Source organism: Manis javanica, chromosome 11, assembly GCF_040802235.1.
Source record: "Manis javanica isolate MJ-LG chromosome 11, MJ_LKY, whole genome shotgun sequence".
NCBI classification, from domain to species: domain Eukaryota; kingdom Metazoa; phylum Chordata; class Mammalia; order Pholidota; family Manidae; genus Manis; species Manis javanica.
The window spans coordinates 86,499,911-86,643,643 of record NC_133166.1 but is presented as its reverse complement, the minus strand read 5'-3'; the positions used below and the strand labels follow the sequence as shown (position 1 = coordinate 86,643,643).

Genomic DNA, 143,733 nt, shown 5'->3' with positions numbered 1-143,733 from the left:
ATCTTGTCTCTAGCAACTCAAAATTGTTTGTAGTTCTCTATTTAACCTATGTACTTTTTTTCATACCATGTCTTTACCTATGCTGTCCCTTCTAGAGGGCACATCTCCACTTCCATTCACCTCTTCTATCTCTCACTCAAATTTATTTTCCCTCCCATCTCCACCTGTCTAACTCTTCACATCCTTTAAGAACCAACTCCCCTGTCAGCCCATTCAAAAAGCCAACCCTAACCCTGACCCCTCCTTCAGGCTTCATTAGGTAGCCCTCTTCAATGATATCATATATGCCATTATCATTACTATATTTTGCATTTACCATATTGCATTGTAATTTTTACAACCAACCAAGGCAGGTAATTGGATTTTATTCACATTGGAAGCTCCAGAACCTAGCAGACTATCTGGTGCATGGATTTTTGTTGAGTTCAGTGAATAAATATTTTAGTTGAATTGAATATGCTCTTTGCAGAATTCTGGTTTTTCTACCATGCTTAAAATTTAGTTTTCAATAGACTTTTCCCAACACATAGATGTCATAAACGTAATTTTTTTGCTGTGGTTAACCAACTTAAGAATAATTATAAAACAGTAACCTATCAGTGTGACTGACGTGGTCTACATTGGAGTATGGCACCACGGGAAAAACAGAAACAAATAAAGCAGGACAGGATGATGAAAGGAGAGGATCCAAATTGGAACACACACTGCCTATCAACCTTAGTAAGGTTTTTCACTAGTACAGTGGTAAGGAGAGATTAATATTTATCTGCAGAATGATACTGTCAGTGCCTCCTGCATTATTTGTGAAGTCAGATATCACCTTAGACTTATAAAAACTCATCTGGAGACCCCATTCCATGTCCTTTGGAAAAACTAATGCTCTCCACAAACTCCCTGCCATTTTTCTGAGCTCCCCATTCTTCTGGTAACCTCAGGGTTTGATTTCTGGCTTCTGCTGAATTTCCATTCTTCTCTCTGTATCTTGCAGGTGTTCCTTTATCTTCATTGGGGACTGACCCAAGGGTGAGTTAGAGCCCTTCCCCAGAGATCTGTCCCCTCACCCAAACTCACAAGAGGCAGCTGTGTGTAGTAGACTTCCTGAAAATTCAGAGACAATTTGCCACAAAGGGGCTATATGGCAAATACGCAGCATTCCTTAGCAGCCACTTTAAAACTGAAAACTTGATTTCCTTGTTTTACTCCCACCAACCCAAAGTTTAGCCTCCTGACATTTTGCTCAGCCTTCTCTCCCCCTCTTCCTCCTCATTCATTTCTCCTTCCTTCCATATTTCCCAGTTTCTTACAGAATGTTTTTGTAATCTTTTTGTTTCTTTCCAACCCATACAGAGCCTCTATTCACTTTCCTTAGGTATCTCTCAAGATATTATTCTAAACAAAGACAATTCCTTACCTGAAAAAGCTCCTGTGCCAGTTTACAAAATAATATTTTCTCATTTCCAGCTATATTTCTATTTATAGTGTATATGTGGTGTGTTGGGTAACTAAAAATTCAATATTGTTCATTCTAATCCATGTGATTATTGTTTCCCAACCAATCTTTTGTAAAAGCTTATGTGAAAGAACACCTTTTGCTATTGCTAATGTTTGATGCTTGAACCAGATAGTGCCAACCAACACATACAGTCACTATCCTGGTGTTCAAGCTGGGACAAACCAAGGAGTGTCTTTACAGAATTATGTCTGAATCAGGCCTTAAAATGGTCTCGATTTAGGGCCTTTACATAAACATTCCTCATATTTGATATATGTGTATCTGGCTGACCTAAATGGAATGTTTGTGAACAACAAATATTGATGGTTCTTAAACTTCAGGAATCTCACAGAGACTTTTTCTTCTGGAAAGACTTGAATTCATTATTTCTATTAAATATTTATCAAGAGCCTACTGTAGGTTAGGTACAGTGATAAACACCAGGGACTGAATATAAAAGAGTTGAAATCTATCTATCTATCTATCTATCTATCTATCTATCTATCTATCTATCTATCTTCAAATGAGTAAAAAGAATCAGGGATAACTTCTATGTTGGTGGCTTAGGCAACTACATAGCTCATTTTGACACTAAGATGGAAAAGATTAGAAGAACAAGCTTGGGTCAGGACATCTAGTGTTCCATTTTGGACCTAGAAATTTGTGATGCCTCTTGGACATTCAAATGGGGATATTGGATATATGAATCTGGAGTTCTGGGAAAGGTTAAGACTGGAAATATATATTTGAAGTAATCAGCACACAGATGCTTTTTAAAGTCACAGAACTGAATCAGCTCTCCTAGGCAGAGTGTTATTCTTAGAGAAGAAGGCCCAGGACTGAGCACAGAGGCACTCCAGCATATTCGTTAAATAGACAAATCACTATGTTGTATACTTAAAACCAATATTATATATCAACTATACTTCGAAAGCAAATCAGAGAAATGGGAGAGAGAAAAGGACAGAGAAGGAGCAGTCAGTGAGGAAGGATAAAGCCAAGAGAGTGCAGAGTCAAGGAAGCGGTGGGACAGTAAAGTTAGGAGCAGGGCCATGTCCACTCCATATTGCATACCCAGTGCAAGACTGCCCAATCTGTAAGCTGAAGATAAAGGTCAAGAGGGGTTTCCTACATCAAAACTTCCAGGAAAGGTTTTGCAACCTAACTGGGTGCCTGAAGAGGCAGCCGCTCAGGACATTGACATGTGTTATGGTTCTTTCAGCCTCGTGACTGAACACAGTCTTGGCAGGCAGTGAACAAGTGACTCCCGGTTACCTTCACATTGGCATAAATTTGTGGGTTGATTCTTAGTAGATAATTCCCAGAGATCTTTGTAATGAGAACAAACTGTAAAAGGCATCCTTATAAAATTAGTACGGGAGTTTCACAATTTCCATGGTAAAAGCATGATCATCTTTGTTAATTTGTGCCTAATTCCTTCTTTGCAGAAGGTATTGATCACTAGGAATAAAGAGTGGTGCCTCTTTGTGGTTAAGTCCAGCTCCCAACTAAAACTGGGAGCATCAATGGAAAGAAACTCAACTTTTCATCATAACTTGCTATAAATAGCACTGACATTCTAGAAAGCACTCCTTTGATGGCAAGTCCTGTGCCAGTGTAGGATACAGCCATTTTGATACAGGCTGTTTTGTTATAGCCAATTTGCTGACACACAGCTTTGACACAGTCATTTTGATGCCAGGAACATCTTGATGTGGCTGCCTTGAAGTGGCTGTTTTGATATGGGAACATTTTGACTCTGTCTAAAAACAAACCAATAAACTTTTTGCTTAGAAAGAATAGTAGCCAGAATGTGCATTGACAGATCTCCTCACCCACTCCCTGAGTCCCCTCTCATCCCCTACCCCCATACAATAAAAGCCAGACTGCAGAGGTAGACAGTGGGATCCTTGAAAGGAAAAAAAAAAAGTTGCCACAGAAGAGAGAGGAAACCAGAACAGTGAATCCAACTCAGCAGTACAACCTGAAGAAAGAGAAAGATAAGTCTATTTTTGAACCTACTGTGACTCAGCCCCTTAAAAAAGTCTACAACACAGAAAGGGGCTCAAGGAACTCTTGGGTAAGAGAAAGCCCTGTCCCCTCCCAAGAGCTTGAAGACCTGTGCCACAACCAGGCATTTCTTTTCTTTTCTTTTCTTTTCTTTTTCTTAAACAGAAGAAAAGCCAACAGAAGTTTAATAACATGTGTATCTCCTGTATATATGGCAGATACCCAGGAAGACTGAGTAACTCCAACCAGGCATTTCTTTGACAAGATACGTACCATCAAACGAAGGACAATACCTTTGAGCGGAGAGGTTAGAAAGAATCACAGCCCTGCACACTGAGACAGGACACAGCAACCCCAGGCTGCCAGTGAGAGATGTGAGTATAGAGGAATCTGATATTTGGGTTGATTCAGGTTGATATTTTGTCATTCAGGTGTGATGAGAAAGTAGGGCAAGGAAAGCAAAATGCCTTGGGCTCATTGTCCCACTCATATTCCAGGAATCTATCAGGGATCTATTATGGAGTTGAATGGGGAATATAAACTGACTTCCTCTAAAACAAATTCCTTTTCTAGGAATTCTCTCTTTGAGCAACAGTGGAACTGAAACCCTTTCTCTGGGAAAGCACTTCAATCATTAATATTATTAATGGTATAATTTCTCCTGTACTAGGTGTTCATATCATTTAAGCTAGTGAAATAAAATATTAAATATTTTTAAAAGATGAATCTCTGTCTATTTCTGCCACCATTATCTATTGAAAGATTTGAAATGTTATTTAATTGAACTTGAAGATGTACATGGAGGATTCTGAATGATATATAAGATGAAAATGTATACAGTGCACATGATTTGTTTCCTGGAAATATTAATTTCCTCTCTCCCAAAACCCATTTACTTCACCTTTCACTGCAAGAATTTCCTATTTTATTTTAGCTTCAACCCTTTCCAAATATTCTGATTTCAATTTAGGTCAGCAGATATGTATTAAATACTACTATGTGCCTGTCATTTTGCTAGGCAGTACAAGGGAACAAAAATATAAATATGAATAAGAAATAGCTTCTGCTCTCAGGTAATACATTGGGAGAGATTAGTCTTGACTATAAACAAAACACAAAACAAATGGAGATATCATTAGGCACTCGTGCATTTAAATATCATCTGTTAAAATTCAGATACCATAAACTGGGATAATCAAAATGACTTGGTATCCAATGACTGGAGCAACTAAACCCTCCTGGGAGAAGGAAAGCTAAATGGCATTTAACTATGGATAACCCGCTCTGTGACAGGCACTGTGCTAAATGTTTTATATATCTTATCTCATTTAATCCTCCCAACGCTCCTCTGTGACCAAAGAGGAAACAGTGTTAAGCACATTAAGTACATCACCCAGGGTCACACAGCTTAGATTTGGTGGAGGCCAGATGCAAGCCTGGCAGAATCCACACTCATTTCCGTCCCCTCAGGGAAGGCAGCAGCATGGGTTAGAGCTGAGGGAAGGGATGAACTGGCAGCTCCTGACACAAATGTTTGAATGAATGACTTTGAGTTATTAAAACTGTGTACACAGAAGGTAAAACAAATGGTAGTTCTAGCCCATCTACACCTGCCACTAAGGAATTCATTGGGCACATTAGTCAACATGGCTTTTTAGTAAATTCAACTTTTCATCAGCTTTGTTGGTTTGTCACTGACAGTAACAAAAAAAGGAATAAAAACATGGTATTTCCTTTTGAAAATGACTGCATAATTCTTTAGCTTTTGAATCTAGTAAAGTACATTTCCTCCAATGAGAAAAATAATTAATAACCAACATTTATTGACTCCTGACAAACCTGGGCTCTGTACTGACTATATAGAAGGTTGAAAGGGTTCCATTCTTTGTTTCACCATCTATTAGTTATTACCTCTACAAGTTACTTAATCTCTCTGGGCTTTAATTTCCTCATCTGAAAGGTGAGTCTGTTTCATAATATCTGATAAATAAACACCTGGCCAAACTAGCTATTATGAAGTTGGAGTGTGTTTAACTACTATCCCAGGCAGGAAGGGAGTTTCCTGAGTGCAGCCACCCATGGATAAATCCAGGCCTCTTTCCATGGGGTTCCTTGCAAGGTGGAGGTCAGGCATACAGGGTGAGCAGGAACAAGCCATGTCTCCAGGCATGGTAGCCATCACTCCTGCTGGAAAGCCTGTGGGATGAGGGGAAGTCTGCTGTAGAAGTTCTTAAATGATGCCAAAGGTAAGTTGAGCTGACAAAGCCACAGACGATGAATAAAATTCATCAGGCCTGTTCCCACTCGTGCCTGGCTGCTTCAACAACCCCCTCTGTGTCTCTGATTGCCAGTCGCTAGGATAACTCCAATGATCTTCAATTCCTAGTAGTCATGTTTTTGTACAGTCCCATCCCACATTGTACCAGGTTTGATCTATAATATAGCTGAATAGGCCAGAAGTGATGGGATGACACATCCAAGACTGAGAAATAAAAGACCCCGTGGCTTCTGTCTTGGTTTCTCTCCTCTTCTTTCTTTCAGGTCACTCGCCCTGGCGGGAGCTGATATCATGTTCTGAGCCTCCCTATGGAGGGGCCCACATGGTGAGAAACTAAGGCTTCATACTGACAGCCATGGAATTGGGCTTGGAAATAGATTTTACAACTCTAGTCAAGAATTCAGAGGACGGCAGCCCAGCCAATGCTTTACTGCAATCTCGTGAGAGCCCCTGAGACAAATCATCCAGCTGAGCCACTCCCAGATTCCTGACACTCAAAAACTAGGAAATCATCCATGCAGCTTCCTTTGACTGCTGAGTTTGGGGTAAATTGTTACAGAGCAACAGATAACTAGTAGAGTGTTTTCTTTGCTGAGCTATCCCTCATTCCTACCCATTTGGGACAATAAGTCTGACTTCTCTCCAGTGACACCCCCTCTCCCACCCCTTTTCTCTCTCAGTTCCTTTACTTTCTCTCCAGGAAGGAAAGAAACTTTCTACTCTTTAGGCAAAATCGGTTGCCCCAGAGACAGTCTCTTTCCTGATGTTGGCTTCAGATGTATTACCCGGCATAATCTTCTTCATGGATTTGAGTTCACAAATTGGCAGACAGCCTTTCTCCTTTTTTGTTCTCTTGTCTCCCCTACCTCTTGTCCTCTCTCTCTCTCTTGTCTCCCTCTACTCCAAAGAATAGAGCACAAAGAACCGTTTCAGGAAGGAAATTTGTTAATAACTTTAAAGTCAATTCCTCAAAAATATTGTCCCACCAAATACATTATCTCCTTGAACCACCCTAAAAGGTAAGTATTCTTATCATCCCCTTTAAGAGACAAGAGGTTTTATCTTGCTTTAGGTCACATGGCCGGTAGGTAGCCTGATCAGGACTGAACCCTGGTTGGACTGCCTAAAGAGCCTATGCTTTCAACTACCAGGCAATAAAACCCCTTTTACCAGTCATTCCAGGGTCATGATTTTCTAATGTAATGAAAAGATGAGATTGGTGGCATCTGCATAGCCACTGCAAACACAGCACTTAAAGTGAATCGTTAATGAATATTAATTCCAAGAAATATGTTTTTATTCTATGTCTAGTCAAGTTGCTGACATGTCTGCCTATGCTGCAAACTCATCTGTAGAGCAGGATAAAGTACTTGCCCTGGCAAGCTCCTGGGTCTGATCCAAAGCAGGAAATATGGCTGAAAGTATAGATCACGGTGGGGGAGACCCAGCTGGGCCCCCTGTAACATGTGCCCGAAGTCCTCCAAGGCAGCTCTCGCATGTTCTCCACTCTCCGTAAATCTGTGGCCATCCCTTCTGCCCACGCTTGTCACTTCCCCTTCACTCGCAGCAATGACTCAACACCCACTGATAGGGAGTGTACCAGCCACGCGCTGACGCCTGCCTAAACGCCCCACCACCATCCTAAAGGCTGGCCTCCGGGGCGCCGACCCCGTCCACCTTCTCTGCGCTCGCTCTCCAAGTGCCCCTCCTCCTCTCTGCAGCTACCCTGCCTGCCCTTCAGGTCCTAAACCCTCCCGCTTTCTCAAGCATCCTGCAGTACCGATTTCTCCCTCTCTCTTCCCTGTCCACGTTTCCCTCCCCTGCTAAATCCTTTCAATATTTAAAATGCCCACATCTCTGCTTAATGAATAAAAACAAAACAGTCATCCTTCCAGCGCCCCTGTCCTTTCTCTCTTCCGCTTGTCAGGAATTGTCTACACCTGTTGTCGCTGCTTCTTTCCCTCCCGCTCACTCCTCTGTCATCAGTACTCCCCTCCATCTGCATCACCAAGCATACCAAGGATCTCTTCATTGCAAAACCCCAGGGCCACTGCTTATCTATTTCTTCACCTCCCCGTGTTTGATGCTATTGTTCACTAGCTCTTACTGCTCTCTCCAGCCAGTTGAGTTTTCTTTCTACCTCTCTGGCTATTCTTTCTCTTTTTTAAGCTCCTCTCCCACAAGCCATTCCTTTCCCTTGGGGGTTTTGTACTGGGGCCCCTTCATTTCTCAATCTACATGCTTTCCCTGGGTGGCTCCAACCTCTCCCCTGGGGCTTTAGTTATCCTCTATTTGGCTGTGACTCCTGAATCTATAATTCCAGCCTCCATCTTCCATCTGAGGTTTATACTTAAATGTATATCAATGTGTCTCCCAAACATTTCCACTAAGATGTTCTATAGGCATTTCATGCTCTTTGAACTCCATTGTTCCAAACTCTTCTGCTTTTCTCTCCCAACCTGTTCTTCCTGCTGGCTTCCCTGTGTCAGTGAATGGTTCTACCATTCAGTCAGTTGCCTAAGCCAGAAATGTGTCATGATCCATGTCTTCTCCCCCAGCTGTGCCTCATTTCCACTCATGTCTGACCATTGTGCCTTTCATCTCTGGAATCTACTGACATATTTCTGTTTCCACGACCACTGCCTAAGCCAAGCCCCCACCTCCTCTGCCCAAGATTATTACAAGCATCTCCTGATTGGTCTGCTTGCCTCCAGTCTTGTTCTCTAATCCATTCTCTATGCTGCAGCCAGAGTGATCTCTCTAAAGTGAAAATCCTTCAAAATAAATCCCTAACTTCTGGGCATGGCATGTGTGGCCTCTTGTGACCTGGCCATCTGTCACCAAATTCTCCTTTGTCCCTCCATCCCAGTCTTCACTCTGACCTTGATGAACTGATACTGGGTTTTTGGCCAGAAAATTGTCCTTAGTCTCAATCTAACTAATTCCTCCTCTGGACACCTCTCTTCCACGAACCTATATGTCTGCGTATGTTTCTACCTGTTGTGGATTGGATTGGAGTACTTCCCCAGGCATGCTTCCGAGTCTCGTATGAAGCAGACAATTTGGCTAAAAATGTATGCCATGGTTATAGACAGCTTGGGTCAATATACTTCTTCAATACTCTCTGATTTCCTACACTTCCTTCAATCATAGTACATTTGTAGGTTTTCTCTCTTTAGACCCAAGCCACTTGAGACTATGCAACTCCCATACAATAGTTGAGAATTCGGGCTCTGGAGCAGGATTGCCTAGATTCAAATTCAGACTGCTAATGTCCTAGTTCTGTGACATTAGATGGCTTGCTAATTGTGCCTCAGTTTTGGCATTTGCAAATTGGAGATCACAATAGTATCTACCTATCTACCTGATAGAGTTGTAAAAAATAAATGAGAAAAGCTAAAGAAAACATTTCAAATGGTTGCCTGGCACATATCAAGCATGAAGAAGCAGGCTATTAGTACTTTTGAAGGTAGGTCCTGTGTCATTTGTCTCCATAAAGTTAGTCACTACATATTTATGAAGTGAATAAATGAAGGAAATGTTTGTGTCTAAACTTGTCACCAAAATTCTTAACGTTAACCCCAAAGTGAGTATTAAATACATTACACTAAGCACCTTACACAAAAATCACACCAGTATGGTACTGGTCTCTCAGAGTTGTTTGGAAATGAGGTCATCCTATTTCTACCCAAGCTCTCAGGGAATTATACTCCCTTGAGGAGGGATGTCTGAGTCAATCAGGACACCTCAAGGTTCCTGAAGGCATCATGGCTGACTCTGAGGTAATGTCTTTTTTACATAAACATGACTGTTAAAAGTTAAGAAACATTAAGGTAACTGTTTTAACTTGTTATCCAGTAATTAAAGACTGGGCCTTCTATTCTCCCGTGTCATGGGCACCTGTAATCTCACTCGTCTGCTCTAGGAGAGGACTGGGTTCTGGGGGCTTTCGCTTTCAGAGTCACAGAAGCCAGACTTTAGTTCAAGCTTCACAAACTTGTGTGATTTAAAAGTCCACTTTTAATAATGAAAGTCATGTGACCAGAAACTTAAATAAAATTGCTTAACAGGAGTAGGTTTGTTTACAAAGAATCTGTTTGAGAGGGAAGTGAGGTGACCTAAGAGAAGTTTGTGTAGGAGAAAAAGCTGGACCAGACCTACATATGGCAGTGAGCTGCCATTTCTTTATGTACATAAATAAATGTGCATCCTACTCTTATTATTGCTTGCCTTCCTTTTTGGCTTCTTGCCTCTTCTAGGGATAGACAGACACTGACACAGTATTTCTGTCTTCATAAAGAAAGGCTGGCATCTAGGGAAGTGACCTTGATAGAATGAACTATAAATACAATATTAATCAGAGCAATTTGCTGTTGAATTGTGTCCCCTTTCCCAATATCCCAAAGCAACTCTAGGAAAGAGGCAAAAAAACATAAGCAGATACTTAATGAGCATGCGAGCAAAGGTCAAATATTCCAACACAGTGGGAAAATAATGTGTGTCTTGCTCCAGAGAAAGTTATTTCCCCAAACTGGCTATATCCGAATAGATCCTACAGGAAGTACCCCTGTGCCAAATGGTCTATGTCATGGTGTCATAGAGCAAGGCACTAAAAAAAACAAGGTTAAAGTTTGAATCTGCATATAACTAGTCACCTTCGCTCTCTGCCGGGTGACCAGCACACCCCTTACTCCTGAGCCAGCTGTCTTGCAAATGGCTGTCCTCCAGAATGTCTGGGGTGGAAGAAGGCTAAGAATGAGTATCAGTCTATTACCATTAATGGGACAATGAATTAGCACCTCATAATCACAGCCTATTGGCAATCAGAACAGCACACTACATTAATTTGTCCTATGCTTTCATTGGGCAGTGTGAGCATTATATTTCAGGTCAAATGAATATTTGATTTCAACAAGACCAGTACTCTAAAGGTCCTCCAAATGAATATCATCAAATGGACATTCCACCCAGTGAAAAGAATATTTTCAGCATAAAGCTTGAACACAGAAAGGGGAGCCCCTTATTCCTTGCAGAAGAACTTCTATGGCCAATCTAGCTGCTGTTTTACAAGTCAAAAGGAGGCCTTTCAACTGCCAGCACTGGTCCCTCCTTAGGAGACTGGAGAATTGAGCTGTTTTCTTTGCCTCTAGTGACCTGCTGAGTAACAAAGGTTTGTGGAGTTGCTTTGTTTCTTTCTTCTTTTTTCATTTTTTAATCAAAACTAAGTGACAGTCTTCATCATGACAGGGAGGACAAGGGCAAGTTAAAATCCACCTCCATCTCTGCAGGGAACGGAGAAGCTGGGGCTCGTTCCTGTCAGCAGGTGTGAGTCAGACACACAGGGAGCAGCAAGACTGAGCTAGAAGGTGCCATTCTGTCGTCAAATGTTCCCACCACCGCAAGGAAATAGTTTGAGAAAATGATCCAGGATGGCCGGGAGTCAGACTGAATAGAAGGTTCCCATTGAATGCTCCTTCATTATGCAAGCTTTTCTTTCACTGCGGGATTCCAACTCACAGTGGAACCAATTGTGACGAGGAAGTGTGACAGCTCTGGGAATCAGCAAAGCTGGCCTTTGATTTGTCGCTTTGAAGTCCAGTCCTGCAGTTGAATTTTTCATAGAATGTAAGCAAGTGAACTTGGCTTCCTTGAGTCTCAGTTTTCACATCTGGAAACTGGGATCCATCACATTTACCATTAAATTAATATGTATACTTAGGGCCTGAGTTGGAGATACCATCATGCCGCTTTTTAACCGTCTCCCCAAACCTCCCTGGAGATTCTCTTCTTGTCTTCCTGTTTATTCTTTTCTCTTCTGGTCACTGCTGGAGGGATGGTGGTAGGCTTGATGTTTATATAGCCTACACTAGGTGGGCCTCAGAGGAACTAAATAATATTCAGGACACAGCTGTCCTATAACTGATTTTCTAGTCAGACAGATGGGAATTGAACCTCACAACTTCATTCTATATCATTTATCATTTTTGTGTGCTTAACTTTAACTGTTCAGTAAGCTATATGTAGTTCATTTGGAATAAACTTTGAATGGAGGACCTACAGCAGAGAGATCATCTCAGAGAGTGGGAGAATTATCTATAAATCCCTCCACTTGTTTCACTATAAAATCCAGATTTATAAACACAAAACACCAACAAATATTATTTTACAGTTCTGTGGTTCTCAACCTAAAAGCGCACATCAAATAAATATTTTTGGACCCTCCTCCACCTCCAGACCTACTGGAATCTCTGCGATTGGCGGGCAAGTGTAACTGGCAAAGTCCTGCCATTTGATTCTGATGAGCACAGCTGGAGGAGAACCTCAGACAAAGTTACTTGGGTCAAATGGACTCCAGGAGACCCTGGTGTGTCTTGCCTTTCAGGTGATGCTTATTTTTTTCTTCCAGTTGCTCAGACCAAAAGCCTTAGTGTTGTCCTGAATTTTTCTTCTCGTATCCTATGTCTAATCTATCAGCAAATCCTATTGGCTCTGTAAAGTTTCAGCATATATCCAGGAAAAAAGAAAAACATGTTCATATAGTTAGAATTTATCACTTTTGTTGAAATCCTAATACAGTCATTTTTCTAAGTAGCAGCTAGGGTGATTCTGTTAAAAGTTAAGTCTAACCATTTCACTCCTTTGTTCAAATACTTCCTGTGGCTCCCCCTTTCACTCAGAGTAAAAGGCAAAGGCTTTAGCACAGCATTCCAGCTCTGCGGCCCCTGAGCCTGCACCTGTCTGCCCTAACCCATACTCTGCAGAAGCCACAGTGCCTCCTTGCTGTTCCAACACACTTGTCTCAGGTCCTTTGCAATGGCTCTTCTCTCCTTCAGGAAAGTTGTCATCCACAGACATCCCTGTGGCTGACTCCATCACCTCCATTAAGTTGTCATTCAGTTGCCACCTCCTTGAAGACCACATCATGACTACCCTGATCACTCTATTTCAGTTGCAGCCTGCCTCCCTCACCGTGGACTCCCCCAGTTTTTCTTTCCCTGATCTTTTTCTTTTTTTCCCCAAAGCACTTACCACCTTTTAATATGTAATCTATTTATTGTGTGTTATTTATTGTTTACCTTCCCTGGCTAGAATATGAGCCCCACAAGGGCAGAAATCTGTGTTTGTTTCCTAATGTATCCTAAAGCACCCAGTACTACCAGCACATAGTAAATGCTCAGTAAATATTTGTAACATTTAATGAGTGAAGATTCTTGAATCTAGAGAGTAAACCAGGTAAGTGACATACTTTGCCTAATGCTGCCTCAGCAAAGTTTGCTCCTAATTGTGTTAACTGTTATGGGGAAAATTGCAGCTTATTATTTTAAGGACTTGTTTATGTTAAGAACTTTACAGTGCTGCATTATACAAATGAAATAAAATACACTACTATTTCTCAAATCAAGAACTAAGAGTTGTTGAATGACTTCTACACTAACAACCAAAAGCTAAATCAAAATAGTTGCTAGAAACTTCACTTTAGCTGCTTGTTATTCCATAGGAAACAGGGTAAAACCGAATGGGCTTTTGTTAGTCCATAGGAAACAGGGTAAAACCGAATGGGCTTTTTGTTCTGTGACCTCCAGCTTCTACCAGGTGGGTAGGGGTCAAAAACCAAACTGTTGGAGGGTCCCTCTCTGAAATGAGTTAGTGATAGAAACTCGATTCATTGCAGAGAAAATGTTAAAGAAAAAGAGTGCGTAATCTCACTTCACATATCTATTTTTATTTTATTGGGATTTAATCACAATCACCCCACAAAATGGTTAGTTTAGTGGGTTGGAGAGATGAAGAACATCACAACAGAGATCAGAGGAGGCTACACTCAGCCCTGGTGCAAACACAGTCCCTGAAACCTACCCCCTCACAGGACAAGGCTCTTAATTAGCTGCACCACATTTCCCAGAGAACAAAAGCTCCCCACCCCTCACAGGAAAAGCTTTTCCAGGAGATATCTCGTTGGGGAAGCGCCAGGCACACAACAGGCAGAGGAGAACATACTGGCTGTTCTGAGCTCTGCAAAGAGACACAAACTCTGGGTTCTCTAGGGAGTTGCAGAGGTTAGCCGGCACATTTTTTCTGCACGTGACAAGCATGTTCTTTGCATACCCGGAGGGGCCAACTTCAGAGGGCCCCTTTCCTTCTCCCTGGCTGTCAGTCACAAACTGGAGTTTGGGACCTGGGGGTAGCAAAATAAGATGGAATAATCTTCAGAATTGAGCATCTGGGGAGCAGTAGGGAAGGAACTGGGAGTTTATTTCAGGTGACAGACATAGAACAGGCCCCTATTTTTTCCTGAGACTATAATAATATTTCTGGAATGGGGATGCTTGAATCATATGTCTGTTCATATCACTGTGTGGGAAGTCTCAATTAAGAGCATGACAATCAAAGAGATGGTGGCGTTTTTAGGACTCGGTTGGGGGGCCCTGCAAAGGAGTCTGTAAGAATGCGGGAAGGAGAAGGGAGCGGATGGGGCAGTGCCAACAGGCAAGGCAGTTAAGGGGCAAGGACTGTCTCACCTGAGCCTGTTTGGGAACAAAGAGGATGGAGCTGAACAGGGTCCTCTCCATAACAATTTTGCTTCCCCCATTAATGTGTTTTTTTCAAAAACACAGAGGAAAAAAAATCTAGTTTAAATGCCTCTTCCTGTGTAAGTCCATTATCAGGAAAGGAAAATCCAAATGCTCAAATATTCTATTTTTGTGCTCAGAGGCTCCAGGCCCTGCCCACAGACTTTTCCTTGCTCTGAAGGAGAGGAAACTGGGCGTGAGGCCTTCTGTCACAGACGCCGGAACGGAGGAACCTGTATTACTCTAAGGCCTGTTCTCCATATGCCTCCATTTTAGGAAATAAGGATACAGTGCAGAATACTTTGGGACTGGCTTAAGGGTGGAGTTGGTAAAAAAAAAAAAAAAGATCTCTGATCATTCTCTAGGCAAACAATTATGGAACTAGACTTTAACTGGAAAGTTTAATCAGCTGCATTAGTATTCTGCTGCTTCTGATCTTTTAAATTTACTGCCATCACCTGCCTCTTAGCTACCACATAGATAAGGATGGCAGTCCTGATTAAGAGGTTTACATTTTGATGTGTGGGCCAAGCGAAAGTCATAAGTCAGTAACAGGAGTAATAAAAACAGCAGTTACTTGTGAGATAAGGTCTCTCTCTCTACAGTTCACATAGATTTTGTGCATTGATTTCACACGTTTGCTATCACCCCTCTGTATTGCCTTTCACCAGTTCAGGGTTTTGGTGAAATGGGGTTCGGACCACTCTTCCTCTCAGTCCAGCATGGTCTGGCGTCCCTCTCCTCTTTGCCAGAGGTTGCCTCTGGGACAGCCACAGGGTTCCTGAGAAGGCAGCCCAGGGGAGCCAGTCACACCTTTTAGGTTATTCCTGCCTCCTCTGCTATTGGCATGTGAGACAGCCCTTAAAAAGAGACCTTTGTTTTTAAACGGTGTCCTGTGAAGTTGGTGACTGAGGATGGAGGAAGGAAGGAAACTGGAAAGGTCCAATTCCTGGGAGAGGTTTATTAATAACCCAAACTAGAGCTGACCACGGCAGTGGCAGAGCCTCCTAGAATGCACATCTGCTCATGGCACTATCCCTGCTCATAACCCTTCAATGGCTCCCCAGCACCCTAAGGACACTGCCTACATATCCCCATTAGGATTTAGGAGGCTCCCTGCTTGCCCTGAGCCCCCCACTCCCCTCAGTCCCCCAACTCTGTTGATTTCTTTCAATTACTCAACTATGATTTGCTTCCTCTCTTCCCCAACTTTCAAGTGCCTTTCTCCTGCTCCTAACTCATCCATAGAGTTAGGAGTTCTTTCATTAGGCAGTTCTACCCCAGGGAAGACTTCCTTGCCTTCCCTGCTTCTGAGTCAGCTTTCTCTACTAAGAGCTCCCACAAACCTCCACTTCCGCATTTCTCTGTAATTACACGTTCGCTTGCCTGTCTCTCCTACTGGATTGTAAGGCCCTGAGGGCAGCACTAAAGCATCTCAGCGCCAAAGTACCATTGAATTCCCAGTGTACGGCCAGTGCTGGGCTCATGGCACATAGTAGTGCCCAAGTATCTGTTGAATAAATGGGCATTATGCCAATATACCAATAGAAGGCCTAACTGCCTTCCCCAGACTTCATTTGCCATGTATATTTTAGTTAGATGTCTGTTATGATACAAGGAAGGCCCCTGATTTAGAAAGATATTTGTTGCAGCTGGGCTGCCCTGACCACCCTTCTTCCCCTCTCCCCTGCCACCTTCTCCCTATGCCATCTCAGGGACCCCAGCCATCCCAGTCAGCTTAGGGCCACTCATGGAGCTCCTTGTTTGTGCATTTACTGGCACTTGTCTGTGTCAGATTTAGTAATTTATTCTGTTTTCTATTAATTTGGAAACTTTGTATTAAAGTTATTTTTAAACGACTTAATATTTATGCATCTTTCTCAAATTTTTATCGAGAGTGGCAAGAATGTCTTCTTTTATGAATCCCATTAATAACTAATGCTGTTGCAGTACACAATTTTTAAGTGTTTAATGAATAAACATAGGATGACTTCAAGTCTAATTTTTCTTCAGAAAGGGAATTTATTACAGTGCCATTCTGGCAATACATGCTAGATATATTTGGTGATGTGGCAACTGGACTAAGTTTCTTCAAGGAAACTGTGGTTCCAGGATGGATTTGGAAACTGTAGCCCAGAACTCTGTGGGCACCACAGCCCTGGTAAGTTGGCAGGAACAGGAAGCCTGCAGCATGGGGAAAATGTTGTTCCAGGGTGCCCTCTAGTGATCCGAGGCACCACTAGGTCAAAAACCAGGGCCAGAAGCACTTGAACTTCAGCAGGAAGCAGAATCATCTGGAGAGTCTGATAAAACCGTAGGTACCAGGATGCCAAGTCAGCTGGGAAACCAGTACTTTTAATCAGCACCTCCAGGGATCTCATGCATGGTCCTCAGATCACACTTTGTGCAATATGACTAGATGACGTTCATCAGAGAAAACATTCCAGATATGCAGTCTGAGAATACCCAGTCTCATATTCTCCTGCTTGTAGGGATGGATCACTGACTCCCTGCTAACTACCTAAGTGTGGGCTTGAGTGAGACAAAGAGATGCTTAGACCTCTGTGTGAAATATAGCCCAGGACACACAGTATTTTTAGCTGGACCACTGAACAAATGTTTTAGGGAGAATTGTGTGTCCCCTTCTCTTGATGTTTATTCTTCAATCTAATGGAGAGAAGCCCCTTTCCTCTTTTTTGTGCCCTTCCTGTCAATGGATGCCTGGTTTCTACTGAGCATACACTTCATGGCCAACACTATGTCAGACTATTCACATATATCATCTCTTGAAGTCCCTGGAATTATCATAGGTGAGGCATTCCTTATACTGTACAAGCAGAAGGAAGTATTGCTGGACAACTGGTTCAAGCATAGGCAAGAAACACATACTTTTTTTTTAAGGTCACAAATATGTGTATTTATATTGAACAAACACATACTTTTATCTCTTGTAGAAAGAGCTAATTCCTGCTCAGGAACTAAATAAACAATGTCTATCAATGATTAAGAAAAAAAAAATTGCATCTCTGAATCCCTACCAATACTATTCTTCCTCCTCTGGATAATTTCAACTGAAGATTGCTGCTTTAATTCAGGGCTGTTAGCACATTAAAATGTTTGTTCAACCTTGCAAGGTGATAAATTACTCTGATTTGCAGTCTAGTACTCAGGTCTAATTATTTTACGTACTTTTTCATGTACTAATAGCACCTAATGAATTCACTTAAATAGTAAAACCACATATATTGAGTGTCTACCGTTTGTCTGGACACTGTGTTGGGCTTGTAGAAATATAAAGGAGGCTAGGTAAGGTTGAATGCCTACCCCATCAGGATCAGAGCCTAGAGGGGACATTATCTATGATGCAATGTGATGAGTATCCTACTAGAAATATGAACCCAGGTCTAGGCAGCATAGGACAATTACTTCTTTCCATGGGAACCAGAAGATAGAGAAATGCCATTACAGAATCACTCTAATATTCTAATAATTGATGAACATTAGAATTTTCATGGGGGACTAGGTAAACCACATTATTTGTTTTCAAATTATCTTGGACAAAAGAATGATCAAATCTCTGCCCGCAAAAATGACAATACTTTCCTTCATACCTCTCGCTCCCTCATTACTGTATCTTTAAATGAGGTGCTGGCCTGATGCCATCTGATTTCAGTCCTGCTCATTTGCTTGTCGGGATAACTTTAAGCATAGGCTCACAGAGCCCTTAATGAGAAAGCTCATTAAAAAGCCGTCTGAAACAGGGAAACAAATTACATGCACCACACAACCCACTCTTTTCCTCTTCCTTTCCTTCTCCCCCTCCCAGCATCATAAATGACAAGGCGAAGTGAGTCATCAGGTTGGAAAAAGGCACTGCTGCTTGGGTCTGTCTTTACCTTGCGGTTTTGATGACATTTATCTTGCTTCACTGCAGCACTAAAATGTTGCCCAAACAGCAGGAGGGCCCTGCGCCTGTAATGATGGTCTTGGTAAAGGCTTTGGTTGTGTGTGTTTGGGTGGAACTGGAGCTTGTAATTGGCAAATGCACACATTGTCTGATTCCAGGGCCTCTCCCTAGAAAGCTTGTCTATTCCTGGCAAAGGTGGAAGTTGCCTTCCTTCCAGGTGTATCTATGACTACTTCATGAAGGTTTCCTTGGGAGCCTTGTGTGACGATGGCAATGATCATATTGTGGGCTGGCCCAGCTACAAAGTATTTTATGAAGTCACTCCCTACCCCTCTCAAATTGGAGTTGCATTTTGAGGTTTTCCGGGCTCAAAAGGAAGTGATGGTGGGGATTGTCCTCTGGGAGGAAGAGATGGGAGGTGGAATTATTTACTTATTTTCTTCCTTCTTGCAAAAGGAAGGCTACAAAATACCAAACAATCCTTCCACATCTGGTAGTCGGGCAGTGGTTGTGGGGAAAAGGAAATGCTTCCTGCCACCTTGACCCTGAGATTGAGGCACTTTGCATTAAACACAACACACTGGCTCTTTTCTGTGTTGAGGCAGAAAGACTACATCCTTTAAAGTCAGAAGACTAGGGTTTAGGCCCCCCTGCCTTTATTTCTTGCTAGCTGTTTGACTCTTGAGAATTTGCAAAATACCTACATCTCAAAGTGTCTATGGTGTGCCAGGCCCTGAGAATGCTAAGACCAAGAAAACAAGAGGAGGGGCTGTGTATGTTTTGAGGAGGTGAGAGGTGGTGAGACCATGGTTACAGAGGGCCTTACAAATCAGAAGCTTAAGCAGATTTTGAGGAAAAAAAGAGTGCAGAGGAGAAGGTAGTGGGAAGAACCTTGGTTGACTCCATGTGAAAGGGCTGGCTGTGAGCCCAAGGAGTGGGCTGTGGAGGAGCACAGAGGACCCTGGCTTCAGATGCAGTCAGAGGACAGCGCCCATGGAGACTTAGAAGCATCCACAGGACTGGGCAGGCAGGAGTTCACTGTGACTTTAGCAAGAACAGTTCAGCAGCATTTAGGGGAAAATGGCAGTGGAGAGTGAATGGAAGAGGAGCACCAGAGCTGACGCGTGAGCGTACTGTTAACGTTCAGTGGACTTGGTCGTGGGGAGAAGATGAACAGGGGTTGGCTAGTGAGGGATGAAGGAAGATTTTTGTTTATTATTGAAACCTGGGCATAGTTATATGCCACAGGGAAGGAGGCAGTGAAGAGCGAAGAGTTAAAGGACAGAGATGGGATTAAATGGGGTTAATTCCTACCTTGTAGAGTCCTGAACATGAAATGGGATCCCCTAGGTGAACCCTTTTTGTAAGAAGATATACACATGTGAAGTATGATTATCCTGCTATTGAAATAAAACTTCCAGGCATCACAAGGCACATGAGCTCACTTATCACTTGGCTGCTGAGATAGGCAAATCTCCCTCTGGAGCCTTTTGTGTGGACAGCTTTCCTATTTCCTCTTGCCACCACTTTAGACTTAGAGCTCAAGAATGAATTGAGCCCTCCTTGACATTTCTTCCTGCCAAACAACACAACTCATGGTTCCCCTGGATCACAACAGGAAGCTGGGGGCTGGTAAGTGAGAAGCATTAGGGGAGGAGACAAGAGCCTACTTATTGCTAGGAGGTGGGACTCACATCCAGACCTCTTGGAAACTTGCTTCGTCAGTTTCTTAGCTTTTCATTAGACAATTCTGGAGTCACATGGGTTATAAAGTAGACTATCCCCTCATGGACTTCAGTGGTCTCTTCTTTCATCTCAATCCATGAACTGCAAGTCACACTAGGGCAGAGATTTGTCTGTTTTGTTCACAGTACTGTCTGGCACAGGGATGGTGCCTGATAAATGTGTGAAGTGAATGAACTCACCTACTCATTGAACCTTGCAATGATTCCATCAAAATGAGTATATACCATGCCCCAACTATCAAGCTCACCCGAGGTAGAGGTAAATAATAGTTTCTATCATTTAAAAAAGTATATATTCTGTGCCAGGCGTTTAACACACGTGAATTCACATAATTGCAATCATTTTACAAATGGGGAAATTGAGATTCAGAAAGACGTCACTTAAATGAGGATATATGGCTGGGAAGTGGTGAAACTGGAATTCCTGACTGTTTGACTCCAAAACCTATGCTCTTTCTATACCACCTGCTTCTCCAGCTTGATTTCTCGACATTCTCCAGCTCAAACCATAACTTCAGTCATAACTGACCACTTACAACTAACTCCTTGAACCTGCCACATTCTTTCTCACACACTCCTTTACCTGGGACACACAGGAACTGGTTTACAAGTTCCTAAGCGCTGCCTGCTGTCTGATGAATTCCTCCTCTTTCTTCCCCATTTCCCCCCTGGAAGGCTTCCCTGAAATGATGCGCTTGGGCTGGGTCCACTGACCTTCCTCTGTGTTCTCACAGCCCCGTTTGCAGCCTTCCATCATAGGACATATCACAGGCGTTTTTAATGCCTATGTATGCCTCCCTCTGCTGGATGGTGACAGGTTGAAGGGCGGGGATTATCTTTATAATCAGAGCTGCCATGTACTCACTTAACCTTGTTTAATTCTTACAACTGCCACCTGAGGTGGGTGTTATTATGCTCGTTTTACAGATGAGGAAAAAAGAAGCTCAGAGAGGTTAAATAACTCTCCCAGGATCACAGTAAGTAGCTAAACCAGGAATGGAACATAGGTACATATAATTCTAAGGCCCAAATTCTTTTCACTTGACAGTACTATCATTAGAACCATCCACAATGCTTATAGCTTAGCTGCTGCGAGAGATAAACAGATAAATGCCACTTGAACAATGAGATTAGTGAGTGGATATGGGTTTCTACAAAGTTCTTTGGGAGAGCATATGGAAGGGAAGAATTTGTTCTCTCTGGGGGAGGTGGGGTTGGACGGGCTTCATAAAGTTGCCAGAATGCTTAGGAACTTGTAAACCAGTTCCATAATGATGGTTTAAGGTGGAAAATAGATCCCTGCCTCAAATACCAGTGATCAGTTTTGGGGACCATGGTAGCTATTGCCCAATTTGCTAATTTGCTTCTAGTTGGGCCACTGGGTACCAGGAATACAGCCTAAATTCCTGCTAGTACCTGCTTAAGTGATGACTGGTATCCAGCAACCCAGCCAGCACACTTTCCTTAAAATACCATTTGTGTGTGTGTATGCGTACAAACTACTTTATTTTTTTAATTGAAGTGTCATTGATAAACAACCTTATAATAGTTTCAAATACACAACACAGTGGTTCACCAGTTACCCAAATTATTAAATCCTCACCCTAACTAGTGCAGTTACTATCTGTTAGCATAGGAAGATGTTACAGAATCACTGGCTATATTCTCCACGCTGTGTACGAACTACATAACCACAGTTTTAATCTTATCACTGTACTTCACATTTAAATGAAGCCACTTTTCAAGTTTATGGCTCTATGGAATAGGGTAGGACTCCTAATTATGTGTTCTCTTCCTACTCTGGTCTCTTATCTGCAGGCATCCCTGGAGGCTGCTTTCTCTATATTCTCTCCTTTAGGAAATTCATCTATTTTCCAAGCTTGAACTACTGTAAAATACCTATAAAATTAAGCTTAAAACTACAAGCATAGCCTGGCTTTAAAATGTCCCATCCAATACCTTCTTTGTCTGCTCCAGAAGGTGTCTGTGAGGGGGGGACACAGTGGGCAGCTGGATACCCACATAGTTGTCAGCGTGCTGGCATCGGGCAATTAGGAGGCTTCCAAACAGCTCCATTTCCTAGCAGTGTGGCCTTGGGCAAGTTACTTAACCTCCTGAAGCCTACACTCCTGGTCAATAAAAGAGTGAAAATAATAGTCTAGCAGTAATAGGGCTATTGTGAGGCCTAATGAAACAATGCAAAGCACTTAGTGACTGATTTGTGATAAGTCACCAGTAAGCACTGGCTGTAAGGATTGTTATGACCCTTGTCAATGGGCAGGATCAAGCAATGTGGGTGACAGTGATTTGAAACCTATGAAGTGCTATGGAAATGTGCAAAATTATTATTACTGTGTAGACTGTTGAGTGATATCCAAATAGCTTTTGGTAGAAAGAGAAGCAAACAAGAAATCAGGAAAGCCAGATTCCAGCTCTATTCCGGCTGCTAACAGTGTGTGACCTCGGGCCAAGCTTTCTCTGAGCCTCCACTATCTTACCTGTAAAGGAAGCAGTTTGACTGGATTGTTTGCAGGTCAATCCCTGCTCTGAAATTAGGTGGAGCAAATAAATTACCTAGCAAATCTTACTCAGTGCTTGGAATAGAGTAGAAGGTCTTATGTACTATATATACCAATTGCCTGGGTCATCTCTGAGACTGATAAAGTTAACTGCAAAAATTTTCCAGATAATTGTTAAGTATCTTTAGGTATCCCCCAGAGCCCTGACAACTATCTGGGAAGTATTATTCCCAACCCCAGCTGCAACAATCTGCCACAACAATCTGGGGAAATTCAACAAAAAGGCAAACTACTCCTTACACACTTTAGAAGTCTTAAAGGACATAATTGTGCCAGAAGATCATAAATTATATCTATAATGGTAATACTGAACTGATCAGAAAAAAAAGATCAGATTATGCCCAGCATCTGAAGATTTAGGCAGTGAAGGGGGTGCAAGAATCTTCACAATTTTTGGATTTGTGGTTGGACAAGATTGTGCTGGTAGTTCTCCCACACAGCTGGCAGGCCTCCTTGCTTTCTACCTTTCTAATGGACTTGAGTACCTGCCATGTGCTAGATGGGGTGGTAAACTTTGGGCCACTGAGACACAGTCTCTATTCTCAAGTTGCTGACAAACTACTGGATAAAGCATTTTTACTGTGGGGGATACTTTGAAATGTTCAGCATCATCCTGTATGGTGCTTATATTGTTTGTCTCTTATGCTGTGAAAACATAGCTGTTTGTGTGTTCGGCTCTGGCTCGCTTCTCCACCCTCAGCCCTCCAGTAGCTTCTGGCTGTTAAATATCTCTTTATGAGTTGTACCAGAAGGAAGAGTCATCTGTTACTCTTTTACTTCTTAATGAGCCCTCAAACTGGTTTGCGGGGCAGCTATCGATTCTTTTTCTTTCCAGAGGACTGATCAGTTCAGATTTAGCTGCTTGGACTTGTTCTCCCCTAGGACTCAAACTTCATTCTTCCTGTCCATTCTTCCACCCTACCCCCAAATAAAACAAAATAACCAGAAATGCTAACAAAAACTAGGCAGTACGGTGTAGTGGCAGCACTTTGATGGATAGGCTAAATATTTCTTTTGCTACTATAGTAACTACTATTAAATGCCTTGTCACTTACCTTTGAAGCTCTTTGAAAATGTGAGTTATTTTGCATATAAGTGCTTACAGTCACCTCAATTACCTAAAATACTTTCATCTCCTTCCAAGAGCTTCTTAAAGGGACATTTACTATTTCCTTCAGATATTGTAATAAATGTAGAATGCAGTATTGCTAGATTTCTCCAAACTCATTGAGGACAAGAATGTTATGAAACCACAATAGAAAAAATTTCCATGAAAATACTTAATAAAAAATAAAAGACTTGATACTTAAAGGTACTTCCAATCTGGAAAACTGATAACTAGATAACTGAGTGCTCATTCAACAGTACATTAGGTAAACAGTATTAAATATCTATAAGTGTTGCATTGAGCAAAGTACTGCAAACATGAAGGAGATGAAGGAACAGTTGCTGCTTTCAAGGAGCTCGATTAAAAATTACTTGCTTTATATCTTGCATAAATACCTAATATTTTATAAAATATTTCCAACATATAACAGTTCATCCTCATAACAATCAATCCTGGTTTCACATTCATAAACTTGAGATTTTGTTGTTGTTGTTGCTCACTGTTATTTGAAGCAACCAAAATGTTCAGTTTCTTGATGGTAATGTTGGTATTTCTCCATTATTCCTGGCCTGATTTTATGTGCTTAATGACTAAGAGTTTACAGAGTACCTCAGGGAAAATAATTTTTTTCAACCTCTCACTTTTTAGTCCTTGTTCCTCTGGACTGAGTCTCTTCCTAAGGGGGACAGGGGCTGAAATGACTTCAAATTCCCTGTAAATTGTCTAAACATTGGTGGGGGGATGGAGGGGATTCCTTTTCTAAAGCCTTTAGGTCATAATCTCATAAATTCATTCCTACTTCACTTTTTTGTTGCCAATTTTCCTTTATTCCATTTCTTCCAGGCCTTTTGCTATCTTGGACTATTGTTTCTATCAAAAACTAGAAACAGAATTTATATAATTTGTAAATTATCCTACACACTGCTTTCACTTTTCACTTTAAGAGGAGGAAATTGGGGCGCCCAACCATCAGGTGTCAATGCCAAGCCACAACAATAGGTGGTATAGCTGGGCTTGAATCTGAGCAGCTGTACTCTGACCAGATGTCTTTTAAAGCCTGATACTGTCTTTAAAAGCTACTAGTCAAAGGAAACGTTCTTCCCAGGACAACACGTACTTCTCTAGTTTTATAATATTTCCACAGTTTATAGTGTTATGTTTCTGGTTTTCCCAGAGTATTCCTGATCACTTAGGAATTCTGTGGTCATTGATTCAATTATTGAGCATTTACTATGTGCGGGGCATAATATAGGCCTCTGGAACGTGAAAACTACCAGGGTTTGGCTTGACTTTCACTGGAAGCATTCTCTGGATTTGTGTAGTATCTTTCAACATTGGATTACTAGTAACCACATAATTTTAGTGTAAATGGTCTTTAAAGTGTGAGAAAAATAGTAAGAAGATTGAATTCTAGTACCGTGTTGAATGGAAACATTAAAGCCTTTACCTATGCATTTAGGATTTCGCACGTGCAGAGGACCCAAGAATGTTATTTAAACGTCGCCAAGGATGTCTTGAAGTTTCCCAAATTTGCTGTAAAAATGCCAGTTTGGTAATCTGGTTAATCTATTTCCTTTGACTCATTTTCTTTCCTCCCCAGCGGCCTCCTCCAGGACGCCGGCCGGGGGACGAAGGAGCTCAGGCTCCCAGGAGAAGCCCGGCGCCCGGCGGGTGGGGCGGCCCAGGGCGCGGTTACGGCCGCAGCCAGCCCTCGGGGCCCAGCCGGACCCCCTTCCGCCCTCGCGGCACCGCGGGCGGGGCTTCCTGCCGCGCGCGGCCACGCCCCCTGGGCTCCCTGCGCTGGCCATGGCGGCGCTGGTCTGGGGACGCTGCTTCCCTCGGGCGTGGCTCTGCAGGTGCGACCCCGACTTCCCTGAGCTCCCAAAGGTAGCCCCGGGTTGGGCCCGAGTAACCCGACCCTCGTTCCATGTTGCAGGCGGGCCGGGCCGGGCTGCGGCCGGCACTACCGCGCCGCGCTCTGCGCCGAGTTGCAGCAGCCCCTGACCATTGAGGAGGTCGCCCCCCGCCCTGTCGGGCCTCACGAGGTAGGGTGACTGGCCTCCGTCCGGATCCCTTGACGCCTTTTTCACTCCTAACTGGGCCACCACACACACCTCAGGCTTCCGTCCTGCATGGAGCTCCCAGTGTTCAGCTAGGGGCGACTGGGAGACGAGCGCAACTTGGTGCTCGACTGCAAGGGCTCTTTCCGGATTCACAAAAAGGCCGCGAGTGCTAAAGGAAAATTGTTCTCCAATAACTGAAGGCCCCAGAGCTGTTGCCTTGGAAACAGAATTCGGAATTGCACACGATTTTACATAACCACCTGCAAGTTACTGATTTAACAGAAAAATGGACCCCATCGTTTGCTTCCTCTTCGGTGTCAGCATCTAATTACCAGTCCTCCCTCCTCCCCCCAAACCAGCCCTATAACGTCTGTCTTGCATTTCCATCTGAATATGTGCCTTGTGCCCTCTGGTGTACTGCAGTGATTTAGGTGGGGTTAGTTTAGGATTGTGTGCATTTCTGATGAAATGTGGAAGTCGCTTTGGTGGCACATTGTCATCTGGGGTGGAGAATGAGAACCTCCGACAAGGCGAAGTGGGCAGTGAGCCTCAGTGGTGGGCACCATGGGTGAGAGAGAGAGAAATGTAGCTGCAGCCCTGATGTGTCACTAACATGGACGCTGTGGTTAAATGGATTATGTGGGTAAGCACGTGATGGCAGCCAGTCTGCTTCCTGGGATTCAAGTACCGAAAGACGTTCATCCTTCAATTATCCTTGAATCAAGGTAGAGTGGCTTGAGGATAAATGTGTGCCGTGCACGTCAGCACTCATGTGTCATGCACACAATGTGCGCAGGCTAAAGTCTGGGCCCCTTTGTTCTCTTATTTGCCCAGACACTGCCTTGTAAATTAGCTCATGAGAGCTGGGGCTAGGTGAGTTTACTAACCATTAAATCTCCATAGTCTGGAGTGGTGCCTGGCACGTGGTAGATGCTTAAAACATTGTTGAATGAATACGTGTTGTCTATAAAAATGTCTTCTCACTAATATGGCCACCTCTGAACTACATAGGAAGTGTAAACAAACAAATGAGTGCTGTCCATTCTGTCTCTCAGCCTTCATTTCCTGCTGTGGTTCAGAGCTGTCTTGACTGGTAGTTCTCTAACTTTAGCCTGCATTACAATCACCTGGCTTTTGTTAAAACAGATTGCTGAGCTTTGTCCCAGAGTTTCTGATTCAGAGTTAGGGGTAAAGCCTGAGAAATTGAATTTCTAACAAGTTGCCAGGTGACATAAAGTAGTGGTCTGTGGTCCACACTTTGAGAACCACTGACTTATAAGGTCTACAGAAACTGCTAGCTACATTGCTTCAGACCTACCTCTGCCTTAGCATTTCTATGAAATGCAGTAACCGGGGATCTAGGATTAGCCTCCAGGATGATTCCTGGTTCCCCAAACAGCCAATCATGTTACCCTTCTGCTTAAAATCCTTTAATGACCTTTCATTGTTCCTAGTATGAAGACTAAGATCCCCAGTAAGGCCTGTAAACCTTTGGCCTGCTCTCTAGGCCCATCTCTTCCGTTTTGTGCTTTAGGGTCACTGGTTTTTCTTTTGTTCTCACCACAGGAACTTTGCACACGCCATTGCTTTTGGTTGTGCCAGGCTTTCCTCTTCTTATTTTGAATAGTTAACTGTTAGCTTTTCTTAGTTCAGGCATTACTTGCTCAGGCAAGTTTTTCCTGAGTTCTCCAAAAGATCAAATCCCTCCATTATGTGCTTTCATTGCACCAATTATTTCTCTAACATGTTGTGTAGGAGTTGTAATTTAACACAGAAACCATCATTATTTGGTTAATGTCTGTCTTCTATATACTCTTAGTCCAAGAAGACAGGAAGTTTGTCTTATGCTTTGTGATTGTACACTGGCACTCAGTTTAGTACCTGGCATATAGTAGGCACTCAGTAAATATTTTGGTATAATTGAATGAACTTTGTTTCCATGGATGTGTACTGCCTTGCTCTGTTGCTCTGTTTCCTTTGTAGGTCAGAGTTGATGTTCATTTCTGTGGAGTTAACTTTGCTGATATTTTGGTGTGCCGTGGTCAGTATCAGAAAAGGCCCCAACTTCCCTTCACACCTGGTGAGTATCTGGTTTAGGAAAAGAAGATACAGGATACAGGGAGTTTTCAGAACCATGTGCTTCATTTCAGGTAATACTCTGGCAGTTCTTGCCCACCCTCAGTAATGCCACAGATATATTGGCCTCACTGCTAATTAGAAGCACTAGATTGTGAGTACCTGAAGGGAAGTTTCCATCACTGTTTTGCCTGAGAATATACCTGTGTTTTAGCATTGTTTCTGGTTTCTAGTAGGTGCTTAAAAAACAAATAAATGAACAAATGAATTTTTACGTATCCTTATGTTTACTAGAATTCTGATCAGAATCATCACTGGCCCTAGTCATTCCCTTTCACTGGTTCTGCAATGTTGTTTTTTCACTGACGGATCACAAACATCTGTTTGCAGCTTAAACTCCCAATCCTCACAAACACATTCCTGAAGAAACCTAATATCAAAGGATCAGAAAAAAGAAAAAGAGTTTATACATTTCTAACAGCCCACTGTCTGATTTTCATTATGCCCAATCTGATTACATTTAGATCCTAATGAGTATGTGGTCAAATGACTGATTTTTGCTGTTGAAATTTACTTAAAGGGATATAAGTATAGTGTAGCATGTATACAGTACACGTATATTTTATACAGATACACAGTACTAAGGATACAATGATTGCAAAATAGTTGCTATGTTTTGGCCTTAGGGTGTTTGACTGTGTCTGAACAGTTGGAACCATTTCTTCCTATTTGTATTTGTTGAAATGCTAGATGGGGGGCAGATATCATACTCAGTTGAGTTATTCCTCTGGTAGACCAAGTGGGAAATGTATGATTATTAAATTCTGAAATTTTGGAAGTGGAAGAGGAAAGGATAGACAACATCAACTCATCCAACTGAGCCAAGTGCTATATGAATAAAGATAAGTCATGTCCTTGAGGGCCTCCTAGTCCAGAAGATGAGACAGGGAAACAGGTAAATACACTACAATGAGCATTGTAATTGAGGGGTGCTGTAGGAGCCCAAGGCCCCAGGGACTGGGGTCAGAAGTACTAGTGTGCCTGTGATTTTCTTTCCTTTTGCCATCCTTGAGATTTTTCATCTGTGTTGTGGTAAGAGTGGGGCTGCTATAGCTTGTCAGGTTGTGGTCATGAAATCTTCATTTTATGTTCCTGTACTTTGGGTGCAACATTCTCACCCCTCTTCCCTGGGTTGGGGGGACCCTTAACCCCTCTCAGCTCTAGAAAGCTAATAGGATGGCCTATTGATCAAGGTTTTCCTACCTCCAAGATGCTGGGCTTTACAGATAACCTATTCTTTAAACAATTTGCTTTAGGCATGGAGTTTTCTGGGACAGTATTGGAGACAGGCACAGATGTCAGCACAGTGAAAGAGGTAAATTAATTGAAATCTAAGAAATTGATGTGTGTGTAGCTATGAGAAATGTGCCAACCTCGATTGTAGCCGAAGGGTCTTGCTCCTCCTGGCCTTTGCCAGCCAGACACCAAAGAGAAACCCAGTTGGAGGGGGAAGAAACTAATACTGAATTGGGGAAAGGAAACCAGTGAAAGGTCCTGTAATAAAATAAACTTTTTATTACTAATAAAAGGCAGCGCCTTGGTCTTTAGTTACTGAGAAGTTAGAAAAATTCCCACGTTTCAGCCTCTTGTGGAGCAAAATGAACACTTTAAGTCTAATTCATGTCAGCCTTCTCCTTACTCTTTTCTATCATTGTCCAAAATGTGCTCAGATTGGTTTGGCAATCTGCTGGGTGTATTGAGAAAATGGTGGGATTATAGATATTCAAGGCAAATCTGTGTCTTACGGAGTCAGAAAAATTTTCTTTCTTTTTTTTTGGATTAATTTGGGAAGAGGTAAATGGTAGGACCATGCATCGGAATATAACTTTAATGGCATTTTCCCTTCAGGGAGATCGAGTTCTTGGCGTGAGTGGCTCCCATGGCATGGCTGAAGAATGCATCACTGACCAGAAGGTATCTCTACCTCTCAATATTAATGCTTAGAGGTTTTTTTTCTCTTCCTGTGTTTTCTTTAATTTCCAACTATTCCTCATTCCTCATTCTCCTTCTCTTTGTACTCATTCCGTCTTACCTTGTTTCTCAGCCAAGCACTTCCTTCTTTCAAATGCTAAGCCCCTTCTTTATATTGGTGTGACAGCCCTTGCATAGCGTTTTGTTTGTATGGAGTGGTTACATGAAGAAGGGCATTCTGTTTTCTGTGTCCTGGAGCAACTGGCTGGCTGTCCAGTTGGACCATAGTTCTGTAGATTTGGTAGAAAAACTGGTCTGGGGCATTGAGCTAGATGTAATGGCTTTCTCCCGGACACAAAGCATCTGACAGAGAGCCCTGGTCATGGAGCCAGCTAGGAGGGCGGGGTACGGTTGTGCAGTACGTGAATGGTGCTCCCTAGTGGTGAACAGTATATAATGTTTCCACAGCTTTATTGAGGTGAAATTTACCATCTTGTGCATTGCAGTAGAGTGGGATGTGTTCCATTCTCCAAAAGTTGGTTCCTTCCTGAGCCAGATGCCAACTTCAGGATGTTGATGCACCCATCTTGAACTCTGCTGCAGCTTACTTGGTCTAGACTTCCCCTGGTCTTGGTTCCTGACATGTGTTTCCCTTTGCAGATCAGTCAGGCAATCAAATCAGAATATTTACTGGACAGCCTTTATGAGCAGGTGCATGAGTTTAATCCCTAAGTCACTGTTTTCTCTTTTGGTAGGCACTGTGGCAGATTCCAGAAAAGATCCCTCTCCAAGAAGCTGCCGTCCTGCCCGTATCTTATGGCACTGCTATTTTGGCCCTGGAACATCGGGCCCATACCCAGCCTGGGTAAGGATGGTGTAGATGACAGAGGGGTGGGTGGTACCTTCTCTGATATCAGAAGTGCCCACCAATACCTTGACCCTCCCTTCCACTTCCCTGGCCTTTAGCTCATGTTAGTCTGAGGAAAGGCCAAAGGAAGGTAGGGACCCAATATTGGGGTCCAGAGAGGGTAGGGATATCCTTCTTCTGAGAGGCATGGTAGACTATGAACTTGGCCAATATGAATTTGGAGAGATCTTTCTTTCAGAGCTGATGCTCTGGAAGACTACCTCCTAGAAAACCTTAAATTTTAGAGAATTGGTTTATTTCACCATGCTTCACTCAAGTTAACGGAGGCCTGTGTTTGTTTTTGTAAGGCTTAGTCCATGTGCCCAACTGTGGTATTTCAGAGGTGCTGAATTTCCCACTGTACCTGGAGCATATGCCTCTGCTCTTTTCAGAGAGCCTCAGAATCGCTCCAGAGAAGTGGGTTTGGCTGAGCAGCGGTCATGGCATGATCACCATCTTCTAAAATTCAGCAGTGTTCAGTAGGAGAGTGAGTTTAGGACAGAGTTTCTGAAGCAGAAATTGGAGTCATTGCTCAAAGGAAGGGTTGCCACAGAATGAGGAAGGGGCAACCTAGAGAGATAAGGAATCTCTTTCCTAGGCAGCCTTCTAAACTGGACCGAGTTAACACAGGTCTAGGTACATACAAGACCTGGCCCAAAAAGCCGGGCAACGGATGTACATGAAGGGTTGAACAAAATGGCCTCTAAGCCCTCTTCTTGCTTTCAAATGTTTACAAAATCATACTCCTGGCTGATTCTTGAAGGTTTCTCCAGTAATGTTCATCTTTCTCTGGCAGAGAAACTGTTTTAGTGACGGCAGCAGCTGGAGCCACAGGCCTTGCAGTGATAGACGTGGCCACAAATGTTCTTCAGGCCAAGGTATCTGCGTGTTAGATTCTCCATTTTAAAAATGTCACACCTCCAGGTTTCAGTCATGGAATATATACATTCATTTATTGAAAGTGATGTGCCAGGCACTGGGGATAGGAAGTACCCAAGAGTAGGGTCTTGCCATCTATTTACTCACAGACTAGTGAGGGGGCTGAAGAGTAACTCCCTCCTCTCCGCAGTTACTAGAGCCTGGCGAGGTCTGACTCACTTCACAGCCTCTGCAGATCCTATTCCCTCTACCTGGAATGTTCTGAACTGTCTGGCCCTGCACTGCAAATTTCAACTCAGATGTCATGTTTTCAAGAAAGTATTCCTGTCCCTCAAGTGTTATCTGCTCCCTCGCACCGTTTGTGTATGGTCTTGTAGCTGCCTATGCTTCTCTTTCATAGCACACACCTCAGGGTGTGGTCAATCCTCTACTTGTGTCATTATTGAATTATTGTCTCCCTCTTAGTGGACCATAATCCCCAAGAAGGCAAGGACCATGTCTGGCCCATTGTTGTAGTCTGAGCTCCTGGCATAGTGCCTAGACCATAGTAGACACTCAATAATTATTTCTTGAATGAATGAATAAACAGGTGCAATAAAGACCTAAGTCTCTGCAGGACCATCTCTCTGAGGCTGTAGTTGTCAGAGGAGGATTTCTTGGAGAAGGTGGACATTTAAGCTGACTTTTGAAGGACTGGCAGTAGTTGAATAGAAGAAGGAGGAATGTGAAGGCAATGTCAGTGGTGGGAGGACATACTAGAAAACAGATGTGGGAACCAACATGGCACCTTCAGGGAATTGTAAATAGCATCTGTGGAGCAAAGGAGCCATGGGGTGGGGGGCAGGGGAGGGAAGATGAGTCTAGAGAGGTGGGCAGAGATCAGATCATGAGGCACTGAAGAATCTGACCATTCATTGGAAGCTTTCAGGAGCTATTGAGGATTTTAAGTAGGGAAGTGAAATGATCATGTATGCATTTTGCAAAGATGGTACTCTGGTAGCCATGGGGCTTAGGGATGCGGCATGGTCAGGGTGGTCTGGGGCAGGCTCTTGGAGCAATTCCAGCCAGAAGTGGTGCTGCCTGAACCAAAGTGGTGAAAGCGATGGATTCAGAGATACTGAACTGAAAGGAAATAGAGAATTTGATGACTGGAGAGCATCCCAGTGTGGTTGAAGGACCAAGGACTTTAAAGTTATCCCAAGCTAGGTTTATGTTCTAGTTCTGCCTCTAGAGAAATTGCTTCAGTATCCTCACTGGTAAAATGGTGCTTTTCTCATAGGGCTGTTGTAGAATGTTGGACCTGATGTGTGCAGAGCACCTACTGTAGGGCATGGCATGTCAGTAAGAATCTCTTAAAAGGGGATCCTGTTATTAGACATGGAGTGGGAGGGCGCAAACTGGGTTAACCTGTGGATCTGCTGTTTAGTGAGACTGAGATCACAGAGGGAATGGAGAGCACAGTTCCGGACATGTGGAATGTGAGGCTCCCATGGAGCCTGCAGTGGGGAGATCCAGAGGTACCAGGATGTTTGGGTTTGGAGATAATTGGATTGATCTGGAGTTTCTTCAGGTGGCATCTCTCCCTTCTCACAACAGCTCCTTTGGGGAAGGACATGTGAGCTCTGAAAATGATCTTAGATATCAGGAGGCTCCTCATGGAATATCAACACATTTTATGTCAAAAGCAAGGGCTTCTAGCCCCTCTCTTGTGGGGACAGCTGAAATGAGTCTCATTGTCTCCAACCATTGACTGTTTAACCTTTCTGGGAAGATAAAATTGTGCCATTTGTTTTAAGTAGTTATTGGAGGTTAAGTAGAGAGGAAAATTCACCTCAACTGAGATACTAAAATTAACCCAAGCTGTATTTTCTTTGGCAGCAGTAATGGTTTTCAGCAAAAGCAAACAGAAAATTAAGGAAAATAATGTCCTCATGCCACCTACTTGGAACAGGGCATTGTGGTAACACCTTCCTTTCACAGCACTGCATGTGGCTTTCAGAGTGCCTCCACAGCAATTACCTTACCCTCCACTGCTCAAAACTCCAGGCAGATAGGGAATGTTAGTGTTTATTATTCCTGTTTCACAGGTACAGAAAGTGAGGCATCAGGAGAGATCTTGACCCATGGCAGGTCTCACGGGCACCTCACAAGAGTCCGGGAATTGGAACCAGGCACCTGGCCCTCGTCTGGTATCTGCCCCTGTGGCCCCTTGTGCTGGTAGTGCTCAGTGAACTGTAGCTATTTGAGGGGTCCACTGGGGAGTGTTTGAAGGTAGTTTTTCCTTTCAAATTATTATGGGTGAGGTTGGACCATTTTGAGGGCACTGATGTTTTGGGTGTTTGAATACACTTTCTGAGTGTCACCTTGGTGCCAAAGTGCTCGGTCTGGTGGGGGCTGCCCATTGGGAAGGCACCTCTAGGCAATGCTTGAGCATCTGAAGCTTTTCCAGAACCTTGGTAACCCCAGACCTGCTCCCGGTATGGCCTGCAGCCATCTGTGCCTGCTCTGCCAGGCTTTATGTGTGGTTTTCTTCCAGGGTGATAGGGTGGGAAAGCATAGGCTGTAGAGTCAAATAGCATTGGATTTGAATAGTTGTTTTCCACCTCCTTCCTCAATGATCCTGGGGCAATTATTCAATTTCTCTGGGTCTATGTTTCCATCTATAAAACAGAAGTGATTATACCTCCCCCATAATGTTCTTATGGGGTTTAACTAGAATAAATGCATATGTGTAACAATAGGTTCAAGTTATCTAACACTTTGTTTTCCAAGTGCTTTATATATAGTATTCCACTTGATTTTTTAAATCTTATTTTATGGATGGGGTAACTGAAGCTTAGAGAAGTTGGCAGACAGCATATCAATGAAAAGCATGAACTACGGAGACAAATTACCTGGGTTTGGAGCCCAATGGGGACTCCCGTCAGCTGGGTGACCTTGGGCAAGTTACTTGATTTCTTTTGGCTCAGTTTCTTTATCTCTAAAATGGGGATAAGAATAGTGTTATATCATTGGACTGATAATATTAAATGAGTTATTCAGATATGTAAAGTATTTATAGTAGTTCCTGGTACATAGTAAGCACCATGTAAGTGGTAGTTTTTACTAAGTAATTTGCCTTAGGTATCATAGCTAATTAGTAGCAGAGTCAGGATTTGAACTTAGGTCAACTCTCTAACTTCAATGTCTTTCCATTGAATCATGTTTTACCCTCTGGGAAACCTTTCTAGATCTAGACTGGGCACCTCTCATTTGCACTTCTGGAATCTTCTGTGTTTCCTCCATCGCATTGCTGTATCTTGCTTTCCTGACACTAAGCTTGATACTTAGCTTGTATCCTTACTAATTGACTTATAGTAGGTGCTCAGTAAATGGTGGTTTGAGTCACATTTGGCAAAGACTCTCTGGGTGTCTCCTGAACAGTCTTGTAGCTAGACCCACTGGGGTTCCAGAATCTCTGGAAACGTGGATCCCATGGCGAGTGGGGTATGTGTGTTGGGCATGATGTGTGGGATTGAGGCTGGTGGTAGGACAGCAAAGCCTCATTGGTTCCCTTGATTAGTGCCCTTTGATTGGAGGCTGGGTGGCTGGGGTGAGCCCCTCTTGGTGCATATTCTGGGCCATCAAAAACTTTGTGTTCTTTATGCAGGTAATAGCTGCAGCTGGAAGTGATGAGAAGTGCAAGCTGGCTGTGCAGAGGGGCGCGCAGTCCAGCGTGAACTACAGTCAGAATAGCTTGAAGGAGGCAGTGAGGAAACTGGTGGGCAGTGGCGGGGTGAACGTGGTCATCGACACCGTGGGAGGAGATATCTTCCTAGAGGCTCTAGGCAGGTATGTGAAGTGGTCTTCCCAGAGTGGGTGGGCCTGGGGCTCTGAGGACACCTTTCCAGCCCTCTGCCTTCCTCTGGCCTTACTTCTCTTTGTCTTTGCTGCTCACTTTTCCTGTAGGCATCAACGAGAACAGCTGAGTGGGTGGGTGAAAAGGAATGGAAGCAGAGGGAAAATCAGGAAATGCTTAATTTAGCAAAAAACAAAATCTCCAACTGGAAAATATCCAAAAAATGACTGCAGACTCTTTAGTTGGCAATATCAAATGCCTTAGAAATTATACATGTGTTAAATTCAGCTTTGTCAGCCCCCACTAACTACTTTATATACATGGCGTGGGTAATTCTTGAGATCATTGTTCAGATGTTGGCATTACTGGGGTGGCATTTCCCTAGTTCACCGTGTGCCAAGGTACAGGCTCCTTTGATCTCCTTTCTGATGCAGCCAATAGTGTAGGTGTCTACTTGATTTGTTTCATTAAAAAAAATCACTGGGGATTTAGTGGGATTGTTGTATCCACACCAATTCTCATTTGGTTTTCAACCAGGGACCTCAGAGTGCCCTGAAAATACTGCTTTTCTTTCTCATGTCATCTTGGCAAACAGTTTTGTGGTTTGTCTTACTCTAAAGTAGAAGCAACAAGCAAAGAGAGCAGCTTACCCACAGAAGGGACCCAGGTGGTTGTGTAGCCTCTGAGCATCACTTCCCTGTTCCCAGTGCTGTGCTTAAACAAGAAGCAAAGGGAGGAATGGGTCGACTAGGTGGAGAGCAGGACAGGGAGCTGCGGTACTCACCCTTGCCTTCTGGATAACAGTGTTTTGATAACAGCTTCTCATTTCCCTTCTAAAGAAGAAAAGCAAAAAGCCCAAACTAACATACACATATTTCATATCAAAGATGTTTACAAAGTTTATTTTTGTAATACATTGCTTAGCATACACTGTCTGGTACTTATAATGGGCCGAAGTAAACTTGTATGAGTGTTTTTAGATAATTCAGAATTCTCTAGAGAAACATATAACTTAAAGGAATTCTAAAGTAAGTCTTCATGTAAAGCAAATGATGCTTCATAAAAGAGTCTGTTTTCTTATTCTGTTTCCTAAATTCAAAATCTACAGAGTTGTCTTGAAGTGCAGCATATGGAATGGCATTTGTTTACACCCAGTTTCCTTCAGTAAAGTAACTGAGTAGTTAAATAGTGTTGATTCCAAACCGAGTCCCCTGGTAAACCTCCTCTCATCCCCTATTATCTTTTTTATGGCTTATTTTTATATTTCCCTATTGAGGAGAATGGTACAGGATGGTTCACCTCTGCTAGTTAGTAAGGTCAAGAGGACTTCCCAGCTGGGGGTTTCACTCATGTTGCTTTTTAAAAAAAATTGTGGTAAAATATACATATAACCCAGTGTTTATCATTTTAACCATTTGTAAGGGTACAGTTCAGTGTCATTAAATATGCTCACAGTGTTACAAAACTATCCCCAACAAAATCTCTGTACCCATAATGCTCCTTCTCCCTCCTCTGCCTCTCTGGTAGCCTCTATTCTACTTTCTATGAATTAATACACATTGCTTGTTTTTCATTCTACAGTTTTTATTGTGGTAAAAAAAAGACATAAAATTGCTCTATTAACAATTTTTAAGATTACACTTCAGTAGTGTTAAGTATATGTACGTTGTTGTGACACAGAGCTCCATAAGTTCTTCACCTCATAAATCTGAAGTTCTACACCCATGAAAACAACTCCTCTTTTCCCAGGTGCTCTCAGCCCTGGTAATCACCATTCTACTTTCTGTTGCTATGAACTTGACTGCTATTCATATATCACATGAGTAGAATCATACAGTATTTGTCTTTTTATAGCTGGCTTATTTCACTTAGGATAATGTCCTCAAGGTTCCTCACCTATGTTGTAGCTTGTGACAGACTCCCCTTCCTTTTTAAGGCTGTATGATATTCTGTTGCATGTATATAATACATTTTGTTTATCCATCCATCAGTTGATGGACATTTGGTTTGTTTCTGCCTCTTGGCTTTTGTAGATGGTGTTCCTGTGAACGTGGGTGTGCAGATATCTGAAGACTGCTTTCAATTTTTTTGGCTACACACACAGAAGTAGAATAGCTGGATCATGTGGTAGTTCTCTTTTATTTAAGGTTTTGAGGAATTGTCACACTATTTTCCCTAGTGGTTGCACCAACAGATTGTATAAGTCTCACCAGCAATACATGAGTGTTCCACCTTATCTCCATTTGCATCAACACTTGTTATTTGTTATTTTTTAGAGACATCCTAATGGGTGTGAATGTACATTGTTTTTTATGATTTCCTTTCCTTCTCCCCTTTCTCCCTCAGCCTGGCATGGGAGGGCAGGATTGTGGTGGTAGGTTTTGCTGGAGGAACCATTGCTTCTGTGCCTACTAACCTCCTGCTCCTGAAGAATGTCTCTGCTGTGGGACTGTACTTTGGCCAATACCAGGTCCAGAACTTTCCCATCTTCTCCAGGAGCCTGTCCTCAGCTCTTCAGTACTGCCAGCAAGGGCGCATCCAGCCACACGTTGGAGCAGTTTTTAAGCTGGAGGAGGTGAGATGCTGTTCAGGGATGTGATGTGGGTAAGGCCAGGAAATAATCTGTGTAAAAGTAATTTCTCTCTGGAAACTCTTAGTCCTCCTTTTATGGGACAAAAAGGTGAAAATGCAGTGCAGAATAGTGGGGTCTCACAGGCTGCAGCCCCGCAGGATTTCCCCCATATTCTGGGTTGTGTGGGTGGACGCAGGCCTAGTGAATTACCTGGGAAATGGGTCTGCAGCAGCAGGAAGGAGCTGGATTTGGGGGCTCTGTCTACACCACGGTGTCTCAAACAGAGGGAAGTGATGGTACTTTAGACAATAATTTACCCATGTTCTTCTGAACTCTGAACTCCATGACACACAAGTCTAAAACAAAGCACTTAACTTGACCTTTGATTTTTAGAATAAAAGTACTTTAATGTACAACCAGATGATCTAAGCTGGGTTTCTGTGAACAAAGCACTAAATCATGCTCAGCATCACAAGACTGTAATTCATCCATTAGTCACTGGAGTTAATTTTGTTGGCTGTTCACTCCCTCTTTTCATTCCCTCACAGTTCCATTAATGTGGCTTAAACTTCCTCCAAAGTGAAATTGTGTGCATGCATATGCAATATACTTGTAAATGTGAGTCTGTTAGGCATTCTCTGTGAAGTCTTTCTTTTTTTTTAGTGTTCAAAAAACTGTTCTGGTAACTCTCCTGAGCCACTGATGGAGGCAGTGTTTTGTTTATATGCAGATTAGTGGAGCCCGAGCTGTCAGTGCCCGACTTCATCTCTCACCAGCCTTTCGTTTTTATGCTCTTTTCCTAGGATGAGGCACATTCTTCTCAACTACAGTTTACTTTCTTCCTCACCTTTTTGGCATGTCCATCAAGAGGGTGGTATTCTGTGGGAAAAAAAAAACTGGTTGGATTCTGTTAACAGCTTCGCCTCCCTCTGGTTACAGCGTGGTTAGAAGGACCCTCTCCTTACTGACCATCAGTTTCCACACCCCAGAGATTGAGGGGTAGGATGGTATCAGTGGCTTTCAGATTATGCTCCAGGAGCCCCTGTCAGGATGCGGGGTGGGCAGGTGAGCTGCCTAGGCTCTGGGACACCATCTCTGCTGGGGCCTGACTAGCTAGCTGCACATTTTACTTTTTTGTCCATACTTTTCTCTCAAGAAAACCTTTTGTGGCTTAAAAACTTGAAAACCACCAGTTAAGAGAATTTCTGAATCCCTTCTATCTTGTGGCTTTTTTTTTTCAAGCAACTGTGTTTTATGTACAAAGAATAATATAGTATCTACATTGATACATAATAGTTTTAAATCATGCATTTTTTTTCATTACAAAGCTTCTATGGTCTTACTTATATTTATATATATATATATTTTATATTTACTTTTTATTATGGCATCATTAATATATAATCACTTTGTGATTATATATTTATGATTATAATATATAATCACTTTATATATATTAATATATAATCATTAATATGAGCAACACTGTGGTTACTAGATTTCCCCCATTATCAAGTCCCCACCACATTACCCCATTGCAGTCACTGTCCATCAGCGTAGTAAGGTGCTATAGAGTCACTACTTGGCTTCTCTGTGCTATACTGCCTTCCCCATGCCCCCTTCTACATTATGTGCCAATCATAATGCCCCTTTTTCGCCTTCTCCCTCCCTCCCTTCCCACCCAGCCTCCCCAGTTCCTTTCCCTTTGGTAACTGTTAGTTCTCTTGTGGCTTTTTATCTTGTTACTTGTAAGCTGACGTTGCTTTACCTGAGGCTCACCTGGGATGCCTGTTGATAGAGGATAAGGGCAGTTAGGCAGTATAGGAGTGGACTCACGTGCTGGTTTGAAACTGCCTCTTTTCTCCATCCATGTGTTTTCTGTGCCGCTCAAGCATGAAAAAAGCCAAGGGTAGATTATTGTTCTAATTACTCATATTGAAGTTCTCTGTCCTCTTAAGCACGAGTTCACTAATTCCTAACCTGTCAGCTTCCATTTGTTCTCCTTTCCAAAGAAGGCTCGGCACGTGAGATTCTTCTAGTTCTTGTGCTGCTGAGCTTCCCATCGTCATCTGGCTGTGTGAGGCCGTGCCCCCTAACAAGTCCAGGCATCTCATTCACACCACGTGCATTCATGTTTTCTTCTCCATTTCTTTTATTATGCAAACTAGAGTAATAATAATAATAATGGCAGTTCCCACACACTAGGTGCTTCCTTTGGGTCGAAAATTGTGCTAAGCCTTGTACATGCATTTTTTCATTTAATCTTCACAACAACCCTTTGAGGATATGGACAATTTTTGTCACATTTTGTAGATGAAGAAATCAAGACTTGTAGAGGCTAAGCAACCTGCCCAACAATATGTAGTAAGGGACAGGCCTGGAGCCCAGTCCAGGTTCGTCTGACACCAGAATCTGGGCTCCTCATGGTTTTGTTAAACTCACTGAACATCTAGGAAGTTGCTTCTTAGAAATGTTATTCTGGAGTATGAAGTCTCTCCTTCTACCAGGGAATTATGTATGTGAAAGGACTATAGTACAGTTAAAATGACCAGGAATCTTGAATTTTTCCCAAGCAGTACCAGAATTTATACATTTTGCTTATATTTGTGTTATTTATATTATTATATAATTAACATAGATAATATAAATATATTTATATTAATATATTTTGTTCTTTTAAAATAGAGATGATTAAATGAATATGTCATTAATTTCACTTAACTTGAAAAGCTGGGTCATGTTTTCTCATGTAAATCAGCATATTAGAAAAAATGATCAGAACCTGCCTGGGCTTAGATAGTGACCGCTGTACGAATATTACGCAGCAGCAGAGATACTGGTGTTTCCTAGCTTGCCTTTTCTCCTGAATATGTGGACATACAGATCTGACCATGATAGTTATATGGTTTGTAGCATAGCATTTTTAGTAAGCAAAGGGTATGAATTTCTGTAGCACTCTGCCTCTCCCTGCTTGTAGACCATACACCATACACTCCCTGTAGGCAGGGCCAACTGTTGTCTGCATCTCTGTGTCTCCCGATTCTGGCAGGTACTCACATATCTGTTGAATGACTGATGGAGAGTATGGGGCTCTAGGATCAGACCACCAGAGTTCAGATACTGGCCCTACCACTTTGCTGGCCATGGGCAGATTATTTACATCTTTGTGCCTTAGTTTCCTCATATTTAATGGATACAGTAATATGTGCATTGGTTATGAAGATTAAATAAGATAAAGCACACAGTAAACAGTATATTTTCTAAAGAAAAATACATACCATTATAAAATACTGAGTTGAGCTTTTTCAGTTCCCCTGAACTGTAACATGTTTGCATTGGCATTTCATAGGGCAGGATTGGAGAGAGTCTTTAGATTTTGAATTTTAACTAGAATTTATTGTTTTCTGAAGAGTTATATCTCTACCATGATGGATGGATCATCAATTAACTCCATGATCTGTTCAGAGGACAGCATTACTTAGATATGCCAAGTCTGTTTTCTTTAGGGAGCTGCCCACACACATCTTGACCTGACCCAGTACTTAAACCTTACAGATCTGAACTTGTTCATTATGTAAAGGTTGGGTGAGATCACCACATGAAAAGATTTAATGGATAGAAATTGTTTATTTGAAGTTTCCTGAGTATATCTGTGGAATATTCTTAAAAATTAAATTATTCTTTTAGTTTAGATGGTGTATGCATTGGTGAGCTGCCTAACTCCTTTTGGGTTCCTGGACCCAACTCTAATGTTGGGTGCTTCCCACCCACACAACACCAAGCAATTCTCCACCAGTAGGGTGTCTGAGGACTCAACACAATTCTGATGCTTTTTACTTGGAGACAGCACCAGATTCCCCAGGTTAAGGGCTCCATCCTACAAGACTGCCCTCCACCCCCAACCCCAGATGCCGGTCGCAAGTGCAAGGCAGTTACCTGTGCTTCTGCCCAACTGGCTACGGATTGGAGGTTCCAACAACCTCCCCCTTAGGTTTAATTAATTTGCTAGAGCGGCTCACAGAACTCAGGCAAACACTTAGGTTTACCAGTTTCATAAAGGATACCTTAAAGGATACAAGTTAGCAGCCAGATGAAGGGATGCATAGGGCAAAGTCCCAAATAAAGGAGCTTCTATCCTCGTGGAGCTTGGAGCCTGGCTTGGTGGCACGTGTAGGTGTTCTGGTTCCCCAAGCATGGAAGCTGTTGCCAACACAGAGGCAGAATCCCAGAGAGCAGACACTGATAAACTCTTCTCTGGGGTTTTTGTGAGGGCTTCATTGCATAGTTCTGACTGACTAAATTATTAGCTATTGGCTGATTGAACTTTCAGGCACCGGCCTTGGGTCCAGAGGCAGGGGTGGGGGTGAGGGAGTCCAAAAGTCCCTCATTAACATGACAAGACACCCATTTCACCTTTAAGACCCTGCAGTGTTTTCAGGAACTGTGGATGAAGACCAAGTATACCCGGGAAATATGTATTTATTGTGACTCATTATATTGCAGTATATTAACTTTAGTCCATTGTTCCAGACCCAGTTTTTGGGCCTCTGCATATCTGCCAGCCCCACCTGACCCAGGCCTTAGCCACCTGTCATGCGTCTCCAGTGATGGCTTATGCCAGGGATTCCTGAAGTCATACAGCCCAGGCCCTGTCTGGAAGACCCATCTCCCAACACCACTGATTGTCTCATGCTTTCCCAGGGGTGAGGGCTGATCTTCGGCAAGGCCTCCACATAGCTCATCAGGGCAGGAGCTGCTACAGCGCTGGGGTAGAGGTCTGATCTGAAGGACCTGTTAAAGCTCTGGCTTCCCAAGAAACTCTCTGCAGGGGCTGGGTAACACAACCCAGAAGTGTGGGGGGCTCACTCTATGGAGCAAGCTTTGACAAATAGAAGATAGGAGGTGAATTGCTGCCTTACCTGCTCCTGATGGACTGTTTGAACATGCTTGGATTCCATATGGCCTCTCTGGAGAGGCTCCTTGAGGACAGCTCGCTGCATGTCCCCCTGAAGCTATGACTGGTTCCAGATCAGCAACATATAACGTTTAGTTCCTCTCCCTCCTTCCTTGATTCACTTCATCTTTTCACTCACTTTTGCCTCCCTGAGATTACAGTGAAGCATTAGGGCATATGTTTTGATTAGGCTATATTTTTTAAGGAACCCAGGCTGACAATTTTGAAAATCTGTTTATTTTTGTGTTTAATAATGCATGGCTTAACTTTTTTAAAAGTTAGTTTTATTGATGTATAATTTACATATAGTAAGTTATACCTCAATAAATGAGTTTTGACAAACATACATAGTCCTGTTACCATGCCCCTGCAATCAAGATATAGAAGATTTATTTCTATTACTCCAAAGAACACTTCTGTCAGTTGTGCCCCTTTGAAATCAATTCCTTTCTCCTACTCCTATAGCCCCTGGCAGACTCCTGATCTATTTTCTCTCTCTAAAATTTTGCCTTTTCCAGAATTTCATATAAATGGAATCATACAGTATGCAGCCTTTTGAGTCTGGCTTTTATAACTTTGTGTAACACTTCTGAGGTTCATCTATGTTTTGCATATGTCAGTAATTTGTTCTTTTTTATTGCTGAAGAGTATTTCATTGAAAGGATGTACCACAACTTGTTTTTTCATTCACCAATTAATATTTGATTATTTTCAATTTTGATTGATTATTATAAATCTTCTATAAACATTCATGTACAAGTTTTGTATAGACTTAAAATAATATTTTTGGATTGGGATTTCTGGTTCATGTACTAAGTGTATGTTTAACATTTAAAAAAAATTTACATAGACATTTAGTTGGCTTAATTTACAGAGCAGATACTCCCTCCTCTCTCTGCCCCATACCTTCCATCTCCAATGGTGCTTAGATAACATCATTGGATGAGAATGTCAGTTGAAAAGAAATCTGTACAGAATCCTACAAATAACAGATGTTGATGCTCCTCAAGAGCGTCAGCTTGACTCTATGAGCAGCTCTCGTTCCATGCTTCAGTTACTCTGAAGCAATTCTACAGCCCATGAGTTGAAGACAAGGCCACTATTATTGCATTCTTATCAAAGCCCATAGAACAGAAAGTCCAGTTTTCTGTTTTTTGGTGTATTCTGGATTTGAAACTGGTGCTCCAGCTTATATTATCTGCTTGAACATTTCAGGATTTTGTTTGTACTAATTTGTTACTATATGTTTAGCTTTTAATAAACTACCAAAGTGTTCATCAGGGTGGTTATAGTATTTTGCATCCCCACCACCACTGTGTGAGAGTTCTAATTGTTTTGCATCTACCAGAATTTAGTATTGCCAGTTGTTTTCTTTAATTTTAGCCATCCCAATAGATGTGTAGTGATATCTGACTGTGGGTTTAATTTGCATTTTTCTGTTGAATAATGATCTTGAATATCTTTTATGCTCGTTTGCCATCTGTATCTCTTTTTTGGTGAAAGGCATTGACTAATTTTCAAAAGAATCAGAGCAACGATATGATGAATATAATTCAACTATGACAGTGTATCTGTAACTAAACATTTTTACCTTTTAAAAACAATTCCCCTCAGTCCCAGAGATATTTATTCATTCATAAGTTATTTTATTCACCAAACACTCCCAGTAGACATTCTGTATGCCTGTCAATAAAAAGTAAAACTTAAGGAATTTATTTTTTATAAATAAAAAGTTGGGAAGATATCAGGACAGTGCTATGATGGGGAAGAGCTGGTTTCTGATGGGAAGCAGGATCAGCACAATGTATTTGAAGAACTGTAAATTACTTTGATTATTCCTGTTTGATGAGCTAATTACAAATTTCAGCTGCGGAATCGAAAACAAAAGCACTCACTTCACCCTGCCCCCAAATTCCAGGTTGCATATCTCCAGAGACAAATTTAATTATGGCTTCATCTAGTGCAAGGCAGAGAACAGGGGTTCTGAGAACAGCCTGTATATCTAGCTAGGCATCAGCAGGCAGCAGCCTCCCTCTCTGTGACTCAGCCTGTAGAGTACAGGAGAAAATGTCCCCAGGCACTGAATTAGCTATCAGAAAACTCTGGGTTAAAGCCATGCACTTCCTTCTTTGTGTCTGCTCAGAGCCTTATCACTTTTGCTGTACACTCAGGCCTTAACACCACTGGCTGTCTTTTTTCCAGCCCAAATAGAAGCCACAAAGTAGAAAGGGACAGAGTTAGGTTATTTTTAGAAGCAGCTACAATCATAACAGAAGTGGCAATTGGACATAAAAGTAATGCAACATCTGAAAAATGAAAAGTTGTAAGATTCCCAAGTCATAGGACCAAGAGATAATGCTCTCTCCCCAGTATTATCTTTTAAAGAAGTCAGGTAAATCGGTGCTACAATTGTATATTTATATGCAAAATGCTTAAAAGTAAACTTTAGCCTTTGAAAGGATAACTTTTTCTTTTTATGTTAGTATTTATTTGTAGGAGGCATCCTCTAGGATGTCAGGTTCACCATCTCAAATTATGCTTGTTTTCCCAAGTATTTTCTGTTGGCTGGACTGTGACAGGTCTCTGGGAACAAGCAACTTCTACCTGACTGAAAGAGGGATGCTGCTCTAAGTTACCTGGAGATGGGCCTTTGAGTGATGGGCAGGGCAGGCACAAGTGTTTCAAATATCTGTCATAGACCTCTTCCACCTCCTCTGACTATATCTAAATTTGCACAGATTGGAAAGGCTTCTGTAAAGCACAAAGCCCCCAGAAGACAGATATTTTTGAAACCAGAGATTTCATGTTGCAGAGAGATTGCCACAATTGATTTGTTTCTCTGCTTATTTATTTATTTATTTTTCTTATGCTATTTTGGGAGGATTTCAAGTGGAAAGCATTGGTTAACCGTAATCTTCATTTCAAAGCATGTTTTCACTGTTGGACCATGCCAGGCCCCTCTTCTGCTTTTGTGTCTGTACATTTATGGTGCCTGTATTTGGTTACTCTCTTTATCCTCATTTCCTGTGATCATTCCTCACTCTTTTTCCTCCCCTCAGTGTCAGGCTCTGTAATGGGTTTGACATACATCTTTGGGTTTATATTTACTTGTAAAACACAGAATTATTTTGTGTGCTAATTTATTTTTGAGTTGCATAACCAACTCATAGCATAAAGTCATGCTGTAGACCTTATTGCATTTCTTAATTTTTCACTCAGGGCTTTTTAAGACCCACCTGTGTTGCTGGTCCTGTATCCATTTCTCGGCTCCCCACTGCTGCCTACCACTAACTAGTCCATGGTGCATATCCACCATGGTGTATAGATGTGTTCCCTACTGATAAGCTTTAAGATTGGCTTGGTTCCCTGCTGCTGTGATCAGTACTATATTAAACAATCTGAAAAGTAAGAGTAGGGACTTGTGCAAATGTTGCTTTGAGAGTATTTCCCCAGGAGTAGGATCGTTGGATCATAGGATGCCTGCATACTCAGTTTGACTACCAGCTGCTCTCCAGAATGACTTTGACCAGTATATGTCCCTACCAACAGCATACGTGACTTGTTTGCCATCCTGTCAATATGTAGCATTGTCCAATTTTCTGATTTTTGCCAAACCAATAGGCATCAAGTGGCATCTTATTGTTTTAATTTGCATTTCCCTGGTTTCTCATTAATTTAAGCATCTCTTTAGAGATTTGCTATCCATTTAGGCTTACAATTCTTTGAATTACAGTTTAAGCCCTTTGTGCAGTTTTCTATGGAGCTTCTTAGCTCGCTCTTACTGATTTGCAAAAATTGCTCATATGATCTGTGGTTCTTAAATTTTAATGTGCATTTGAATCACCTGAAGATCTTGTTAACGTGTATTATGATCCAGTTGGGAGGGGCTCAAGATCTTACATTTCTAATAAGTTCCCAGATGACATACAACCTATGGTCCTTGAACCACCCTGTGAGTAGTGTGATTCCAAATGGTAGTTTGAGACTTTTCAAGTCTCTCTTTCCAAATATATGTCCCTTGCCTTTGTCCAGATTTAATGTAATCAAACACATCAAATCTTTCGCCTTATCGTTAGTGCCGTATGGGACTTGTTTAAGAAGTCCTTTGTTACCCCTGGGTCATGGTGATTTCCTCTGTTTTTCACTATTAACTTTATATTTTTATTTCACACTTAAGGATTTAATCCATCTGAAGTCACCTTTATGTTAGATAGAAATTAAGTACCAACTTTTATTTTTCTCCTTACAGTGAGCTAGTTTTCCCAGACCAAATAGTTCATTGTCTCTCCATTGATTTATGGCGCTATCCTCATCTTACTTCAAGTTCATGTGTCTACTCTCTGCTTTCTATTCTGTTCTCTTGGTTCACATATATGTTCCTGTAATAGTATCATACTGTTTTTATGTTCATGGCTTTGAAGTATAGAAGGGTATTAATATTAACTCTTCTACCTTTGTTCTTCTTTTATAAATTTGACTTCGTTATTTGTGAATCTTTGTCCTTTTAGATAAATTTTGGACTAGTAGATACTATAAAAATCTGGCAAAAATTTTGAATGAAATTGCAATTTGAATGACATTATAGATTAACTGGTAGGTGTATTGATATTTTTATAATGTTAAGCTGTTGCACTTATGAACAGGGATATATTGCTGTTTATAGAGTTTAAAGTTTTTCTCCATAAAGTCTTGTGGATTATTCTTAGCTATAATAATTACAAGTACTGTACTATTTTTGTTGCCTTTGAGAACAATATTTTATTTTTTTTGTATTTCCTAGTTGATTATTTCTGTTATAGAGAAATGTCACTGATTTTTGTGAGCTGACTTTGTATCTCTCAGTCTTGCTGACCTTTATTTGTTACTTTGATTAGATTATAATATGCAAATAGTAACACTTTTGTTTACTTTCATTCTTTGCATTTTTAAATTTAAATTCTTTACTCTTTATTAAAATTTTATTTTTTATTAAAAAAATAGAAAAAAGTAGACTTTAAAAATAAAAATAGAAATAAAAAAGTAGACTTTACTTTCTGAGCAGTCTTAGGTTTACAGAAAAATTTAATAGAAAGCATAGAGTGTTCCCATATACTCCCTTTCCCACCACCCAGTTTCCACTCTTACTAACATCTTGCATTGGTGTGCTGTATTTGCCAAGACTGATAAACCAATATCAACACATCCTTATTAACTAAAGTCCATAGTTTACATTAGGGCTCACTCTTTGTGCTGTACAGTTCTGTAGGTTTTGCTAAATGCAAAATGTCAGGTTTCTACCATTATAGTATCATACAGAATAGCCTGCTGCTCTAAAAAAAATTCCCTGGGCTCCACGTATTCACCTCTGCTCCCCCACTCCTAATCCCTGGCAGCCCCTGATCTTTTTACCATCTCTGTAGTTTTGCCATTTCCAGAATGTCATATAATTGGAATCACGGTACATAGCCTTTTCAAAATGGCTTCTTTAACTTAGCAATATGTATTTAAGGTTCTTCTGTGTCTTTTTGTGGCTTGACAGCTTGGCTTCTCATTTCACTGAATAATATGCATTGTCTGGATGTACCACAGTTTGTTTACTCAGTCACCTCTTGAAGGACATCTTGATTGCTCCCAAATTTTGGCAGTTACATTTAACCTTGAAAGAAATTGACAAATTCTCTTCCAAAGTGGTTGTACCATGTTGCACTCCCACCAGCCCTGCATGAGAGTACCTGTTGCTCCACATGCTCACCAGCATTTGGTGTTGTCAGTATTCTGGATTTTGACTGTTCTGAGAGGTGTGTAATGGTATCTCTTGTTTTAATTTGCAATTTTCTAATGACATATGTTGAGCATCTTTTCATATGCTTATTTGCCAATTGTATATCTTCTTTGGTGAGGCATCTTCAGATTTTTTGCCACTTTTTAATTGGGTTGTTTAGTTTCTTATTGTTCAGATTTAAGAATTCTTATTATATTTTAGATACAAGTTCTTTATCAGATATATATCTTGTAAAAGTTTTCTCCCAGACCATGGCTTGTCTTTTCATTCTTTTAAATGTCTTTTGCAGAGTGGAAGTTTTAAATTTTAATGATGTCCAACTTGCTTTTCCTTTCATGTGTGGTGCTTTGTTTTGTATCTAAAAACTCATTGCCAAAGCTAAGGTGACTTAGATGTTTCCTATGTTTTCTTCTGGAAATAGTATGGTTTTGCCTTTTACACTTAGGTGTAAGACTCATTTCAAGTTTAGTTTTATGAAAAATGTGGACAGTGTCTTGATTCATTTTTTTTTTTGCATGTGCAGGTCCATCTGTTCCAGCACGATTTGTTGAAAAGACTACCTTTTCTGCATTGATTGCCTTTGCTCCTTTGCCAAAGATCAGTTGACTATTTGTCCTGGTCTATTTTGGGGCTCTCTAGTCTGTTCCATTGATCTGTTTGTCTCTTATTTTACCAGTATCACACTGTCTTGATTACTGGGGCTGCTTTTTAATTTGTGTTTTATAACCTTGTATTTCTAAAAAAAGGATTTGAGATAGACTGCAACTTCAGTTATGTTGAAAACAGGATAATTTTAATAAAATGATAAAAATTGTAAAAAATTAAATTATTGATTCTTCTGACAGTGGTACCATTCTTTCAACAGCTAGAACACACAGAAATACTATAATAGAGGATGGCCAGACTGAAGACTTTCTACCTGCTGTCCTTTATCTGATAATATCAAAAACCATAGTTTAGACTGAAAAATTCTGGGGTTGGGTCATTCTTAAATATTATTGTTTTCCTTTGAGTTTGTGGTGATAGTTAGTATTGCATAGTTAGCTAATACAGTTCATTAGAGTAACATCTTGATACTTTAACTATTTTAAGAATTGAACCAGCAACAAGTGTTTGTTGAAATATGCATCTATGCAATTTTGACCATAATTTAAAACCATTTTTTTTAGGTCAATGATGCCTTCCTTCATGTGATGCAGCGGAAATCCACGGGCAAGGTGCTTCTCTCCCTTAAGTAAATCCTCACTTCAGCAGCAGACTCGTCATCTTTCCAAAAAACTTGATTTCCCTCCTGTTTGTCTGAAAGTGTTACCACCTTCCTTATTATTCCAGGTTCAGAATCTTTTTAGAGTCACCTTTGATTCTGTTTTCTTACTCCTCATAATTAGTGTGATGATAACCTTTATTGCCCGAACTTGGACCCATCTGAGAGTGAAAGGATGCTGTTAGTAATTACACCAGGAAAATAGGTGTCCCAGGCAAGACAGGATGTATGGTCACCCTATTTGAATTTCATCTCCACATCTTCTTTTCCATTCTGACTGTGTCTCATCTGCTAACTCCAGTGACCTCCTAACTGACTTTCCTACCTTTAAACAACCTCCACCTCCTTCATCCTTGGTGTACATTATGGCTGTGGTGACCTCAAAGGATAAGTGTGATTATGTCTCTCTCAGAAAACCTGCAATGGCTCACCATTGTCCACACGGTAGAGTTGAGACTGTCTGAGCTGGCAGTTTGTCATGACCTTGATTTTGCCCTTCTGTTTTCCATCCTTGAGTCCCACTGGTCCCTCGGTGCGCACATTCATCTCCCACCTCCCCAATGCGGCTCTGCTCAGGTGGTTTCCTCTACTCCCTTATCTCCAGCATAAGCCTTCCTGGCCTCCAAGACACGCCTCGGCCATGATCCTTTACCCCCAGCAAGGCTGTCATCTCTTCTACCTTCCAGTAGCTTCTCCCCCAGAATTTGTCACATTTGCCTTGCTCCAAAGGGAGCAGCATGTCTTCTGGGATGAACACAGGATTCTGAATCCAAGATGTGGGTTTGAATCCCAGTCTCAGGACTTTGAAGGTGGTTACATAAGGTCTCTGAGCCTGCATTTTTTCACTGTAAAGTGAATATTACCATATCTACCTCGCAGTTGGTTGACAGCAATACATGCAGTGATTGGGCAAATCCCCCCATGTGGTAAGCGATTAGCAAATGCTAGTTACTTTTACACTCTCTCCTTTCCTAATGCAGCGTAAGTTCCTTGATAGCAGGTACCATGACTGATCCACTTTTGTACTTCCCACAGTACCTAGCACAATGAGTCACCCTTGGTAAATGCTCAATTAATTGAATTAAATTTGAATTATCTGCAAGTCTTAAATTGTGGGATTAAGTTAATATGTTTCCTTGGCACAATATAAGTAGGTCACAGGGAAGGCAGTACAGCACAGAGAAGACAAGTAATGACTCTTCAGCACCTTACTACGCTGATGGACAGTGACTGCAGTGGGGTCAGTTGGGGGGACTTGATAATATGCGTGAATGATGAAACCACAATGTTGTTCATGTGAAACTTTCCTAAGATTGTATATCAATGATAATTTAATAAAAAAAATATGTTGCTCTGGATATAATCCAAATGTCCATCAACAGATGAATGCACAAACAAAATGTGGTATCTACATACAATGGAATATTATGTGGCCTTCAAAAGGAATGTTTGACAATATGCTGCAATATGAATGAATCTTGATGATATTATGCTATGTAAGTGTGTATATATATACACATATGATATGTAAGTGAAATAAGCCAGTCCCAAAAGGACAAATATTGTATGATTCTACTTATGGAAGTACTTAGAGTAGTTAAATTCATAGAGACAGAAAGTAAAATGGTGGTTGCCTGGGGCTGAGGGGAGGAGAAAATGGAGAGTCCTTGTTCAATGGGCACAGAGTTTCAATGGGGAAGGTGAAAAGTCCTGGAGATGGATGGTGGTGATGGTTGCACAGCCATGTGAATGTGCTTAAAGCTACTGAACTGTACACTGAAAAATGATTAAAATGGTAAATTGTATGTTGTACACATTTTACCACAATAAAAAATGTTTACAAACTATAAGATTACCCTCACCTTTAAGTGAATTCATTCAGAAAAGAGAAAGAGGATGTGAGTAGAGGGTCTAGATTAGATTGAATAAGCTCCAGTCTCTGCCCATGGCCTAGTGTGCAGGAAGAGGTCCTGTACCTTTGCTGGGTGCTAAGAAGCATTCTCTCCTCCTACCACACGAGTGGTAATTCCCAGAAAGGATAGTGGTGGGGTGCGGATAAAAGGCACCTGACACCACTGAGATGGGGGTATTTCTACTTACTCATGATGAGGTCCTGTTCTAATAAATGTGGTAAGAGGCTTTGTTTCCTGGTAAGTACCTCAGGCCATTTGAAAACACTTATCTAATCAGGGTCTCATCAAAAAGCTTTGGGAAGAACTGCATTGTAAAATAGGGAGTGAACATTTTGGAAAAGAATTTGAAACCGAGAAATTAGCAGGAGTGAGGAGGGAGAAGGTGTCAGGGAACACAGCCGCGTGTGTGTTGTGGGCCCATGTGGTGCCTGCATGAGGGCCAGAACACAGGCTGTGGCCTCTTTCCCTCCACTTGCCACAGTTTGTCCTTCTGAGGGCTGCACGCCCTGTGGTTCCATTTAGTGGTGTGCCTCTCTGCACCTGCCTCCCCCAGCCTTTCTTTTTAATGTGAGCTATATTTGTATTTGAATGAAAGTTGGTTTTCAAAAATATCAACACCAACTTTGAGGCTAACTTTAGAACTTCCTGACATCTTTTGGGATAATTGAAGATGTGCTGGGGAGACCCTGGGAGAGAATGAAGACCGATCAGCATTAGGCAAAGTGTGGAAGCCCAGCTGGGAACTACCTTTCCCACCTGTTCAGAGTCGAAGAGTAGGTGTCACTGGTAATAAAGATCATTGTCCCCACCTCACTAACATCACGATGACTTAGATCGAAAGTGGCGGTCATTAAGGAGAGCGAGTGTCCTCAGGTTTAACAAGTGTTGGTTAGAGTCTCTAATGACCTACTCCCTGCTTGGTCATGTTCCTGCTTCATTGGAATGACTCGATTTGAAAGCATTTGACTCATATTCTAGTCATCGTTTGGTGGTTCCACCATCTGAGCCATTAGTTAGTCTGAAAAAAGAATCAGTGTGGTGCCCAGTGACAGCATTCACCTATGTCAGTAGACTTTCCCCAGTTCTCCCGTGTGGGCTGGCAGCTCGGGAATTACTCCCCCACACCTGCCTCTTCTTTTTCACTCACTCTGGCCTGTCCACCTGCACATGCTTCTCTCAACAACCCAAGGGAGGTTTTGTTCTCCTGGTGGTGGAATAATTCTGTCTCCACATCACCAGTGTAATTGTCCCTGCTCCTTCCTCTACGATCTGTGTGGCTTTAGAAAGCTTTCTGTTCTATCTGAGTTATGGGAAAGACAAAAGATTTATTTGGCAAGTGAAGGAAAATAAAAGTGTCTTCACATAATTACATTTTTTTTGAGAGGGCATCTCTCATATTTATTGATCAAATGGTTGTTAACAACAATAAAATTCTGTATAGGGGGCTCAGTCTCCAATCTTCTGGAGCATAATGAACAAGTTCTTACATGGTGAATGAATTCTTTTTTTTTTTTTTGAAAATTTAATTAATTAATTATTTATTTTTTGAGAGGGCATCTCTCATATTTATTGATCAAATGGTTAACAACAATAAAATTCAGTATAGGGGGGTCAATGCTTAATGTACAATCATTAATCCATCTCAAGCCTAATTCTCATCAGTCTCCAATCTTCTGAAGCATAACAAACAAGTTCTTACATGGTGAACGAATTCTTACATAGTGAATAAGTTCTTACATGGTGAACAGTACAAGGGCATTCATCACAGAAACTTTCGGTTTTGATCATGCATTATGAACTATAAACAATCAGGTCAAATATGAATATTCGTTTGATTTTTATGCTTGATTTATATGTGGATCCCACATTTCTCCCTTTATTATTATTATTATTTTTATTTTTAATAAAATGCTGAAGTGGTAGGTAGATGCAAGATAAAGGTAGAAAACATAGTTTAGTGCTGTAAGAGGGCAAATGTAGATGATCAGGTGTGTGCCTATGGACTAAGTATTAATCCAAGCTAGACAAGGGCAGCAAAACATCCACAGATGCAGAAGATTTCTCTCAAGGCAGGGGGGTGAGGTTCTGAGCCTCCCCTCTGTTGATCCCCAATTTCTCACCTGATGGCCCCCCTGCAACTGTGCCTGTCTTAGGTTGTTCCTCCCTTGAGGAATCTTACCCATCTCTGGCTAAACAGTCATCTTCCGGGGCCATACAGGGAAATGTAAAGTTGGTAAGTGAGAGAGAAGCCATATTGTTTGAAAAGGTTAGCTTTTTACTTCTTTGCAGATTTATGCCCTGTGGCTTCTATGCCCAGCACTTGTCTCGAGGTATCTTTACCACCTGGAGGAATTATGATACTTGGTAAATTCGATATGAGGCACGAATTCTATTTAAGGGTTGTAATTAGGAAGGAAGAAGAAAAGCTATAGAGGTAGCATATGGAAGAAAACATGGGAGGATTGATTATTTCTTTGACATATCTTCTTGTAGAGTACCTTAAGCATGTATAGGTTTTAAACTACTAACTAACTTGTGCTCACATATTAACATAATAGGAATATAGTGACATAAACAAAGCAAATCTATAATTACCATCCATCTCCAGTGAAGCCAAGAAAACCATTTAGGCACCCTAGGCATTTGTGAAAATTTGTCTATGATATGATGGATATTTTCCAACTGTACTTGAACAGTCTGAGAGAAATCAGACAAATTAAAGCAACCCATTTCTGGGATCTGTTCACATCCCATATGTTCTTTTAACCGTAGATAGTCTATAGTCATAAGATTTTGGAGTGCTACAACTTGCACCCCTCCCAACTCCTGGTTGAGTTCCAACAGTACAGATCTGGTCAAATTCGTTGTCTCACTGTATGCACATGCCAGCCTAGACATCTCCCTCCTCATTCCAATGGCAAGCCCAGGAAACGGTGGGGTGGACGCAGCCACAACCGCAGCATCGTCCGGATCCCTGTGGAGGCTTTTTGATGATCGTCCCCCGGCACAAGTCCTCCAGAGAGTGCTGATGCCGGAAGCTCCTCCTCATATCGTATCTTAGTTCATTTTCTGGGTAGCCAAGCTAGGCCTTGAACTTCTGCATAGAAACAAACAGACCCTTTGCCCACACTTTGACATGCCCTCTATACCACTGTGTAGAACTCACTGGAGGTCAGCACACAGGAACTGCTTTTATTTAAATTTTTTTTTTATTAAGAGAAAGGAATATTATCAGAAAAGAGTACCTCCATAGCTGATCATCTGACACCCTTTAAGTGATCATCATTAAGGATGTTTAAAGCATGTGTTGATCTTTGATTTACCAATAGTTTTATCCTATCGAGTAATCCCCCTTTTCTTTCTTTCTTTCTTTTTTTTTTTAATCTTTACACTTACATGAAGAATACTATGTTTACTATGCTCTCCCCTATATCAGGTCCCCCCTAAAACCCACATTACGGTTACTGTCCATCAGCTTAGCAAAATGTTGTAGAATCACTACTTGTTCTCTCTGTGTTGTACAGCCCACCCTCCCCTTTCTCCCTCCCCCCTATGCATGCTAATCTTAATACCCTCCTTCTTCTTCCCCCCCCTTATCCCTCCCTGCCCACCCATCCTCCCCAGTTCCTTTCCCTTTGGTACCTGTTAGTCCATTTTTGGGTTCTGTAATTCCGCTGCTGTTTTGTTCCTTCAGTTTTTCCTTTGTTCTTATACTCCTCAGATGAGTGAAATCATTTGGTATTTCTCTTTCTCTGCTTGGCTTATTTCACTGAGCATAATACTCTCCAGCTCCATCCATGTTGCTGCAAATGGTTGGATTTTTCCACTTCTTATGGCTGAATAGTATTCCATTGTGTATATGTACCACATTTTCTTTATCCATTCATCTACCGATGGACATTTAGGTTGCTTCCAATTCTTGGCTATTGTAAATAGTGCTGCGATAAACATAGGGGTGCATCTGTCTTTCTCAAACTTGATTGCTGCGTTCTTAGGGTAAATTCCTAGGAGTGGAATTCCTGGGTCAAATGGTAGGTCTGTTTTGAGCATTTTGATGAACCTCCATACTGCTTTCCACAATGGTAGAACTAATTTACATTCCCACCAGCAGTGTACGAGGGTTCCCCTTTCTCCACAGCCTTGCCAACATTTGTTGTTGTTTGTCTTTTGGATGGCAGCTATCCTTACTGGTGTGGGGTGATACCTCATTGTAGTTTTAATTTGCATTTCTCTGATAATTAGCGATGTGGAGCATCTTTTCATGTGTCTGTTGGCCATCTGTATTTCTTTTTTAGAGAACTGTCTGTTCAGTTCCTCTGCCCATTTTTTAATTGGGTTATTTGTTTTTTGTTTGTTGAGGCGTGTGAGCTCTTTATATATTCTGGATGTCAAGCCTTTATAGGATCTGTCATTTTCAAATATATTCTCCCATACTGTAGAGTTCCTTTTTGTTCTATTGATGGTGTCTTTCACTGTACAGAAGCTTGTCAGCTTAATGTAGTCCCACTTGCTCATTTTTGCTGTTGTTTTCCTTGCCTGGGGAGATATGTTCAAGAAGAGGTCACTCATGTTTATGTCTAAGAGGTTTTTGCCTATGTTTTTTTCCAAGAGTTTAAATTACATTTTTTTTAACAAAAACACTATGTAAACTAAGAAAAGTTCATGCTATTTTTTCTTTTATTTTTCCTTCCAAGATTGCATAAGTGAGTCAAAGAGCAGTGAATTTTCAAAAGTATTTATAAAAGTCATATGAGGGAAAGAGCTAATTTAAAAAACTAATACTGGCATGTCTAATTGTTCTCTTCCATTTACTTCTTCATCACAGCTTATTGCTAGATTGAAGGTCTGGGCTGGAAATAATACCAGTTTCTGGAACTTTACCATAGTCGAGGAATCATACACAAAGTGGTTTAGGAAAGAATTTTTTTTGGCTATATTTGGAATTGGTCAGTTTCTTGAATTTTAGTGTGAATTGCAGCATTATCTTTTAAATGGCATTATTAAAAAAATTATAACACTTCCACATGGTCACTGAAATAGTCAAACCAGCAAGAAGTTTATGAGTAGATACTGTTCTGTTTTTCTGTATCCTGTCTTGTTTCGATTCTCCCGGGAAACTACTGTAAGCAGTTTGGTGTTAGTCATGCAGGCCTTTTTAAATACATGTACACAGAGGTTCGTTTTTTATTTATATGAAGATGCACAAGTTTTAAAAGTAACCAATCACAGTACATATACTGTTCTGTAATGTACTGTATTTATTCAATAATATGTATGGGATCATTCATATAGGTAAATACAGACTTAGCACATTCTCTCTAACAGCTGCTGAGTAGTCCATAATGAGGATGTCTATCATATACAACTATTCCCTTATTAGTGGGCTGTCTTACCAATGGGTTTCAGCCCCGGGCAAGTTCACTATGGATTCAATGTGACCAAAGAAATGATGGTAGAACTTCCTTGGGGTGAAAGTAATATACCCCACTTTATTTCCATGGTGGCAGGCAGGTCAATCACTAAAACCCAATCCACTCAGAGTGAGTCTGCATGCAGCAAGCCGGTCTCTGCCTCTGGGCCTTTCGGCCTGCACAGCCGTCCTCTGGGCCTCTGACCTTGGCACTGCCACCACTCCAGCCTCTGCTTTGCTCTGCTCTCCTGCGGCCTTGCAGCCATGCCACCATATTGCCCAGAGCACTGGGCAGAGTTCTTTATATAGAGTCAATAGCAGCGTATTGCCCACATGTGTGTAGTGAGCTAGCTATCCAGGTCCAGGTGAGAATCCTGGCCACAGGAATTTTCATTTTATCCACATTCCAACCCTCCAGGATTCTCTCTTCTCAATCTCTGTGCCCTCAATCATCTGCAGTGGTCCCTGTGCGAGAAAGCTGGAGCATTGTAACCAAATTTCATAATAACAACAGAGGCTATCACAATATACAAATAACAAAAATTACAACAAATTGTAATAACCCTCAAACCTGAGGAGATCCATTGCATCCTGGCTATATTCAAACCAGTTCCAGCAAATTATAATAACCCTCAAGCCTGAGGAGATCCATTGCCACCAAGTGGTCACCCTGGCTGTATTCCAATCAGTTCTATTCAAAGGAGTTAATCAAAAGGACCATGGGTGGCCTTACAATACCCACCTCCAGCCTCTCCAGCAAAAAGTCTTGCAGACAAACAAGTGGTCTTGTTGCTTTATCTCTGCCTTCTGCTTCATCCTCAGCAGCTGGAACCATTGCTCTGGTTTAAGTTGCCACAGCTCCAGTCCAATTTCTTTCGGTCTGCTCCTGCCTTTTCAAACCAACCCACATCTCGGTCCTCGTGACCTTCATGGGCCCTTTAAATTCTTCCTTCGAGAAGCAGACTGTATTTCCTTTTGTACTTGAGCCTGAGGATAGAAGCAGAGCGTGGAGTGCTCCTGGGGAGGCGGCTGCACCTCTCCCGAAAGAACCCATGGTTGCCGAGTCCTTCTGGCTCTCCACCAGCTTTCAACCAGGTGGGGTCTCTCTCAATCATGGAGGGGCTGATGCCTCCGGCACTGGCAGGGCCTCCGGCCCCACTTGTTCATCGAACCTCCGCTCCTCCATTTCTGGGGCTGATGGCTCCACTACATCCTCTTGCCCCACGGCACCTGGCAGCCTGCGTGCTGCTGCTTCTCAGGCCGCTGCTCCTTCTTGTGCTGCTTCCTCTTGTGCACAGCACTTCATAGTGATGCCATTTCAGTCAGCTTTCTCTTGGGATGGACCCAAGTCCTCCACCTCTTCACAGTACCACATGTCCACAGGGGACACTCAAATTTCTCCCTGTCCTTGAGGGAAGCCTGTTGAAACACTCCTTCCATGAGGGTACCCTGTTCTTTTTCCTTGGTCATCAATGAATCCTGCCGACTATGCCAATTGTCTTGCCAATGGGTTTCAGCCCTGGGCAAGTTCACTATGGATTCAATGTGACCAAAGAAATGACAGTAGAACTTTCTTGGGGTGAAAGGGTTATACCCAATGTTATTTCCACAGTGAGCTGGTCTCTGCCTCAGCCTCCCAGCCTGCATAGCCATCCTCTGGGCCTCTGTCCTCAGCACTGCCACCACTCTAGTCTCTGCTCTGCTCTCCTGCTGCCTTGCAGCCATGCCATCATGTCACCCATAGCACAGGGCAGAGCTCTTTTATATAGAGTCAGTAGCAACATATTGCCCACATGTGTGTAGTGAGCCAGCCAGCCAGGGCCAGGTGAGAATCCTGGTCATAGGAACTTTCATTTTATCCCCATGGGCTTATTATTTTATGTAACAATGTGTGCCAAGCTCAGCACAGTACAGGGGATATGATGGTGGGCAAAAGTTTACAAATCTAGTCAGGGAGACAGACATTAATTAAGTTTACAAAACCATGCCAAGCCAGGGCTGTGGGCTTTAAGTATGGGAGATCAAGAGAAGTTTCCTTGAGGAAGGACCCTTGAAACTTTGAGTTTCTAGGAATTTAATTGTAGGCATTTAAATAGGCAGAGAAGAAAGGGAAGAGTGTTCTAGGACCCTGCAGCAAAGAAAGCATGTCCAGTACAAAGGGCTGAAAGGAGGTAGTGGGGCTTGAGCAAGGAAGATGTGTTTAGTGACATGAGCCTGGAGATGGGGACCAGGTTAGGCAGGGATTTGTGACCAGCTGTAAGTGTTTTGCATTTACCCTAAAAGCAACGAGATGCCACTGAAGTTCCCTAAGCAGGGGTGGGTGGGGGCTGCCTGACCAGAATGGCATTTTGGAAGAATCCCTCTAGCTATCGTGGCAAGAAAGCATTGGGGGGGGAATAGAGCAATTAAACGTCCACGAACGTCCACCTGAGAGATGGCGGTATCTTGGGCTTAGGTGAGAGGTGGACATAATGGAGAGCTATGCAGGAGGTAGAAGCAAAAGGGCTTGGTGTTAGATGGGAGAGAGGGGCAGGGCTAGGGGAAGGAGCGAAATGTCCTGATGACTCCTAGGTTCCTGGACAGGAACTTGAGAGGAGGAGCATCAAAAGAGAGTTGGGTTTTGGCAGTGGAGGGGAACGTGATGCAGGGAGACGATGATGTTTGTACATATTGAGACATCCAGAAGATGTCAAGTGTGCATTCTGGTTACCTGTGGTGCTCAGGAGAGAGGTGTGGCCCAGAGGTAGAAACTGGAGTCATTTGCATGGAGGTGGTATTGATGCCTGTGATGTGGCTGAGATTGCCCCTGCTGGGCATGTAGAGTGGGAGGGGAAGAGGGGCTAGACCAAGGTTAAACATCTTTTCTTTCAATAGAATATTTCATGACTGTGCTGTGGACCAGTAAATGAGGCTCAACAATGGATAGCTTGGTGATTTAAAAGAAATCACAGTGGTTGGAAGGAAGGAAGGAAGGAAGGGAGGGGGGAAGGCTGTCTTGCATAGTGGATAAAGCACCTTTCTCTCGATGTAGGGCCAATGGCTGGGGCTCTAATTCCAGCTGTTTGAATTTGGGTTAGACGCATCTTTTTACTTTTCCAATGTGAAAAAAGAATATAATAATTTTTTTTCTCCCTTGCATGGTTTATATAAGGGTCAGAGGAGCTGAAAGTACTTTGCAAATTGTCATTTTCATAATAGATTACAACGTTGCCTACCAGTGTGTTTAATTCATTTCAGAGTTGAAGCAAAATGTATATATTTTTTAGCATATGCTCAGCTGACATGGAGCAAAGGAATTATTTGATTTTTAGAGGTGCCTCTCAAATATTCCTGCATTTTATTTTAGCTGAAGTCATTGTGCTTTGTTATAGAGAATAATGGCAAAGTGATGGGGGCCTGATAATCAGATGTGCTCAAAGACATATGGAGCCAGTCAAGGTCTAGAGAAAGACACCTAATTGATCCAGAGACCAGAGGGAGTTCTTTGTGAGGAATGATGAAAGAATTTAGCTCTCCATTCTGGAAAGACAGAGACAGAGAGAGAACTATGATTGAAATCTATAAAATAATGAAAATCATAGGACAAAAACATGAATTTAATAAATCCCAGAGCATAAGAACTTAGGAGAACTTTATCATTTTAAAGAAATTATTTTAGGGCAAAGTAAAAATAGCACTTCTTTACAAGGAATGTGTAAGTCTATGGAACTTATCAGTCTCAAAGTTTGCTCAGATCAAAACCAAATATAAGACAAAAACTTAATATTGTTGGAGGACAGATTCATAGGAGATTATAAATGAAATTCAAACTATTTGAGTTTTTGAGTTCCTAATGGGTCCCCAAACTATTTTGAGTCCTTAATCTTAGAGGATGACACCATGGAGAGTGGCCATTAACCTCTCTGTACCCTATCTGTCATCTTTGTCCAAATCAGGCGACCTAGTGGATCTGGGGGAGAGGAAAGAGCAGAGAATTTGAGCTTGGAGGGTACAGCTGTATGTTTTGCCTTTGACTTTATGGAGTCACTTCTCTTTTATGTACCGCAGTTTCCTCATCATTCAAAAAAAATAAGAGATAATATCAACATCAAAACCTGCCTAACTATTGTGAGAGATTCAAATGAAGGATGTTTCTGGGAGTGATTTGAAGGTGATGAGCAGATATCCATATGAACGTAACGATTTCCCACTTTTATTGTAGCATTTTCCGTTCTGTGTCTTCAAAGTGGGTTGACCTTCATCTTGTTCTTCGTGATCCTGATCTCATTAGGGAGCAGTATTTCCCAACTCAGAAATGAAGGAGAGGACTGAGGGCAGGGAACAGCCCCCTGTCCTGGGGGGAGCTGGAGGCTGTGCAGACACCTCTCCACTCTCCCTTGTTCCTCCCTGTGAAGGTGGCGAACTAAAGGTAAAGAGAACTTTGCAAGAATCTCTTCTCCTTTGGATGTTTTGGGTGGTGAGATGCCACCTCCAAAACTGGGGTGTTCTGGATCTCTGCATGGATTTTAGGAAAACTGAACAGGGCCAGTATAGGGGCCAGGTGAGAAACACTAGGGGGACTGGTTTCTTATGGCTTCTTGTCATAGGTTTTGGGTATAAGGCAGAGAGGAAAATAGGACTCTGACATTTCCTTTCAAGATGGCCATTGCAGTTTACTATGGCAAGAAAACCTATGGAGATCTGGAGGGAGAGAGAAGTTCTTGCCTAGAGTATCTGAATTTTGTGTGTATCCCTGGGTACTTTGGCAGAGGGGGTATGGTGATGGCAGGAGGAGAGAACTGATAACAAGTAATTTCTTATCTCCTCCATGGCAATTAGGAACCGCTTCACTTGGCTTCTAACACTCCACCATACAGCCTCACCCGGTCTCATTTCCCATGGGGTATCATGGAAAGAGAATGGCCCATGAGCCAGGCAGCCCTGGATTTGAAATCTGGTTTCACCACTAATTAGCCATGTGGGCTCAGCTTCCACTCCCTAAAATGGTGGTAATAGTTAACCCCCTCTCCTGGAGTTGTAGTGAGGATCTACTTGTGAAGCCCTTAGCACAGTGCCTGGCACATCCTAGGACCTAAAAATGACCTATCCAAATGTCAGCTTTCGTCATGACCCACCAGTACCCTCTATCCTAGGGAAGTTGATTGCTGGACTCCAAGCTCTGTGAAAGCAGGGACCTGGTGTCGTTGCTCACCATTGTGTCTGGGGTGCATGCCCAGCTCCTGAAGAAATGAATTTCTGCACCAGGAACCAGTCACTCCCTTTCTGTGCACATTGTATCCACTCAGGACCTGGCTGAAGGCTCAGCCTTAGTGAAACCAGTCTGTGTTGATGTAGCTCTGCTAGAAACTCCCACGGCATGCAGTTTAGCCCTCCGAGAGCCATGCATTTGTATAGCTCATGATGCATCATACACGTTAGTCATATCCTTCAGTGATGTTCAACATTTACTGAACGTTTGCTGTCACTGGAGCTCTGGGTTAGAGACACACCCTTAGAGCCCAGACCTGTATCTGACCCTTTTTGCCCTGCATGGGGCTTTGTGCAGGAAGTACCCATCTTGCCTCCAACGGCTTTTGACACAATATCACAGTGGGATGCTTTACAAAAGCCTCTCACTCTGAGGTCCTGGGAGACCTAGTTTCTGGCACTTACGGCTTTTTCATTCCTAGTGGCTTTGAGTTGATAGGAAAGCTGTACAGGGGTTTGTATTATTACAGATTTGTCTCAAACATGAAGCAGCCCTGAGAATATCTTTTTTCTCATAAGAACAGCATCCACATGTCAGTTGGTGCCACTTTGAAGTAGCACAGGATGATCGCTTAAAAGAGTCCTCGTCCTTTCCTTTTGTTCTGAAAATTGCAAAGGCCAGTGAGGCCAGTGGTAGAAGCTGGAACACGTCTGCTGAATTCCTTTCTCCCTTCCTTCTCTGAAGAGAGGATCAAGGGTGATGTCCTTTTGAAAGAAGGTATGGGGAAGTGGTACCAGTACCTGCTTGTCTCCTGCCTTGTTTCTGCTCAAGGCCCAGGTCCACTTTCTGATGTAGATTCCAGGCCACCTTTCACAGTTCTGAGGGAGCCAGGGAGCCCTGTGGCCCACCAGGGATCCTGCAGCTTCCAAGTTAGGGTCAATAACCTCGCTAATCCTATAGAACTTCAGCTTGTAAGATTTCTGCTCTTTTTTCATTTTTATCCTCTCCTTTTCTTTAAAAGTTATTTTTGTAAGTTAAAAAAAGCCACAAGGAGACCTTGTGATCCTCTTCACACTGACCCAGATTTTTACGAGCTGGAAGACTGACAGCAGCTTCTCAATCGGGGATACAGGCTGGCTCTCAGGAGCCAATTAGCTAAATGTAATAATGAAATATTAATCCTCTTTACCACACATCAAACTCTCCCCTTGTTTTTCCTTACCTATCCAAATCCTACTTACCTTCCACAGCATTGTGGAAAAAGCCATGCACTTGAGGATTAGAGACTTGGGGTCAGTTCCTGACTTGGAAGCTTACAGGCTGCCTGACCTTGGGCAAGTCACTTTATGTGTGTGTACCTCAGTCTCTTCACCTGTAAAACAGAGATGCTGGTGATCTCATTGAGTGAGGGCTGGAGGTTAGGGCCCAGTCCAGGAGTGGGGGCACACAAACCAGGGTCCAAAGATATACTTACCAAACTCCAGTGAGCCCAGTTTGAGTAATGCTGGAATCATTCATCTCTCCTGCATTTGGGTTTCTGTATTATGAAATCTATCCACACCAGACAATGTAATGATCAACTACACCTCGCCTTTACTATGTGGCTCTAGTGTTTTCACCTCCCCAACTGGTGGATAAGTTCTTTGCAGGACGGTGCTATGCTTTTTTTTCTTGTGTCCATGTTGCAGTATTGGCACTTAATCCTTGGTCACTGACAGATGGAGCATGTTATCTGTTTAACTAAATTTGGTTCTGTAGCATGACGTAGGTTGTTTTCTTCATCTTTCTCCAGTTCCAGCATTGACTGCTGATGGTGAGTTAGCAGGAAATCTTTTAGGCTCTCATTAGCTCACCAGTTTATAGCCTCTCATGAAATCCGTGCTATTTGTGTATTCAGGGATACTGCTGACCTTCCATGAGCAGAATTTGCCTGAGCAGTTTATCCCTTATGAGGATGGGTGTCCTCTGAATCAGCTTTGTTTTCTCACTCGGGCATGGTTGAGGATGACCCACTGAGCAGTGAGTGTGCCTGGGGAGACTACCTTTCCCCCATCTGGCACTGACTTCTGGAAAGGGGCCTATAGCTGCCCCCTTCCACCATGACAGGCTCTCGGAGGATTTAATAGCAGCCCCAAGAGCCTGCATTCTTTTGGTAAGAACTATTCCTGGCTGTCACAACACTTCTATGAATTGCCTGTTGTGAATTTACACCCCCACTGCCACCAAAAAAGAAAAAAAGAGACGTCAAAATCCTAGCCCACGGTACCTGTGAACATGACATTTGGAAATAGGGTCTTTGTAGATGTGATCAAGTTAAGAGGAGGTCCTGATGGATTAGGGCAGTCCTAAACCATGGAGTGGTCTCTGTGTAAGTAGAGAGAGGTTTGGACAGACACCTGGGGAAGACGGCCATGTACAAATGAAGGCAGAAATTGGACCGAGACAGCTACAAGCCAAGCAAGGCCAAGGATGACCAGGGGCCACCAGAAGCCAGGAAGAGGTAAGGAAGGACTGCCCCCTTCAAAGGCCGCTTGGCCCTGCTGACACCCGGATTTCAGACTTCCAGACTCCAGAACTAGGAGAAAATAAACTCCTGTTGATGTTTTAAGACACCAAGTTTGTGGTAATTTGTTACACCAGCCCCAAGAAGCTAATACACTGCCTAAGAGTCTAAATAACATGCAAAAGGGAGGCTCTGAGAATCGAATACCTGTCTTCCCCTGAAAGGCCGTGCCTTCCCTTGTAATGACCTCAGTTCTAGACTCCCAGGCCCTCCTTCCCCACACAGCTCTGCACGCACCCTTATTTGATTTTATCTCCCACCCTGTGGACCCCCAAGCCCTCTGCTATGTCCTCAACCTCTTCTCTGAATATACCCCTCACCTTTTTGCTCTGACAGATACCTGACTCACTCATGGGAACATGGAGACACACTGCAGGTGTCCCAGGGCTTGGTGGTGGGGGAGATGTCTGTTTTGCTCCCCATGGCTATTCCCAGACCATTGTCCCTTCCTGGCCCTTCCCCACCAGCCTTGAGGGGCAGGCTATTGAGTCTCCATAAACCTCCCATGCTGTAGTCACCCCCAGCCTGTGGCCACTCCTTACCCAGTGAAGCTCTGAGCCCCACTGGCTCATGTCCACCCGCTTCACTGCCACTCTGTTCTCACTCTTGGTGTTTGGCCCACTTAGATCAGTTGGTCCCAACCTTGTTTGCACTTTAAAATTATCTGAGAAGCTTTTTAAAAAAGCCTAGGCTCTCCCACTGCCTGCCAGCCACTTGAGCCAGAATCTTTGGGGGTTGGAGGCCTGTGCATTTTTAAGAGTTCCCCAGGTCACTCTAGTATGTGGCCATATCAGAGAATACCAGTTCCAAGCAATGTCCTGGCCTCTTGGATCCTGGACCTCCTTTCTTTGAACAGTCCCTCTCCCACCTTAGCCACCTGCTCTCACAGTAACTCTGCTGTTAGTCAACTTGCCCCAATTCAAAAACAGTGTTTTCTGACACCACCTCCTCACTTCCAGCTCACTCCCTCTAGAACCCCCTACAACCATTGTTTGACCTCACCAGGTGCACCTGTCCATCACCCAGACACCTTCCCACTGTCCATCATGGCTCTCAGGGCTTGCCTTCCGCTTCACCCTGCCAGAGTCCATGGGGGCAGTCTCAACTCCCTTGCCTCTCACCTCTGCTGCCTTCACCTGGCAAACCCCCAGACTCAGTAACACCCTACTCACCTACTCACATCTGCCTCCAAACACCAATGTCAGAATGTGTCTGGATAAACACACAGCTGGCTTCCTGGTCTTCATTTTATGACCACAGAGCTCAAGACAGTTCTCAGTGCTGCCTGGCCACATGGCCTCAATTCCCTAGTTAATTCACTTTCCTATTCTTTGAGAGGCTTGTTTACACCTTCTCCCTCCAAACCAGCTCCCTCCAGTATCTCTGGCCTCCTCACTCCTCCAAGAGGCTAAGCTTGTTCCTGCTTCAAGATGTTTGCATCTGCAGTTTGCTGCCTTCTGCACTTTCCTCCAGATCTTGCCGTAGAACACCCCCCCACTGGATTCATCTCACCTGTGGGAAGAATTCCCTGCCTCCCTACCTAAAATAGCCTCCTACCTTGACCCTAACACTTTCTATCCTCTTTCTGATTTTCTTTCTGATGTTATAGGGTGGATTTGTTTTTGTTTGCTTGTCTGTCTTTCTCACTGTCATGTGGCTCTGTGAACCAGTTCCTTCCTGGTCTGCCCAGTCATTCCTACATCTCAGCACCAGGTACAGTGCCTGGCACACAGTAAGCTCTCATTGAATGAATGAGGGAATGAACAAATGAAGGAATGGGCCTATGTTGTATATTTTTGAACTGTTGAGTTGGGAGGCAATATTAACAGTGATTAGAAGTTCAAGCTCCTGATTTACTCTAGCCTTGGATTCAAAGTCTGGCACTGTCCTTGCTAGCTGTGGGACTTTGAGCAGATTACTCACCCTTTGTGAGCTTCTTGTTTCCTCATTTGTAAAGAAAGGGGAGGATCTTCCAGGGTTGTGATCACATGGAGGTACTGGAGTCTGGTGCTGGGAGAGGGCGTGGAAGTTTGACCTCCCTTCCCACATGCCTTGTGCTATGCATCACTTCCGTCTGCATGTTCCTAAGTTCATGCCCTACCAAAGATAACTCAACATGGATCATGGACCTGAATGTGAAAGCTGAAACTGTAAAACTTCTGGAAGAAAAAAATCAGAGCATATCTTCATAACCTTTGGATAGGCAAAGATTTCTTTCATGGGACTTGAAAACCACTAATTTTAAAGGAAAAATAATGGATAAATTGGACTTTATAAAAATTAAAAATTTCTGCTTATCAAAAGACACTTAAGAAATGAAAAGGCAAGCCACAAACTGGGGGAAAATACCCTCCTTCAGCTATCTGACAAAGGATTCCTATCCAGAGCTGGAACTACAAACTAATAATAACAAGAAAAATAAAGTTTAAAATGGACAAATTAAAAAAATAAATAAAAGAAAGGGGAAAACAGGAGCTACTCCATAAAGCTGCTGTGTGGATTACATAAAATTATTTTTGTTATATAATAATAATGATAACAATTATTATTATTATTATTATTATTATTATTAGGCTAGAGGTATAAACCATAGACTGTAGCACTTTTCTAAGAGCTTTACCTGTAATATTTCAATCACTCTTAATGACAGCCCCTGAGGATGTTATTATTAACCCATTTTATAGATAAGGAACTGAGGGCCAGAGATGGTCAGTCATTCATCTGACGTCAGTGGCAGAGCAAGGCCCTCAGCCTGGCAGTGTCGCTTCATAGCCTGTGCACATAACCACTGTGATATAAGGTCTCTGCTTAAAAACATTTTGCATAATCTCTCCTGAGGAATTCAAGATGTTTTCCCATCACTTGACTCAGTCTTGTGGCAGGTAAACATGAGACTTTTGGTTTGTTCCATATAAGTACTTCAGTTTAATGTATAGAGCTTAAAATTCTTTCAAGAAGCAACACTTGTATTTGTTTTCTGCCATAGGTTCTGGTTCAGCAAAGTGTGAGCTAATACCTCCAATGTGTTGATTTTGGAAAGAGTGTGCCTATAAGAACCAAAAGGTATGTAATTGGGAGCATAATAATCACTGCATTTTCCTCTTTTTATTAAGTTGTTAAGTTCCAAACAGACATCTATAATTTCCTCAATTTACCCAAGATGTCTGAGTCAAAGAAAATGCAGGTTTATGCAAATACGGGTATATACTCTTTGCACATTTTCCAAATGTGTCTCTTTTTAAGTAAGGGAAAGGTATGGAAAATGAGAGTGCTACATTGTCTTCACATCAGGACACAGGGCCCATGTAAACTAAGACCCAGTATTGTCAATAGTAGCCTGAACAGAAGTGTTCTTGGGTAAGAGCCTCATATTTTGAATATTCTTGCTGTGCCTTTGGCATTGATTTCTTTTCTCAGAACTACCTTAAATTTACTTCCCTCTTCTGATCTCTTAGCATTGACTGTGGCCATCCCACATTTGGCATTTATTTACATTCTGCTTTTTATTGATGCCTGTTTGTATCCTTCATTTCATCTAGTTGAGTAATTATTAACAAGATAAAGGAGAGTAAATCATAAGATAAGAAGACAAATACAGATCGTATTTAACAAAGCATATTCTTTGTCTAAATATAAGGAGGTCCCCTGTGTACAGAGCAAGAGTATGGTAACTATGAGTGTCTTTTGTAGTCATGACAAGTCAGATGAGGCAGAATCTATTTTTAAAATTTACAGCATGATGTTGTGGGATAGTCTCTTGAGAGCCATGCCCCTAACTTATTTTGTGTGACCTTGGGCAAGTTTCCTATCACTTTGAAGCTCTATGGAATGGAGTTTAAGGGGTGGAGCTTTCTATCTAAAATGATGAGTTGAATTAAAGATCCTTCTAGGATAAAAAAAAAATTGGGGCTGTGCTTCAGATTGTTTTTGTAGTTGAAAGTAAAAGAACAACATTTCTTTTTAAAAAGTTATTTTAAAAACAATTCTGTAATTCAGAAATTTTACCTAAATCAGGCCTTTTCCCCATTTAAGTTTAAATCTAGAACTTCCGCTCAGTTCAGTGCAGTGGATAAATACATACAATATAAGCCTTCTAATGTATACATTATCTATTTGATATACAGCTTTATGGTGATTGACAGCTTGAATTTTCTATGGTTCCCCCAGGTGATGTGTCACTGTTCATAAAATTAAGATCCATCTAAGTACATTCATATACCTCATTTCAATACAGAAAATATGGCCAGTGAGTATATATAGTGAACTTTCTGGTGTTTTAATTATGTAAACTGTATCGGTCATTGATCAATAAGAGTTATTTCCCAATTTTTGCCTTTGTTGCTGAAATGCAGGGATTGGTGGACTAATTTCAAGTTCCTTCTTTTCCTCAATTGGCATTTTCCCAAATGATTTCTGAGTCGCCCCCAGGGGCATAATCTAAGACAGTGTGCATTACAGGACTGTTAGCAACATCTTTGTGGGTGCATTGCTGTGGAGCCCTCCTTCTACACCACATGTCACAGAAGGGCAAAGATGTGACCCACCTCTGACATTGGTATCAAAGGAGAGGAGGGCCATGTGAGGTCTGGGCTAGAAGAGTGTTTTACATTTCTCTTGTCTGTTCCAGATAAGCACAAGATATCTGAAGCATTCTTGAGAGTATTTGGAACACAGAGAAGAAAAACACCAAATCTATATAAGATTCAGCAGAGGGGCTCAGAAACATAAGAATCTAGGCAAGTTACCACTTGTCGATAATTTTTATATAACAGAAACAGCTTTATTGTGTATTCTGATTACATCATAAATTATTTTCCTGAAAAAAATGAAATGTACATCAAATTATAGAGGATAAAATAAAAGTCATCTGGAATCCCACCACTTTAAGATATCTAATTAACACTTTTATAAACATACACACACTTCTCTGGAAGCACACACAGCATTCACATCCAGGTAATTGTACAGGAATGGGATGTAATAAATGCTATTTATTGTAAAGCCTTTAAAAAGTTACTTCTGCCCCCAGCCACTGCTTTAGCATATTCTCTCTCTTAAACAAAGGAAGTATTATTCACTACCAGGTATTTATCTTTTATATACTTTCATCTGTACAAATACATAAATGCTCCTATATAATCACATATAATTACATCTATGCATATATGATAGTATGTTGGATAATATACTTTTTCACTCAATTTGTCATAGCCACTCCAAATGGAGTAATATTGTGCTTTGTTTTGCTAGGTAATATGCCATAGAACCCCCTGCAAGTTAACTGTTGTCCTAATTTATTATTTGTTATTAGATATCCTTATAGTCCATAACATAAAAAATCTCATAATCTATTCAACTATTTTCTTACCCACGAGCATTCACTTTTCCAATTTTTTGCCACTCCAAGCTCATAATTTTTTAATGAGCTAAAAACCGTAATGCCAACTGAAAGTCTCTAAATTTTACTTTTTCAACATCTAATCCTGATTTTTTTTTGGTCAGTTCAGACTTGCTGTCATGATGTTTAGAAAGTCAACAAGATATTTAGGTTCTCCTTGGAATTCTTACTTAGACACAGGATGTAGTAGGTGTGGCTTCTCTCTGTATTTCAGGCAGAGGCCTCTTTCCTCAGACCTTCTCAATGTGGTGGTCAGATCATGTTTCCAGCCTTAGGATGCACGCACAAAATCATTCCGTTGGGAAACTGTTGCTGCAGCAGAAAGGTTCTGGGTAGCTGACGTGGCGTCACTGGGCAGTTTACAGTTCTGCCCAGTGAGGGTAACAGCAGGCTCTCATGATGGGATAGAACAGAGGTACCAGCAGCAACTCCTGATTTAGGGGCAAAAGATGTAAGTACTTATTTTCACCCTTAATCAGCCCACATCAAACCCAACTGATGAATGCTAAGAAGGAATGCAATTCCCACTAAAGACCCCTCTAGCAAACTCATTTGAGAACTCTGGCAGGGGCTGTCCCCTGTGGGATGGGATGCATTGCTAACGTGCAAAAGGCCACGCGATTTCAACTGTTGTCCTAATTTATTATGAAAGATGAAAGGCTTAGCAGTTACAGTGTTTGGGGGAGAGGAGAGAGCCTGTTAAATATTTTATGGTTTCAGGATGGTTAAAGCTGACTTAGAGGCAATGTGGAAACTTCTGTTCTCAAGCTATAGAGATGATGAGGGGCGTGGTGTCTGCCAACCCAACAGCAAATGAAACCCTGGCTCGGATCCTTTAGCAAGAAGTGGCTCTACCGCTGCCATTCCCAAGGCGTCCACCCTGGAAGCCACGTCTGGAGTTTCTGTGTGTTTTCAGAGTTCATAAGCCCTGTGTTTATGGGTTGGTGATTTTTTTCCCCTTTCTGTTGAGACCGTTTACTCGGATGTACAGCTCTGCACAAAACCTCACAAATGACCAACAGCTCTTCACTCTGAGTGTGCTTAACTTACTACTAAGTACTTCTGTTTGTTACCTCGATGCTGGGGATACATAAATGAACAAGATGGAAGAGGTCCTTGGCCCTTTGGGGTTTGCAGCCCAGCAGGAAAAACAGATGTTATGAGAAGAGGAATGAATAGTGGGTGGGGAGTCAAGAGAGCTGGATTAGGATCCTGGCCTTGGTCCCAGTTAACCATATGGCACTCTGGGCTTCAGTTGTGTGCTGTAAAACGAATGGGTTGGAAAGAATGACCTCTTTGATAATTGATTCCTCACCTTGTGTGTGAGTTTTTCCCTTGCTGAACAGCTTTCCACATAGCAGTGAATTTGCTCCACAGCCAGTTTGGAAGCAGGTGCTTTAGTTATGAATTGCACCTTAAATATCACCCAGGCTTCATCAGAGTAAGATTTTCTGTAACAGAAACTTGAAGGATCCCTCTGGTTGGGCCCATTTACGATATGATATTGGTAGAAGGAAAGGTTGCTTCTGAGAAAGAGGTCTGAAGGGCTGCAATTCCACACAGACTCATCGCAAAGATCTGGTTTTCTATTTTCCAATGGTTATTGATTGGAACAAGAACCTTTCCAACTTCTGCTGATTTTTGAGGGGCAAAAACACAAAAGCCTGATGCTAAGGAAAATGAAATTGCTTGAAATAGGTGTGACCCACAGGCTGCCACTTGAAAGAAATTAAGCTGAGTCAAAAATAAGCCAGGTTGTGGTTTCAAGTAGAATAGAAAAATCAAAAAGAAGAAAACGGAAAATACCCACCACTATTTACTGTGCGGTTCAACCTCAGCGTCCTGAAATTCATCACCATCAGCTCAGTCATTTTTGGCTTTGGAAATTGAGGGAGTCTCATTAACGTGTTTCAGTAGAATGATGGATAAAATACATTTCTTTATATAATTAATATGCATGCTTTTTTCCATCAGCCCTGCTTAGCCTCACTCACAGAACTGTCCACACGGGCATTTGTATATCCCTTGCTGCCTCCCTCCCTTCTCAGTGGTAGAAATGAGCTTCCTGACCCCTGAATAATCCCTTCTCTTGCGCTAACGAACCCCATGCCATTGCCCTCCTAAGTGACCACATCCATCAGCCATTTCCTTTATTCCCCCATCTCTTCAGTCTCTCCTGTAACTGGCTTTCCACCATAGGGAGACATGGTCAAGCGTCTCCTATTTTATACCAACCAGCAAAGTGGCATTTCTGCCACTGAGAAGGAATATACAAATGCCTGTGTGGACAGTTCTGTGAGTGAGGCTAGGCAGGGCTGATGGAAAAAAGCATGCATATTAATTATATAAAGAAATGTATTTTATCCATCATTCTACTGAAACACGTTAATGAGACTCCCTCAATTTCCAAAGCCAAAAATGACTGAGCTGATGGTGATGAATTTCAGGACCCTGAGGTTGAACCGCACAGTAAATAGTGGTGGGTATTTTCCGTTTTCTTCTTTTTGATTTTTCTATTCTACTTGAAACCACAACCTGGCTTATTTTTGACTCAGCTTAATTTCTTTCAAGTGGCAGCCTGTGGGTCACACCTACTTCAAGCAATGTGGCTGAGGCAGCTAGGAGAGTCTCTCTGCCTCAGCACTTGTCCCTATTGTAGGCCATTTGAGCTGCCATAACCAATTATCTTGGATTGGTTGGCTTGTAAGCAACAGAAATTTATTTCTCCCAGTTCTGGAGGCTGGGAGTCCAAGATCAAGGCACTGGCAGATCTGGTGCCTGGTGAGGGCTTCTTGGTTCATAAATGCTGTCTTCTTGCTGAGTCCTCACAGAGCAGAAGGTGAAGCCCATTGATAAGCGCACCCATCCCAGTCAGGAGGGCTCCAACGTGTGACCTAGTCACCTCCAAAAGGTCCCACCTCCTAACACCATCACCCTGGGATAGGATTTCATCATATGAATGGGGAGCGGTGTGGGCAAAAACACTGAGTATGTAGCATTCTTTTTGCGTTCTAGGTTCCATCCACACTGAACAGAAATCTGCTGACATGCTGAATGCACTGGCCCTTCTTCACCTCTGAGCCCTGACGGTATCCATCCTGCTGCGAACACGTTCTCGCTTGCTCTCCTTCCCCTCCTTCTTGGCTAGCACACTCGCATCCCTCGGGTCTCCATTGAGATGTCTTTCTGCTGGGAAGCCTTCTCTGCTAGGTCTGGCACCTCTGCTTGTGTTTCATCTGTGCCCTACAGACACCCTCTGCTGGCACTGATCCCTGGAATTACCTGTTACCTTGTCTGCATCTCCATCAGGCAGTAAATGCCAAGAGGATAAAGAACAACTTCATCTTGGTCATTTATATATATATATATATATACATATATATATATGTATATATATATATATATATATATAATGTGGCCCACAGCTCACAACTCAAATGACTCTTAGCACATAGTAGGCACTCAGTGAATACATGATGAGTGAAGTACTCGGTTTCTCACCCTTTTTTTGATTATTAAATAGGAACAGGGACTCTTCTGGCTTCTTTCCACACAGTCCTGGGCTTAGCAGCCTTACTGGGGAAATGATGGAGAGTCAGCTCAGACAGGAGAAAATGTCTTTATTACAATAAATAATGAACTGATTTTTGTCTAAATATTACTTGTTGAATGAGGGAAATAATTCTGTTTTCATTCCAGAGGTAAGGATATATTCCTTAGTCAGGGTCATTTAGTGACAGCGTTCGTTCAATGAATGACATTTGGACCGGCACTTGGACAAGGTGTCATAGTGTCATGATGTCATGAGGCATAAAAAAGTGTTGCATCCTTAGTGAAAAAGGAAGTATTCTTAGGAAGCTTCTATGGGATTACATCACAGAAGCAATGTTAGGAAAGGCAGTAAGCATTTACTCAGCATGCAGAGAATCTGTAACATTCATTTATGAAATGCTCCCAGAAAATAATGAACTTTGGCCATCTGCTTTGTGATGGCTGCAGATATTTATGCTCAGAAAAGAAACTTCTCCATCATCCTGTCATGCCCTTCAATGTCCTCCAGAAACTGAAGTTTGAACATTGTTTTTTGGCTTCCTAAGTGGCTCCTATGGAAATTGCCCTGATGTGCTAAATTCAGCATTAGAGCAGCACCCCTGGGATCTTTGCTGTATCTGCAGTCATTTATTCCCGACTGAGAGAACGGGGATGGGAGTGCCACCAAAATAAGTGTCTGCACTCACCTTCTGCACACACATGGGCTATTTCTGGACATGGAACAGTGGGCGGACGAGTAGAACCAGCAAAGTGGTGTGCACCTTTATTGACTATCAAATGGGATAAGGAGAAAATGAGAAAAAGTAATCTTTGAGTTCTTATTTTTATGATTAGGTGTATATATCAAGTTGAATGAACCTATTTGCACTGACTGATAGCTTTGAAGATTGTAATCATTATATTTCGTGGAATGCATTCTTAAGTAATTGCATTTTTGTGATAAATATATCACATGGCTGTTACCAACCAGTGTGCTTTTGTGAACAAAACTTTGAATAGAAGTCCCGTGATTGATTTTCCTCTGCCTGGTCACTGATACTGACATTGTGTGAATATGGTGAAATCTCTGACCCTTTCTGGTCTTGCTTTTATTGCCCCCAAAGGGACAAACCCACTACCCATGTCACTGGATAATGAAAGTAATGAGCCAAGGATGGGCATCTCTGTGGATGCAAGCAATGAAAGCAATGGATTGTGATGATGAGGAGAAGGCAGAGTAAAAATCAAGCAATAACTGCAGATTACAGCTAAAGCCAATAGTAAAGAACAGCTAAGATATGAATGAAATATGCTATTATAAAAACAAAATAAGAACAGATAGCCTGAACAGCCTAGAGAGTTAATCTTCTGCTGTGCTCTTTTAAATAATAACAACACTGACAGCAACCATTTGTTGAACACTTACTATGTGCAGGTACCATGTGAGGTGCTTTTCCAAGATCATGTGCTCATCGAATCATCAGGTATTAACTGAGCAGCTGCTACGTGCTGTGAATGAGTACGTTATCTCACTTGTCCTACAACAACCTTGTGAAAATATCTCATATTATACAGTCACTTCATAAATGAGGATGCTTACCTGAGAGGTTACATAACTTGCTTGAAGTCTCACGGCCATCAGCAGAGTCCCTGGAACTCAAAGCCCATTGTGCAAAGTCCTCAAAGCCTGAGCTCTTAACTGCTATTCTGCACAACACTCATGAGCTCTGTACACACTTGACTTTCTACACATTCTGTCACGCCTTTGACAGAATGTAAGGCACCTGGAAGAGGGAAGGGCAAAGGGTTATTGAAAACCCATTCATCTATTTGGTAGGCACTTTGGTGTTTTTCCCCGTATCATTTCATGTCATCCACATCACAGCCCTGTGAGGTATCTTTTTAGAGTTCATTTTAAAGGTGAGGAAACAGGGACTCATGGAGATTGAGTGACTTTTCCCAAAGGCACAGACTGCGAAATGGCACAGCTAAAACCAAATTCAGGTTTCAATTCCTATTTCCTTTCCCCTGGGCCTTTGCTACTCCCCCAAATGATTGCTAGAAGGAAATTTTTTTAGCAAACATAAAGAGGACTGGGACTCTGTAATCCAGAAAGAGAAGGCTGCTGAGGGATATGATGGCTGCTTTCTCCTATTCAAAGTGCTCTGACTACAGTTTGAGTCACATACATGTGTTATCCATCAAGAAGAGCCTCTTGATTGAAATACTGGGAGATGTTTCTACAAGGAGCCCGAGGACCTACCTTCACTGGAGGACAAACTCTTCCTGCCCCAGACAAATCGAGAGAGTGCCACGGGGCTCTTGGACCCTGGACAGAGTCTTCTATAATTGAGAATTTGTATCCAGCAGTGAAGAGCTGTGGGGCTTGGGGCCTGTAAACAAAAGAGCTGTAGGCGAGTGAAGGCTGCGGCCGAGTCTCCTTGGCTTAGAAACTGCATCACCTGCATGAGTCTCCTTGGCTTAGAAACTGCATCACCTGCAGGTGTGGATTCTTTCCAGCTCAACAGTTATGTGCCTGAATGTCTGCTTGTGTTCATAATGTGTCTTTCAAACATTTCCACCAAATGGCAGAGAGTAATTTCTGGGGCTGCAAGGTATGTGTATGTGAATGTGTGTGGTACGATCGATCCCACTGATGTTGCCTGCTTCAGTGTGAAAATGTGCAAGAATCTGAATTTTATTCCATAATATTTAATAGTACAGTCTTTGTTTAAAATTAAGATAAATCTTAAAATTGCTTATGCAATAAAATTGATGCTTTTCCGGTGGAATCTTGCATTGTCCCTGGGGCCACCAGTACTCCAGTGTGAGAAGCACTGGGCTGCAGTTTCTTGAAGCTTCTAATTATCATGTTCTTACTTTAACCCATTCTCTTTGTCTTTTGTGGTCATGTGACATAGTTTCTTGATTTTCCCCTTATCTTATGGCTCAGTGGAGGCAATGAATTAAGTGTCAAGAAGGAGTTGTAGATTTCACAGCAGTAATGAAAACTTAATCCCTACTGATGACTTGTGCAGAACACTTCCTAGGTACTTTACAGCATTTCTAGGGAAATGAGAACAGTTAACATTTGTTGAGCATTTCCTGTATGTAAAGTACTTTGTAGCTTTTTAATCTAATTATACCTTTATAATAACTGTGGGGTAGGTTCTATTATTCCTATTTTACAGTTGAAGAAAAGGGGATACAGACTGATTTAGCCAAGTTCACATAACCAGCAGATTAGCAGAGCTGAGATACAGACAGGAAACCTTATTCCGGGCCACCAAGTTGTACTTCTCCTCTGGAGAATTTGAGTCCTATGGGTGTTGGGGGCTCAGAGAACACTCCAAGCATGTTATGGCTCTTTATTTCCCTTAGTGGGTGAATCACCTGTGTCTGTGGAGCATGATGTGAGGTCAGCAGTCATAGCAGCATCCACCTACCACCTCATTCATCCTGGTTCAGGGGGCATCAATAAAACGGAAGAGGGAAAGAGAGAAGAAGGTGGGTGGCAAGGAAGAATAGAGTCATGCTTCTTGAGTGCTCTACTGCTTCTCTAGCTTCTGGTGGCAGAGGGCACGTTTGCAGGTGGCAAGGTAGGTGGCATTTAAAGAAGCCCCTTTGCCAGGGCTCATGCACAGTGCTCCTTGGTCCTGTAACAAACCTGCATTAGGCCCAAACCTTCCCAACTCAGACTGTGGCCAGAGCAAGTCCCAGGATTGGCACTGGCAGCTCATGGTGCCTGTGCCAGGCTAATTGTCTCTGGCTCTCAGACTATATTTCCCTGGCACCTGTCTTTCCTGATAAGTGGAACTGCTGACTGGCACACACTGTGCTGAACCCAGCTCACCTGAGGGAAGGGGTCAAAGCCTTGGTGGCCAGTCCCTGACTGAGGCCATGAGCTCTGTATCTCCAACACTGGCTCCAAGCAGTGGCTTTGCCATTCTGCAGAAACCTTCACCCCTTGACTCATTCTTGGAGGAGGGATCCAAGGTGTGTACTGACTTAGAAAAGCCTCAAGGAATCAGAGGTTGGAAATGCAGGTGTGGGTGTTATCTAGGCATTCCTACTTTGGCTAAGGGTTTTTAGAAAAATTACGATTCTATGTTTTTCTTTTACTGTCCTATCAGAGTGTGTCTCTTAAGCATATGTAGGGACCTCAGTTTAACAAGGTATGCAGATAATTTGTATCTGTTTCTGTCTCATGTATGTCTCACATGACATCCCTTTAACCCCTATCTGGTCAGTACCCTTAACTCACTGCTTCAACATTCTTCTTTACTTTGACTAGAAACTTCCTGTCAAAGATTAAGTCTATACTCAGGGTGTGAAAACTACTGGACATAGTCCTACAGTTGGGATGTTGCTGTTATGAATGTAAGGTGTCCATTCATTCATGAATGACATCTCTCTTGTGCTCTTGTCATATGTCCAGCACTGTGCTAGGCACTTGAGGGGGTTGCCTGGAACAAAGCACAGACGGGCACGTCCCTGCGGAGCTCCAGGTCCATCAAGGTGGCCAGTAGCAGTTACGTTTCCAGCTTACTTGTTACTCTGAGCACACATTCCTAGTTAAAGCCCACTCCTTCCTTTCCACCCTGGGTAATCCAAATCTTCCTGTTTCTCAAGTCTTCTACCAAATGCTCACCCTGATCTCTGGCCAGTGGAACTTGACAGTCTGTTCCACAGAGAATTCCCAGAACCAGATCCCTTTATGTGCAAATCGGTCACCTTCTATGCCCATTTTCACCTCCTTTATCCCCTTTCCAGAGGAAGGCATGCCTTTCCTCTTAGTGAGGCTTAATTTTGCTCCTATACTCTGAATCTCACATGACCAGCCTCTTTTGAGATGTATTCCTTCACTTACTGTGTGAACTCTCTTTCATCTTCTCCACCCTAAATCAGTCCTTCAAACCTGACTGCCTCATAGTAGCCCCAGCTATTTTTCCCTTTTCTTCACATCCAGGCTTCTAGAAAAAGTGGTTTTAATTGCCATCTCCTTTTCTTTGCTGTTTGTTGCGTAAGTGGTTTCTGTGTCCAATTCCTCACTCTCTTGACCTTAGTTCCACTGAAATAGCTCACCTTGTGATCACCAAACCTCCTAATAGGCAACACGGTCCCCTCTCTACAGCCTGAAAACTTGGGATTGTCCTTCATTTGTCCTTTTTCACTTTCTGCATTCAACAGAGTATCATTTCATGTCAGTTCTCTTTTATTAACATATAAATATTTTATAAGTGTATGTATGTGTATAGGAACATATATGTTTTCTCTCTCTCCTTTCCTCCACCCTCTGCAGCTGGTCTAGTTCAGGCATCCATCCATCTTGCTTGTTTTGTGGAATAACCTTGAATAGTGGACCTCCCCATTTCTAATTTTGCACCTTCCTGTGTGTTTTTTTCCCTTAGAAAAAAATCCATTATATCCATTAGAGTAATGATTGCCTTGCCTTATGATTGCATTCTTGAATGTCCACTGCTCTGCTGGACTGAAAGCTTCTTTAGGGAAGGGGTTATACATTATTTCTTTCTGTATTCCCCCTATACATGTGACAATGCTGGGCATGTAGTGGCTGTTCACTAAACACTTGTTTAGTCAGTGACTGATTTCCTGAGTCTTTCTTCCAGAAGAGCAAACTGAGCACGGTTCACCAATTTTGGATGCTTGGAGGAATCACTACCCCATTTGAGCAACTCAGGTGCATAATCAGTTACTGGTATGACAATGACGCTTTTGGACATAGTATTGATTAAAAACAATGTGGTTAATTTTTGTCTTTTAAAATAACATGTTTATTGTAGAAAAGCTAGAAAATATGGAAAAGCAAGAAAAGTAAAATAAAGCCACAAAAATAAAACCACAGTCCCGTTATCCAGACAAATAATTACCATTCATAAGGGCCATAAGGGCCTCTCAGTTTGTTTTCTAAGTTTTTACTTTCAGTAAAGGAATGGAGTCAACCCTAGGGTGATCTCAGCTGGTGAGCTGTCCCTTGACAGAGTAAGCAGTCATTAAATTATAGTGTTCATGGATTAAAGGCAAATCTGACTTTGTTAGATGGGTGTCAGACGAAGGGAGTTACTTCTGTTTGAAGCAGGATCCTTGTCAGTGGACTGGTATTTGGAAAGGAAGACAGGAACAGGGAAAGGAAATTCACAAAAGTTAGCAAGCAGCGAGGGCTCTAATTCTGGTCATGGCTGGAATGCAGAGCAGGAAACAGGCATGCAGACAGGACCTCAGGAAAGGGATGTTGTGAAGACTGTAGCTGTCCCAGCCTGAGGGAGCTTATGGTGTCATGCAAGCATACTGCAACCAGGACTCGGGGTGGCAAGATTAATTTGAGCCCACCTCCTGGTGGGGATGAACTGCTGATGCCCTGTCAGGCTGGGTAGATTTGGTTAGAAACCAGGAGGAATTGAGCTACCATGTTGAAAGACTTAGTACTGCAGATATGTAGGACTGGGGAGGGAACACAGGGACTAATAATCCCAAACCTTTTGGAGTGGTGAGATCCCACCCCAATCTCTTTCCTTCCATGACTCATATAACTGTTGATGCCATACGTCTATATAAAATAATTAAAGCTAATTAAAATTAATTTTGGTTGGTGAGTATTTGAAGAGGTTCATAATAACTCTTGAGATAATTAGAGATGCTTTGGGATATCACAAAAGGAGGATTAGGGATAGCAGGGCTAGACGTTTAAACCAGATATATGCTACAAAGACTAGTAACGGACAATTCTACTTCTGAAAGAAGTGAATTAAGAGCTAGGAGTTTAGGGTTGTAATCAGGATGCTGGTAAACTGGCTCACTGCAAACACCACCACCTTGCTTTGCAGGATTGCCAGTTTCTGTATAAATACTCCCCCTGTGGTGGATTTCAAATTGCCAGTGATTTAACTACTGGCTCATAACTTTTCCTGAACATTTAATAATCAGCTCTTATAAACTCAGTGCAAGGTAACTCCAGCACACCAGTATAATCTGGATTGAGCTTCTAGTTTGTTTTGTGGCCTTGGGTAAATCACTTCACTTCTTTAGATTGGAGTTTTATCATCAGTAAGTTGAAGTTACTAGAATAAGCTCTCTAGTCCCTTCCAAAGTCAACATGTCAGTATCGGAGCTGGTGTTGGAGGGAAGGACTAACATCATGGCATAAGCCAAAACAGTTGCATCAGATTTTCATGAATATTACTGGGATATATTGGGACACATAGTTTGATATCTAAGTCTGTCATAATCAACCATGTTCTCATTCCTGCTGTCGATGTGTGTGTTCTTCTCTAGGACCTCTTCCCAGGAGGATTCAAAACAACAGTATATGCATTAGGGAGGCAAGCTTCATGGCCCACCAGTGGGGTAAGAAGACTGCCACAGTCAGGGAACTTTACACCCAGTTGGGTCTAGGAGTCAGTTGAGTGACTGAGACAAAAATCTTGTGGTCTAGGTACATTACCCTATCTGACCTTGAGACCCATCTATGGTGTCTGCCCTGGACTAGCAACAACATGAGAGGTTAATTAGCCCCAAGTGTTTTGAAGGCAAGGACCGGATCTTTCATGTTTATGTGTGCCAAATCCTGGCGCATAATAGGTTCAGGAAATATTTGTTGGATGAGAATAAACTGTATGGGCTTTTTATGAGCAAACTCTGAATTCTAGTTATTTCCCCCCAACTTTATTATGCTATAATTGACTTATAATATTGTCCAAGTTTAAAGTGTGTAACTTGATTTCCTAAATTTTAAAATATTAATTCAAAAGAGGACATGAGCTTATTGTGTTTACCTGAAAAAAAGATATTTTTCAAATGTGAGAACTTACTTTCTTGCAATAGAAAACTTTTCAATGCCTTCAGTTTAATATTGGGCATTTAAAATTTGCCTTCTGTCTAGATAACACAGCTGATACACAACCAGGACCCTTTGTAGAGAAACATGAATGAGAAAAAGCAAAATCAGACAAACCAGGTATTTACCATCCACACGTGAGTTCTCTTGTCTGCCTCAAACAATGGAATTAGCTCATCTCTTATGAAAGGAAAATATAATATTTATAGAGCATGTGTATATTATATATCATGTGACAATTTATCAGTATTTTATCCTCATTATAAGCCTATCAGCTAAGTATTGTTATTCCCCTTTTAGAGAAGAAGAAACTGAGACTCAGAGAGGCTAAGTAGTAGAGCCAGCCGGTAGAGCCACGAGCCAGCACCCCAGAGGTGGTGCTCTCTCATCAGCCAGGCTGCCTCAGGGCTTTCTGGATTTCCTCTCCCTCGTGTCTCTGGTCCTTGTTTGCTCTGGGGGTTTGGAAGCTCTCTCACATGAGTGAACCTGGGTCAGTCCAGGAGTAGGCAAACAGAAGCCCTAGTCTCTGACAGGGTTCTCAGCAAATACTCCAAGTCAGGTCTGTCCTAGACTGAGGTGGCTGGGCTGTACTTTGCCCTAGTGAATCAGCCCCATGGATGCCAGGCAGTTGCAAAGGCAGCTGGCTGGCTATAGATCTGAAGGTTGGGAAGTCTTAGTAGATGTGGCATCTGGACTTTGACAGTCTCCAAAAGGAGAGGAGACAGTGTCGGGCCAGGTGCGGAGCTGCGCTGAAGGCAGATGGAAAGCCATCAGAGCAGGTGTGTGGGAATGCTAGGGCTTGCATTCTGTCCCTTTCAGCTGCACACACTGTGCTGTCAGACTGAGAAGGGCAGCATTGCCCTTACTGGGGCCAGGGAAGGTCATTAACATGATTGTGCAATTGTCACTGTAGACAATGCCTTCATTTTGAGGATCTTAGTTGCTTTTCGTTGTGTCCTTAATTATATAACCTGGGGTCTAAAGTACTGTAATTGATATCTTGGCAACGAAAGGATGTGATGTCAGCAGAGACTGAGTTTTGCACCTTTGTAGTGGGAGAAAGGCTGTCTTGTGAAAATACCGGGAGACGAGGTGAAAGAGGCTTTGTTCTTGTTAAGCTTCCTTGTGTCCAGATGGTATTGAGTTCTGTGGACTTCTGGGGCAGTGAGTGTCTGCTGGAATTTGCTGGAAAGGCTCTCTTTGCACCTGACTTTTTCAAGGAAATGGGCTGGCATGGGAAGGAAGGTGCAAGTTTTCCCTAGCTGTGATTGATCTTGAGGGTGGAGGGTACTTCTGAGCCTTGCTCTTCCAGTATGTTCTGCTTACAGCTCATAGCTGTGGACCCTGGCTCCTTGGCTTTCGAGCAGAGTGACATCTTGATTTCAACACATGCCCTTTGGCCTTTTGTTCTGCTGTGAATTGTTCTGTTAGGCTGGGAGTTTCAGCAGTGGGAGCAAGTTAGCTGCATTTGATCAGAGTCTTTCCATTTAAAACAGTTCCCAAGGGAGAGAAAACATGGGGTCTGACTGAGCTGATGTGTTTGCTCTCCTGACCTGAGAATCTCTGAGCAGGAGTAAGGTCTGATGTGTGCTTCCTCTTCAGAGGCAGTGGCATGCAGGTGTCCTCCATGATCCGGGCAGAGGAACTTGGGAAGGAGTCTGCTCTTTGGAGCTATTTCTCTAGAATAAGTAGGGAAAATCAGTTTGGTGCTGGGGAGACTTGCAGGAATCAAGATCTCCAGTCAGGAAGATTACTGAGACATGGCTCTCTAACTTGTCAGAGAGGCCACCCCGAACGTACCTCTCTTTGGCGCCTTCGGAGGAGGGGCAGTCATGGCCATAGTATAGGACCTAATTCTTCTAAGAGCTTAATTTACAGATTCAGAAAAGATGTCTCTTGAGGTCAGTTTGAGATTCTTTATGTTTAGGGAATATCTTCAGCCACTCACACTAACCTAATCTTTATCTCGGATAACACTAACTACTATTTATTGAGTAATTACTATATACCAGGCTGTATGTTGGGCCCTTTTCATAAGTTATCACTTACTCTGCAAACAGTGGTTGTGGTCCCCATCCTAAGTAAGAGTAAAGAAATTGAAACTTGAAAAAATTAACGAGCTGATAAGTGGCAGAGTTAGGGTTTGAACTCTCGTCTAGCTCTAAGGCCCACTCTATTTCTATGATAGCATAAGGCCTCTATAGTAAATGTCAAGTAAATATTTGCTGGTGGAATAAATGACCAAACGCTTATTTGGTTGGAATAATTGGAATAGTATTTTGGACCTTCATTACTGTTCTGTCTTTTATGTCTCCCACATCTATATTGCTCCAAATATACTTTTTAATTTTTAAAGTGACATCAACGTAATTGTATAGCCTGTTATTTGTCTTGTGTATCTGCTTGAGATTTTTTTCTGATATCTCTTTTATCACAGCCCGTGCGGTTTTGGATAGAAGATTTTGAGGACCATAGCTGCTTTTTCACAAAACCTAACCAACCATCATTTGGATATATGCCTAAAATGATCTTTTCTTTCCTTTTTTTTTGATCTTTCTGTTTTGTCTTCAGGAAGACAAAATAACTACATAACTGACTTAAAATATAAGAGAAATTCAGGGGCTCAGGGATGGAACTTTGGGTTCCCCGGTGGCCGCCTCAGCCGCGAGGGAGGCCCACAGCATCATCGAAGGCTGCAGACCGAGGGCTTCGGAGAGACGGGTATCATCGGCCTGTTCCTCACTCTTCGCACCATGGAGAGAGGCTCTATCAATGGCAAGACATCCGAGGGAGCCCCCAGCCGCAGGACCCCAGGGCAGACCACCAGGTGCCTCATTATGTGTCCAGACTTGGGGAAGAGCACCAGCCTATGGCTGGGGCTGACTACGGCGAAGGTGGTTATCCCAGTCGGCTGTACTCAAGGTGCGGTTTTGCCCTGAAACTGACCCAGCACTTCTAAATGCTTATGAACAGATTGTTCTTTTCCTTCTTCCTTTTCCTTATATTTCTCCACATTTTCCTTTTTTCCACTACATTGACTTAGCTAAACCCTTTCGTCTCCCAAATTGTGTTTGGTGGCTGAAAATAGTATTTCCCTAGTGGAGCTTCTTAAAAAAGCCATCACGATATGACTGGTGTTGTGGGTGGGGGAGAAGGGTAGAAGGAAATGTGAAAATCCAGACGGCAGATGGGACCCTCTGACTTTGGAATCATAAAAGGCAATATTTGTAGACTATGGAAAAGCTTTTCCTAGGGATCCCTGTATAAAGTTCTTTGTCATCTTTGGATGACTGTGACCCAGGATTAGCATTGACATCACCAGCTCTAACAAGGGCCCTAGTACTAGAACAATATGTAGAATATGGAAACATATGTATTGAATGAATGAATGGGAACTTGAAAAAAAAATCAATCTCAGAGAAAGGTGATACAAGCTTGCAGGCTCCAAGTTCAGAATGGTGAGGTCTCAGGGAGGTAATTCTAGAAGAATCTGGAATTCCAGCTCTTGAGTTCTAATTCATAACACTAGGCTTAATATTTTATGGAATGTTGCAAGCCATCTATGTTCTCCTTTGTCTTTCCAGGTGGGTGATATTTACCTGCTTACAGATTTAGGGTTAAAGTTATGACAATTACTGTAAAATATTTTGCTCCTTTGAAATACTAAAGAATTCCTAAGTCTTTCAAAATTACTTGGAATAATTTTAATTATTACTAAGAAATACTAACAACATGACATTCCTTCCCCCAATCTGTACTAAATTCTTGAAGGAAGGTGTGTTTAGGACAGAGGCAATACAAGCAATCAGATTTAAGATAGTCCAACTTGACTTTTTAATCTCATTTCCATCTGTAACATGCATGGGAATTACGATGGCATATTGGGTGCTTATGCCATTTTAGGAAGGGGTTTTCTAAGATAACATCTTGTTTTGCTGGATGTGTGTATTTGAGGACTAAGAGGGATCATGGGGAAAGAGAATGAGACAATTGACTATGGTTTTGCTATTAAAGTCCCAGCCTTGTTCTGAAACAAAGTTCTGGTTCCTGCTCTGCTTCTGTATTTTCTGTTTATAGGATCTAGAATTAACTGTGTCTTTAAAGCACATACTACACGGGGGTGACAGTCCTGTCCTCTGAAGTTATTAAGCTTGTCAAGTCTTCCTTGGGTTTCCCTCTTCCCCACACTCACCCTGAATGACTGACCTTTTTTTGTGATGTTTTAGGAGAGGTATTGAGGATCCATATCAGAGCTTTTATTCTTCAAACCTAAGGGAAGAATATGCTTACCGAAATTACTACTACCCTGGACCCCCGCAGCAGCAACAGGAAGAAGGAGGTATAGAATAATCTCCAAGAAGCCTTTGGGTTGGTGTGGCTGGTCTGGTGCCCAGGCATCCCCTTGGGCATCCTGCTTGGCTGAGGCAGAGTCCTGCCCCCACCCTCTTCTTTCTTGGCCAGATGAGGCCACAGCAAAGACACAGCTGCTGGATGTCTTGAGAAGAGACAGAAAGGAGCCATTTTTCTTTCTACGTGCGGGTGATGGTACTGGAGCTACCATTATGTTACAGTATTTTGGATAGTTTGTACTTCATCCACATTTTTGCTTCTACCCCTCATTATAGCCCAAATTAGTCTCCACTACTGCTAACTTACTCATTTTATTCAATTGGTCAAATAAATATATTTTCATACCCGCTGTGCTCCAGTGCCTTCAGTAACTCAGCTGCATGGCTTGCGAGCATCTTTCTAGACTTTTAGGAGTAGGAAGTGACCTGTCTGCATTTTGTTCTCTCTGAGGGTGCAGCACTGAGGCAAGGGAGTCCTTACATCTGGCATGAAGATTACCATGATCAAAAGTACCTCAATGAACATCATCATGAAAACCAGAACAGCTCGTTTGGAACAAACAGCGAGACTCAGTGCCAGTAAGTGTGAGTGGAGAGGCCGGGTCAACGTGATTCAGCCAAACTCAGACTATGTTAGGCAAGTATTATGGCATCAGGTGCTGGTCCCTCATCTCCAGAAGCCCATCTGCTTCTGTATGGCCACAGGGATGTGGGAGTAGCCCAGGCTGGCCACGGCCAGCTGTAACATGGACCCTGGGGGGAGAGATTCCTGACTCTGAGAGGCAGTTCCCAAAGGTGGGCTGGTCTGAGCCCTGGAGAGTGACCTGAGTGCCATCCTGAAGGTGTGGAATCCTTAGGGTCTGAGGACAGATAAGGCCTTGCAAATGTTCTCATCATTAGGTCTTGCCTGGGGCTGTGTGCTTCTATTTGACTCACCTCTGGGCCCCAAGAGTAGGGTATCCCCTGGGAAGGTGCGCACGGGAGGCTTGTGCACAAGCAGCTGTCCTGGTGCCGCAGGCCTGACTGCTTACTCTGCCTGGAACTCCCCACCCCAGCTGCTCTGGTTTCAGTCACTCCAGGATGTCAGGCTGCAGAGACCCACCCTTCTCTGCAGGGCTTGGGGCCCCTTCTAGTAACTGCACCATGGACCCAGGAGCTCCTGTTTTTCTGGTATTGATAGATTGAGGTGGCGAAAGGGAGGACAGTGCTTTTCCTTGTGGCACACAGGCCGGCGTGACGCCGTCCACACTTTGCAGCAGAACAGCCTGCAGCAGAGAACAGCTCAGCCTTGCTGGCTTGCCCAGGATCCCCTCTCACCCGCTCCTGTCACTTTGCTGTAGATCTAAGAATTGGAATCCTTATAAAGACAGTCCCGCTTCTAACTCTGGACAGGAGAGGCCTGGGGAGCTATTTCCGGAGAGTCTGCTAACTAGGACCCAGAAGAATAAGGTAACCCAAAGTGACATGGGGCTTAGTGGCCTATGAAAGTGCATCACAACCACCGTTGTGGGGCAGGGCCCTTGTGGGTGGACGTCTCCAGTGGCCAGCAGCCTGAAGGGCTCCTTTCTTACTCTCTGGGAGGCCTCCACTCATACTTCCTCCTTTCCCTGCCTTCATGTGTCAGTCATATGAGTCTGGGCCCTGATCTGGCCCTTTTGCATTTTCGTCAAATTGGCTGGATCAGGAAATGTCACTAAGTCACTTTGAGGTGCTCGGAAAGAGGAGAAGAGGCTGCCACCAGTATCCCCAGAGGACTAGCAATTAGGTTTTCCCAGGAAGTGGGAAGTTGCTAGAATCTTTTCATTCAGGTCTGAAAAGCAGACCTTGAAACCTTTCTTGACTCTCCCATCTCTCTCTCCTATAACCTTACTGTGTATACCAGCTGGGTGCAAAATGGAGCTTTTCACTTTTTAAAAATAAACCTTTTATTTTAGAATAATTTTAGATTTATAAAAAAATTGCAGAGATACTACAGAGGCAAGCCCTTAATTTTTTTCATTAGTTAAGGTATCATTGATATACAATCTTATGCTCAGGTTTCACATGAGCAATATTGTGGTTACTACATTCCCCCTATTCTCAAGTCCCCACCACATACCCCATTATAGTCACTGTCCATCAGCATAGTAAGATGCTAATGAATCACTGTCTTCTCTGTGCTATACTGCCTTCCCTGTGCCCCACTTTATTATGTGTGCTAATTGTAATGCCCCTTAATCCCCTTATCCCTCACTTCCCACCCACCCTCCCCAGTCCCTTTCCCTTTGGTAACTGTTAGTCCATTCTTGGGTTCTGTGAGTCTGCTGCTGTTTCTGTTCCTTCAGTTTTTGCTTTGTTGTTATACTCCACAGAAGAGTGAAATCATTTGGTACTTGTCTTTCTCGCCCTGGCTAATTTCACTGAGCGTAATACCCTCTAGCTCCATCCATGTTGTTGCAAATGGTAGGGTCTGTTTTCTTCTTACGGCTGAATAATATTCCATTGTGTATATGTACCACATCTTCTTTATCCACTCATCTACAGATAGACACTTAGGTTGCTTCCATGTCTTGGCTACTGTAAATAGTGCTGTGATAAACATAGGGGTGCATATGTCTTTTTGAATCCGTGATCATGTTTTCTTAGGATAAATTCCTAGGAGTGGAATTCCTGGATCAAATGGTATTTCTATTTTGAGTTTTTTGGGGAACCTCCGTACTGCTTTCCACAATGGTTGAACTAGTGTATATTCCCACCAGCTGTGTAGGAGGGTTCCCTTTTCTCCACATCCTTGCCAGCATTTGTTGTTGTTTGTCTTTTGGATGGATGTTGGCCATCCTAAATGGTGTGAAGTGATATCTCATTGTGGTTCTAATTTGCATTTCTCTGATGATTAGTGATGTAGAGCATCTTTCCATGTGCCCGTTGGCCATCTAAATTTCTTCTTTGGGGAGGTATCTGTTCAGATCCTCTGCCCATTTTTTAATTGGGTTATTTGCTTTTTAGTTGTTGAGGTGTGTGAGCTCTTTTTATATTTTGTATGTCAACCCCTTATTGGATATGTCATTTATGAATATATTCACCCATACTATAGGATGCCTTTTTGTTCTACTGATGGTGTCCTTTGCTGTACAGAAGCTTTTTAGTTTGATATAGTCCCACTTGTTCATTTTTGTTTTGTTTCTCTTGCCTGAGGAGGCATGTTCAGTAAAAAGTTGCTCATGTTTATAATCAAGATATTTTTGCCTATGTTTTCTTCTAAGAGTTTTATGGTTTCATGATTTACATTCAGGTTTTTGATCCACTTCAAGTTTACTTTTGTGTATGGAGTTAGACAGTATTCCAGTTTCATTCTCTTACATGTAGCTGTCCAGTTTTGCCAACACCAGTTGTTGAAGAGGCTGTCATTTCCCCATTGTATGTCCATGGCTTCTTTATCATATATTAATTGGCCATATATGTGTGGGTTTATATCTGGGCTCTCTACTCTATTCCATACATCTATGGGTCTCTTCTTGTGCCAGTCCCAAATTGTCTTGATTACTGTGGCTTTATAGTAGAGTTTGAAGTTGGGGAGCATAATCCTCCCAGCTTTATTCTTCCTTCTCATGGTTGCTTTGGCTATTTGGGATCTTTTGTGGTTCCATATGAATTTTAGAACTTTTTCTCAGTTCGTTGAAGAATGCTGTCAGTATTTTGATAGGGATTGCATCGAATCTGCAGATTGCTTTAGGTAGGATGTCCATTTTGACAATATTAATTCTTCCTACCCAAGAGTATGGGATGAATTTCCATTTATTAGTGTCCTCTTTAATTTCCCTCAAGAGTTTTCAGTGTATAGGTCTGTCACAACAAGCCCTTAATTTTTGACTGTTTTATGTTAATTTTGTTTCCCTGATTAGATATATATGATTTTTGACAATAGCTTTTTCTGTATCCCAATGCTTAACAGGACAGAACACATATTATGACTAACATTGTTATTCATATAACACAACACAGCAACAGAAGCCATATACAGGGATAGCACTTTACAGTTTACAAAGAGCTTTGGCATCCTTTTTTTTATTTGTGTCCTCCCAAGATGTAAGGTCAATGAATTTCTTGTATACCTGAACCCCCAGGGAAATCACAGTGCCTGGAGCATAGTAGGTGCTCTTAAATAGTTGGTGAGTGAATACATGCATGAGTAAGTACTTGAACTATATAGGGCAGATATAATGATCTGTATTACAGATAAGGGTACTGAGTTCAGAGAGCCTAAGTCACTTGGCCATGGTCACAGCAGCTAGGTTTTGACAAAGCTGGGATTTGGGCCCCGGAGCCTGTATTCTCTCTAGTAGGCCACCGTGCATCCTTTAGCAAATACCTGTCAATCAAACTATCCCTTCCTTTCCTTTCAACACATTCACGTCCACTGAATTTATTTGCAAGTCTGAATCTTGTTGCTTTGAAGGAAGACTTGGAAGGACTATTTCTCTGGAAGTGCTTCTAACTCTTCCCATGTGTTTTCCTTGTTTTTAACTTCTAGCCCACACTGACGGATGAGCCCAGCCTTCTCCGGCAGCACGAGTCTGGCCTTAGCTCCAGCAGCTACGAGCTCAGTCAGTACCTGGCAGATGCCCCTGAGCTGTATGACCCCATGTCTCCAGCGGCTTGGAGTCCAGTTCAGGCTGGTGGGTCCTGGAGTGCGCCAAAGAGCTGGTCGAATCTGGTGGGAAGAGGGCTGGGTGGCAAGTCTCTTGGCAAGTCACCTTTACTCTGTATTGCCAAGAGTGGGTTATTGTCCACCTTGTTTGCTTACGTAGGTCCCCTGGGCAGAGAGGCCAATTTTGGCTCCATTTCCCACCTTCTTTTGTGCTGGAAGTTGCATCATAGCTGATTCCTGGAAGGGAAGAATGCCCCTAGCCATTATTAGGCTAAGAGAGGAGGCCCTCAGAGGTACATTTAAGCACAGGTGAAGAAGTGGAGACCAGAGTCAGTTTGGTAAAGCAAAGGCAGGTCACAGAGCCCAAGTGTCACACGCTTCAGGGCTATGGTAGCCAGAGTCCCTGCCTGTCCCCGTCACTGAGAGTCTGGGCCTACTGCATTATTATTTGGACCAAATCATCCAATCGTTGCATTATATTCTGACAGATACTCAGAGGCTTAAATCTGACGTGGAGCATGAGCTTCCTCTCATTATGTAGCCCACCTAGAATCTTATCTTGGTCTCAGTTGGAATTTGGAAAGAATGTGTCTGTAGCCTATTCCTAAAGTAAAGCAGAGCAGTGGCAGTGAGGCTAACAGTGTCCACCTGTACCGGTTGGTCAGAGGATGTCTCGGCAGCTGTTCCCCAGGAGCCCATGAAGTTCTATGTTCCTCATGTGCCTGTGAGTTTTGGGCCTGGAGGTCAGCTGGTGTGCGTGGGCCCCAGGTCTCCCAGCAATGGACAAACAGCCCTCGTTGAACTGCACAGCATGGAGGTGAGCAAGAGTGTGTGTCCCTGCAGTGCTGGTACACTGCTCCCTGCTTCCCTCTGCCTGAGCCTGAGCGTCTCCAGGAATGGGGTGCTCTTGTGCAGAACGGAGCCATGGACCTTAATGGATCGGGGTGGGGGGGTGTTGTATGTGTGAAGGAACAGGTAAGGATCTTCTCAGAAAGAGGTGATGTTAGTGATCTTTGCTGGGATGCTGTTGGCTCATTTTCAGCAACTGGAGGACTCACTTTTGCCCTCATGCCCTCTGCATAGATCCCGAGCCACATCCTAGAACTGGCTCTGGGTGCTGATGCCAGATTTGACTGGAAGGGGCATTGGGCAGGCTTAGTCTTAAGACCAAATCTAATTTTTTTGTTCCAGGTTATTCTTAATGATTACGAAGAACAAGAAGAGATGAGGAGTTTCTCAGGACCGCTGATAAGGTAAACAATGCCAAGCAAGGGCTTTTGAAACCTACAAAATCTTGCCCAGGTCAGCATTCTGGGGATTTGTTCTTGGCTTCCTTGGAAGAAAATGTCTGTCCCCATTGGACTAAAATTCTCTGTGCCACAAAATAGAGCCAAATGTGGTCTGAGCCATTTCAACAAGCAATTTATAGTTGCAGGGCAGAAAGAAAAAAGTTTAAAAATCTGAAATCAGTTCTGTTTTGCAGAGGCTCCATGGTAGGAGGTTTTAGTGTTCTGTGTAGTTAATAGATACTGGTAGAAACGTGGAGCACAGCCTGGAAAATCACAAACAACTGGGTTCATAGCAGGAAAAAATTCCTCCCTTTTTCTAGAGCGAGAAATAACATGGTCACTGTCTGAGTTCCTTGGACGAAATGCAAGTCTGCCCTCTGCAGGATTGAGCTAGAACTGCTTTTAAATTCCTAGTTTTTTGTCCATATTCAGGTTGGAGATTTCATTGTGGAGAGAGTCTTGGCTGGTGTCAGAGGACCTGGGGGCTAGTCCCACGCAGCCTACTAGCTAGAGGTACCATGGCAGACAGGTCAGTTAGCCCTCTCTGAGCCTTAGTTTTCCCTTTAAGAAATGATGTCACACTAGCTATGCTAACTCCAGGTGGTAGCTGTGAGGCTCAAATAAGATAATGCACATGGAAGCCCTTTAAATGTCATCACTATTATGTATATGTATTTGCCAGAAGCTTCCCTATCCAAGAAAATCCCCATAGTATTTTGACAGTTCCTTCAAGTAAAAATGAGTGTTGTGTCAATTTTTTACACTCAGTCTACAGATGTGGGGTGGAGCACCCAGTTGGGTATTTGGACCCTAGGGTGGGTATTGGTCTTAAGTTGACTGATTTTATCGAATGATCTCGAGCAAATAATATACCCCTTTCTTAAGCCTTAATATAAACTACACAGTTTATTAATTCCACTTTGTATGCAGGTATATATTTTTTAAATCCCTGATTTAGGGGCAAAAGCAGAGGCTCAGAGGAGATAAGAAACTCATTTAAGCTGAGACATGGTGGGCTACATTTAAACCCAGGGTTGTCTGACTCTGATTTCTGTGCTCCAACCTTCAGTTTCCTCAACTGTGAAGTGAAGACAGTGTACAAGAGAATCTCTGAGGTTCCTTCCTGTTCTTCAAGGAAATAGCTGCAGACTTGTTACCCCAGCCCTGGGGCGATCAGACTTCTGTCCCGTCCCAGCCCAGCCAGCCCTGGGACTGCAGGAGGAGCCTGTGGTCCTATACGGGGGCAGAGCCCGCCCCTCACTCTTTGCTCCCTGAAATCTCTCCATAGGGAAGATGTACACAAGGTGGATATCATCACGTTTTGCCAGCAGAAAGCAGCTCAGAGCCGCAAATCTGAGACACCAGGGAGCAGAGATTCGGCTCTACTGTGGCAACTGTTGGTTCTCCTCTGTCGGCAGAATGGGGTAAGATTACCACTCTGATGGGCGGGTGGGTGCCGGCTGCACTGAAATGTAAGTCTTCTGGGGACAGAGAAGAATTGGTTTATGGCTTGATTACAAAAGGTGACATTAGAGAAGCAACGAAGGACCCCAGGTGAAAACATTGCTCAGATGTCAATGCCACTTTGGTAATGCTAACCTTTCCCCTGCCCTTCTCCTCTGGCGGGGGGGTCACCATGCAGTTCTTGTGTCACTGCACCAAGCGGTGATACATGTATGAGAGTGTGCATGTTTCTGGTAACCTCTATGGCTCCCGACGGGCAGAAAATAACCATGAGAGTGAAGCTGAAGTTTGGAACACAACAATCCAAGAAAGGGCCGTTCGCATGCTGGCCCATTGTAAAGAAGGCAGGTGCTCTGGTACCTGCCTTCTTCAGCCTGGCTGCCAGCATGAGCATGAGCAGGATTGTCCCTGAGGATGAACCCCCTTTGCCTTGCAGTCCATGGTGGGATCTGACATTGCGGAGTTACTGATGCAAGATTGCAAAAATATGGAGAAATACAAGAGGCAGCCGCCGGTGGCCAATCTCATCAACCTGACCGATGAGGACTGGCCGGTGCTGAGCTCAGGGACCCCGAACCTCCTCACCGGGGAGACTCCCCCCAGCCTGGAGACGCCCGCGCAGATCGTGGAGAAATTCACTAAACTGCTGTACTATGGAAGGAGGAAGGCAAGGGCCACCCCTCAACCATGCTTGTTTTGAAAAAGCCACCCCTGCTCCACCACTCACCTCTCCCCAAATTATATGAGGAATATATAATCATTTTATAGCACTCAAGAAGTTCAGGGAGGTACAAAGAAAAAAATTCATCTGTAGTCCGACCATTCATTAAAAGATAACATTATTAACATTTTAATATATTTACTTCTAGTATTTTTCTATGCATATTTATTAAAAATAAAATTAAGTTTTATGTACAGTTATTTCTTTTTTTTCCAGTTAAGCTTATGTGGTGAAATACTCCCATGGTATATATTACACATCAAATTTTCATTTGGAGATGGAATCACCTCATTAGTGAATTCCTATCCCCAAATCACATTTATATGTATATATATATATATACTACATACACACACACACACACATATATATGTACATATATTGTTTTCACTGTATAGTAGGGACATGCAAATTCACCAGTGATTCATTCATTCACTAAACATCTATTAAGCAGCCACTACTTGTAAGGCATTGAACCGAGTGGGGAACAGTGATAGATCAGCGACGATCTGCTTCCTTAAGAAAGGTAAGTAATGACGGTGATCACAACAATAACACAAGCAAATAGTGAAAAATACTTGATGTGTGCCAGGCATTCACTTAAATCTCACATGCATTCTTTCACTTATCATCCTGGAAACCCTGCAGGTTAGGTTCTATTATTGTTTTATGTGTTTACAGATGAAGATAGTTAGCAAGTGAAAGAGCCAGAGTTTAGATGTGGGCAGCCTGGTGAGTCGGAGACTTGCGCCATGAGGTGGGAGGGCTTCCCACATCCCGGGCTTCTGACCTGGCACACCTTTCCCAGAGGAGAGTGAGGGATAGGGTACAGGGGGTCAGAGTGAGTCATGAGGAGCTAAGTCACCTTAAATACCTTGAAAACCTTTGTTAATATTTAACTGGGGTCTTACTTCTGGCTTTGTGAGATGGTATCTTTGATAGATGTTCTCGTAGATGTTCTGATAGAGTAAATTTCTTCACTCATTCTTCAGTTATATTTTTGGAGATGCAGGTGTTTAAGTAAAGTGCTGATTCCCAACCAATCATTAGTGACTCCTTTTAAAAAATACTATTAGAAAATACTTTAGCATATAAAAAGTAACTCTTTATGTCATTTTTCCTTATATTGGATATGAGGCTGAATTTCCTAACTATGGCCAGTTAATTTGCTCTCTCTTCAAATAAGAGCATGGTGGTGTTGGGATGATCAAGGAAATTTTCATGTGGCAGTGGAGTCATCTCATGAGTGACTTCCTGTCCAAAAATCACCTTATTTTGGGGCACTGAGGAAATCATTAATACCAGGTCAAAAGCGCACATGTAAATTAAGCCCTTACTAAATAATTCTGAAAATTGAATGAAAAGGTGAATATATGTATGTGAATGTTTTAAAATTTGCGGCTTCTAATGCATCTCACCAAGTTAATAGTGTCATTAATTTAGTGCATGAAGTTGATAGTTAACAAGCACTTGATCATTAACAAGCATTAGTTACAGTATTAGGTAGGGTAGGTTAACTGCTGTGAATACTGGTTCAAACATACAAGCAGCTTCCTTTTAGTCATGTGAGATCGCTGGGTGGAGAACAGAATAGCGGAGCGGCCTTGCTCCATGGAGTCATCCAAGCACCTGCATGTGGGAAGCCCTCCCATCTCATCGTGCAGTCTCTAAGGTGCCTGGATGGATGTCCCCTCCCTTGCAGCCAGTCAGATGGGGAAAAGGCCATGAAGGAAGGAAGTGGGGGATTCTATGGGCCAGGCCTGGAGGTGGCGCACGTTACTTCATTTCTATTGCACTGTCTGGAACTCAGTCACACTAGGTGCAAGGGAGGTGGAGAAATGTGGTCAGCTGCTGGCCTGGGAGAGCAGGTTTGGGTGAGAACCTAGGAGTCTCTGTCACAGTCATTAAAAAACTGTTCCTTCAACATGCCCCCACAGATACCATTCTGCACCCTGTGTTTTGAGGCTCAGTCCTTGGGGGTGAGGTGTTTCTCTTATTTTTGGTGCTTAGGTTCCCAAAAGTATTGTGTGACTTCTGCTAATGAGATAAGGTTAACTGGAGGCGAGGCTTATGGGGACCTCATGAGATAGCACCATGCATTTTGATAAAGTGTAGGCTGGAGAAGGGGATACCTTAGAGAGAAAGCCATGCCATTTAAAGTCCACTTCCCACACACAGGTGAGGCTCAACAGCCTTCCCGGAAGCCTGGCCCCTGCTGCTAGGGGGTGGCACCTAAGCACAGCCCTTTGCTGCTGTTCGTAGATGGAGAGGAAGGTAATAGTAAATATGGGGTTTTTGTTTTTAGGAAGCCTTGGAGTGGGCCATGAAGAACCATCTGTGGGGCCACGCTTTGTTCCTGGCCAGCAAGATGGACCCCAGGACCTACAGCTGGGTTATGAGCGGGTGAGTGGGGGATTTGCAAAGGAGACCAGTGGAGCAGAGAGGCCTCCCAGCAAAGGTGCCATGTGAGGCAAGGAGACATGGGAGATACACCGAGAAGGCTCACACTCCAAATGTCTTTGCAGTTTCTGTTTTCTGAGCTGGACATAGCATATCTCCTTTCCAGATTCTTGCAACCTAGGCACAGTTGCATTCTTTCAACCTGCTAAGCTGAATAAAATATTTAGTAATATTTCCCAGGGTCAGAGTTTCCAAAACTTGAGTAGGTTTCTACATTGCAGTAGCCTTTTCTCCTTAGGAGGGGCTGGTCTAGATAGTTTCATCAGTGAGGGGACAGATGATCCCTTCAGGTCGACTGACAGCCCAGGACTAAGGGCTGGTGACTTCCATGGCTTAGGCTTGCGGGGAGATGTGGGGCTGAGAAGTAGGGGTGTGGGTGGAAGAGCAGGAGCTGTGCTGGGAAAAGGGGTTTGCAGGATGGGGCAGTAGCCCCACAAGTCTTTGTCTAGGGCAGTGAGAGATGGCGAGACTGAAGGGGTGTGTTTAGTCAGAAAGCACCTCGCATGTCAAGACCCCAGTATCAGGCTAGACCAGGAGGAGCCTGCAGCCCAGGATGAGACAGGAATGGAGGTGTGACTACATACCAGGAGTTTGGAATAAGGGGGATGAAACAGCAGAAGAGAATCAGGGTCATATGGAGGCAGTGGGTGTTGGGGCACTGGACAAGGGTTTCTGAGTCAGTCCTTCAGGCTACCACTGGCATCCATGGGTTGGCAGGGACAGACATGTGGCAAGGCTGGGGTGGGACAGGAGGGCCATCCTACAAGGAGCAGGCTTGGGTCAGACAGTGAGAAGATATTACCTCAAAATGTCCATCTTCTTGTGTTGGTTAAAGCTGTGATGCTACCCTCTCAGCTTAACTTAAATTGGTCATAAACGCTGTTGGACATGTCCCTTCAAGTTCACTCTGGGGCTGGCGGCTGCCACACAATGCAGGAGCCAGTTCCCTGCGATAGCTTCCACCAAGTCCCTTTACTGCTGCAGGCCTCTGTCTTCCCAGGCACTAGTAACACCCCTGCACGCTTCCCTGTGCGCAGGGACTGGGATGGCGAAGAGTGCTAGGAGTTTTGTGATGATAAGCACTCTAAGCTCCCCAGACAAGGGTGCTATTAAATAAAAGGCAGAGTTCTGAGGAATGGGTTTCCTTTGGGTTTTGGAAATGAACACCCACAACCCACATCGTAGCATACATCTCTGTTAGAGAGTTTTACCTTGGACCATTGATTTTTGATGGGGCCCAGTGAATTGTGAAAAATATCTCTTACACTGAGTATGTTGAAATCTCAAATCAGCTATAGAGCTTATTATATCCTTGTTAGGCATATCCCATGGTTTATCAGCAGCAGGATCATTTCTGGTCCCCGTTCTATACCTCTTTGGTTAGTGAAAATGGCTATTAAGTGCTTGAGAGTAAAAGTACTACAGACCAGGCCAGTGATGAGCCAGAAAAACAGCCTGGAGTGCTGGGGCTTGGCATGGAGGAGGGCTGCTGCCGGGTGGCAGGAGGCCAGGGTGGCTAGGAAGGGGAGGCCCACAGAGAGGATGTTTGGGTTGATCCAGGGTCTTTGAAATGTTGGGGGGGTCATCTCTGTGGTAGACGAAGGCCTACAGAAATTGTTACTCAAGAATTAGGGCATCATGCAGCAGAGCCTAGATGGTCCCCCAGCAAGGACCTCTGCCCTGGGTGTGGGGTGAAGAGCCTTCCGGTCCCCTCCGAAAGTGGGGGGTGGCAGAGGCAGGACGGGAAGGCAGAGAGAAACCCACTTTACAGGGGAAGCTGCTGAAATGAAATAGAAATGTACAAGGCTTGGGGCCTGGCTGGCAATGGGCAAAAGGCTCTCTTGGCTGGGTCCCCGCTGACGGTCGCCTCTCTCTGCAGCTTCACCAGCACGCTGGCGCTCAACGACCCACTGCAGACCCTCTTCCAGCTCATGTCGGGGAGGATCCCACAGGCAGCCACGGTACCCTTTGTGACAGGACCGCTCAGGGTTTAGGGGTGGGGACTGTGCACGAACGAGGTGATGGCTTTAAAAACTAAAAACAAACACTAGTTTGTTAACCACTTACCATGTGCCTGGCCCTGTGCTAAGCACTTTGATTCATATTATTCCACTTAATGCACAGAGGTAGGAACTAGTATCCCCATTTAGATCACAGAGCCAGGAGTGGTGGGGTCAGGATCAGTCCAGCTCTGTCTGATTCCAAGGACCTTGCCCTTTCCACAATACCACGACTGCCTGCTCTTCCCTGAATGGCGATAGAACCCGAGGCTGCTCCGCGCCCCCCAGCAGGACTGCCCTCCTTTCCCACCATTGCACATTGATCCTTCAAAGCCGGATGTATTAGAGTGTACATATTACCTACAGTTGGATAAGGCTCAGGAGAAGTCTGAGGCCAGCTTGATAGTGTTTCCATTAGAGGAGACTGATCTTTTTGCCCCAAATTATTCCTTCTTTATTTTTGAAGTACAGTAACTTTACTAGGCTGTATTTTAGGGTTGACTGCCTGAGTCAGTTTTTTTGTGGGGGCACAGCATGCTCTCTTAGTATGCATTCGTATCTTATAGTACAGGAATTTTCTTGATTTATATTGTTCAATATTTGTTGTGTTCCATTATTTTGGTCTTCTTTTCAGACACTTTATGCATATACATTTTATTAATATATGTAAACTGTGTGCATATACATACGTGAATTATAAACAGCTGACCCTTGAACAATGTGAGGGTTGGGGTCCTGACCTCCCATGCAGTTGAAAACCTGTGTATAACTTTGACTCCCCCAAAACTTAACTGCTAATTGCTACTGTTGACCAGAAGACTCACCAAAATGTAAATAGTTGATTAACACAATTTTGTATGTGATACCTATTGTATATTGTATTGTTACAATAAAGTAAGCTAGGGAAAAGAACATTTTATTAAGAAAATCATAAGGAAGAGAAAATACATTTACTGTATTATACAGTATTTATTGAAAAAAAATCTGCATATAAGTGGTCCTGTGCAGTTCAAACCTGTGTTGTTCAAGGGTCAACTGTATATAATTTTCTCTTTAGTTAAAAAAACTTTTTTTGTTTTATTTCTTTCTTCTCTCTTGCTTTGCTCATTTCCATCTTGTGTATCCCCTCCTGTGTTGTTCTCAGTGGCTCTTTGCTTTTGTGTTCTTTCCATTTTTGTTGTTACTTTTTCAGATTGTCTCCCTATTCTTTCCTGAGCTTCTTTCCTGAGCTTCCCCTGTTGCCCTCCTTCTCTCTCCCAAGCTCTTGTAACTTTGCTTTAGGTCCTTGCTTTGTAGAAGAAATTGTTTCATTACTTTATTTTTGCCTAAGTTCATGATGAAATGTTTGATGACCATTCTTTGTTTTGTGGTAACCTTTTTCTGGTGAATGTTCCTTCTTTCTCCCATTCATTGTTCATGTTACTTCCTTCCTTGTATCTTTACAGTATATTTGTACAGATTCTGTGCTTGTTCCTTTACAGGAGTCAAGTCTCCCCTGAACCAGTTATTTGTGGCAGGTTTGTTCTGGGGAGGGACCAGGGCCATATCCAGGGTATCTGGCATCTGCATGACCCAGAGTTTTCTGTGAGCATCTGTGTAGTGTTTGGTTCTTCCTGGCTGAAAGAGATGGCTGTGGGATCTCCTAAACATGTTCCTCACATTTAGGTGAGAAAACTGGGAGCCCAAGGTCATATGCCAATACAGTATTTGATCCTAGAGTCTAAGAGTGTTCTAGCATGGCCGCATCCAGTAGAAATCAGCCTCCTCCTGAACTTGCCACTGTTCAGTCTCCATTACTTTGGCAGCTTTTCTTGTATTTCCAGGCTTTGATTTTTGCAGACACCTAGTTTTAATGAAAATGGACTTCACACTTTTGCTTTTTTGTTCTTATTCTTGCTTGTGGACAATTCCAAAAAAAGAAAAGATAAATGATGACTTTCATGCCTTATCGTCAAGCCAACTGGCTATCTTGGAACACAGAGTTCCCTTCACAATGCAGCTGAGTGACCTGTGCTCTGCCATGAATTGGCATCATGTCATGAAGCACTAAATGCAGGAAATGATGTCATCAACTTACAGTTAGCTGGATCTTCTGCAACGGGGGAGTAAGCTAAGGGTTCCTCACTTTTAGGTGAGAAAACTGGGGAGCCCAAGGTCATATGCCAATATGGTATTTGATCCTAGTGTCTGAGAGTGTTCTAGCATGACAGCATCCAGGAGAAAGCTAGACTTAGTTGCTTATATAACAAATGGTGTAGTGGAAAAAGTGTGCCAACTGGAAAACACAGATGTGGGCTCCTATCAAGGGTTAGCCTTGACTCTGCTTCTACTACTGTGTGAACTTTGCCTTGTTCCTTAATCTCAGGGCCTCCATTTTTCACTGTTGTGGGCATTTTGATGCCCTAACTGATAAAGTTATTGTGAAAATTAAACAGAGAGATTATCTGACCGTATCAACCCCTTGCTTGGCCCATGGAAGGTGGTTAATAAATGCTTGCACTTGCTCTCCGTAGATCTGCTTTACAGTGATTTTTTTCCCCAGATCACCTGGTGAGGAGACAGAAGAATGACTTTTAAGTTCTTTTTAACAAGGGCTTTTCTTTTGCTGGTTCCTTTAGTTCCAGCAAGACAGGGCCTGGCTTACATGTTAAAGTGGGGATAATAATAGTACCCAGTGCATGTGACTATTTAGAAGCAAAATGCTTAGCACAGAGTATGGTTCATGGTCGGAGCTCAATTAGTGACAACTGCTATTGTGATTTATTATTATCATCATCTCATTCATACTGCATTGCCCAGATAAACAAAGAGTAACTATAAAATGGAGTTGCATAAAGCACCGTTTGTTCCTTGAGATAATTACAAAAGACCAAATAATTGTGAATTATTTTGTCCTCTAAATCTTAGCTATTACTGTCAATCTCTTGCATTACCCATTCTCTGTAACAAATTGGAAGATGGACTGGTTGGTTGGCAAATCCCCTCTTTCTTTTGCTGGGCTTCTGTGTATATGTGTGGGTGTGTATGTGTGTATCTGTGCACATGTGTATTTACACCTAATTTGCACCTATAATTTAATTAAGTGCAAACCAAGTGTAGAGCACTATGCTATGTGCTTTACCTAATAATCTTATTATCATCATTAACCCTCTTAGGCAGAAATTATGATTTCCATTTCAGAGGTGAGGAAACAAAGGTTCAGAGACATTAAGAAACTTGCTAAAGGTCACACAGATAGTGAGAAGCAGGGATCTTGTTGAATCCAGGTCCTGGGTTGTTTCTGTGACATTATGTGTGTTTTTTTTAATTGATATTCCTTGTCCTGAAATTCCCCTTCGTTCAGGAGAAGGGTGGTCATAGCTCCACCATTTGCGAGGGGCTTCTTCCCCAGTGGGTGGCTCTGTTTACACTCTGCTGCCCCCTCGTGGATTTCTGCTGCCTCTGCATCGCCCCGGAGGGATGGAGCACCATGCTCAGCTGGGAGGAAGAGGAATAAGGATCATCGCCCGCTGGGCCACATGCCTTGGTTTTCTCATTCTTCAAGTGGCAATAGGAATTAGGATTCAGAGGATTGTTGAGAAGATTAAATAAGGTGATGTGTGTGCAACAGCTTTGGAAAACCAGAAGTCATTAGCCATTTGGCAAAGTTTTAAGAAGCCCAGTGTTCCCCTGACTTCAAGCAGGCTAATGCGGGCTCTTCGCATGAGCCAAGGATGTGTGATCTTCTTCCACTGCAACATCAGGGATTTTGGGGAATTTTGTCCCTCGTTATTGGGGTTGGGGGTACCAGGAAGAGATCTGAAAATTAGTAGGTGACCAACAGTGTCATTTTATTTATCTAGTTCCCAGTAACCCTGTGTATGTATGCATATGTGTCTGCCTGTCTGCTTACCCATCCTTCTAGGAGTTTTGCTTTTTTAAAAAGATGACTTGAAATCAATGAATGGCAGCATTGCAGACAGTATAATGGGCTTTCCTCTTACTCCTCCAAATCACTTTTTTTTTTTTAACCTCCATTCTGGTCAGTGCTACCTTATTCAGGAAATCTTCCATTTTTTTTCTGCTGCTTTTCAGTGTTGTGGGGACAAGAAGTGGGGAGACTGGAGGCCTCACCTGGCTGTGATACTGTCGAATCAAGGTGGGGACCCGGAGCTGTACCAGCGTGCGATTGTCACCATGGGGGACACCCTGGGTAAGCAGAAGCTAGCACTGTCCCCCAGCTCTCCGTTGGGTAGCTGCAGGTCAGCCTGAAACACCCCATTCTTAGATCCTCAGGTTCTGTGTGGGGCCTGAGTGGGTGCTGCAGGCTTTCCTTTGACCCAGGAGCCTCACACTTTGGGGACAGAAACTCCAGGGAAAGGAGTTTGTCTCTCTGTTTCCTGGGACTTCTGCTGCAAGCCAATGCAGACCTGTCCCCGGGGTTGGGCTGCTGTAGGCACCACGTCTCAGCAGCTGATTTTCCATCTCAGCCAGATTGCCCAGGAGAAGGAGTTAATGCACGCGACACTCGCCTCCTGCTGTGGTTAGTCGCACAGTGACATAGCTCAACCGGATAGGAAATTCTGATTTTGCCTGAACTACCCTGAGTAATTGTGTAGTCTTTATTCCTATCATCTCTCTTATAAACACTTAAGAGCTTTTGGATGTCCCAGATCAGTGGTTCTCGAATTTGGCCAAGGGGCAGGACATCTAGAACCCTCTGTTCTCTTTGTGGAACTTGGTGAAATCCAGCTCTGTTGGAGTAGCTCTGTGTAACCTTGTGCCAAGTCAGATGGCAGGTGAGTCCCACCTGGGTCCCAGGCACTGTACTAGGCACTTTACCTATTTGAATTAATTCAGTTTTGAGGTAATGGAAATGTATGGAAATGGAAAATGTATGGAAGAACATGTAAAGCCTGTCAGTTTGTTACTATGATTTTTATGAACACCGGGAAGTATCTTTTACTGTTTGATATTAGCAGGGGAAGCATCAGTGCCCCTAAGAAGCCTACTTTAAACACTGCTGTGCCCGATGGCCCCCTCCTTTGCTCTGGTGTGGGTGTCTCTATTCACCTCTCACCTTCAGGAAGGACTAAAATGCTTTGAAAAGTCCTAATAAAAAGTCCATGAGGGGGAATATGAAATAGTGCCTTATTCTGGCTGAAGGGAATTGAAAAGTAATGTCTGAAGCCACAAAGGCAGGTGGGAGACTGAATGGGGCTTGGGGTGTGTGACTCATGATACGGAAGTTCATTCCTTTATACCCATGAGGTTCTCCCTCTGACCTGGGGGCCGCCTCTTCCGGCTCCTATCCCACAGACATGGGTCCCCACATGGGCATGTTCCACAACCGGGGCTAATTCTGCTCCTCCTGCAGCCGCGAAGGGCCTGGTGGAGGCAGCTCACTTCTGCTACCTCATGGCTCACGTGCCCTTTGGCCACTACACCGTGAAGACAGACCACCTGACCTTGCTGGGCAGTAGCCACAGGTATGTCGTAATCTTCTGGGAGAAAAGAGATAGGAAGGACGTTTTCTCCAGGACACTGTTTTATCCTTTGCTGGTTTGTTGGCTAGGTTTCCATTTTCTTGTGTGAATTTCAGCTACCGCTGGTCCCCTTTGGGGGAATTGCTTTCTGCACAGAACAGGGCAAGGAGATGCCAGTGGAGGCCGTATCACACCACCAGGGGGCCTCAGTGCTCCCGAAAGCCGCCCCCTGGTGCCTGTGGGTTGTATTGTGCCCCTCTCACCACTAGGTGGCGCCCTGGCTCCATGACCAGAGACTGACAAGAATGCGTGAACGCGGTGGCTTAAGGCTCTGGGTTAGGCAGCCCTGGGCCTGTTCTCAGAAGTGGGCAGAAATGGAAAACGGAAGAAGTTATATTTAGCCCCTACATCCCCACCAGTGACTTGGCACACAAGATACCCAAAGCCCCCACCTGTCACTTATTCTTGCTGGCCTTAACATTGGGCGTTTCACACAGAAGGGCCCTAATAAGTCCCTAGACAAATGGACAAAATGACCCATTTACTTTGTAGGGGTCCCAGCCTCTGGATCTCTCTTTCCTCCTCCTCCCACTAATAGTTAGGATTTCCTAAGCTCCTATGTTGTGCCAGTCATTTTATTTGCATTATTTCCTTTAATCATTACAGATTAACCCTGTGAAGGTGTATTTTTAATCTTCACTTTACAGAGGGGGGCAACCAAGGCACAGAGAGGTTAAATACCTTGTCCAAGGTGGTACAGCTCTGTGGGGTCCAGTGGGACTTGGAATCAGGCCATCGGGATGTAAAGCCCCTTTAACTGCGGCACCGAAGCGCCTGCCTCCGTAGGGATGCACTGGCTCGTGTTCTCTCAGGGTCGTGTTCTCCGACAGCACACAGCTGGTCGAAGGAGCCCCTCTCTGCCGAATGTGTGCCAACGACTGTGTAGTGACCGTGTAGGTTCTCAGGTTCCTCTTGCAGGGGGAAGTTTTTGGAGAGCCGGTCCTAACCCCAGAGATAGCCCTGGGGACTGTGATTTCAAACCCCATGGCGAGCTGTTGAGGGGCAGGACTGGGGGTCCCTCCCTCAGATCTCATTCACCCAGTCTGCTCCCTCCTTGGCTGAGTGAACATTGACACAGGGACTGTCGCTTGACCTCTGCTCCGCAGCCCCCACTCCCTGCCACGCCGCCTGTATTCGGTGCTCTTGGTGTGTGACGTGGCTCCCTCTCTTATGTCCTTTTGCTTAGGTGAGGGGTGGTCTTGCACAGGTGCATGCGCTTGGCATTCAGGGCACCGAGGTGCACCCAGTGCCCGAGCCGAGAGGGAGAGCAGTGTGCCCTAGGTGGCCCTCCAGCAAGGAAGGCAGGGACCCCATGCCCACAGTCTCTGCTCCGCGTGGTGCAGGGCTCTGTTCTGTTCCTTTCCCAGCCTCTAGAAGGTGGGGCAAAAGGAGGCAGAACATTTGCTCTGGAGTCCCGGCATCTCCTTCCTCTCTTGGAGCTGCCCCAGGGATCAGAAACTCTACCATGAATGGGAGGAGCACGTGCTTGGCCGTCTGCTGGGATTCAGATTCCCCCCGACCCTCTCCTCATTCTCTTTTATTGTTATTCCCTGATTTTAGTCAAGAGTTTTTGAAATTTGCAACCATGGAGGCCATTCAGAGGACGGAGATCTTTGAGTACTGCCAGATGCTGGGCCGTCCGAAATCCTTCATCCCTCCTTTCCAGGTAACTAAAGCCAAGCCACACAAGCCACCAGCCTGGCCATGTCAGATGGCTGTGAGCAGCTGGGTTTCAGCTCTGCTGTGTGGCACATAGTAGCCAGGCTAAATCATCTACCAGACTTTTCCTGCTTAGCTTGAGCATGAGAAGGGATAGGGTTTCTTTTGAGGTCCCTAGAGGTCTGCATTTTAAGATATGAAAGCAAAACACTGCAGGGGCCTGTCTGCTGGAGGCTCCTGCCTCACTTCTGACATGTGAAAAGCATGCCGGCAGCGCAGGCCCAGTGCCCGCATCTGCTCTGCTGTCCTCTTCTTTCCAACCAGCCTTCTTCTCTGCAGTCCCCGCCACCCTGCCAGGAGAGGGAGCGAGAAGGCCACCCGGCAGGCTGCGCATCCTTCTCCCTCTCCTGGCCTGCTCCTCTGATCTTTTTGGATGCCCGTCTTTAACCCCGGAGGTTTTTCCCTGCTCTGTCCTTGGTCCTCATCCTTCCCCCCTCCCTCGGGGCTGCAGTTGTCAGGTGGCGTGCACATTAGAGGTTCCCACCTCTCTCTCCTCAGCTCCTCCACTCGGTGCCTTCTTGTCACTGTCAGTCCCTGGAGACTCCTCAGCACCTGTGTGGAGACCGCATACGGCAGCAGTAACGTGTGCCCACCTTGTATGCACCCCCCACAACACAAAATACAAACAAAACCCTGAGAAGGAATGAATTCCTGGGCATAGGGAAAGGATCCCATTCGCGTCTTCTTCAAGAGTCTCCCCGGACTCACCTTTTCCTTGCCTGATGGCTCCTGCGGGTATAGCCTTTTGTCTTTTTTCTTTAGTCAGCCCACCTCTCAGTTACCTTTGGGCTGAGAGGGGTGAGATTAGCTGGGTTTTGTGGCTGTGTTGTAGATTCCTGGCACTGCATTGTGCTTTTAGGGTATTATTCCTAATCCTGTGAGGCAGACATGATTACCCGCTTTGACAAAAGAGGAAATAGGTTCAGAGGAGTTACACGCTGTCAGCTCACATTCTTACATACGTTTGTCCTAAGTATTAGACTTGGATGATCTCATTTTAGTTTTTCCAACAACTAAGAGGTAGATAGTGTTATTATCCCTGTGCTCTACTGAGGAAACTGAGGCACAGAGAAATGGGGTGACCAGCCCAGTGCTGCACACGCAGGATGGAGCTGGGGTTTGAACTCAGGTCTGTCTGGTTCCCAAGCCCTCATGTTCCATCTCGACCTGTCACTCAGGCTTCTGTGAAGTTTACCTGTATTTGCCTGTTCTGTCCCTTAGACTTTAAACCCCTTGCCTCAGAGAAATTTTTTCTTCTTTTTTATGTCCCCCTGGTGCCTGGTCCTGTGCTCATGTACACCAGGCATTCCAGAGTTGTGGCCTGATAGGAAGTAGTCTGGTGCATCTCTGCCGTGACCAGGGCCTAGGGAGATTGAGCTGATGGTCCCTTTCTCTGTAATACAGGAACTGCAGGCTGGGTTTGAAATTGTGCCCATAACAGATAGGATGCCCCAAATGGCACAGAGTCCTCCTGGATATTCAGATGCCAGAGTTAGTGGAAGCTGGTGGTCAGCTGACTTCCAAAAAGCCTTATCTACGTTTCTATCTTTTTACTCCTGTCTGGATGGACTAGTCACTGGCCCTGTTCCTCTTCACAGGTGTATAAGCTCCTTTATGCTTCCCGTCTGGCAGATTATGGCCTTGCGTCCCAGGCCTTGCATTACTGTGAAGCCATTGGCACAGCCATTCTCAGCCAGGGAGAGAGTAGTCACCCTGTTCTATTAGTGGAACTCATCAAGGTGAGCTTCTCAAAATGTTCTCCCCAGGTGTTTTATCTTCAGTGTTCAGAGAAAGCTACTGTAAAGCAGCTTAGAGTCCACATTTCATCTTCTTCGAACATGCTGTAAGACTGGAGCCCATGGCGGGCTTTGGCCACATGTGCATGCCCAGATGTGATAAGCAGAGGCCTGAGAATGCACAAAGAAGGAAGCTAGGGGCGGGGCAGTGGACTTGAAGGATTGGAAAACAGGCGTGTGCTACTGGGGAAATTCATTCCTGCACCTCCTTTACTGGTACAGTAAAAATGCATGTTATGGTGAACCATTCTAATGATAACAGCTGGGCTTAGAAAATAAATTTCAGTGATTTCAACAGGAAATGATCCTTATTAAAATGTTTTTAAATGCATGGAGTATTTTATCACTTGTGGGATACATTCGAAAAAGAACACAAAAACATACCAACTTTTAATTCCTAGGAAAGAAAATAATCAGGCAAATAGTTGTTCCAATTAATTGAAGAAAAATCCATTAAGTGGAGAGTAAAAAAGCAGCCTACCGTCAATTTTTGCTTTGCTTTCGAAGAGGCCCTCCAAAGTGTTCGATTCTGTAGCCAATAAGAGTTGTAGGGCTGAGCCCACTTACCCTGAAATTTCCCAGCAAGGTGATGGTGGTAGTGAGCTCAGGCACCCAGAACAGAGGAGAAGGAGAGCTTTGAGATGTAATGATGGAATAGTCTTGCAGTATAAAGCTGTCTCTTGACCAGCACAGGCGTCACTTGGGAGCTTGTGAGAGATGCAGGCTCTCAGGCCCCACTCGGACTGGTGGAATCGGAACTAGCATTTGAACAAGGTCCAGGTGGTTCTCATGGACATGAAGTTCAAGGGACTCCGGCACTAAGCAGACAGCGTTGCAGGCCGGAAAGCTGAGAAACAGCTCCTCCCTGGATTTTATTCATTCTTTAACACCAAGATGGGTTACTTGTTTACTTATGTTGCAATTTTGGGCCTGTATCTGCTGCATTTGCCATCTCTCAGTTATGCTTTACAACCCGATTTACACGTGAGTTGTCCCTCTTTCTCCTTTCCTCTGTTGCCTCTGTCCGCATTTCTTTCCGTCTCCCTTACTTTTCTTTCTTCTTTCCCCTCTCGTGCTGCCGGGTCCTGGCCCATGTGGAAACCTGGCACAGCTGGCAGAGAGACTGAAGCTGTCAGATCCCCTGGTGCTAGAACAGCGCCGTGGAGCCGGGCATCCAGAGCCAGACTGGCTCCTGCACCTTCGGAGGCGGCTCACTGAGCTGGAGGTGGGTGGGCATCAGGGTCGGGTTGGCGGAGGGGGGCTTTGTGCCCCTCTTTGCTCCCTGAGACACAGAGTGGGTGGGCACTGACCTCAGCAAGCCCCTGGCCCCTTGGAGGGCCACGAGGTCCCCCAGCACCCAGGAGACCCAGGCACAGTCCCACCAGGGAAGGGTCAGCGCTCGGCTTCCTGACTGCTGCCTCCCTCCTGGGTGGAAAGGGTTTCCTGTGTTTGCCCATGTGAGATAGTGGGGCCCTCTTCCAAATCCTCCTTGCCACCCTTCTTTGCGGCCCCAGAAAAGACATTTTATGACCACGAAAGCTTCCATCTCTCTGTTAGGAACAATGGATCACAGTGGACCCGTGTCACTTTCATGTAATGTAGGGCAACTGCTTAAAAGACTTCTGGGCCTTCCCTTTTTGTTCCGACAACTGTAAAAACTGCTGGTAGTAATTGGAACAATAATTGGAGCAGGGCTTCCTCCATTTTCTTTTTGCACTCTCTCTGAAGAAAGGACAGGGTGCATTTTGCTAAGGCACACAAGGCCCTTACGCTGCCAGTGGGCCGTATGCTCTGGGACCCAGGCTGGGAGATAGGAAGGGCTGAGACCTCACCCCCAGCCATCCCCCACATTCAGCTGAGGCTCCTTGACCTTGTCGCTCCCTCTGAAGTTTCTTTTTGACTTGTCAAACCACTGTTCCCTGTTCTTGGTTGTGTTTGTGTGCTTTAAAGGATTTGACTTTGTTTTAAACAGCAAAAGGTAGCAGGAGACACTGCAGATCTTCGTTCTCACTCAGATATCTTGGGAGCCAGAGGAACAACAGGTACCCAGGCTGATGGGTTGAGTGTGTAATAGCTGACTCTCAGGATCTGATTATACAAGATAACAGAACGTAAAAAGCATCCACCCTTCCCTTCCTGGAGTTCCTGCCTTTACTGTGTAAATCTGACCCATGGGTCCAGGCACCTTCCCCACCCAGCAGTGGCCCGTCACAGCCTCCTGCACATCTGAGTTCCCACATCATTAGAGTTTTAGCTTCATGTTCAGGTTCTAATACTTGTTGGATTGCATCATTATGTAATTGTTTCACTTGTGTCAGGACTTCTCCCCAGCTGCGTGCATTTTTCCATGCCAGAAATGGTGGATTATGTGTATGTCATGTTAGTGTTGGCGATGTAGAAAATTCACAGGCTTTTTGAGCTATTAATCACCACACACGTGAAATGTGTTCCAAGGTGTTTTCCACATATCCCTCCCTTGTCATGATGCCTCTGAGTGTTGGGTCGCCTGACATTAGTACCTCCAGTTAATTCCCTGCCCTTTTCCCAAATGACACCTCATGTCAGGGTCAAGATGGGCTTCATCTCTTTACTTCCAGTCGTTTCCCAGCCTTTTAGTACTTCCTTCAGGAATGAGGGAGGGGAGGCAAGGAAGGGCAGGCCCTGGCTTCCGTTTCCCAGCTTTGCTGCAGTGTCACAGCATCTGTGAAGGTGAAGGATGGGAGGGGAGCCAGGGTAGGTATCTCCCAATGGCCACTTCCCCTAGGAAGCAGCTGTGTCTCCCGTCACCCAGTCCAGCGGGTGGGTCAGCCACCCGCAGAGCCCTGTGACCTTGGCCAATCGTTGTACACATCCACACCTTAGTCTGTGTCCTCGGCAAACTGGCAGAGCCAGAATGATTACCACCGATGTCCCTTCCTGGGCCGATGCTCTGATCCTTTAAGAGCAAATCCATCATTTCTGCAGTTCTGGTTTGGAACTTTCTAAGTTTCAAATACCTAAGCCCATTAGGACGTCCTTAAAGGAGAAAGTTTATCCAAAATGTAAAAAGTGTGGACTTTAGTGAGAGAGTAATCTCTGCTCTCCCGACCCACTGAGCTACGGCTCAGAGGCCATCACGGTGATGGGCATAACTGTGTGAACTCTGGGTCACAAGCAGCAGGTTGTCCCTGCCATCACAGAAATGGTAGCCACCTCGTGTCCTGTGGCTGCTCTCCACAGAGGACCTGGGCAGGAATGTTCCTGGGGTGAGCAGTTCAAGCAAATGCCACCTGTTAGGTCTCACATCTTTATCTTTGTCCCATGTCCTTAGAAAACACTTCATACCAGGAGCCTTCGGGACATCCAGGCAGCTCGGAAGACCTGAGGGACCACTCAGCTCTGTGGCCAGCGGCAGAGCAGACAGGCCCAGCCCAGCCCTTTCCCCACCAGCCGGGCTCCTACCCGGCAGGAGGAGGTTCTGGGCAGATGGTGGTCCCAGTGCCTCTTTACTCGGTTCCTGAGAGGCATCTGCCAGGGACTGGTGGTGGCTTGCCAGTCTCAGGGGCTCCTGGAGGAAGAGCCTGGAAGGAAACCCCACAGACATGCCCTCCCCATGGTAAGATGAGCCTGCCAGGATGGAGTCTTGGGGAGCGTCTTGGAGGGGAGGAAGCGGGTGAGGGAGGTGCAGAGACCTCAGCCATGCCAGGGCTTCCCTGTATCCAGAGGAGAGTGTGCACTTCATCCTGCCCACCTCCTGTGGGGCTGAGCACAGCAAGACCACCAGCAGACACACCTGCCCTCCCCTTGGAAAACCTAGTTGCCACGAGGGAGGCTGCAGGGTGGGGAAGGGAAAAAAGTGCCACTGGCACCTCAAGCTGCAGTGTAGACCCTCCTCTTTCTGAAGTCCTGCTGCATCCAAGAGGTCTACAAGGCCTGTGCTTCTGTCCTGGCCCAGGTTTCTCCAGGCCCATCAAGCCTTGGACAGCAGGGGCTGAGTGTGGATGATTGGTGCTCACAGAGGCCAGGGATGTGCTGGAAACCAAACAGAAGGGTTAGAGGGTTAGACCTCGGACCTTCTAAGATAAGGTCCTGTCCACGATGGGAGACTCAGAAGGAGGGGAAGATCAGGGAGGATCCCTGGATCTAGCTCGAAATGGCCCTAATTCCAGGATTCCTAAGGAACGGCCTCGGCTGGGGTGGAGGCTAGGTGGCCAGCATGTCCTGGAGCACCTGGAATTGAAAGCGTTTTGCAAGTGGACTTTGCATCTGCTGTGATCCACTTGGGGTTTGGGGCTCTGAGCTACAGTTGCTTAGCAGTTAAGAAAGCCGACTGTGTCCTCATTACCCTTCTTCCAGACAGATGAAGAAAATAGAACTTCAAGTCACTATTTCTGTTTGCATTCTGTGCCATAGGGGAGAACACAATGTTTCAAGAATCCTTCGAGCATCCTGATGGTCAAAAGGCTGTCTCCAAACCACAGGTGGGGAGACCCAGGTGGCTTGCCATAGAATGTTTAGGCTTTTACTGTTTGCCTTGGTTTCTCAGCCACACGCAGACCCCTTCCTAAGCTCTCTCTTCCACACTGCATCTTGTTTGTGCTTGCTTTCTGCACCAAATCCTGAGTGGTGGGGAGGAGGTCGTACTCGTGTTGATGATCAGTCCCACCAGCCTGTGCCTGCGGCAGCGGGCTGAGCTAGTTTTGGCCTCACAGATCTGCTCCCTCAGACGCCCTCTTCTTGCAGTTGCACCAAACACTGTCGGCGCTCTGTCATAGGAGAGTCTTGCTATTTATTACGATTTTTACTTTGCTTATGTCCAAGGAGGACCTATGGCAACTGTGTCTTTTCTCCTCGGTGAAGCTCTAAGGTCTCAGGTGACCATGTCAATGAATCTTTCTATCCAGCTGCTAAATGAATGAGCCCCTTCCCCCAGCAATGGGCATAGCTGGTCCCAAACTCAAGATGTTCTTTAGTTTTTCCTGGTTGGGCGTTGCCATCAGATAACTTTCTCAAGTAGTAACCAGGCTACAGGACTTGAAAAAGCTTTCAGGTTTTTTTTTTCTGACTCAAAGTAGTACATTATTGTTATAGACACCTTGAAAGATCAAATGTCATATAAAGAATCAAACAAACATCATTCATAATCCCACAAATATTTTGGTTATTTCCTTCCAATGTTTTTCTATGTATATGCACACACATATATACAGACTGTATAGTATACACATACATATATATGTACATATACATATGTACACATTTTTAAATGGTTAAGAACGTGCATATGAAGTTTTATTTCCTATTTTTTAATACTATAAAAGGTTATTTTCCATGTCATTCGTAAATATGATTTTTAACATTGGTATGATAAAATCGATTGTATGAAAGCACCATCTTTTATTAATTTATTCATTCACAAAAACTGAGTTCCTCCAGCACACCTGGGACTTGTACAGGGGCTGGGGACACACAGGGAACCAGGCACATCCTTCCCTGATGGTGCCTGCCATGTGGTGGAGGTGGCTACAAACAAAGAGCTGTGCATATGAGGGGTGTTACTTTGGTTGGGGTGACCTGGGAAGGCGTCTCTGAGGAGGCCTTGCACAGAGGTTGGAATGGACAGTGGGCATGAGCCGGGTAGGGATTTTGGGAACAAGTGTTCAAGGCAGAGGGACAGGCAAGAGCAAAGGCCCTGAAATGGGACTAAAAACCCCAGAGGATTGGGGACAGTACCAGGGCTGGGGTCAGGCTCTGGCCTTGACCGGAGATCTTGGGCAAGTCCTGTCTCATGGCTACCCCACTGCTCATCAGCAGAGCACGATCCTGAAGGACCATGAGCCACCGATTCACTGAGCAGGTCAGGTGGGGGAGTCTAGGTAACCGTGCTTTTGTAACTGCCGAGCATCATAAAAACTTTGGTTCTTATTTTCTTTTATTCCAGGCGCCACTGATTCCCAGAGTGCGGAGTAGGTCTGAGAGCTCCAGTGTTTCAGTCAAGGAGGATGAGGGGGAAGCCTCTGATGAGGCAGACAAAACATCTTCCCAAAATGCGGCACAGAGAGAAAAGCCAGGAGATGTGAAAGGGCGTAGAAAGGTGGGGACCCGGACGGTGGGGCAGGCCGGGGAGTCTGGGCCCCGTCATGGCCCTCCCGCCTTGCCGCCGGCACAGGGGTGGGTTAGCGGGAGGGGCGCATGGGAGCCGCAGGACCTCCCCTCTCCCCTGCAGAACTCGGGGTTCGGCTGGTTCAGCTGGTTTCGCTCGAAGCCTGGTGGCAGCACATCGGGGGAGGAAGACTCGTCGGACAGCCCCGACGCTGAGGTACCCTTGGGAGAGGCCAGGGTTTCCGGGGGGTTGCCCAGCACCTGCCAGGGTCCTGAGCTGGCACTGGACTCTGAGTCTAGAGGAAACAGAGGTTTTGTGATGGGCGACCGTGGGACATAAACTGGTTCTGTGAGGACGAAAGGCCTTAAAAGTCAGGGTGAAGAATGTCAACTTTAGTGGGTCAGCAGTGATTTGGATTCTTGAGCAGAGGAATGGCATGAGGGGTTTGGGGGGAGCACCCCGGCAGCAGGTGGAGGCCCCGTGGTGCCCATCACAGGCACCCAGCAAGCTGGCATGGCTTGTTAACTGCCAGTGCTGCCTGCCTTCCTTCCCTGAGCAGGACGCCCCCAGAGCGCCTTCTCCCCCCGAGCCTGGCCAGGGCCTCTCCCTGACGTCGCTCCCAGATCCTCCGTCTCTGCTGGGTACCAGCACCTTCTCCAGGGGCACAGGTACTGCCAACATCCTCTGGGCTGTCTGTGGTCCCTGGGGGCCATCTGGGAGGGGCCCTCCTCAGTCCTGAGCCGTGGAAACAGCTCTGACCTGATGTTTTCTAGGTGGGGGTGAATTCCGAGGATCACTGTCCAGCGGGGGCACAGCTGACGGCACCAGGGCCTTGTCTGGACCTGAGGTGAGCAGCCTGGGGCCCCAGCAGAGCCTGGGTGTGTGAGGTCTGATCTTTCACATGGGAGGGGAGTATGGAGAAAGCTTCTGCATTCGTTCACTAGGGCCGCCGTAATGAGGTATCACAGACTAGGGCGCCTGAACAGGGGGCTTGTTTCCTCATAGTTCTGGAGGCCAGAAGTCAGAGACTAAGGTGGCGGCAGGGTTGCTTCGGCTGAGGCTCCTCATTGGCTTGTAGATGGCTGTGGTCTTTACATGGGCTTCCCTCTGCGTGTACCTGTGTCCATGTTTCCTCTTCTTATAAGGACACCAGGCAGAGCTGCTTAGGGCCCAGCCTCATGACCTCACTTTACTGTCACCACCTCTTTAGAGACCCTGTATCCAAATACATTCTGAGGTCCTGGGAGTGAGGATTTCAGCATACGAAGTTTTGGGGGGACACAGTTCAGCCCATCACAGCTTCCATAGGTGAATTCTAGAGAACGGCCTCTTCTCCATCTTGGGAGTCAGAGCCTGCCCATGTTCCTGGCAAGGGCCATCATAAATTCTCGAGGAATCATTTCACTTGACATGAAATCCATGGTATGGATTTCATGTCAATTGCTAAGAAAACATTTTTATTTCTTGCAGACTGGTTAGAGCACTCCTGTAGTATTTTAGGTCTTTCAAAGAATATGATATTATTTTTTATGATGCTATTAGTGTAATTTAAGTGGCTTTTACTTCTTATGTGCTCTGGGTACCCTGAGCCTTGGTATTGCCACCCCAGACCCAGGAGTTGGCTGTGCTCACTTAAACTATGTTTTGCTTGAAATTCCCGGAGTTCGTATCGAAACCCTCCCATCTGCTCTTGGCCAAAGCTGATGCTCTGGGAGGCCCTTGATGTTCTGGAATCAGAGAAGAGACTGATAAGCTTTTCTGTCATTTTCTGTCACAGGGCATTTCCTCTGAGATTTACTCCAACCCTGGTGTTCTGCTTCCCCCACCTCCCTTGGAAGGGGCTGTTCCTCTCTACAACCCATCTCAGGTCCCCCAGGTAAGGTAGCCCTGAGGGACAGGGGTTAGGAGCACATGTTCTAGATTAAGAAGACACAGGTTTCTAATTCTAGTTTACCACCTACTGTAGGTTGAGTCCTTGAACAGTGACTTACTCTAAGTCTCATTTTCTGCATCTATAAAATGGGGTTTGTAGTAGCTACCTCATGGGAGTTGTGAGGATTAAATGGGAGGATATGTGTGAAAGGGCCTGGTATGCAGAAAATGCTCAGTGTTGCTATTATTAATATTGTTCTTGACCTTTCATAAGTCTCAAGACTTGAGAGACACAATTGGTGTTGGGATCAGTGGTACGGATGTATAGTCGCTCTGTCGTCAGGGTGAGGGGATCATCGTAGACTGAGAGGAGCCAGCCTCCCTACTCCTCAGTGACCTGGGGCAGACTGACTGCTCTCATGATCACTTGGCCTCCCCTTTCTATAAAATTGAATTTCTTCTGCCATATTTAAGAGGAGAAGGTATTGGGTGAAAGTGAATAATTAGATACCACCGCGGGAAGCCAAGGACAGCTCAAGTGGTCCAGACTCTCAGGCTACCCCGCGCGATCCAGCTGGTCAGCCTTTGGGGGAGTCGCGCCTGGGGCTGTAACCTCGCACAGTGTTTGTTCTTTTCCAGCTCTCTGCTGTTACTAGCCTGAATCGGCCAAGTCGCCTAGCTCAGCGCCGCTACCCAGCCCAGCCATGAGGAGAACGACTGCCCAGCCCAGACTGGTCTCTCTGGAGCACAGCTTTTGTGTTGCTCTCCTTTCTTAATCTCCCTGTCCCTTTGCCATACTGGGGCCCCCAAGAGGGTCGTGCTGGCCTGTTGCTTCCCCTGGGCATGAAGAAGGCAAGGGGACAGGGGCTTCCAGGACACAGCTCAGCCCAGTCTCTTAGGACTAGCTTCAGAACGGTGGGGATTACTTCGTCAGATGGGAAAACTGGGTATGCAGCGGACTGGAGGTGAGCAGAGCACCATCTCGGCAGCACTTAGGATGGGGGTTTCAGATCCTCAAGATGGTCATACCACACAGACCCCTGCTGGAGTCAACTGCACCGCTGGGCTCTGCAGAGAACATTTTTTAATGTGTGTGTGGGGGACACGCAGAGCATTATTCTGGACCAACTTTGACTCCTTCCTCAGTCTTAGTGACAGACCAGTTCATGGCTCTAGGTAGCAAAAGTTTTTATACTGGAACTTGATTATTGCTTCCTGTTATAATTCCCTCGTCACTGACATTTCAGCAGTTTCTTTCTTGGTCCTAGTTTTGAACACATTTTTCTGTGGTTCAGATTAATTATATTTCTTACTTTCTTAGCTGGTCCTATTTTTTACCATTCTGGCATCTGGCTATCAAGTTAGATTGCTGTAGGCACCACATTGTCATGGTAACTACTGAACCTAATGATGCAGATGGATGGAACATCAGTATAATAAACGATGGAAAAGGTTTCCTAAAAATTCACCCCTTTCATGAGAGAGGAGGATTGAGTGCCTGATATTGTTAAAAGCTTCCTTCCTACCTCAGATTTTGGCAAATTTATGTTTGGAGGGTCACTGGAACCAGAGAGAGGAGGGGGACATCTTGGAAATTTCCGTTTCTCCTTTGAAGCCCAAAATAGGAATAACTCTTGCTGTTTGTCAGATTTGCTGAAAATTCCTCCTCACAGAGAACATTTTTTTGTATGTGTAATTGTACATACAGGTTTTGTACTCTAATGTACTATGGTTCTAATGTTATATCAATTAAACCCGATAATTTTATAGCTAATGCTTGTCTGGCTGAGTTTTGCAGAGCTAGAAAGCTGAGTGGTCTCTTCCCTGAAGTCCTTCTAATAACAGTTTGCTTGTGTGATAAGGTGCCATTAGTTGGGAAGAGCCCTGTGTTAAAGAAGACTCTAGGGACTGATCCTCTTGACTTCCAAATCTACTCTCACGTTAATTTTTCAATTAAAAAATATGGACAAAAGCTCCTCTGATACAAATTAGTCATCTATTAACTAAATATTGCATATTCTGTTCTCCAAGAAGTTTATTCATCTCTCAGATTAAATTAGGAAATGTATGCATAAGTGTTCTGCTCCCAGAAGGCCCTCAGAAAATCCTGTTTCCCTTCTTCCTTAAAACACTGCTGTTCCTTCAGTTTGGTATGCTGACACCCTGTGGCAGTACTATAGCAGTAAGTTTTAAATTTCATAGAACCAAACTGTTCATAGAGTTGAATACTGGCTCATATACAGTTCACCTTGTAACCTTGGGCAAGGTCATGTAGTTATCCTGTGCTTCAGTTCCCTCATGTATAGAATGAGGATGATAATTACAACAGTACCTACCACATAGGGACATTACATTAATATTAAATGAGCCAAGCTTGTAGAAAGTATCTGAAACATGCTAAGCACTATGTAAGTGCTTTTTTAATATTAGTATACAATCTAAGAAGTAAAATCTTGGCTATTTTATTGCTTGCCTACCAGATTAAACTATGGATTTCTCATTTTTGATATCAGTGTATAATTGAAAGCTACTTCTCAATATGTGTCCTTATTACTAAGCCAGTTTTTCTTCCTGTATCCCATCTGCCATCAATGCTAGGTCATGCAGCTTAGTGCCCCCGGGAACAATGACATAGGGAAAGTATTACCCCATAAAAAGAAACACTTTAGTGGAGGAGACTGAGGAGAGAGAGGAAGGCAAAGACCTCAGATGCTTGTGTATTCACTTCCGCCTCCTGCTGGGATTAGTGACCACAGTGTCAACAAAGCCCTGAGCTTAGTTGCTTTCCAGGCAGAGGGATGTGCAGCAGTGAGCACATTTCTGAGGGCGGAAGTCAGGGGGTCTGTGCACTAGAAAGGGAGGAGGAGGTCATGGTATTTATGCTAACTCATGATTGAAAGCCTGTGCTCTGGCAAAGTCAGAGCTCATCCATTAATCTGTACATGGTTAAAACAAGTTCTGTTGTCCATTGGTCAGGAAAGAGCCCTCACTCAGTTGGGTCCAGTTAAGGGTCTCATGAACTGGGGTCACTCAGAGTTCTTAGCTGTTTATGAGCTTTTTTAAAGTGGTAGTGAGGTTGCTTAAGGTCACGAGCATTTGATAGCTTCAGCTGGTTAAAATCAGTTGTGGTGAAACAAAGCAAGTGGAGATGGAAGGGGAAAACATGTTTCTTCCTTTATAAGGTGGAAACTTGGGGAGCAGAGCCAATCATGATAGAAATGTGCTGCCGGGAACAGGGAGCCTTTCCTCCTCCGGGGAGCTTGGGAGAGGCTGCATGCCTGCAGGAGAAGCTGCTTTGGCCTGGCAACTTGGCCAATGGCAGCTGTAGCAGCTGGGCCTCGGGAAGGACCATAGGCTGCAGCAGAGCCTGCAGCTTCCTGCAGCCCGGTGTGTGTGGACTCCTGCAGGGAATGACTGCACAGTGTCCCCGTAGGCCACCAGGGACCAGTTGTGCCCCAGTGGACATAGGTCAGGGCTTGGCCAGACCAGCCACCTCCAAACAATAGGGCCCACCACACGGGCCATTGGCCCTCTTTCCCATCACCATGAGCTGTTTTGGGGAGAGAGAAGAAACATAATTCTTCCTTTAAAAAAAGGAATTACCAAAAGATACTGTTTAAAAGGGAAGAGACCAAGATATTAATTGGCAAACTGTTTTTTTCCCCCTATTCCTCAATAGAGTGCAAGCGTGGAAGAAGAATGGTTATAGGAAATAGAGAAGTGACATTTTCCTTTAAAAACTGAGTAGTGATGTGCAAATTTGACCCTGCTATATACATATAATATAATATTTCTATGAAAACATTTAAACTTAATGTTCAGTAATTTGGAAGAGAACAAACTGTTATATTCCATTTAAGCGTCCTTATCACATATCTCTATTCCAGCCTTCTGTCTGATCCCTTTGTATGGCCGTACAGTGCAAACAAGCCTGGATTCCTCAGTCACCTATACATACTCCCCTTTCAGCCTCCACTCAAGCTGCAGGTTGCCCAGGATCAAGGCCTTGGCTAGCTTTTCTTTCCCCTAGACATCTTTTTCTTTGGTCTCTTCCTCTGAGCAACCAAGAAGAAGAACAAGAGACTGCATCTACCTCTTCACTAAAATCAGAATATTCTCTTCCAAGAGGAAATATGCAAAACACTCCTCTGTTTGAAACGAATAATGGGTGTGCAATTGGGTCTCTCCACTCACAGGCACTTCTCTGACACCCACCCCCTGCCTCCCCAACCCCACTAGCGGAATGGAGATACCTTTTCCCTCTTCTGTTTGCTACCTTGAGCTGGAAATCGCATCAGCCATGACCTGCGTGCAGTAGGATGCTAGACACTCACCTGAGGTTGCCTCTGAAATGGCCCCACCATGGCCTGTCCTGAGGTACTTAACACCAGGCACCGTTTTGCATCCTTCAGAAAGGGGTTCTTAATGAGATTTAGAGTTATTTTGTATGTGAGGATTAAAAGCATACTAAAATGTTTTCGTTATGATCTCACCAAGTAGAGGAATGACCTTCCTATACTTTCTTCCTTTTTGTTTGTATCTCCAGGTTATAGTGCCACTGGAACTAGGTCAATAGCAATGTAACTCAGACCTGACCGACTTGTGTAAACTGCTTGTTATTTTAATGTGAGATGCTTCTCTGGTCTTTATCCACCTCAGAGACAATGAAGTATCTGATTTTTAAAGAATCTCAAGAGAGGGGGACTCCCTGGCTTCCCTTGAGGCTTCTACCTAGAGTGTCACACCCTCAAGCATTAGGAAGCTTTTCTTAATGCTTTATACTCAAATCACTCATGTGGCTCTTTAAGGCTCTCAACTGGTCCTCAGTGGGGATGGAGAACAGCTGCTCACCACCACCTGTGCCCAGAACGCTCTCACATTCAGAAAGGCCATTAAATCACGTCTCAGCTTATGAAATAAAAGCCCACAAATGGGTTTCTCTTGACTAGAGTTGGGGATGAAACCAGCTAAATGCTTGGCGTATTTTGGTAGCTTCAGTGGCCAGACATTCTGAATTTCAATAATAATAGTAATAGTTTTTGTTTACTTTGTCAGGCACTGTGGTATGCAGTCAGTGAAGTATATAGTATTAATGTAACAGATGGGAAATCTAAAAATTCAGGAGAGACTTTAAACAATTTGTCTTAAGGTCACACAGCTAGTATGGATGGTGTTGGGCTTAGAGTCCAGATTGTCTGACCTCAGAATCTGGGTGTTTGTTCACGTTGTCCCTGTATATATGTACATTTATTGTTAACTTGCTCATTAACTATTGATTGAATGATGTGTCAGGCATTACACTGCTTTCCCAAGATGGTCTTGGCACTTAAAATAATCATAGTCTTGTGAGGGACAAAGACATATAAATACAGAAATTACTACATAATGTGAAGACCGTTATACTTAAAGATACATTCAAAGAACTTAGTACCTTGATATCCCATAAAAATGTTGGGGTTTCATATGTTTATATAATTTGAGGGCTAATAGGCAATATGTTCAGATTGTACCACCTGTTGTAGGTGGAGATCCAAGTTCACTGGCTAGTGTGTAGAAAAGCAAATCTGGCCAGGTTTAAAGTGGCTTTAGGATGCGGGTGTGCATGAAGTCTGAAGGAACTGGGGTGATAGTGCGCTGGGATCATGAATACCATGGAGCAGCGGCAGCTGACAGGGAGATGACCTGATGTAAACCTGCCAATCTGCTATCACAGAACCCTTTCTGGCTGCTTCCTGCCCTTTACAGGATTCTGAGGCTGGAAAAGACTGCATATGGCAGTGGAACTCAATAGAGGGGAGGGTCCCAGGTGTGAATTTGTGGGTGTACACATACATGGACATCAGCCCATGGAGACCCCTTCCCAGCATATCTCTGTTCACCTAAGCCACCCCCTGCCCTTTATTTCCTCTTCTTTACAATTACTGTGTACCCAAGAGAGGATTGTCGAGAAGACAGCCTCTCCAGTGAGAGTCTTCCAGGTGACTGGTACTGTGCAGATACTTGCAGAGCCCCACTTGCCAGAACAGGATGTAACAGATCCTATGTCAATAAATCCAGACTTTGGCTAGAAAATTTTAGATAATTTATGTTCCCTCAAACTGGGTTCTTAGAAATTAAAGGCCTTGACTCTGAAAACTTGTCTCTGAGTTCTGAGGGCCCATTCTGCCATGTAAAAGGTGATCACTGACAGCTTTTGTTTTTCACTCTTGTGTTCTACAATCACGATTGAGGATCAGGAGATCTCATTGTCCGGGAGTAGAAATAATTTTAGATTAGGGCTTCAATATTTCATTTTTACTGTCGTGAGTATTTAGATGAGCGCCCCTGAATGAAGAGCAAACAAGAGCCTTACTGTCATGACTTCTTCATAGTAACTTTCCAGCTTCTGTTTGCAGACATCAATAAACCAACTGCCACACCTATAGATGGTGTTCGTCATCCTCACAACACACATCAGTTAATATCTTGAGTCAGGATCCAGCCACACTTGCTTCGTGCAACAGGTATATTACCAACAAGTTGGGGATGCACTGACATAGGCTAAATCAAATTAGTTTTTAAATGCACCAGAGTAACTTACAGTTTAAAGGTAATTGATCGTAAGCCTCTAAAATAAACAATTATTTGCAAAGAAAACAGTCACTACCAGTGTATCACTTTGTAATGACTGACTTTGTAGAAGACATTGGCGTTAAGAGTGAGACTTTCAGTTCCAGGATTCATATCTCCCACTACCTTAACTGGTGACTTAGTGAGGGAACTGAATTTCTCAATGTCCCCAAACTTCACAGCCAAAAACTTGGATTCGCTCATTCAACAAACATTTATTTAGGACCTCCCATGGGATAGATAGGTGAAAGCAAAGTACAAGCTCTCAAGGTGCTCATAAACAAGTTGGGAGACTAAGTGAACAAGCATATCCCAGGAGAGTTTTTGCTCTGGGTGTTATTGATGTGCTGTGGAGCCTCCTGACTCTGCCCACCAGGGAAGGAGGTGATTACAAATGTTCCGGAAGAGGTAACTTCATTGATGAAAAGACCCTGGCTTGGAGAGGTTAATCAATTTTCCTAAATCCCTTTAATTAAATTTCTGATTTCCAGAATAATGGTCTTTTCCTTTGAATGTGAGAACATAATTTAAAATGTAAGGCTTTTTTAAAATTATTACACTGAAGATGTGGTTGTAGTAATAAAACTTCAATACTAATAACTAAGATTTTGTGCTAGGTATTGTTACAAGAGTTTGTTTATTCATTAAAATCTCTTAACCGTATAGTGAAGTAGGTATTTTGAAGAAATTAAGCACAGAGTTCAAATAACTTGCACGACATTATACAGCTTATGATGGAGTTCGGAGAGCATCATGCCACGTACTTCACACATATTATTTTCTTTGTCCTTAAAGCAACCCAAAGAGGTGGCTTTATAAGACATGGAGGCACAGTGTTAAGGTAGCTTCCTCAATATCACACAGTAGGAGGAAGAGATGGGATTTAAACCTGTGCAGTCTGATATCAGAGTCTAGACTCTTACCTCTTGTTCACTTAGTTTTAAGTAGTTGTAGTTGTTCTGCAAACCCAGGTAGACCACTGAACCTTATTCCATCTTAGCTGCTCTCTCAGCTAGGGTGAATCCCCGTTCCTGTTTCCTACCTGCACCTCAGCTATATCACTCCTTATCGGAAGTGTTTATGTGTATGTCTTTTTTTCCATTAGACTTGTGATTCCTTGGGGGTGGGGCACCATAACTTATCTCTGTATCTCTTATATCTGAGCCTAATCAGGACTCAGTATTCAAAACAGACCTGGGTGAATAACTTTCCATCATGAAAACTTCAAACTGTTTGCAAGGAAATGCCCACAGATTATTTCTGGCCTTAGAGGTTGCCCTATGGGGTTATCTTATTGTTAGAATTTCTTCCATCTCTGCATCGTTAGAAGATGAGACAGGTCTTGGTATATAGTAAATGCTTAAAAAAAGACCTCTGTGAATGACAGAATGGCTTAGTAAGGAAGACAAGGGGCACACATGAGGGGGTCATCACAGCTTCGGAGACACTGCTCTTGGGGGAGATGCTAGAGCTCTTTGGAAGCGGGGAGGCCAATGCTCCTTGCAGAGGCTCCCAGGCAGGCGGCCTTTGTGGCAGCTGCTGGGAGGTGTCCCACTTGAGGTCAAGGCAAGTGATGTCCTGCATTTACAACTCTTCATTTGACCTCAGGGATGCTTATTTCTGGCAGAAGCATTTCTTGGTTTTAAAAGGTACTTCACCCCTTTACAACCTGCGTAATTGCTATTGGAATGCTTTGCCCCAGTAGTGTCTTAATTAGGTCAAATTTTATATCAAGGGCTTTAAGTTAATCCTGCATTTGCAATTCTAAGGCCCCTATTCTTGACACTGCCAGGAAACATTCACATTTTCTAGATGTGGGGACACCCTGACCCGGCATCCATTTTTGCACTCTTCCGGGGGTGGTGGGGTGGGTACAGCGTCCAGGGGACCTAGGCAAACGGAGACGTGTGTGCCACTAGAATCAGAGAAATGCTTTTAAGGAAGAAAATCCTGTCTCTAAGTTACCCTGCTTCCAAGCACTGTTTGGCTATTGCTTGGATAATTGCAGGATCCAAGGCTGTTCGCGTTTAGTTAAATTACATACTTGTGCTCTTGTGCATTAAAAAAAGCACCACCTTTTTATTATCTGCCTTTTATCAAAAAGAACATGCCCCTAGAGTTACACCCTTCCTCTTCCCACCATGGCACCCCAATAATGAGAAGTTAGCCATCTGCCAAGAAAACAAACACAATATAAAAATTACACAAATACATAATCACCAACACAGAAGGAAAGGAGCAGCTGCCACCTGATACCAAACAGAAGACAGTCTAATATTTATCCAGAAGAGAAGACCCTCCTCCCCCCCCCGCCCGCCAAGCAGGCTGTAACTCCTCTGTGGTATTGGGGAGGTTGAGGGGAGGTCGGTGATGGAAATCACCTCCACAGGCCTGGTCTAAACAGGGGCACAGTGGAAATCAATTCAGCGAGCTCAATGTTGCTGTCCCCTGTCAGGCAGTACATTCAGGAGGCACCTGAGGTGGCCATCAATCTATCACCAGAAAGAGGCAGGTGGTGGGGGAGAGAGGAGGTAATTGGAATTGAGCATCACTGGGGACTTTTCTTCCAGCTGGAAGTGTAGCTAGAGAAACATGGAGCAGAGCCATCCCCAAGGTAAGGTAAACTGGGGCTTTGGGAGCAATGCCTGGGGGAAATGACAATCTGTTCCCGCTATAGCATTTCAGACAAGCCTCTTCCTAACTCCAGGTCTGGTCCTGGACTAGGATAAAACTTTACAGCCCCCACCTGAGACATGCACTTTTCCATTGCCTCAGTCGACTCAGGGCTTGAATTGCTCTATATATAACTTGTATCTAATTTTTAATCAAATGCTCTCTGAGTGAATAGAAATTCAGTTATTAGAAATGGTGCAATGCGTGGAAGCAGTCAATCTTCTGTTTCATTGATAAATGGGAATGTTATAACAACTCTGCCAGTCGACATGATGGGTCTTTCTAAGAAAGGCAGTTTAGAGAGCAGCGTAAATCAGAAGTGTCCTTAAACTGTGGTTGAGGAGACACGATAGGGCAAAATATCTACCAATAAAGTGGCATATTATAGCGAATTGCCCAGTTTATACATGCAGGCAAAGCTTCGTTGCTCTTGCATGTTTGAGAACCAAAAAGCTTGCAAAAGTGATGAGAGCCACTATTTCTGCCTCTGTGCAGCTGTTTATCAGCAGCTTTTTAACACATTTTCACATATTAATGAGGTGGCATAGCAGTTCCCGAATTAGAACAGTGGGATGTATCATTGTCTGCCTTATCTGAAGATACGCCTGCTGTCAGCATCGTTACCAGCATGTGTATAATAGAAGATGGGAGTTTTGGTGGGTATGGCACGTGCACACAGCTCCTCCTTCCTGCTGCCCCAGCCCCCTCATCTCTGACCCTTCCTGGATAAACCTTGGTGCTGCTCTCCTGCAGTCTTGATGCATTTTGCAATGTTATCTCCTTGTTCGTTGATTTATGCCTTTAGGGCTTGAAAATTCTTCTTTGCTTCCCTTTGCTTATTTTAGGAAATCAAAGAGCCCCTGGCATTCTGTAGGTGCTCCGTAAATGAACACATGAGTGAATGGGTAGCTGAATGAATGAGTGTTTCTTCAGAGACTGCCCTCTGCAGGCATAGTCTACTTGTCACTGTGGCTTCAAGAAACAAAGTAGGTGTGTGGCATATGGCTTCCCTTGACTTTGCCTGCAAATGGTGAAATGGCAAATGAGATCTCTAAACAAAGGGCTGTCAGAGACCACAATTAGCATTTAGCCCAGACATTTCCAAACACAGGTCTGCAGCTGGGGCCAGAATGTTGCAAAGTTTCCACCAGTCTGCAATGAGATTAGACCAATCGGGACGATGTGGTGAGTTTTCCTAAAGCTACATGAATTTTCTGATAGAATTCTGAGATTAGGCCCTTCTACTTTATTTGATGTTAAAATGACTTGCTTTTATGAAATGATGGTAATACTAGGTGATAGCATTTTTTAAAATGCTTTTATTTGGCAAAACAAAAACTTCCTGGGTCCCTCCCTGTCTTGCCAATGGGTTTCAGCCCTGGGCAAGTTTGCTATGGATTCAGTGTAACCAAAGAAAATGACAGCAAAACTTTCTTGGGGTGAAAGGGTTATACCCAACTTTATTCTCACAGTGGCAGGTCAATCACTAAAATCCTGTGCACTCAGAGCGAGTCTGCATGCAGCAAGTCGGTCTCTGCCTCTAGGCCCCTCTTTCTGCACAGCTGTCCTCTGGGCATCTGTCCTTGGCACTGCCACCACTCCAGCCTCTGCTCTCCTGCAGCCTTGCAGCCCTGCCAGCATGTCGTACCCAGAGCACTGGGCGGAGCTCTTTATATAGAGTCAGCAGCCATGTACTGCCCACAGGTGTGCAGTGAACTATTTAACCACAGCCAGGTGAAAATCCTGGCCGCAGGAACTCTCATTTTATCCACACTCCCCCACAACCCCAATGCTGCTGCCTTTTTTTTTTTTGGTGGAGGGAGCAGAAGTTTAATTGGTCTGTAAAACCCAAAGTCTGAAACCATTGGTTTAACTCATCTCTGTCCTTTTGAAAAAAATTCATTGAAATCACTTTGAGTGAGACACTGGGCTGCCTAAAAGAATTATCTTGTTTCAGCAAATGACAAGATGCTTCAAGTCTTATTAAGTACCCCTCTGCCTTGTCTCTTCAGAGCAGGGACCCAGGCTGGATCATACAAATTTTGCAGTAATGCCATCACTAAGCTATGGGAGAGTTCTCAAAGCAGGTTAGTCACTCTTCTAGAGGAGCAGGGAGGCCAACCCACTAATGTGTAATGCAGCCCAGCTGCTGCGTTGTTAGGTAGAACACATGTATGCTCTGGCTGTGTAAACACAGAGAACCTCTCTGGAGAATTCTAGAATTGCAGGAGAGAAAGACTCTGCATAAGCACACCTCCACCATCCCAGCCTCTTTCTCTGAATTCCCACAGCTCTCCCTGTCTAGGTCACCCAGGATAGCCCTTGGTTTTCATGTTATCCTCTATTCTCTCTTTGTTATTCACGAGTCTTATCTCCCCTAAAGAATGGAAATGCTCTGAGTCCTGTTATTAATTGATAACCTTTTTCTTTTTAATAAACACAATCTTTTCTGGAGGCCACTGGCCGCTCATGGTTCCACATAACCTTGAAAAGATCTGAGGTTCTGTCAACCTGGTTTCCAGCCCTCGTTCTGAGACTGATGGGTGACAAGTGTAGACGTGAGTGCTGAGTCTCACGGCCCCTGGGCCCCTGTTGCTAACGAGGAGGAACAGCACTGACCTGCCCCCAAGAGAAGTGTGATACGCATCAGTTCCCTAATGCCAATAATGCTCTGAGAATGTACATGTGAAACATTATCATTATGGGTAATGCTAGTCTTCAGGTTCAAAATTTTTTTTTTCTCAACCAGGAGAGGCAGAGAGATTATTTAAAGAAATAGTGAATAGAAGGCTATGGTTTGTTCTTAATTCATGACTGACTTTGATCAGAATGGCATACGCAGTGGGGAAGCGGTCTTCAAGTCCGAAAGGTAATTATTTCTACTTCTGGGCAGGAAGTCTTCTGTTTCTCCTCCTCCCACTGAGGAAAAAGAAAGAAAGAAAAAGCTAGGAAAGTTCCTGCTCTTAAAAAATAAGATGATTTCTCTGTGTTAGGTCTGGAAATACATTTCCTAGAGCGCCTGCTATAAGAGGTCCTGCTGAGTAGACAGGAGCTGGCACAGAGCTGGCCTCCACCTCTAACATCTTGCCATGGAAGGAGCCAGAAACAGGAGAGGATGCAATGATGATTTTTTTGAAGGCCCTTTTAGTTTCTTAGAATTTCAAGAATAAAAGGATTCTTGGGGATCCAATAATCCTTGTCCAGAGTCCTTTCTACTATGACAGACATCGCTGATTCCACAGCTCTATCGGTTTCCTATTGATGCTGTAACAAATTACCACAAACTTAGTGACTTAAAACAACACAAATTTATTACCTTACGGTTCTGGAGGTCAGGGTTCTGAAATGGGTCTTAGGGAGCTAAAATCAAGGTGTTATCAGAGCTGGTTCCTTGGGGGTCTAGGGGAGACTGTAACTTGCCTCTTCCAGCTTCTGAGGACTGCCCACCTTCCTCGGCTTTTGGCTCATTCCTCCAATCTCTGCTTCATCACATCACATCACCTTCTCCTCTTCTCTATTAAATCTCTCTTTGCATCCCTCTTAAAGGAGCCTTTTGATTATTTTGGGCCCACCTGGATAATCTAGGTTAATCTCCCCATCTCATAATCCAGGCCAAGGGAATAGCAAGTGTAAAGGTCCTGAGGTAGAGCATGGTCAGTGTGTGAGTAACAGCCCACATTCAGGAGGAGGGGACAGTAGTAGCTGTGGAGATGGTGTTGGGAAGTGGCGGAATTCTGGATGTATTTTTGAGGCTGAGCTATGGAATTTGCCGAGGAAATAAAAAGGAATAAAACCTGATTCCTAGGATTTTGGGTCTAGCAGCAGGAAAGTGGGGAAGACTATAGGCAGAGAAGATGTGGGGAGAAGACTGAGAGGTTTGGTTTGGAAATACCAGGTTTGAGATTGTATGTATGAGAATTACAAGCGGAGGTGTGCCAGTTCATGACGCTGTATTTGCTTATCCAGATTTCAAGGGAGAGGTAGGGGAAAGTCTTCAGAAAATAAATACTCAAAATTTATAATGTCTTCTTATTTGTCAAAGGACAAAGGCCAAGCACTTTAATGTGATGTTTTAAGGTTTTCTATGGGCTGGTTTCAGCCATGTTTCTCACTGAGCTTCTCTTATGCATAATGTGTCAATCATTGATACTCCTCAAACTTCTGTCATCTTTAATGATCTCCAATTGTGCTGTTCCCGTGACCTGGAACCTGCTTTCCTCTCTTGCCATCAAAATCCTCTCCTTCCTTCAAGGCCTGTGAAATGTCTTCTCATTGCCCTCCTCCTTCTCATTGCCCTCCTCCATCATGCCCTCCTCCATGCTTCCAGGCAGATGGTGTGTCTGTCTACCTTATATCTGACTACTGTTTTTAAGCCAATATCCCCACTAGATTATAAGTTCCTTGAATGTAGGGAAGGACCATGGTTCATTGATCTTATTGCCTATGATGTCTCTGAGAGGGAGATAGATGTGAGTGGGATCCGGAGAATGAGAACCCTTAATCGGTCATTGTTACCACTACTGTTTTTGAGGTGGATGTTCAAGGAGGACATGGCCAGACAACAGTACACTCTTATTTACTATAGGGTGTTGGCCAAAACCTCTATGTGAAACCCATGGCCCAGGTGAGCTGGCTTCACCAAGGGTGAGTCACAGGTTTTTCTTTTCCTCCCAAAGTGCTCAAGGACCAGCCTAAAAACTGGCTTCCTCAGTCCTCTTCTTTGAGACCCACACCCAAGTCTTGACCACTCTGCGTGAAGGTAAGAGGGCGAGGACAATGGAATCTAACAGAGTGTGTCTAGGAGAATACAGCCTAGTGGAGCTGGCCCAGGTCAAATTCCTGAAGGGCTTGGGAGAGGGAAGTTGGTAGGAAGCCAGAGGCTTAACTCATCGCACTAACCAAATGTGAGGACACAATCTGGAGATAACGTCAGGAACTAAATAGGAAGAACAGAGAGCAGGTCATTTAGCACTCAATGCACGACTACCCCAACTTCCATTATGGTCCAGGGATGTTCTAAGCTATGCCCTGCATCAGTGCACCTCGTCCTTGGCAGTGAGAAGAGACCTGACTCCCACCAGCAAGTGGAGCTAGCTCTGATTTTTACCAGGCAGGTGCTGAGTAAGGTTTCATTGATTTTGCTGAATTGGATAAATCCTCAGGAACACCCATATGTTCCCAAAGGAAAGAATAAGAGGTTGCACTGTGTCAACGACAACAAGTGAGATAAACATCTAAGAGCATTTCCCTGGGATCCTAATATAAGACATAGTTTAGTGTAGTGGGTAAGTGGGCGGGCTCCAGAGCTATGCGATCTTGAACAAGGTAACTTCCCTGGGCCTCAGTTTCCTTGTCCAGAAATGGGAGTAATGATATTTCTCACATCATAGAATTTTTTTAATTGATTAAATGAGTTAATACTTGTAAATATTTATAACAGTACTGGGCACATATTGAATGTTGAATACATTATAGCTTTTTTATAAGGTGGGTTAGCTATAGAATGGCAGACAGTAGCTCTGTCAGAGGGCATCTCTAGGTCATTGTTCTAAGAAGGTATGAAATTTCCAAGGAAAAAAGATCTAGACTTTATCATATTGCCAGTTTATTTTACTTAGATATCTCTCTCTGCCTCACAGCCCAGATCCTGGCAGTGTAAATGACCCTTCTCGTCCAGAGGGAATCGTTTTGGAGCTGGTTATGGGGCTGTTATTTAGGCAGCTGCTTTTGGCGTGATCCCAAGTGGAATGTTTAAGCTGGCTCTTTCCTCAGGCTCAAGTCACCTGGCTGATGTGGACTCCGATGGTCTGGAGACGCTCAGCTGGAATCTCTGGCTTGTGTCATACAAAGCAGGTGGTCTGGGACAAGGGCACTGTAGTTGGCAACCATGAAGACTGGAAGGTCACCAAGGCTCGGGAACATTCTCATCAGTTATATGTGTGTGGTCTCTCGATATACATAGAGAGGGTCTACTAGGAATTTTTGAAGCAGTATTTTCTTCCCAACATCCCTGGTTTCATTGTTCAGAATCTCATTTTTGTCTTGGCAGTTGGAGGGTCTTTTGTAGTACAGCCTTCTGCCCTTCCTCCCTCCTACTAACATTCGTCTGACCAGGGAGAATGTGACTTGGGAATCCTACATGCCTTTCTGATGGTGTCATTTTAACTCTTCTATTTACCTTTTGAAAACACATTTTCCCCGATTACTATGAGGATCATCCCCAGAAGTGAAAACTCTTTACCATAAGAGGCATCTGGCAGGGACACAGGGAGTCTTAGGTAAATAAAGGTTTTTGTTTTGGTACCTGATTAATTCAAACTCCCCTCTCCCTATGTTCCATTTGTCAATAATTCCTGTCATTTTCTGAATTCCAAAAGAGGGATTTACTTTAGGAATCAAAAAAGAAAAAAAATCAATGCTTAAAGGCTTCTCTTTTTTGAACCCTGTTTAGCTGGATAACCTAATCCGATATAATCTTTTATTTCCCACGATAGATTTTACATCAGAATATTCATATAGTGACTATTTACTGTGCCTGTTGGGGGCAAGGCCCATTTCTAACATTGAAGGGGAATACAAAATAGATACTGTTCTTCTATCTCTATACCTTCACATACAATATAGATTATAATTTAATAGAGGAAACACGACCCATGGAAAAGTCAGGGGCCATAGTGAACCAAATGTCGAGACACGGCACTCGAGGACCACACGACTTTTGCTCAGTTTGCTATAAAGAACATCTTTTCTTCTCACAAGGAAGAAATTTCTGATGCCACCAAAATGTGTGAAGACTCATTCCTCCCTCCTAGTGCCCTCATTCACAGGGGGTAGCCCACGGGTAGGCTCTTCCAGGGCATTGCCACTCCTTGCCCGTGAGCCCTTTGGGATGAGCCTAGTGGCTGCCTGCAGGCCCCCTGCCATCCTCTGACAGGAGGCAGCCTAGTATGAGGCAGAGCCAGATTCCACTCCCAGCTCCTCCACCTGCTGTGTGCTGTACTGTGACTTACTTAACTTGTCTGAACTCATTTCCTCATCTGCAAAACAGAGATAGTAGCACCTACCTCATGATGTAAAAATCAAAATGAGACATATGTGCCGTACATGGTGCACAGACAAGGAGCAGTTACTAGAAATTCTGTTCTTATGCCAAGATTTACTTTTTCTTTTCTTTATTCTTCTCTTTTTTATTTCCTTTGGTAGTGGGGGTGAAGGCCTGAATCGTTTCAGTTAGTCCCTCTGGATTCCAGGCACATCTGAGATTAACATCAGTCAGAACCTGAGCATGGTTGCCAAATCATAAGCTCCTTGTGCTGACACATGGGCCACATGAAGGGACTTTTCTCAGGGCTAGGTGATGCTAATTGCCATCTGATCTGAAGCCAGAGTTGCTTTCCTTTGTTTAATAATTTATTTCTTCTCTGAGAGCACTGAGCTAAAGTTTAAAATCACAGAAAGGGATGACTTCTCTAAATGCCAACAAAGTTATGCGGCAGTAAAATCGCCCAAACCCCCCTCGTGGGCTGCCACTCACTCACCAGCCAAAACATCAGGTGGCATCTGAGGGAGTGTGCATGTGAGACAGTAAGAGACTTCAGTTTCTGAGATGTTAGGTCTCAGCCAAGCCTTCCTCTGTGGGTGTCCCTAGCTCATGCCGCCTGAGAAGCCTGGCGGGGCTCATCAATAGATGAGTGCTCTAGTACCCTGACCCATTGCATGTTACTGCACTGTATTTTCCATTTATTCTTTCATCAAGCACTCACTGAACACCTACTGTGGGGCAGGGCCTCTGCTGGGCACAAGTACAACATCGGAGATTGCTGCTCCCAAGCTGCTCCCAGCTTGGTGCGGAAAATACATGTTCCGTGGCCAATTATCCCTTCCCGGCCCCACCCACGGTCCCCCAGGAGCAACAGAACAACAACCCCCTCCAGCATTTTTCCTCCTTTGTAGCTTATTTTGTAAGGGTGAGAGTTGTTGGGGGTGGTGGCGAGGGAGTTATCGGAATAACAGGAATAACCATTTCAAGCAGTTGCAATGTGCCAGGTACAGTACTAGGAATTTATATGTATCTCATTTAATTGGTACACCCAGGAGGAAGAGAGATTCATGATATACAGGTAGAAACAAATCTGTACTTTTCAGGAGTGTCTCTTCTTGATCAGACTGAGAAGTCCAGTTGCACTCTGCAAACACCCATTGGTTAATAAAGGGCTGTTGCTATTTGACTGCTGTGACTGTGTGGAAGACTGGCACCATAAGGTCACCTTGCCCACTCAGGTGGTGAAGGAAATCCTTTTCACTTTAGTAAGGCCATGACAGCTGTCTCTGAGGTGTCACCGGCCAGAGCACAGTAAAAATGAGCTGCTCTTTGTGCGTTTGGGTCCCTCTAACTGGAGGGCTCTTCCCTGATACCTGAGTGGCCAGCTCCCTGCCTCGTCGGCCAACTGCAAGGACCCCCTTCTCAGGCTGTCTTCAGCCTGCAGCCTGGTTACACCCAGCACCCTTGTTCCCTGGCATTGTTCATTCAATTTCTCTCCATACAAAAATTCTCCATAACAGAATTTGCTTGTTTTTTTTTAAATTTGTCTGCCTTATCTCCCCCATAAGAGGCCTGGGGGGGTCTTGTCATTGCTGTTCCCTTGCTTTATCTGCAGCACCCAGAACAGCACCTGGTCTAGAGCAGGTGATTAATACTTGTTTGTTGAATGAATGAGTGAGCTGATATTAGTAGGAAGAAATGACTCTGTGTAGCCCAAGAATGGAGTGAGGGCTTTCCTACAACCACAGGATTAAGGAACACACCATTCATTCATAGATTCGTTCATTCACGAAGTATTTATTGTGCAGTTACCTTGTGTCTGACACAATGCTTGTCTTTGCGGGTAACATCTAATGAGATGGTTTCTGCTTCCAGAGAACTCAGTCTACGGAAGGGTGTGGACACATGAATAATGCTATAGGAATAAAGAGGATAGCTCACACTTAATGTAGTGCACTATGTCAGATGGGGTTGTAAGCACATTTAAGTATATTAACTCTTCCAATTCTTACAACAAAAGGAGGTAGATTTATTCTTATGCCCATTTTGCAGACAAGGGGACAGGCATTAAAAAGGCCACACAGCTAATTATGGTGCAGTAGGGAACTGTTCGGAGGTGTGAAAGGGTGTGTGAAAGCCGCTTAGATTTTAACTGGTTACTCCCAGGTGGGGGGGCGCCCTGGGTGGCTTAGAGAGGCCTGTTTGGGGTGGTTCCTCTCCTGCTCCCATCCTCATTGACCAGCTCTTTAGTTGCTGGACATCTCTACCCTTCCTCACCACAATGCCCCTGCTGGGAACCTGGTCTCCTCTAAGCTTGGCAAGCGCTCTCTTTCTGACCCACTTGGCTCCCTGCTATTCTGGTCCCGAGTCTGCTGGCACAGCCAGTGCTCTACAGCAGACAGCATGGCTCAGCCCAGGTATCCCGACCCCCAGCTTGGTGCCCCGAAAGCTGTGAACTTAGGCACCAAGCACTGGGTCCTGCTCCTGTCTGTGGAATGGGAGAGACAGTGAACAGCCCCACATTCCACCCCTGCTCACTCCGCAGGGTCCCTCGAAGGTCTGCTTTCACTGAAAGAGTCTTTTGGGGGGTCTCCAAAAAGAGAACATTTAACACCTTCACCCATCTCATCTTGTCTGCTTCCCCCTTGGTTCCTTCTAGGTCTTGGGTAGCCACACTTTGCATTTCAAAACTCTGGGAGGTTCCTCACCTAATGATGTGTTTCAGAAAACAAGCTTCCATTACTTGCAAAAGTGTGATGGGAACATGAATATTAATAACTCCCATGGGTTTCCTGCAAAGATCCATCACCACGGCTTAGAAGGCTTGTTCTGACTTGCTTGTCATGGGGGCAACTGCTCAGCAGAACAATGATAAAGCATTTATGAACCCAGCTTAGGTGCAGCTCTTCTGGGGCTTCAAACTCCCATGCTCCGGAGCGGAACGTGCTCTCCTCCACCTGGTTCTGGCCCGATGTTTGACTGCGGTCAGGGACAGGACCTGGTAGGTGTGCCAGGCTCCAGTGGAGCTGGAGCAGGGATTTCTCTTTTCCAAAAAGAAAGTTCTCATTGTTGACAGTATCTCCGCGAGCAGGTGCATTAGATCTAAACCAAGGCAGAATGGAGGGCTGCTGGAATCCTGAGCTGGACAGCTGGTCCAGCACAGAATCATAGGACTTTAAAATCCATAGATCATCATTTTGGATAAACTGAGGCCACATAAGGAAGAAGAAAAATTAGGGGCAGGGCCAGGAGTAGAGAATCTGCAGGAGACCATTTCCCTTGGAGAATCGTAGGGCAAGGGACATCAGGACAATGCTGCCCTTGTCCTTTATTCATGGTTTCCACTGAAATCTGGTGACGTATTCTTCCCAGTGAAAGTCCTTTTCTAATAGAAATACCCAAGTATATGCCACTGGGTCTCCAGCTGCCTGCTGAGGATCTCATAGGGTTGACCCAAGCTGTGATAGAGCTCATAGGATTCCTGTCTTAGGCAGTTCTAGCAAAGTGTACTCCCAGGATCTGAAGGTAATTTTGGGCAGAGCTGTAGGACACATACAGTACCAGGAGGGTGGAGCCCCTTGGGTTGAGAAACACGATGGCCTTGTTTTGTAAGTTCTGTTGCCCTAAGAGCCCCACATGATCTTTGGGGGTTGGGTTTCTGGTTTGATGGCTCTTCAAGAACACTGCAGACTGAGTCCTCTAGCTGAAAAGCCAGAGTTGAAGTTTATTTTAATGTGTATTGTGCATGCTTTCTTTTCTTATTTAGGATTTAAAAATCATCCATATCTCTAGTTCTCAGAGCAGGTGGGGGATGGGTGACATAGGTGAAGGGGATAAGGAGGTACAAACTTCCAGTTACAATAAGTCACAGGGATGAAGAGTACAGCCTGGGGAATATAGTCAAGAATATTGTAATATCTTTGTGTGGTGACAGATGGTACCTGCACTTATTGTGAGCATTTATAATGTATATAATTGTCAAAGCACAATATTGTGCACCTGAAACCAAAATAATATAGTGTATCAACTATACTTGAATGAAAAAATAAAAAATCTTTCGGATTTTTCTAGAGAAAAATATCTTCTTAGGTAATTACAATGTGATCAGGGTAGCATCTGTTTTGCTGAACTTTAGGTCATTTATTAAATCTTTGGTATTAATGAAAATGCTCATCTTGGGCAGAAGCATGCAAAATCTCTCTGTTGTACAATTAACAGTGATGAGATCTCAGCCATTTCTTCTGTCCGAATTTCTTGTAGTTGGAATCCCAGTGTCTGGCATCAGAGTGGGCCATACAGATGGAAGTCATGGAAACAGTCATGGCTTTTTCCATGAGAGATTTTATTGCAGGAGGTCATTCCCCCCAGGAGTTTTGACATAGGCTGTTTTGGGTTACAGTGGCCTCTGCCTAGCAACATTCACTTAGAAAGCAGCTTGGTATCATTTTGCAAGGAGTGAAAGAGCTGGAGACAGAAGATCTGCAAAGTGGATCCAGGCTTTAAAGTATGCCAGCTGTGTGTGATTCTGCCCTTTCTGAGCTTCAGTTTTCCCATCTGTAAAACGAAAATAAAAATAACAACTGTTTTACCTTACAGAATTGTACTGAGAATAACCTGAAACCCTCACATTGCTGAATGGTTGTTTTTGTTAGCTACTGCACAGAAATAGAATTAGTCAAGTTTTTCCTAAGGAAATCCAAAAACATTCTTTGAACCATCTATAAAGTAGTTACTGGTTATGCAATAAAAGCTTATAATATATGAAGGATACTTTTCCAGTTAAAAAAAAATTGACATGGTGATTATAGCAGATAAGGTTGCTTATGTATTCTTCCAATACTACTTTCTCCTTCATAAAAGAGCCCTGATTTTGTTTACATACCCACCCTCCTTCATCATAACCACATGTTCCAAGGAAGGCAGGTTTTAACCCAGAAGCAAGTCTTGACTGGTCTAAGCCAGTGATTCCTAACCTTTAATGTCTGTCAGGATCACCTGGAGGACTTGTGAAAATGCCAGTTGCTGGGCTCTACCCCAGAGTCTCTCATTTAGTTGTCTGCACAGGGTCAGAGAATTTGTATCTGATAATGCTGTACTTCTGGTCTGCAGACCATGCTTTGAGAGCTTCTCTAAGCCAGTCATGGTGGCCCTCTTCTCCTTGACAGGTGTTGGTTAGATACAGATACATGCGGCAGTTCTGGCCAATGAGGTGCGATGAGTCTGCTAGGGGCTTATGGGAGAGGCCTTCTTGCCGCGACCCTTCAGGGACCGAAGCAACATGCCCAAGGTCTTGGTTCTTCTCTAGGCTTTATTGTCTAATCTCTCGCGGCGGTTACAGCAGTTGTCGGGGAGCTCCTCTCCCTCCCGGCGGGCTCCCTTATATTCAGTCACCCAACCAATCCGGGACAGTATCATGCGTGACCTTTAAGCGGATAGGTGTCACGCGCCACTCTAAGCGGGCAGCACGAGCTGTGCACGGGTACGGAAGTCTGCTGGGCCAATCCCCAACAGGGAAGAGGGGAAAGGGTATTGAGCAGGAAATGGGCGCCATCTTCTCCAGCTGGTGACGAGGCTAAAATACCAGGTCTTAGAACTACCACTGGGCAAGGGAGCTGCGGTGGATCAGCCCCGGGACTGAGCCCTGGCCAGGGGCCCGGCCCTCACATCTCCCCCTTCTTTGTTTAATATAATGCGTGGCCTTTGGATCATGCCTGTCTTAGGTCGCCCAGTGTCTGCAGCATTCTTACCCGTCCTCAGGCGGCAGACAGCTCTGGTCTGTGCCCTGTCTTAGGTTGATATGTGCAGCTCCAGATCTTACCCGTCTCTGGCTACTGATCCAACATCTGAAGCCATATATTTGGGGAGACACCTTCTTCCAGGGCAGCCATTGCTTGCAACAGCACTCGTCTATCCTGTAATTGCTGCCGCCTCACAGAGCAAATTGCCCTGCCAAGGAGTAGCAGTCCGGCGATCACAATCACACCCATAACTCCCACCCTGGACCAAGCCTTTACAGCATCAAACACTGTCATAGCTGATTGAGACATGGAGATAACATTAACAGTGTTAGAGCTAACGTTCATGATTTCTAATCTTAGCTGCGTGGTAAGCTCCTTGAGTTCGCTAGACCAGTTTGTGTTCAGCAAGTGTCCCAGCTGTCGGGATAGGTTTGTAGCCTGAGAGAAGTTGTTGAACGGAATGCTGGAAACACACAGTCCAGTGTAGGAACTGACACAGCCCAAATGCCATGTTATTTCTATAGGCTGTTTTCCCTCAGTGGCCCCGAAGAAAAACCCAATCCTGGTCCTCCGGGCCCTTTGGGCAGTCTCCCTGCTAAAAGGATTGGTTGTTCTTTCCCTTGGAGATCCTTCCCTAGTTCTCTAGTGCCCGCATACCCCTGTTTTTTCATTATGGCATTAGACTGCTCACTGTAAAAAGTCTCTGTGGTTAGTTTAAAATTCATTTGTGTTAACACATCTCATCCCCATAGGGACATAGGCATTTTTAGGATGTATGGTTGAATAACACCGTGATGCCCCTCTAAGTCCTTCCATGGCAGCGTGGCTGCACTGTACATTGGTGCCTGGGCTATCCCCAGACCTCTCAGTGTTTGTGCAACTCGATTTAGAGGCCAGTCTTTAGGCCACTCTTCTTCCCTGATGATGCTGCGATCTGCCCCGGTATCTAACAGCCCCACAAACTCCCTGCCTCTAATTTGGATTACATACATAGGCCGGTCCCCTAATTCTAGTGTGACACAAGCTAGTGGAGCCCCGGACGACCCAAAGCCAGAGGTCCCCCTTATGATCTTCTTACTGTCAAAATTGTCATGGTTACTGGGAAGCATGAGAATTTGAGTGATGCGGTCTCCTGGATTTATGGCGGTTATGCCTCGCGGGGAGGAGACCATCACCTTTACTATTCCCTCAAAATCTGGATCTATCACTCCAGGATGGACTATCAAGCCTGCTCTAGTGGTGGAACTGCGGCCTAAAAAGAGTCCCAGCACCCCCCTCTTTAAGGGCCCCCTGTAATCGGACTCCACTACCTGAACTTCCATTTCTGGGGTCAGTACGAGGCGGGTGGTGGCACGGATGTCCAGTCCGGCACTCTCTGTTGTGGCTCTCCTTGGTTCTCCGCCTCCTTGTGAGTGCTCTGATCAGTCAGGTGATAATGTGTTTGGGGGATTTGCTGAATCACCCCATACATTTGCGGGCCCTGAGGTGTGGGGCCCCGCCTCCCATTTTTTGGCTGCTGTGGAGGCAGTGGGCGTCCTTCTACATTGGCCACTGATCTACACTCATTTGCCCAATGGTTCCCTTTTCTGCACCTAGGGCACAGTCGAGGTTGCCTGATGGGTGCGGCATTACCTCCTGGCCCCCCTAGCTTGGGGCAGTCCCTCTTCAAGTGACCTGGCTGCTTACAATAGAAGCATGCCCCTGGAGGGGTGGCTCCGCCGCGCGCATTGCGCAGTCCTTGAGTTATTGCAGCGGCCATTACTTGCCCTTGAACTACACTATCGTTTATGTCTCTACATACCTTAATATAGGTGTTTAAGTCTTTATTTTTCCATGGCTGAATGGCTTCCTTACACCATTTGTTTGCTTGCTCATACGCTAACTGTTTGACTAAGGGCATGGCTGTTTCTGCATCTCCAAAGATCCTACCGGCAGTTTGCATCAACCTCGCAAGAAAATCTGCATAGGGCTCATTAGGCCACTGCAACACCTTAGAAAGCTGACCCTGTAGATCCCCTGTGCCTTGTAAGGTCTTCCAAGCTCTGACCGTGGCTGTGGAAATCTGTAAGTAAACCGCGGGAGGGTAGTTGACCTGATTGTGCTGCCCTAAGTAGGGTCCAGAGCCCATTAACATCTCTAGGTTCCATTGATGGTTCCCTGCTGCAATATTACGCCGTGCAGTATCCTGGGAAAACTCCTGCCACGCGGTTTTAAAAGTCAGATACTGGCCTCCGGAGAGAGATGCCCTGGCGACATTGGCCCAGTCATCTGGGGTTAGGTTCAAGGAGGCCACTGATTCTACCAGAGACACTGTAAAGGCGGCCTGAGGCCCATAGGTGGTGGCAGCCTCCTTCAGGCTTTTGATTATTTTGAAGTCTACGGGTTGATGATATCTTTGCTGAGTGTTCGGGTCTTCTATTACAGGGAATGCTGCCTGCCTTTCTCTGCATACCCACCTCGCCCAGCCATCTTTTCTTGCTTCCTCAGGGAGCCAGCCGGTACAGTGACAGTGCTGATAAGGTGGCGGCTTGGGCCATGAAGTGAATGGTCCTGGTTTTAATCGCGAGGGTTCGATGGGGGCTGAGGGAGTTACTAGCCCTGCTTTGGCATTATCTGCCTTTAGGGGGGTGTGGTGAGCCTCCCCCTCCTCCCTTGGCTGGAGTCTCAACGGTTCAAGGGAGGGATATAATGACGGGTGTGATGCTCTGCTATTAAACCTGTTCTCTAGCTCATCCCCCAAAAGTTCCCCGTCTTCATCCTCATCAGATGGCAGTCCCTGTTCAGATCCCCCTTCCGATGCCTTTGCGGAGGCACGCTCTTCTCGTACTTCCTCTAATATTTCCTCCCCCTCTTGGATGGCCTCTTGGCAGCTTGGCTTCTGTCCCTTCAGGCAATTTTTTACTCGACCCCAAATAGGGATTGTCCCTGGTGGAAGGGACTCCCTCTTGTCTGCCTGGCATAGGTCATCCCCCAGCCTGTCCCATAAAGGGCTGGTGATTTTTCCTTCATCTAAGAACCATGGGGCATGATTCTCTATAGTGTTCAGGAATGCCCTGGCAGTCTTCGTTTTCAAAGGGGTTCCATTAGCTCTAAGGAGCGCTTTCAGAGGTTCCTCGGCCCTAAGCCTAGAGGCCTCTGTCCCCATCCTCTCTCTAAAGGGGCAAATATCCTAGTTATGATTTAGATGGACTACGTCGCTAATTCCGCGAACCTTTTGATTTCGTCGCCACTCTGCGAACCTTTTTATTTCGTCGCTGCTCTGCGAACCTTCACTGGCGCCTCCTCATTCCATATATTATAATAAACAATGTCACAAACACTAACAGGACACACACACTACACATAAACACCCACCGCAACTGCCTGCCGTCTGCCCTGCCACGTATACTTTCAGTTTGCTCGCCGATCCACTCACCCTCCTCGGTTCCCTCTCCCGGTCTGGCCAGCTGACTGAACGGCGTCCAGCGACGTTCCTGAAGAGTTACAAGCTCTACTTCATCAGCAGGTGCCAGGGTCAGCGGATCAGGTCGTGACGAGGTTTAGCGATTCCCGGGTTTCGGCGCCACTTGCCACGACCCTTCAGGGACCGAAGCAACACGCCCAAGGTCTTGATTCTTCTCTAGGCTTTATTGTCTAATCTCTCGCGGTGGTTACAGCAGTTGTTGGGAAGCTCCTCTCCCTCCTGGCGGGCTCCCTTATATTCAGTCACCCAACCAATCCGGGACAGTATCATGCGTGACCTTTAAGCGGATAGGTGTCACGCGCCACTGTAAGCGGGCAGCACGAGCTGTGCATGGGTACAGAAGTCTGCTGGGCCAATCCCCAACAGGGAAGAGGGGAAAGGGTGTTGAGCAGGAAATGGGCGCCATCTTCTCCAGCTGGTGACAAGGCTAAAATACCAGGTCTTAGAACTACCACTGGGCAAGGGAGCTGCGGTGAATCAGCCCCGGGACCAAGCCCTGGCCAGGGGCCCGGCCCTCACACCTTCTCATTCTTCAAAAGTGACATGTTGAAGAGATGACTCCCCTTCTACCTCTGGACATTGTCTTTGGATGGAGCACCTGGGACTGCTGCAGATATTTTGGAACCACAAAAGAAGCAACCCTAAGGAGTAAGTGGACAGTCTGAGAAGACCAAGCGAAAAAAAAGAGGTGAGCTGCTGTTAGGGCTCTAATGATGTCGTTAGGTTGAAAAGTGAACTGTGGCGCTCTCTATCTCTTATTTGTTTGAGTCAGTTTGAATTGGAATTCTGTGTTACTTTCAGTCAAAGGGAACTTATGGATAAAGTGATAACATCACAATTTCTTTGCCCTCAGGGGTTGTGGGGTAGGTTATGTGACAGAAACCTTGAGTCTTACTGGAGGTCATGGGAGATTCCTGGCTCCAGAGGTTGCCTTCAGCTGTAGCCACATACCCATGTCAAAGTGTAGCTGTCAGAAGAGCCAGAACGGGGCTAATTTTAGGAAGGGGTGGAGGTGAGAGTAAAGGGCTCACCACCTGAGACGAGGCTGGGAGCCAGTAGTAGGTGGAGCTATATGCTGGGTGCCAAAGAGCAGCAAATTTTTAAGGATTCTGTGGTTTGAGTGGGACATGAGGGAGGGAAGAAGATCCAAGGATTGGAAAGAACAGCTGAGGAGGGGCAGGATAAGGGATCAGAGCTGGGAAGGAGAAAATAAAAAGATGGCAAGGGGATTTGAGGGCTTGTGTACTGTTCAAGATGTTAGGCCCCCAAATTATACATTCTTTTCTAGTATCTTGAGAGCAGCAAAGCTTTTCTCAGCTGAAAGATAACATAGGGTCCTGGAGTGGTCGTTACCTGGTGGTATACATGCCGTGCAAGCCAGCCAGTGATCTCACAGTAATTACTCAGAATTCTCTTTTCCTCAGACTCTGCTGCTTGTTGTAAATGTGCTCTTTCATCACCTCTGGGTCTGATCTGTGCCCTGTTGGTGTTTGTGCCATTTCCTTCCTCTTACTCTCCTGCATGTCTTCAGTGGGCCAATGCATGCCAGCGCTGTCTGTAAGCCTTACCCACTGTGGTTCCGCCCCCACCCCTCTGCCCAGCACCAGGCCCCGAGGGTCTCTGTTCTCAGCACTGGTGAAGCAGCAGTGACAGGTGAGCGCCTTGTTCCCAAAGTGCTCAGTCTAGGACAGCACTGCTCAATAGAAACACAAGCCACATGTAATTTTAAGTTTTCTAGTAGCCACATTTAAAAGGGTAAAATGGAGATAGGGTATTAATGTCAATAATCTATTTTATTTATTCCAGTGGTTCTCAACCAGAGGGAATTTTACCCCCTGGCAGCATTTACTAATATCTAGCACTGTCGCCTGGCAATGTCATCAGAAAATTTTTGGTTGTCACAACTGGGAGGTGCCAGTGGCATTTAGTAGGTGGAGGCCAGGGATGCTGTTAAACACCCTACGATGCACAGGATGGCTCCCCCAACACCGAACTATGTGGCCCAAATGTCAGGAGTGCCGAGGTTGACCAACAACCCTCACTTGACCCCAAATATCCAAATGTTTCATTACAACATGTGATCAAATATTTAAAAATCATTAGTATCATATTTTACATTTTAAAAAATTCTAAGTTTTAAAATCTGATGTGTATTTTTACTTCTAACACATCTCAATTGAGGCCAGCCATGTTTCAATTGCTCAGTTGCCATGTGTGGCAAGACGCTCCACCATAGGCACACAGAGTGTATGCAAAGTCTAGGAAGCTCTCTGCGACCTCAGTCACCTGGGTCCAGCAAATACGGTGATAGGCAAAGTCCTCTGGGTGAGACGAAAGGCCCTACTACCTTGGAGAGATCTACATGATAAGGAATTGAGATAAAAGGATTGTACAGCGTGTCTTGGATTATTATATGAAGTAAGAATGCAGATACATTTAAAACAACATCTATCCAACTTCTTGCATTATTTC

General features: G+C 44.0%; 2 protein-coding genes across 10 annotated transcripts; both read left to right on the top strand.

Annotated features, from left to right (window-relative positions):
- The first annotated feature begins 25,390 nt into the window (after positions 1 to 25,390).
- Positions 25,391 to 51,824, top strand: LOC108405189 (quinone oxidoreductase-like protein 2). Of its 2 annotated transcripts, none has more exons than XM_017673195.3 (10): positions 25,391 to 25,545; positions 25,626 to 25,734; positions 27,736 to 27,832; positions 29,145 to 29,203; positions 29,737 to 29,802; positions 30,555 to 30,664; positions 31,503 to 31,584; positions 35,235 to 35,416; positions 37,770 to 37,998; positions 49,880 to 51,824. In XM_017673195.3, the coding sequence occupies exons 1-10, from the start codon at positions 25,496 to 25,498 to the stop codon at positions 49,946 to 49,948; spliced, it is 1,053 nt and encodes a 350-aa protein (XP_017528684.1). In that variant the 5' UTR covers positions 25,391 to 25,495; the 3' UTR covers positions 49,949 to 51,824. The 2 variants fall into 2 exon arrangements, with proteins under 2 accessions (XP_017528684.1, XP_017528687.1); XM_017673198.3 differs by lacking the exon at positions 49,880 to 51,824 and adding an exon at positions 42,526 to 44,224.
- A 16,226-nt stretch (positions 51,825 to 68,050) lies between these two features.
- SEC16B (SEC16 homolog B, endoplasmic reticulum export factor) lies at positions 68,051 to 117,510 on the top strand. Of its 8 annotated transcripts, XM_037022348.2 has the most exons (27): positions 80,991 to 81,342; positions 81,878 to 81,952; positions 84,404 to 84,754; positions 86,059 to 86,171; positions 86,640 to 86,760; positions 87,522 to 87,630; positions 90,692 to 90,836; positions 91,474 to 91,625; positions 92,000 to 92,061; positions 93,386 to 93,521; positions 93,998 to 94,228; positions 96,588 to 96,685; positions 98,622 to 98,703; positions 102,817 to 102,934; positions 104,099 to 104,210; positions 105,828 to 105,933; positions 107,585 to 107,725; positions 108,894 to 109,007; positions 109,755 to 109,824; positions 111,093 to 111,377; positions 112,175 to 112,242; positions 113,703 to 113,855; positions 113,988 to 114,080; positions 114,424 to 114,532; positions 114,638 to 114,711; positions 115,642 to 115,740; positions 116,376 to 117,510. In XM_037022348.2, exons 3-27 carry the CDS (start codon positions 84,462 to 84,464, stop codon positions 116,442 to 116,444), a joined length of 3,153 nt encoding a protein of 1,050 aa, XP_036878243.2. In that variant the 5' UTR covers positions 80,991 to 81,342; positions 81,878 to 81,952; positions 84,404 to 84,461; the 3' UTR covers positions 116,445 to 117,510. The 8 variants fall into 8 exon arrangements, with proteins under 8 accessions (XP_036878244.2, XP_073072909.1, XP_036878243.2 ...); XM_037022349.2 differs by lacking the exons at positions 80,991 to 81,342; positions 81,878 to 81,952 and adding an exon at positions 68,051 to 68,111; XM_073216808.1 differs by lacking the exons at positions 80,991 to 81,342; positions 81,878 to 81,952 and adding an exon at positions 70,569 to 70,897.
- The last annotated feature ends 26,223 nt before the right edge of the window (positions 117,511 to 143,733 follow it).

What these genes read in the sequence shown, in the direction of transcription:
- LOC108405189 (XM_017673195.3), top strand. Translation starts at nt 25,496, where the DNA reads ATGGCGGCGCTGGTCTGGGGACGCTGCTTCCCTCGGGCGTGGCTCTGC. An exon ending in CCAACTTCCCTTCACACCTG is followed by an intron (nt 27,833 to 29,144) that starts GTGAGTATCTGG and finishes AATTTGCTTTAG; the next exon opens with GCATGGAGTTTTCTGGGACA. An exon ending in AATGCATCACTGACCAGAAG is followed by an intron (nt 29,803 to 30,554) that starts GTATCTCTACCT and finishes CTCTTTTGGTAG; the next exon opens with GCACTGTGGCAGATTCCAGA.
- SEC16B (XM_037022349.2), top strand. Translation starts at nt 84,462, where the DNA reads ATGGAACTTTGGGTTCCCCGGTGGCCGCCTCAGCCGCGAGGGAGGCCC. An exon ending in CTAGGACCCAGAAGAATAAG is followed by an intron (nt 87,631 to 90,691) that starts GTAACCCAAAGT and finishes TTTAACTTCTAG; the next exon opens with CCCACACTGACGGATGAGCC. An exon ending in GGGAGCCAGAGGAACAACAG is followed by an intron (nt 109,825 to 111,092) that starts GTACCCAGGCTG and finishes CCATGTCCTTAG; the next exon opens with AAAACACTTCATACCAGGAG.